At 41.5% G+C, this 144,179-nt stretch overlaps 2 protein-coding genes and 1 pseudogene across 5 annotated transcripts in view; 2 read left to right on the forward strand and 1 right to left on the reverse strand.

The window, feature by feature from the left end:
- Positions 1–919, forward strand: part of LOC128589875 (glyceraldehyde-3-phosphate dehydrogenase-like) — a 1,305-nt pseudogene extending 386 nt beyond the window's left edge. The window contains exon 1 of the transcript XR_008381148.1: positions 1–919. This exon is cut by the window's left edge and continues 386 nt beyond it. The product of XR_008381148.1 is annotated as a glyceraldehyde-3-phosphate dehydrogenase-like (transcript).
- Positions 920–49,137: 48,218 nt separating this feature from the next.
- On the forward strand, positions 49,138–87,209 carry CCNYL1 (cyclin Y like 1). Of its 2 annotated transcripts, XM_053597912.1 has the most exons (10): positions 49,138–49,632; positions 60,822–60,896; positions 63,029–63,063; positions 68,649–68,749; positions 71,361–71,396; positions 73,240–73,291; positions 74,466–74,585; positions 78,359–78,525; positions 81,824–81,986; positions 83,182–87,209. In XM_053597912.1, the coding sequence occupies exons 1-10, from the start codon at positions 49,407–49,409 to the stop codon at positions 83,296–83,298; spliced, it is 1,092 nt and encodes a 363-aa protein (XP_053453887.1). In that variant the 5' UTR covers positions 49,138–49,406; the 3' UTR covers positions 83,299–87,209. The 2 variants fall into 2 exon arrangements, with proteins under 2 accessions (XP_053453887.1, XP_053453888.1); XM_053597913.1 differs by lacking the exons at positions 68,649–68,749; positions 73,240–73,291 and having other exon boundaries at positions 49,159–49,632.
- Positions 87,210–91,439: 4,230 nt separating this feature from the next.
- Positions 91,440–98,869, reverse strand: FZD5 (frizzled class receptor 5). Of its 2 annotated transcripts, XM_053597937.1 has the most exons (3): positions 98,804–98,869; positions 98,230–98,560; positions 91,440–97,959 (listed from the first exon to the last, which is right to left on the reverse strand). In XM_053597937.1, the coding sequence occupies exon 3, from the start codon at positions 97,701–97,703 to the stop codon at positions 95,946–95,948; it is 1,758 nt and encodes a 585-aa protein (XP_053453912.1). In that variant the 5' UTR covers positions 97,704–97,959; positions 98,230–98,560; positions 98,804–98,869; the 3' UTR covers positions 91,440–95,945. The 2 variants fall into 2 exon arrangements, with proteins under 2 accessions (XP_053453912.1, XP_053453911.1); XM_053597936.1 differs by having other exon boundaries at positions 98,230–98,851.
- Between the last annotated feature and the right edge of the window lie 45,310 nt (positions 98,870–144,179).

A 144,179-nucleotide genomic window follows, 5' to 3' on the forward strand; every position in this document is an offset into this window, starting at 1 on the left:
CCATGGAGAAGGCTGGGGCTCACCTACAGGGGGGTGCCAAAAGGGTCGACATCTCTGCCCCTTCTGCTGATGCCCCCATGTTTGTGATGGGTGTGAACCATGAGAAGTACGAAAACAGCTTCTGCATTGTCAGCAATGCCTCCTGCACCACCAACTGCTTAGCCCCCTTGGCTAAGGTCATCCATGACAACTTCGGCATTGTGGAGGGACTCATGACCACAGTCCATGCCATCACTGCCACCCAGAAGACTGTGGATGGCCCCTCTGAGAAGTTGTGGCGTGATGGTCGGGGGGCTCTCCAGAACATCATCCCTGCCTCAACTGGCACAGCCAAGGCTGTGGGCAAGGTCATCCCTGAGCTGAATGGGAAGCTTACTGGCATGGCCTTCCGGGTACCCACTGCCAACGTGTCGGTCATGGATCTCACCTACCATCTAGAGAAGGCTGCCAAATACGAGGATATCAAGAAGGTGGTGAAGCAGGCATCAGAGGGCCCCCTCAAGGGCATCCTGGGTTACACCGAGCACCAGGTCGTCTCCTCTGACTTCAACGGTGACACTCATTCTTCCACCTTTGATGCTGCGGCTGACATTGCTCTCAATGACCACTTTGTCAAACTCATTGCCTGGTATGATAATGAATTTGGCTACAGCAACAGGGTGGTGGATCTTATGGCCCACATGGCCTCCAAGGAGTAAGAACCCCCAGACCACAAGCCCCAGCCAGAGCACGAGAGGAAGAGAAAGGCCCTTAGCTGCTGGGGTGCCCCTGCCTACTCAGTCCTCCACCTCACTGAGAATCTCCTCTCAATACAGTTTCCACATCAGACCCCCTCAAGAACAAGAGGGGCCTAAGGAGCCCCACCTTGTCATGTAACATCAATAAAGTTCCCTGAATTCAGAAAAAAAAAAAAAAAAAGCAATTTGGCAAAATGTATCAAGAGTTTAAAACACCTATTCCATTTGTCTCAATTATATACATACACAAAGAGAAAAAAATTGCCCCCTAAATCAAAGTGTTAATGATAACAGTCATTCCTTGGTGATCAGATGATAGGTAGTTTTTATTGTAGAATTATATTGTTAATATTTTTGTCCAAGGTGAGATAGTATTACTGGTTATGGTAAAAAATCATTTTCATCACTTAATATTTATAGACTTCTAATAAAACAAAATATTCATAATATGCAGTGAAAAGAATGTCAGATTTTATAAAGAGTATAATATCAACTAATTAGGTATGTGTAGGAGGATGTGTATGTATGTGTATAAATAGATAACTATTCACCAAATAAACACATTTGTGTGCTAAGGCCTAAAATAAGGAACAAGTGAGCCAACTCTAAAACCATGTTTATCAGTAAGTTCTTATTTTTTGTAACAGAGTCTCACTCTGTCACCCTGGATAAAGTGCAGTGGTGACATATTAGTTCACAGTAACCTCAAACTCTTGGACTCAAGAGATCCTCTGGCCTCAGCCTCCTAAGTAGCTAGGTCTACAAAAGGGGCCCACCACTATGCCCAGCTAGTTTTTTTCTATTTCTAGTAGAGAAGTGGTCTCACTTTGCTCAGGCTGGTCTCAAACTCCTGAGCTGAATTGATCCACCCTCCTGACTCTCCCCAGAGTACTAGGATTACAGGTGAGCCACTGTAGCAGGCCTAGTTCTTGAGTCTTTCAATATTGAGCTTATCTTGCTTTTGTATTTAGATAAAACAAGAGAAAGCACTATTAAATAAATCAAGTAGAGGCTAGGTGCCGTGGCTCACACCTATAATCCCAGTACTTGGGAGGCCGAGCTGGATGGATCACCTGAGCTCGTGGGTTTGAGACCAGCCTGAGCCAGAGCCACACCCGGTCTCTAAAAATAGCCGGGCATTGTGGCAGGTGCCTGTAGTCCCAGGTACTTGGGAAGCTGAGGCAAGAGAATCACTTGAACCCAAGAGTTTGAGGTTGCTGTGAGCTGTGATGACATGGCACTCTACCCAGGGCAACGAAGTAAGTCTCTGTCTCAAAAAAAAAAAAAAAAATAGAAAAAACATCTCCCCAGAGCATGATTATATCATACATTCTATTCACCAGATAGTTTACAAGTCCTGCCAAGTTGTGAGCATCCTCATTTATAAAATAAGAGTAGACTATTCTCTAAGACATCTCCCAGCTCTCAAAGCTTGCAAGTCTATGAATCATGCAGCAGACACGTAAATAAATAATAAAACAATGGGCCACATCTGTTGTAACTCTTAGAAGACCCCAACCTTGAGGATGCAGTAATAACCAGAGAATGGCCTGCACGTTACAGAAACGTAGCCAGCATTCTGGCTGGGTCTTGGTTTCCTCATTTGAAAAGTGGGGATAACATTATCATACCTCCCCTCAAAGGACAGAAAAGGGGCTGAAATGTGATAACAAACCTGAAGGCCCTGGTGTTGGCTGGCAGGGAGTCCATGCTTCACAAACCAGAGTTCGCTTGAACAATCCCAGGCTTGATTTGCCAGATGGCACCAAGCCGTCAGTTTGCCATTCCTGGATCTTGGCTCCCCGTGTGGGACCCACAGCTGGAGGCAGAAAAAAAAAATAGAAAAAACATCTCCCCAGAGCATGATTATATCATACATTCTATTCACCAGATAGTTTACAAGTCCTGCCAAGTTGTGAGCATCCTCATTTATAAAATAAGAGGAGTAGACTATTCTCTAAGACTATTCATTTGTGGGGACCTCATAATGAGAGGTCCCATTAGCTTTGGGACGTTGAGGCGGAGTGAAGACGAGACCCGAGCACAGCAGCGGAGGGAGGGGTGCCAGGAGGGCTGCCCCAGAGCCGGGAGGACCCAACTGGGACAGGCCGCAGGGCGCGGGGCAGCGGAGACGCCCTGTGTGAGCCTCCTCACTGCCCACTGCCGGCCAAACTTTCTTCCTCTGCTCCTCCTGTCCCTGGGAAGACACTTAACTGTACAGATCACGTGGCAGTCCCCTTATATTACTAGGCATGAGGGGCGGAGGTGTTGAAAATTAAGATACTGGCTCTGTCCTTCAGGAGCTTCTGGTCTGGTAGGCGAGGCGGGTGATAAATGAAAATCAGGTGGCTGGGTGGCTCACACCTGCAATCCTAGCGCTTTGGGAAGTCGAGGCAGGTGAATTGAGTGAGTTTGGGAGTTCTAGACCAGCCTGAGAAAGAGTGAGACCCTGTCTCTACTAAAAATAGAAAAAATAGCTGGTGGTTGTGATGGGCACTGTAGTCCCAGCTACCTGGGACGTGGTCAGCCCTGCACAAAAGGGAACCCGCGGTCCAGAGACAGGAGAGCTTTGTGGGGTGCGGCGAGGCAGGTGAGAAGGCGTTCGCAAAGGGACTTCCCTCTAGGTAATTTTGCTTTCCACAGAAGCAGATTTGTTTGACCCGGAGGAGGGAGCGCCCCATGGGACCTCCACGTAGAGCTATGAACAGCAGGCCTCCCGCAGAAGCGAACCTTGCCTCCCCCAGAGAGGAGAGTGGGAGGGAAGGTGAGGTGGGAAATGAGGCTGGAGACCGAATCTGAGGGCCGCGCGCCCCGCTTAGGAAAGAGAACGACGTCCTGAAGGCCACGGGCTGGAGCTTGGAGGGACTCGGCCACTTGGTTACTCAGGCGGCAACCTCTGGGGAGAAAGTGCGGTGGAATAGACTGGAGCCTGGGACAGCCAGAGTTGGATGGCGAGGGTCGGGCAGGCTTGGGGACAAGCAAGAAGGCGATGTGACAGTAGGCAGGACCGCAGGAGCGGCTGCGAACTGCCATGGTCACTCCCCAGGTGTGCACCCGCGGACTTGATACGAAGGCCGCAGGCCAGGAATGCGCGTTCACTGGCTGTACCTAATTGTTGCTCTGTCCGACTCTTACGTAAGGGTCTGCTGTCTCTTTATTTTTCTTCTTCTTCTTTTTTTAACAGTAGCATCGATTCCCTTGGATATTGTCATCATAGTCACAGTTGCAATTCTCCTAAACCAATCAGAGATAGTCCTGATTTGAGGACCACCTCCAGAAATTTACTAACTTTCCGTTTACCTTTTTCTTTTTTTTTTTTTTCTTTTGGAGACAGAGTCTCACTCTCTCTCCTTGGGTAGAGTGCAGTGGCGTCACAGTTCACAGCAACCTCAAACTCTTGGGTTCAAGCGATTCTCTTCCCTCAGCCTCCCGAGTAGCTGGGACTACAGGTGCCAGCCACAACGCCTGGCTATTTTTAGAGACGGGGGTCTTGCTCTTGCTCAGGTTGTTCTAGCCGGGCGTTGTGGCAGACACCTGTAGTCCCAGCTACTTGGGAGGCTGAGGCAAGAGAATAGCTTTAGTCCAAGCGTTTGAGGTTGCTGCGAGGTATGACGCAACAGCACTCTACCCAGGGTGACAAAGTGAGACTGTCTCAAAAAAAAAAAAAAGTGATGAGAAGGACAAGGCCCCAGTGCAATTCAGGTGCTGCGTGTCTGCTATGGTTTGAAAGTTTGTGTCCCCTACAAAATTAATATTTTGAAACATGACCATCAATGTAAAAGTATTAGGAGGTGGGACCTTCTGGACATAAGACATGAGGGTGGAACTCTGGTGAATGGTATTGGTGCCCTTACAAAAGGGCTTGGTGGACTGAGTTCATCCTTCCTGTCCTCCCTTCCTCTGCCATGTGAGCACACAGTGTTTCTCCCCTTTGGAGAATGCAACTTGCAAGAAAGCAGAGATGGGCCCTCAGCAGACAATGAACCTGCTGATGCCTTGATTTGGGACTTCCCAGCCTTCAGAACTATGAGAAATAAATTTCTGTGTTTTATAAATTACCCAGTCTGTATTTTACTATAGCAGTACAGTAGACTAAGACAGGGTCAGCAGACTACTTTCCAGTGAGATACCCTGTCAGGCACCCTGCGCTTTCTGCACAATTCTGACTTTGACTCAATAACAGAAACAAAATAGTCTGTGGTCATTGGTTTGGGCATTATTTGTGAAATGCAGGCATCACTGAATGCCAAATGCCAAAAATAATTTCTTCTAAATTGATTATGAATGAATTCTGGTAAAATAATTCTGCTTGTCAAAAATCACCTTTAATAATATAATTTAAAAATTATCAAGCCTCTTGTTTTCATCCTTTGATATCTCATTTACTGCTTCCAAGCTTAGATGAGTTATCATAACTGCCTGTCGCTGATATATTATGTTTATTTGTTAAATCTATTTGAAGATTTTTGGTATGGTATAAATTAAATTGTTTTTGATACTGCTAGCATAAAGAAATAAATTCATAAGGTGTTTTACTTCATGCAAAACAGAAAATTTGCATGTTTTATAAACTGCTTAGCATGGTATAAGTGTGAGATAATTTAGCCCATAGGAAAAGGATTTTTTTCACTTCACCTCTCCATCAGAAAATATTTGAAATATGGTAGTCACATTTCTAATCTCTCTTCGAAGGTGTTTTTGGATATAATCCAGGAAAATGATCATCTGTGAAACAGATGAATGTTTCGTGTAAAAATCTGGTCAGCTTAAAAAAAAGTTAACAACAGGGCGGCGCCTGTGGCTCAAAGGAGTAGGGCACTGGCCCTATATGCCGGAGGTGGCGTGTTCAAACCCAGCCCTGGCCAAAAAAAGTTAACAACCAAGGCTGTTTAAGTATCTATGTTAGTTACGGTGGTACAAATTATATTCAATAGAAGTGTCGTGCTGAGAAAACCCATGCAGTACCCAAGATGAATGCATTCACTGTGACAACTACTTGGAATGATTATGCATGAGAGTAATTGCTATGTAATGGAGAAAAACTGGGGAAAATAATTATGAGCGTGAAGATGTTTCCTAACCATCTGTCATTTAAAAATAAGAAACAAGAAAAGAAAATATAGTATGTTTTTCAGAAAGACTTGGAAGTGATGCCAAAGGCAATGCTGTGATGGTGTGCACGCAGAAGGGCTGTCAGGAGGAATCTGAGATTATTGCATATAAGGGTCTAAGGTGTATTTTACTATGACACTTCATATGTTTATTTGACATTTCTACACAGCCAACTGACATCAAACCCAACTGAGCCGTCAGTATTGGGAGCAGGAAATGCCAACAGGAAGCCATTTCTTACTAGCAGGAAAAAGAAAAAAACATGACTTTAGAAGAAAGCATCTTCTATTTATCACCTTGAATTTTCTGTTTTGCTTAATGCATTGAAGAAATATCAGTAAGCTAATAAAAGCCGTGGATTGTCATGTCACAGGCTTTATTCCGGTAACATTTATTGGTGTTCTGTTGAAGCAGGCATTCTTGGGATATCAGCCCCTGCAACATGCCTAGCAGAGTTCTCCTGCTTTGGAGGAGTTGACAATCTGGATACAGAGGGAGGTACAGCACAGAGGATCATTCAGTGGGACTGGTTTGCTGTTGTTCAATGCTATGGGAGTTAATAACCAGACGAGAGACAACAATACAATAGATGTGTCAAGGCAGTGTGTGATTAAGGGTGCAGCTGGAAGTAATCGCTCTCTCCTCTGTATTTCCAAAGCACTTATCTCTGCCCCTTAAGACATTTTGCCCTTTCTCTCCCATGTTAGTTACTTCTCTTTTTCTCCCTACCAGAAGTGAACAACTCGAAGGCAGACTCCATGTCTGATTTGTCTTTGATCCCCCATATGGACACTGGCCTAGGCCTGCCTCGCACTGCTGCCAGGAAATATTTGTTATTTGAATAAAATGAAGGACTCAGAGAATAAATTTTGGGTGTAAAGAAGATGAGGGGAGAGGTGTGGGTTAGTGTGAGGATTCTCACTTTGGATAAAAATAGATTTAAAACAAACAATAGGGGTCTGAGTGGACATAGATTTTTACCTGAGCAGCCCCTGGATGCCCTTTCTCTGGTGAGAATGCTTTGACTTTCTTTCGGAGAACTGCCACTCGCTACTGCAGGTCTGTGGTGAGACTGTTGTCAAGTTGTCCTGCCCTCTCATCTGCTAAATAATGGCACTCTTGTGGAGATGGAACTCGGGTACAACAAGAACAGAAATTGCCAGTGACTCATCCCAACAGTAGTCTGTCCACTAGGATAATGGAGATTATTCATTTCCTTGCCATCATTCGTCATAAAATGAATGGTTACTCATTATTTGTCACTCCTCCCATCAAAAGGCAAAGTCCAGCTGGGTGCAGTGGCTCATACTTGTAATCCCAGAACTTTGGGAGGCCGAGGTGGGAGAATTGCTTGAGCCCTAGGAGTTCAAGACCAGCTTGGGTAATGTCATAAAATCTCATCTATTAAAAAAAAATTTTATTTCAAAACATTAAAGGGGTATAAATTTTTTTTGGGGGGGGGGGGAGACAGAATCACCCTTGGTAGAATGCTGTGGTGTCATAGCTCACAGTAACCTCAAACTCTTGGGCTCAAGCAATTCTCTTGCATCAGCTTCCCAAGTAGCTGGGACTACAGGCACCCAGCACAACACCCAGCTATTTTTAGAGACAAGGTCTTGCTCTTGCTCATGCTGGTCTTAAACCTGTGAGCTCAGGCAATTCACCTGCCTCAGCCTCCCAGAGTGCTGCAATTACAGATATGAGCCACCTCCCTGGCTGGTACAAATGTTTTTGTTACATGGATACCTTATATAAGGCTTAGGCCAGGGCTTTTAGTGTGCCCATCACCATTAATAGTGTTAATGTACCTGATAGGTAAGTTTTTACCCCTCACCCCTTCTCTCCCTCCCCACGTCTTGATTTGCAATGTCCTTTACATTTCTTTGTGCTCATGTGTGTCCATTATTTAGCTACTAATTAGTAGAGAGTATGTGTGGTGTTTGCTTTTCTATTCCTGAAACACTGCACTGAGGATTATGGTCTTTAGTTTCATCCATATTGCTGTAGAAGACATCATTGCATTCCTTTTTATGGCTCAGTAGTATTCCACGGTGGTGTGTGTGTATGTGCATGTATGTGTGTGCGCATGCCACATTTTCTTTATCCACTCATGAACTGAAGGGCACTTAGTTCGATTCACATCTTTGCAATTGTGCATTGTGCTGTGATAAACATTGAAGTGCAGGTCTCTTTGGTAAAGTGACTTATTTTCCTTTGGGTAAACATGCAGCAGTGGGATTGCTGGACTGAATGCCAAGTCTACGCCTGTTTCTTTGAGGAATCTGCATACTATTTTTGCAGAGACCACAGTAATCCACAGTCCCACTGATGGTGAATCAGCGTGTTCCTGTCTCTCTGCACCCACTCCAGCATCTATTGTTTTTTTACTTTTTAGTAATGGCTACTCTAACAGAGGCAAGGTGGTTTCTAACTATGGTTTCAATTTACATTTCCCTGATGATTAGTGATATTGGGCATTTTTTCATATATTTTCTGGCCATTAAAAACTTTTTGAAAAAATAGCCAGATGTGGTGGTATGCCCCTGTAGTCTCAGCTACTCAAGAGATTGGGGCAGAAGCTTAAGCCCAGGAGTTTGAGGTATAGTGAACTGTGATTGTACTTCTGCATTCCAGCCTGGGCAACAGAGGGAGACCCTGTCTCTAAAGAAATAAAAAAGAAACAAAAAGGCAAAGTCTGTGTTCGTTCCCTTCAATCAAGGAAGCGTCTTCAACTGCCCTGATGAATAGAAAACAGTGGAAGTGATGACGACTGTTCCAGATTCAGTGTCCAGGCCTTAGAAGATGTGCAGCCACCACTTCTTGTACCTTAGACTGTTCTCAAGTGAATCCCTGAGCCACCATTTAAGTCCAACTACTCTGAGGCCACCATGCCCAAGCTAGCCTCATAGAGAGAAACAGACACCCACCCTGCACCCAGCTATTCTAGTTATCCTGGTCCAAGTGCCTAAGTTGTGAGTGAAAAGCCTTCATGTGACTTTAGCCTCAGCTGTCATCTGACTAAACTGTGAGTGACCCAATAAGAACTGCCCAAATGATCCCATCAACCCAAAAACCGGAGTGAGAATAAAGAAGCTGTTTCAGTCCACTAAGTTTTGGTGTGGTTTATCTAGCACGATAAGTGGAACACATCTAGATCCCTCCCCCCTGCCCCCGCCCACCCAGCTCTTCAGGATACTGTTACATAACTACTCCCTCAAATGTAAACAAATGTAAACAAAAAGAACCCTCTTCTCCCCCATTATAATTATGGTACTGCCTTCTGTCCTTCCTTACAGCACTGCATGGTGTCCCAAGCCTACTAATGTGTATCATATCATCTGTTCTTTTCTGTGCCTCGAGGTATTTCATTTATAAAATGGAACTATAAGGAGGGGGGTGGAAAGGCCCGGCCTTGGGGCTCATGCTGGTAATCCCTAGCACTCTGGGAGGCTGAGGCAGTGGATTGCTTGAGCTCAAGAGTTCAAAACCAGTCTGAGCAAGAGCAAGACTCCATCTATACTAAAAATAGGAAAAAATTAGCTGGGCATTGTGGCAATCCCTGTAGTCCTAACCACTCCCTAGGCTGAGGCAAGAGAATCACTTGAGCCCAGGAGTTTGAGGTTGCTCTGAGCTAGGATGCCATGACACTCTACCGAGGGACAAAGTAAGACTGTCTCCAAAAAAAAAAAAAAAAAATGGAAGAAAAAAATGTATTAATACTTATAAATCCCTTCAAACACTGTCTAGCACAAAGTAAGAACATACTCAAAGGAGTCCTTTTCTTACATAAAAGTTATTAACATATATACTAGCCCCATGACAGATGAAATAGTTAAGCTTAAACACTTTAAATCAAAGACTACAAACTGGCTACTCACTGTTGGCCTGCTGAGTTTAAACAAATATTTTAATCACAGCCATTTGAAACCTGAGAGATTTCATATGAGTATCTGGAATTCTGGCTTGTTTGGAAAATGAGATGACCTCTCAGCACTGGGTGTGCATTCCTGCCTGGCACTAGCCCAGCTGACTCTTCTGGACCTGAGGCTCCCTGTTTTAGAGGGAATTTGTGCTGTCTAGGTCACCTCGGCCCTAGCCCTCCCTACTCCCATCACCTGCCTGGAATTTGTAACTGAGGGAAAAAAAGAAAGAGAGAAGGAAGAAAAGAAGGGAGGGAGGAAGGATAGTTCAGCAAACAGACATGTTCTTTCTGACTATTTCGATGTTTGCAAATATTTTAATGATCAAAACCTGCTTTACTTGATAGGAGGATCAAATCTGCTTTTGCAGAACAAGAACCTATTTCAATCTTTAAGACAAAATAAATGTTTGATTTGGAGGCACATTCTCATTCAAAAACTTGCAAAATATTATTTCTTCTTGTCTGGGATATGCTGTCTCTCTCTGTCTCCAAAGAGAGACAGCATATTCCTGACAAGATAGGCAGAAATGCCTACAAATGTGTTTGTAAAATGAGAGTAGGCCACAATATTTTGAAATATTTTCTTTGTTTAAAAAAAAGATACATTTTGGCTGGGAGCAGGGGATCAGAACTGTAATCTCACACTGTGGAAAGCCAAGGTGGGAGGATCCCTTAACCTCAGGAATTCAAGACCAGCCTGAGCAAGAGTAAGACCCCCGCCTCTACCAAAAATAGAAAAAATTAGCCAGGTGTGGCGGCCCAAGCCTGTAGTCCCAGCTACTTGGGAAACTGAGGCAGGAAGATTGCTTGAATTTGATGTTGCAGTGAGCTGTAATAATACCACTGCACTCTACCTAGGTTGATAGGGTGAGACTCTGTCTCAAAAACAAATAAAAAAAAACCTGCCAATGACTCATCACCTTAGGAACATTAGAGCATCTTCTGTAAAGGTTGTTGTGAAAGTAATATTATATAAACACAAAGAAAAGTTGAAAAATTAGAATAATAGGAGAAAGATCACCTATGGTCTCATCATCCAAAACATATTCAACTTTAACAATCTGATGTAATTTTTGCTGATTTTTTTCTTACATATATTAATAATCACAGTGAATCATTTTAAATATTGGTCTTCTCACCTGACATGCTCTTCTAAGCTTCCTCACCCCCATTTTTACCAATTTTTTATAGACAAAATTATAATAGCTGCAAAATATTTCAAGAGAATATATCACAATCTGTATAAATTTCCCTAATCATTGCACAGTTAAGCTGGTTCTTTTTTTTTTGAGACAGAGTCTCAGTTTGTAGCCCTTGGTAGAGTATCATGGCATCACAGCTCACAACGAACTCAAACTCTTGCGCTTAAACTATTCTCTTGCCTCAGTCTCCCAAATAGCTGGGACTATAGGCACTTACCACAATGCCTGGCTATTTTTTTAGATATGAGGTCTTATTCTGGCTTTAGCTCAGGCTGGTCTTGAACTCATTAGCTCAGGCAGTCCACTGGCGTGGGCCTCCCAGAGTGCTAGGATTACAGGCATCAGCCACCACACCCAGGCCTTAGGCTGTTTTTAAAAATGTGGCCATGTGCCATTTGCATAATATTACATAAAGGGTTTTTTTTTCTTTTTACATATTTAGGATCATTTCCATATGCCATAACTCAATAAATGGAATTATTGAGTCAAAAGATACGAAATATGTGGTAGCTCTTGATGAATAATAAATTATTTTCCAAAAGCCTTTAAGTAATTTCAACCACCATGACAAAGAATATGTTGTCAACTCCTCACCAATACTGGGTGTAATCAGCTTTTAAAATCTTGGTTGAATTTGTTAGCATAGTATTTCATAGTTTTAATTTATAGGCTGGGTGAGGTGGCTTATATCTATAATCCCAGCACTCTGGGAGGCCAAGGAGAGATAATCACTTGAGTTCAGGAAGTTGAGAACAGCCTGAGTAAGATTGAGATCCTGTCTTTACCAAAACCAGAAAAAAATAGCTGGGCATGATGGCACATGCCAGTAGTCCCAGCTACTGAGGAGGATGAGGCAGGAGGATCACTTGAGGCCAAAAGTTTGAGGTTGCAGTGAGCTATGATGACACCGCTGCATTCTAGTCAAGGTGACAGAGCAAGATTCTGTTCAAAAAAATAAATAAAAGAAAAAATGTTCATTTATATTTCCTTGACTCTATTCAGAATGACACTTTTCTCATTTGTTTAAGTGCTAGTTTTTTCTTCATGTTGAATGCCATTCAATGTCTTTTGTGCACTTATATTTAGTGTTCTTCTTATCTTTTCGTAGGCTTTTTCACTTGCTGTTGTATCTGTGGGCAATGGTAGTTTTCTGGTAGTTTGCATTCCAAACATTCTAGGTCCTCAGTGATGAGCCTATTAAAAAGAATAAATTCTAGACATTCTACCCTAGAAAACATAAAGAAACATCTAGAGAATCATATAGCAAACACTCCTGAAGCTATGCCCAGCTTTATCAAATAATAGTCTGCCATGAGTTCAGAAATGTATAGGAGTAAAAACTGCAAATAACAAAAAATATAGTCTGTATAATATGGATTTTTTGAAATTTGTTGAGACTACTTTGTAACCTTTTATGTTGTCAATGGTTAGAATTTTGCTTCATGTGTTTGTGGAAAAAAAAAGAGAATATTCTTTTTTTGGCTAGTTGTAGGATTCTCTCTGTCTCTCCTAGATATAAGTTGTTAATTTTACTCTCTAAATAGCCTATCTCCTTTCTAAGAATTTTTGTCCACCAGATTTAAAGATTTTTAATATGGATATTAAAAATTTCCCATCGTGATTTTAGATTTGTATCTCCTTATCATTCTGTTTGTTGTGTTGTTAGGTACATACAAATTCACGATTGTACCTGACTTTTTGCTTCACATTCTATTTCATCTAATATAAAACTGTTCTACTGGCTTTTGTTTGCGTATTTCCTCTATATTTATTTATTTCTTCTTTCAAACTCTGTCTCTCATTCTTCTTTTATTTTTCATTTTTTTCTTTCAAATTCATACAGGTTTTTTTTTTTTTCTTTTTTGAGACATAGTCTCACTTTGTCATCCTGGGTAGAATGCTGTGGTATCATAGCTCACAGCAACCTCAAATTTTGGGGTTCAAGCAATCCTCCTGCCTCAGCCTTCTGAGTAGATGAGACTACTGGAGCCCACCACAGCCTACCAGCTAGTTTTTCTATTTTTAGTAGAGACGGGTCTCAAACTCTGGCTCAGGCTGGTCTGGAACTCCTGAGCTGAAGCAATCCACCTGCATGGGCCTCCCAGAGTGCTGGGATTACAGGCATGAGCCACTGCACGGGATCTAGGTGCGTTTCTTAAAGGCAGTGCACAATTCAATGGTTGTATATGAAAAATCACCTGGTATGCTTTAAAAAAACACATTTTCTTCCTTCCCCACTCTCTGCCTGCTCCCACGGTGATATTAATTGCTTGGTCCTGAGCTTGAGTATTTTTTTAATTGTTATTAAAAAATCGTAAAATGAATCATCTTATCATTTTTAAATGTATAGTTCAGTAGTGCTAAGTATATACATACCGGGTCACAATAGATTTCCAGAACTTTTCATCTTGCAAAACTGAAACTCTGTACCCATTAAACAACTCCCCATTTCTCCCTTTCCTCCGCCCCTGACAACCACCACTGCACTCTCTGTTTCTGTTAATTTGATTGATTTAGAGACCTCAGGTAAGTGGAATCATCCAGTATTTGTCTCTGGGTTTTTTAACTTAGCATAATGTCCCCAAGGTTTTTACACCAAACGTATGCTTTAAAAGTAAATGATTTATTAAATAAAAATAAAAATAAATTTTCAAAGGAAATAAGTAAATCCTCAAGGTTCACCGATGTGACAGCATATGTCAGGATTTCGTTCCCTTTTAAGGCTGAATACTATTTATTGTGTATGTACTATGCTTTCTTTATCCATCCATTCATCAGTGGGCCTTTAGGTTGTTTCTACATCTTAGCTGGTGTGAAAAAGCTTCTGTGAACACAGTGTGAACATACTGTATCATTTTGACATCCTGCTTTCAATTCTTTCCACTATGGAGCCAGAACTGGGGCTGCTGGATCATATGCCAATTCTAATTTTTTTTTTTTACAAGTGGACTTTATTTTTATTTTTACATATACATGTGTTAATTAGGTTTCCATTTTTTTTTTTTTTGGCCTTCACAAAATTAAAAAGACTTAAAATTTAATAACAATAACAATGTTTAAGATAAGGACTAGAAACAAAAACCTCATAAAGAACGAACGAACATAAATACATTCAGAAAAGGAATCAGGTAATTGCTACATTGAAATATTGAGCAATGATAATAATAATGCAAAGAAAGTAACATTCACATTATCAAATAAAAGGCAATTCTAATTTTTTGTTGTTGTTGTTGTTGTTGCAGTTTGGCCGGGGCTGGGTTTGAACCCGCCACCCTCGGCATATGGGGCCGGCGCCCTACTCACTGAGCCACAGGCGCCGCCTGAATTCTAATTTTTTTAATCTCCATTCTACCGCACCATTTTATATCCCAGTGCACAGGGATTCCAATGAGTGTGGATGTTTTCAAAAGCTCCCCCTGAGGAACTTTCAGCTTATTATTCTTTTGTTTTCATTTTTTCCCCTATTATTGCCTTAACACAACCTATCTACTGTACCTGGACTAAACAACTGGTTTGATACATTTTCCTATATTCACTCTCTTTTTCCTGTTAGTTGGGAGGCTCTATGCAGTATGTTATGATTCTTTTACAACAGACTTTAAAATTTTTCATATGTATATTGAAATTTTTTTTAACAAATTTGAAAGCTTTTCAGTGTTTTTATCTTCTAAGCACAAGATATTAAAGCAGGCTTGAACGATTCATTGTATAATAAAACGAGTGTTCTCTGGAGGTTTAATTTCACATTCTTTTTAAGCACACTCATCCCATAGTTTTTCTTAAATTAAAAAATATATTTTCTGACATAATTTATCAATTTCTATGCTAAAGTCTGTACAGATCTATCTGGGTCACTTTTCTTCTTGCTTTATTGCCTTTTATAGAGGACTTGTTGCAAGGTTGTTATTCAAGATGTATTAACAACCAGGATGCTGCAGTAGGAGTGGGTGACCCATTCTGACAGGGAGGTCCCAGGGGGTTGAATGAAGCAGGGTCCTGGGAGATCCCTGGATGGGCCAGCCATTAACGTTTTGGTTGCTAAATAGCAGTGAGATCTGGCGGGGATTCCCAAGGGAGAGATGAGATGGCTGAGGGATACTTGGGTTTGGGGCAACAGCACCTAGTAAGGAAGTGCTCAGGAACTTTATTAAAGATATTTACCCCCTATGATAGCCCTGGGCACTAATCAACCAGAGCAGGGCACCAAACAGTCAAAATGGATGCTAACCATAAACAGCCTCTCTGCTGACACCAGTGCCATGCTGAGTGTCAGCAGCATGCTGCAGATGGGCAAACTCTTGATCTGAAGCTTTGCTATCTCAAAAATGGTTTCATTGTGCACTCACACTGCAAAAGTCTGGCATTCATGTAGATATTTAATTTCCCTCAGTGCATTGAAGATACTGCTTCACTGGCTTCTGATATAGAAATTCAGCCTGATATAGTGATGGAATCTGAGATATCTGTAGTATCAATGTAAGAGAGTTTTATCAGCCCATGAAGCTGCTGCACCTCTCGACTGGAACTCAGTTGTTCACTTTTGCCTTACAGTTAAGAAGCAAAAGTTTGGTACTGATGTGGTCAAATATTCTTTCATCCCCCCCCCCTTTTTTTATTCCTCTTCATACTTCTAATCCCAAATAACTTTCTCCTCCAGATGTTTGATAAATATTCTTTTTTGAAGATTTTTATAGTTTTATCTTTGGTAAGATTATGAATGGAGGACATTTTATTGTAAAGCAAGAAACTTCTTTTTAAAAGGCTAAATTTTCTAAGCACCATTTTTTAAATTGTCTCTTTTCTTATCATTTACTAAAGTATTACACATAATGAGATTTATTTCTGAGTTATTTTCTCTGTTCTATTAATTTGCCTCTACAATCATCTTCTAATAACATTCTGCTTTAATTCTTGTAGCTTTTATATATTTTTTCATTAATTTTTTTTTTTTTTGAGACAGAGTCTCACTTATTAACCCTCAGTAGAGTGCTATGGTGTCACAGCTCACAGCAACTCCAAATCCTTGGGCTTAGGTGATTCTCTTGCCTCAGCCTCCAGAGTAGCTGGGACTACAGGCGCCCGCCACAATGCCCGGCTAGTTTTGTCTTGCAGTTTGGCCAGGGCTGGGTTCGAACCCACCACCCTCGGTATATGGGGCCGGCTCTTTATCCACTGAGCCACAGGCGCCACCCACTTTTATATGTTTTAATATCAGGTCGAACTAGTTCTGCTGCATTATTTATTCTTCCTTTTCTCAAAAAATGTTTTAATTCTTATCTAGTTTTTCTCAATAAACATAACTTCATTTTACTAATTTAAAAAATTACACTGGAACTTGTATTACTTTTTGCATTATATTAGTTGGAAGAAAATTTACAGAAATATAGCATGCCATCAATTTGTCATTTATAAAATCTCTCACTGGGCCAGGCACAGTTGCTTACACCTGTAATCCTAGCACTCTGGGAGGCCAAGGCAGGTGTATGGCCTGAGCTCAAGAATTTGAGATCAGCCTGAGTAAGAGTGACCCCATTTTTACACACAGTAGAAAAACTACCTAGGCATAGTGGTGCATGCTACCAGCTGAGGCTGAGGCAAGAAGATCACTTGAGCCTAAGAATTTGAAGTTGCTGTAAGCTATGATGCCATAGCACTATACCCAGGGCAACAGAACGAGACTCTGTCTCAACATAAATAAATAAATAAATAATAAATAATTTATTTATTTATTTATCAATCATTGTATATCAAATCTTCACATGTGTACCCTATAAATGTATACAGTCATGATTTAATAAAAATTAAGTAAAAAATTAAAAATAAATACAAATCTGATTAAAATGTTGTGATTCTTTTTCTTACAGTTAAAGTCACATTTTTTTCTATTACAATAATTCAAAGTTTTTAATGCTTTCCCCCCTTATATTATTTTTTAAAAATAATTATTGTGGTTCACAGGACAACTTTAAATCTTACTAGTGTTTCCTATGTTGGCTGGAATTTATATCCTTTTCGTATTAGCATAAGCATTTAAAAGTATGGACATAACAGTCTGTGAAGCTAGTGAATGATGCCCCATGATCATATCAATGTACACAGCTATGATTTAATAAAAAAAATAAATAAAAATAAAAAAAAGGGGCGGCGCCTGTGGCTCAAGGAGTAGGGCGCCAGTCCCATATGCTGGAGGTGGCGGGTTCAAACCCAGCCCAGGCCAAAACCCAAAAATAAATAAATAAATAAAAAAAAAAAAAAAAAGTATGGACATATCTCTTTGGTTCTGAAAGAATGTCTTGCCTTTTCAGAAAGTTTTGTTCATGCTTTATTTGATAAGTTAATAATTTTTAGTTTTTATTTCTGATTACAAAAGCAATAACTTAATTCTAGGAAATTATGAAAACTCAGGAAAGAAGGGGAAATTCTAACTTAGTGCCACATGGGATGCTGTATGCCTTTTCTTTTTAGATATGTCTTGAAAGATGGGGATTTCTATAGTAGGACGGGAGGAGGAGACAGAAGGAATTCTTTTTTTTTTTTTGCAATTTTTTTGGCCGAGGCTGGGTTTGAACCTGCCACCTCCAGCATATGGGGCTGGTGCCCTACTCCTTTGAGCCACAGGCACCACCGATAGAAGGGAATTCTAAAGGGGGCAAAGGAAAGAGCTATGGAAGTAAAAATATTTAATGATTCCCAGGACATTGCTGGGTACCTGGAGTTAAGTATAGATACAGATAAAGGTGGAAATCAGCTGGGATGAGATTTTGCAGATTTTGAATCCTAGCCTAAGGAGTCTGGCATTTATTTTGCAGGAAATGAAAATCCAAGTTCCACATTTGTCCTTAAAAATCTCAACTTCCGGAACACACGAAATTCCGGTAAAGCTCTTTTTGTACTACAGCACACGGAGCACAATGTTACATTTGAGAATCACTATTTATTCATTTCCTGTAAGACCAGTTTGAATGTAAAATGGGAGGAAAAGCCTTGTATTTTGGTTCCTTCCTGATTTTTTTTCCCAAAGAGAGGGGGAGAAAGTTACATATTTATTCTCCACAACTGAACACAAGCAAAAATCCACATCTGTACCCACCTGTAAAATACAGTCACTGAAACAACACTTTATAAATGTAGAAAAAGGGTTATATTGCTATAAGAGCAAGTTTATAATCATTAAAGAGTCTTTATAATGTTATTTAAAACCTGAGAAGTCTGTAGTTCTGGTCAGTTGCCCAGTAAGTTGAAAGGATTTTTATTTTATTTTTTTTTAGTCTTTGGGTTTAATTTTTCTTAGTCCGAGGCCCGATCTATCACCAGTGGTGAGTCAGAGAGGATGCCTGAAATAGTTCTTGTGAGATTATCTGAATTCATTACTGTCCATGGATGGACAACAAAGGCTGGCAGCCCCTGAAAGCTGAAAACGCGTAGGAAGTGGATTCTCCATTAGCGCCTCCAGAAGGAACAGAAACCCGTGTGTACTTTGATTTCAGCAAGACCTGGGTCAGACTTCCATCTTCAGCCCTGCGAGGTAACAAAGTTGCATTGTGTTAAGCCTCTAAATTTGTGGTGATTTGCTACAATGGCAATAAGAAACTAATATGGAAGAATAGTAGCACGAAGGGATCAGTGGAAAGCACCTCACCTGAATCCTTTTCAAAATGGTCACAACATACTCAAGAAGCTGGAACTACTCTTTCACCTGGTTTACCCAGGAGGAAACCGAACCTTCGAGAGGTTGTGAAATCACCCAGGATCTTGCATTTAGAAAGCTGCAAAGCAGAGGTCCTCCAGATCTCCCTGGCTGCCAGCTGCTGCCCTCCGAAGAGGAGCAGGGAGGGTGTGTGAGCAGGCTGGGCACCTGCTTCGCGGGAGTAGTCGCCTAGTGTGGCAGGAATCCCCATGGCTCCCAGACGGAGTCTGAGGACACAATGGCCGCTCAAAATAGAAACCAGTGGCCAGGGTGACACTCCAATCTATCAGTGGTTTCACTTTTCTCCTTCCACTGAGAAGAAGGTGGATTATTTTTATTTTTTCGGATTGATATGAGGGTACAAATGTTTAGGTTACATTGTTTTCATTTCTAACGTAAAGTTCAAGTTGTAGTTGAGCCCTTCACTGAGGGGGCCGGGCGTGCTGAACACCCTCACAGGGTGTATCTTAGTGTCATCCCGACAGTCACCCTCCCTCCTCCCCCCTTACCCTCCCCCGCCTCTCCCCTCCCCCTCGCTAGACTCTACTTGTAGTTGTTTATATATTGGTTTCATATTAGTGCTGAGTACCTGGGATACTCTTTTTTTCTATTCTTGTGACACTTTACTAAGAAGAATGTGTTTCAACTTCATCCAGGTAAACACAGAAGATGTAAAGTCTCCGTCTTTTCTTATGGCTGACTGGTTTTCTGTGGTACACATATAACATGGTCATTTAATCCATTCATGGGTTGATTCCCCATCTTGACAATTGTGAATCGAGCTGCAATAAACATTCTAGATGCAAATGGCCTTGTGGTACAATGATTTTATTTCCGTGAAGGTGGATTCTGATTAGAGAAGGGCCATGGCCCAAAGGGATGGCAAAAGAGAATTGAGGAGGAATGATGTCAGAGGGAAAAGGACAAAAAGGGGAAATGGGGGACCTTCCTGCCCTGGTTAATGAAGTGGTCCATCAGACCTTTCTTCCTAGTTTTGATCTAACCACTTGCCCCCCAAAATGTTAAAACCTGAATTTACTTTTTCTTTTAAACAAATCTATAGAATTATTGAAAACGAAAATTGTTTTTTCTCTGTGAATATCTTATGCCTTGTTAAAACCAGATAAAAGCAAAAGTATACTTTAAAAGAGTGAATTTTATGCTATGTGAATTATATCTCACTAAAAAAAATAGACTCTTTAGGAAAGGATTAAAGTAACTGTTAAAATGTATCTTAAAACCAAAGCAAGAGTCACTTTTAACCCAAAATTATATTCTACACGGTATGTCAAATGAAAATTGCATCTGATCTATGAAAATGGCCCTGGAAATGTCCCTTGAATTGTTTAGGGCAGTGGTTCTCAAGTAATGTTCTCAACTAAGCAACTAAAATTGTTTAGGGCAGTGGTTCTCAATTATAACTCAGCATGGTTTCTAATGCTGCGACCCTTTAATACAGTTAGTTCTTCATGCTGTGGTGACCCCCAACCATAAAATTATTTTCATTGCTACTTCATAACTATAATTTTGCTACTGTTATGAATCATAATGTAAATATCTGATATGCAGGATGGTCTCAGGCAACCCCTGTGAAAGGGTCGTTTGACCACCAAAAGGGTCGCAACCCACAGGTTGAGAACTGCTGGTCTAGGGTCTACAAGTAGTTAGGATTAATATATCTCCACCGTCTCTGAATAAACCCAGGGCAGACAGTTTTTCCTCCAGTGTCAGAGTCCATCACTGTTGCTGTTGATAGCACATAAAGTCCTTGGCTTGTATTTCAAGCCCACATTGTATGAAAAGTGCAATTTTGAGTGTGCATTGTTGACTGGTCAGAAATTAAAGACAGAGGTGATGCAATTTCACTGTATTCTTAAGTTCTATTTATTTCATCTAAACTCTTTCCTCACTTGTGTTTATCTTATGATTAAATTCTATTATCTAGTCCTAGTGAACCTTAACATTCTTTCTATATGTAATAGATCCTCTTAAAAAGATAGTCCTTGCATGTAGATATAATTTCAACATTTTCATATATTCCTTTCTAATTTTTTTTCTATATTTTTGAGGAGTGTTGAGATCATTCTGTACATACTATGTAATAGCATCTCGCCTTTTTCTTTTTTTGGTAAGGTTCTTTTTTATGTTATTAAACAATGTACCTTTTATCAGGTGAAGATCTATAACCATATATAAAAACAGAAATGTGTAACAATTGTGTTTTTCATTTTCTGTTATTATAAATAATGCTGCAATGGACATATTTGAGGATAAATTTTATCCTTTCTGGCTTCACTTGTTAAATTTTTAAAATTTTGAAATATCACAAAATTTTAATTTGGAAATGATTACATAAAAGCTGAAAGTATTGTTCAAAGAATTTTACTTTCCTTAATCATTTAAGAGTAGGTTGTTGGCTAATGCCACTGACACCCAAACATTTCTGTATGTGTTTTCCTGTATAAGGATGCTTTCCTACATAACCATAGTGTAACAAACAAAATCCAGAAATTAACACTGATACATTACTACTAACTAATAAGACTGAGTCCCCCACTGAAGTTTGGCCAATTGTCCCAATAACTATTTCATAGTAAAAGAATCTCCTTAGTTTCCTATATGTGGGAATAGTTGTTCAGCCTTTTCCTGACCTCATAGTTTTAACACTTTTCAAGACTACACTGTACCTTTATTTTATAGAATGACCTGAATTTGGGTTTCAATTGATGTTTCCTTGTGATCACATTAAAGTTTATGTTAAATCTTTGGCAAGGAAAACGCAGAACTTATGCTGAGTTCTCGTGGCATCCTACCAGATGGTCTGTGATTTAAATTTGTCCTATTACTGATGCTGTTAGCTTCCATTATTTGATTAAGGTGGTGTCTTCCAGCCTTCCCTGCTGTAAAATTACTCATAGCTCTTTATAATTAAATGTTTTGGGAGAGTTGCTTTGAAATGATGAAACTATCCCATTTCTTTTCTTTTTTTTTTAATTAAATCATAGCTGTGTACATTAATGCAATCATGGGCACCATACACTGGTTTTATAGATCATTTGACATATGGTTAACAAATTTTCATCACACTGGTTAACAAAGCCTTCCTGGCATTTTCTTAGTTATTGTATTAAGACTTTTTTTTATTGTTAAATCGTAGCTGTGTGCATGAGTGCAATCAAGGTGTACAATGTGCTGGTTTCATATACAATCTAAAATATTCTCATCAAACTGTTCAACGTAGCCTTCATGGCATTTTCTTAGTTATTGTATGTAGACATTTGTATTCTGCATTTAGTAAGTTTTACCTGTATCCATTCTAAGATGCATCATAGGTGTGGCCCCACCCATTACTCTCCCTCCACCCCAACCTCCCCTCTCCCTTCCCTTCCCTTGGCCCTTTCCCCATATTCTTGTGCTATAGTTGGGTTATAGCCTTCATATGAAAGCTATAAATTAGCTTCATAGTAGGGCTGAGTGCATTGGATACTTTTCCTTCCATTCCTGATATACTTTGCTAAGAAGAATATGTTCCAGCTCCATCCATGTAAACATGAAAGAGGTAAAGTCTCCATCTTTCTTTAAGGCTGCATAATATTCCATGGTGAACATGTACCACAATTTGCTAGTCCATTCATGGGTAGATGGGCACTTGGGCTTCTTCCATGACTTAGCAATTATGAATTGGGCTGCAATAAACATTCTGATACAGATGTCTTTATTATATTGTGATTTTTGGTCTTCTGGGTATATACCTAGTAAAGGAATTATAGGATTGAGTGGCAGGTCTATTTTTAGACCTCTAAGTATTCTCCAAACATCCTTCTAAAAGAAACGTATTGGTGTGCCTTCCCACCAGCAATGTAGAAGTGTGCCCTTTTCTCCACATCCACGCCAACATCTCTGGTTTGGGGATTTTGCTATGTGGGCTACTCTTACTGGGGTTAGGTGATATCTCAAAGTAGTTTTGATTTGCATTCCTCTGATGATTAAGGATGATGAGCTTTTTTTCATGTGTCTGTAGATCATGCATCTGTCTTCTTTAGAGAAGTTTCTCTTCAAGTCCCTTGCCCACCCTGAGATAAGATCACGTGTTCTTTGCTCGCTAATACATTTGAGTTCTCTGTGGATTCTGGTTATTAAACCTTTATCGGAGGTATAACCTGCAAATACTTTCTCCCATTCTGAGGACTGTCTGCTTGTTTTACTTACTATGTTCTTGGCTGTGCAGAAGCTTTTTAGTTTGATCAGGTCCAAGTAATGTATTTTTGATACTGCTTCAATTGCCTGGGGAGTCCTCCTCATAAAATATTCACCCAGGCCGATTCCTTCAAGAGTTTTCCCTGTACTTTCTTCAAGTATTTTTATAGTTTCATGTCTTAAATTTAAATCTTTTATCCAGTGAGAGTCTATCTTAGTTAATGGTGAAAGGTGTGGGTCCAGTTTCAATCTTTTACAGATCACCAGCCAGTTCACCTAGCACCATTTGTTAAATAGGGAATCTTTTCCCCACTGAATGTTTTTAATTGGCTTGTCAAAGATCAAATAACGGTAAGTAGATGGATTCATCTCTTGGTTCTCTATTCTGTTCCAGACATCTACTTCTCTGTTTTTGTGCCAGTACCATGCTGTTTTGATCACTATTGATTTATAGTACAGTCTCAGGTCTGGTAGCATGCTTCCTCCTGCTTTATTTTATTTCTGAGTAATGTTTTGGCTATTTGAGGTTTTTTTCTTATTCCATATAAAATGAATTATTATTTTTTCAAGATCTTTAAAATATGACAATGGAGCTTTAATAGGTTTTGCTTTAAAATTATATATTGTTTTGGGTAGTATAGACATTTTAACAATGTTGATTCTTCCCAGCCATGAGCATGGTATGTTTTTCCATTTGTTAACATCTTCAGCTATTTCTTTTCTTAAAGTTTCATTGTTCTCTTTGTAGAGATCTTTATGTCCTTTGTTAGGTATACTCCCAAATATTTCATCTTCTTTGGCACTACTGTGAAAGGAATAAAGTCCTTGACTATTTTTTTGGCTTGGCTATTGTTGGTATATATAAAGGCTACAGATTTATGGGTGTTGATTTTGTAGCGTGAGACATTGCTGTATTCCTTGATCACTTCTAAAAGTTTTGTAGTAGAATCCCTAGTGTTTTCCAGATATATGACCAAATCATCTGCTAAGAGTGAAAGTTTGATCTCTTCTGACCCTATGTGGATACCCTTGATCGCCTTTTGTTCCCTAATTGCGGTGGCTAAAACTTCCATTACAATATTAAAGAGCAATGGAGACAATGGGCAACCTTGCCTGGTTCCTGATCTAAGTGGAAATGATTTCAATTTAACTCCATTCAATATGGTATGAGTTTAAGAAATGTCCCTTCTATACCAATTTTCTTAAGTGTTCTGATCATGAAGGGATGCTGGATATTATCAAATGCTTTTTCTGCATCAATTGAGAGAATCATGTGATCTTTATTTTTTAGTTTGTTTATGTGCTGAATTACATTTATAGATTTACGTTTATTGAACCAGCCTTGGGACCCTGGGATAAATCCCACTTGGTCACGGTGTATAATTTTTTTGATGTGTTGTTGGATTCTGTTTGTTAGGATGTTACTGAGTATTTTTGCATCAATATTCATTAGTGATATTGGTCTATAATTTTCTTTTCTTGTTGGATCTTTCCCTGGTTTAGGGATCAAGGTGATGTTTGCTTCGTAAAATGTGTTGGGTAGTATTACATCTTTTTCTATATTTTGGAAGAGGTTTAGTAATATGGGTACTAGTTCTTCTTTAAAGGTTTGGTAGAATTCTGACGTAAAGCCATCTGGTCCTGGGCTTTTCTTTTTAGGGAGATTTTGTATAGTTGATGCTATTTCAGAACTTGATATAGTCCTGTTCAACATTTCCACTTTGTTCTAAGTTTTGGTAGGTGGCATACTTCCAAGTATTGGTCAATTTCCTTCAGATTTTCATATTTCTGAGAGTAAAGTTTCTTGTAATATTTGTTAAGGATTTTTTTAATTTCTGAGAGGTGTGTTATTTCATCTTTACCATTTCTGATTGATGAAATTAGAGATTTTACTCATTTTTTTCCTGATTAGGTTGGCCAAAGGTTTATCTATTTTATTGACCTTTTCATAAAACCAACTTTTGGATTTATTGATCTGTTGTATAATTCTATTATTTTCAATTTCATTTAATTCTGCTCTGATTTTGGTTATTTCTTTTCTTCTGCTGGGTTTGGGGTTGGAATGTTCTTCCTTCTCCAGTTGCTTGAGATGTCCCATTAAGTTATTAACTTCCTCTATTTCTGTTTTCTTGAGGATGGTACTTTGACTGGCAGACAGGGAGTGGGGGCACTGCTCAAGCACCTCCTCCCTCAGTCTCAGCAGAGGTTAGGCTTCTGTTTCATCGGGTAAGTGGGGAAGGACGTACTGGCAGTTCAGAATGGCAGGGAAGATCTTAGTTTGATATTTCTGCCTAGCAAGAGAGTGTTCAGAGTCACGGGGATGTCCCTCTGAGGAAGTAGTCCCCACTTCCCACAGCACTCATCCGTGGGGTGAGGGAAGAGGTCCACAGTTTACTGCTTGTCCGTAGAAAACATGCAGGAGTGAAAGAAGAGAGAAAAGAAAGGAGACAGAAAAACAAAGAAAAACCACAGCTTTCTTGGGGGAGAGGACAGACACTCCTCCTTCCAGATGGATTTTGTACTTGAAGCTTGGTTTCTTGGAGTCACAGCTTGCCTTAGCAGAGGTGACCTGCAGTTATCATCCCTCTCTCAGCTCCCAGTCTTCAGCTTAATTGGGCTGTTTCTGGATATTATCTTTCCTTTTGGACAGGAGCCTCCCTCAGAAGCTGCTCTCAGTCGGCCATCTTGCCCTTCCCCCCACGTTAAGACATTTATATTCTACATTTACTAAGTTTCACATGTACCCTTGTAAGATGCACCGCAGGTGTAATCCCACCAATCACCCTCCCTCCACCCATTCTACCCCATCCATCCCCTCCCTCTCCCTCTTCCCCATATTCTTAGGTTATAACTGGATTATAGCTTTCATATGAAAGCCATACATTTGTTTCATAGTAGGGCTGAGTACATTGGATACTTTTTCCTCCTTTCTTGAGATACTTTACTAAGAAGAATATGTTCCAGCTCCATCCATGTAAACATGGAAGAGATAAAGTCTCCATCTTTCTTTAAGGCTGCATAATATTCCATGGTGTACATATACCACAATTTATTAATCCATTTGTGGATGAAACTATCCCATTTCTCATTGAACTTTCAATTCAGTCATTCATTTAAATAGGGGGGAATCGTGAATCCTCATTTTCTTCATTCCATTATAATCCATTGTTATAATCATTTATGTTGATGCTGAGAATGTCCCTGAATTGGCAAAGGGGAGCCTATTTAAGCTGGCTTCTGCATCTCTTTAACATGTCATTTTTATTCTTTGAACACCTCTTTGTTTTATTGTATAGCAGAATGTTCTGGGCCTGTCTTGAACTTTCCTTGTATCAGACCTGCAATCAGCTATTTCTCCCAGGAAACCTGATTTCTTTTAGGGAAAAATGGTATTTAGAAGCCAAGATCTAGGTGCTAGTTGTGTTTATTGCTATTAGGATGTTGCTACCTAGTAGATAACACACACACACACACACAATTTCTATATTTCTCTATATATCTATGTTTAAAACCATGAGTTCCCAGTGATACACCTAATTTCAATCCAATGTCTTTCCATATTGACTTTCAATAGGAGAAATTAATCTTCTATTATCTTTAAAATATTTTGTTATTTGATCAATTCCCTATTGGTAATTGTAGTGATTTGAATGGTGGCCCCCCAAAAGATGTGTCCACATCCTTACCCCAGAACCTATGAATGCTTGCCCTTATCTAGAAAAGGGGCTTTGCTGACATAATAGAGTTAAAAATCTCAAGAGGAAATAATGTTGGACTATTTGGGTGAGCCCAAAATCCAATGACAAGTGTCTTTATAAGAAACACACAGAAAGAAGAGAAGGTCATGTGAGGACTGAGGACTACAACCAAAGTTACACAGCCACAAGCCTAGGAGTGTCCAGAGCCACCAGAAACTGGAAGATGCAAGGAAGTCTTCCTCCCCGCCTCCACCCAGGGCCTTTTGAGGGAGCATCGCCCTGCAGATAACTTGATTGCAGATCTCTGCCCCCCACCCCCCAGACTGTAAATGAATCCACTTCTGTTGCTCTGTGGTAATCTGTCAGGCCAGAAGGTGAAGGAATCTTATACCTCCTCCTCCACCCACTTCCCAAGCCAGAGCTCTCCACACTCTGCTCCAACTCCCCTCTCCACACTCTGCTCCAGCTCCCCTCTCCCCACTCTGCTCCAGCTCCCCTCTCCACACTCTGCTCCAGCTCCCCTCTCCACACTCTGCTCCAGCTCCCCTCTCCCCACTCTGCTCCAGCTCCCCTCTCCACACTCTGCTCTAGCTCCTCTCCCCACTTTGCTCCAGCTCTGCCTCGTCCTTGTCTGGCCACCTTCCCTCTTCTTCATGGGCCTCCTCACCTCACAAGAGCTCCAACAACCCCGCACCAGGTTGCCTTTTGTGGGGATTCTGTAAGACAATGTACAGTTAAACTGGAATTTCAGAGAGACTTCACATACAGTGTGTAAGATTTGGGATATATGTGTACTAAAAAAAATCATTATTTATCTGAAATGCAAATTTAATTGGGGCAGGCAACACATTTTTTCTCTAAATCTAGTAATCCCCTTCACCCTACTTGGGCCAGGATGCCCACCCTCACCACACCAACCCACCCTCCCTGAGGATGGCCTTTTTACTTCACTGGGGCTCTGACCACCGCACCAGGCTGCCCTTCAGAGAGGTCCCCTTCCACTCTGCTCAGACCATGTGCCCCACGGGGAATGCCAAGGCTCCCCACACTCCACGTGACCACTCCAGACACATGCCTTGCTTTGCCTGCTAAATGGCTACAGGAATGAATTGTTCAGGAAGAGAAGGGAAGAAGAGAGAATAGAAAGAAAATGAAGAGGTAGAAGTCTCTACTTTAAGTGTGCTTTCTATTTTCCCTGAAATAGAATGGTTTTTATGTAAAGAAATGGTGTGTACAGGCAATTGATAGCTCTTTGTCAGCCATTAAATGTAAATTAAATAATATTCTTTGAGGATTGCCCTGGGATAGTGAGATTTTAAAAGCTTCAAATGCCATAAGAAATGCCAGTCAGGGGTGTTCACAGTTTTATTTTATTATTATTATTTATTTTTATTTTTTTTTTTTGCAGTTTTTGGCCAGGGTTGGGTTTGAACCAACCACCTCTGGCATTTGGGGCCGGCGCCCTACTCCTTTGAGCCACAGGCGCCGCCCAGAGTTTTATCTTTTTATCTCCTCCTTGTTAGATTCTGTCTTTGTTGATGCCTCTCATCTCTCCACATTGTGTCTACTCAGGATTTTTTATGCGATTCTCAAATAAGAGCCAGTAAGTGCCAAACTCCAAATCTCCCACCTTTTCTCCTAACAGCCATTGTGCTGGATTCAACCTGTCCTTTTCATTTAAAACCAGATTGGACCTATCTGTTGGGTAGTACATGTAGGTTCAGAACTTTGAGGTGCTAAATCAATAATCCCACTCAGAGTCATTTTTCCTGCCAAGCTGGATTGCTCTCCCTGTTAGTCTATTCCAGACCACCCCTACCAGCGTTACACGCCAACTGTCCCCAGCCATGACCTGGAAGATCTGTTTTGCTTCTGTTCTCTTTGGATGCAGGCTGCACCTGGCCACTGTACCCAGGCATGGGGCAGACTGCTGTGCCAGGCCCCTCTCCCCGTGGCCGGCTTCCTGTTGCCAAAGTGGCTACTTCATCTTTGCACCTTAGACTTGTTGCCTGGTGCCTCCCAGTTCTCACACACCTTAGTGTGACCCTGGACAAATCCATCTGGTCAAGGCTAAAGCAACATGAAGAGACTCCATGGCCTTTTAGTGACCTAGTTAGCCTTTATCTGTCTCACTTTTGTATATTTACAGGGTGAAAAATAAAAACTTAAGTGGAGTTTTGGCCTAAATTAAATAATCACATTAGACGCTCTAATTTAGGGAAGTAGCTCAGTTTCCTAAGTGCTCTCTTTTAATTTACTGTCAAACCAGCTGTGACCATAAACTGAAGACCCACAGTCAGAGGGCACATTTCTGCTCAAATAAATCACCAACTTATGTCAGTCAGGCAAGGAATAACGTGGTCTTTTCAGTGTTTATAGCCTTAGGAAGTAATAAATGGCAAGGACTAACATGCGATAAAGCTGTTATCAGACTGTGAGAAAAAGCCCACGTATTAGTAGTTACATTATAGCTACACCAACCTAATAAATTCAGATGCCTTTTGCATGTCAGATTATTTTCCCATCACAAGCAAGCTATGAAGTAATGTTTGTCTTTCTGAAGATCTGTCACAGTCATTCCTCCTGTTGCTGCACGAATCACACTGGTTCATCTGTTATGACTTACAAGATTATGGCCCATGTCAACACAAGCCAGAGTGATAAATGCACAGTTGGCAAATGTGGAAGCTTACAGTTGCCCCATTTCTGGAACAATGAAAGATTTATGGTAGCAAGGCAGTGTGGTATGTGTGAGAATTTCAGTATGGGTGGAGCTGAGATACGGAGGAATCAGAAAAAAACATTAGATCCATCAAGTTTAGAGAGAACCACTGAATCAAGACCATGGTTGCAAAAGGAAAACTTGAGTCAAGGATATTTGGATCCATGCTAACCTAGATGCCCAAGTTCACCAAGTGGACAGGGTCCTATGGTGTGTGATAGCTTCCCGCCCTGGTTCCAGCACCAGTCAGCTTCTGCAGTAAAATGAGTGCACCTATAACTCTCTCCTTTCCTCAAAGGACTTTCTTAAGGTAAATGAGGTGGTGATAAAGTTTACAAAAATCTTGGTGATGTCCCACATGGCAATGAGCCAATTTTATGTTTAAAATATAATTTTTACCGTTACTGTCTTCGAAGCATCATGAAATTGAAGAAAATTCATTAGGCTGTAGTTAAAAATCGGAACCTACCAATTAATTGTTCCTAGGTTGTGTTTATTTGTATCCAATTCCCCTTAAAGTTTTTCACCACCACTAAGGACAAAGTGGGTACACATGCCAAGCTCTCAGTGGCAAGAGCAGCTACTGGCCTGAGAAGCAGCACAGTGTAGGGATGGCCCATTAAGGCAGGGTTCATTTTTCCTTTATTGGGCTGTTTTGTAGGCTCAGGACAGATCTTGTGATGAGGGAAGAAGTACAATTCCTTTTCCAATTATGGCAACTGGGCGATTGTAGCACACGCTTCACAAATTATGTTTCATTTGGGTGAAATAGCACTTTGGAATTAATCATAGGAAGACTCTTGTGAAAGAGGCAGAAGAACATAAATGTCACTTTCTGGTTGTGATTAGGAAGCACGGCATTCACTTTTTAAGAATTAATGTGCTAATGGTTTGGGGTTGAGGCTATCTTCAGATGGCACCTAAGAAGGTCATGAATACAGTGCAGAGTAACTTCTTTAACTCCTTAGCATTGTTGCCCAGCTCAAGATACATGAAAGATGATGTTCTTAAATAATCTCTACCTAATAAAGAATTCCAGGAAGTAAGGATTATCATACAGGCAGGGCAATCTGCAACCCACGGGCCACACGTACATTATTTGAGGCCTGTTTCGCTTATCTGTGTTGTTAGATACCATAAAAATTATGCACAAGACCCTTTTTCTTTGGCTCATCAGCTTTGTTAGTGTTTGTGGGGGGTTTTTTCTTTGTTTATTTTTGTTTTTTTTTGGAGACAGAGTCTTACTTTGTCACCATTGGTAGAGTGCTGTGGCATCACATCTCACAGCAACCTCCTTCTCTTGCCTTAGTCTCCTGACTAAGGTCTACAGGTGGGTCTACAGGTGCCCGCCACAACACCTGGCTATTTTTAGAGACAGGGGTCTCGCTCTTGCTCAGGCTGGTCTCGAACTCCTGAGCTCAGGCAATCCACCTGCCTCAGCCTTCCAGAGTGCTAGCATTACAAGCATGAGCCACTGCGCCTGGCAAAGTGTTTGTTTTTAATGTATGGTCTAAGAAATTTCTTCTTCCAATGTGTGGCAGAAAAAAAAAAAAAAAGCTGGACACCCTCCAACAGTTGGACTCTAATGGAGTATAACTGTTGTTAATGACTAATCTCTCGTGGCTATCCTCAACAAGGGGAGCACACACTGGGTCTGCAACTACAGGCTGTGATGCTCTTGACTAGGAAACTTCCTGAGGACTTTAAATACAGCTGAGGTGACTCTTCCTACTCCAAAGTTCCACAGAACTCTTTCTTCAAAAGGGAATACCTAGGCATCAGAGCCAAAGGTAGAAGTCAAAACGAGAGCAAAGACGTCCATGAGGCATCGTGCCCAGGCATAGGACCTAGTGGCTCAGACTGGCGTTTTGACACCATGCAAAGATGAAGACCATGACTGAAGACTCACTTCTGAGGCAGGTGGCTGGAACCAAGACTTCTGCCTGAAAGCAGAAGCCCAGCAGGGCTGACCCCTTTATGAAAAGGCACTTAGACATACTGCATTCCTGGCCTCAAGGAAGCTTGTGCCCTGGGCACTTTGCAAAATTATAAGATCTGAATTTTTATACTGCCCACATAGTATGAGAATCCTAAGTCCAGAAATTAGTATCCAAATGGGTCCTGAATAGAATGAAACCCATTGCAGACCATGTGAGGAAATGATCCACGCCCAGGGAGTCAGGAAACAAATGGGAAAATTGGTAACCTGAGATTATGAGATAACGACACATAAAATAAAATAAGAAAATACCAGGCGGAAAAGATTAAAGAAATATGCTCTTTAGTAAAAGAAAGAGATTTTAGAACATGACATAAGTGTACCTATTCTGACAAAGTCCTATAGTGGATTAAAATTAAAACTAGAGAAGTGAAGGCAAGCTTGAGAATTTTTCATTGGTTATACTTTACAATAAATTACCTACAGGGATTATGTGACTCTCATTGTATTACACTCAAAGCCACCTGAGCATATTCCACTTCAGTTCCTTTTTCTGTGTGATGTTTCCATACAGAGCTGAATTTACACTGAAATACAATTTAGTGTACCTTTTATTTTATAAATTTAACAGTATGTCATAGCTTTTTCTCATGTCTCTAAAATTTGTCATATAGTTTAAATTTTTGCATAATATTTCCCGTGGATATACCATTTATTTTATCATTCTCATCATTGCATATTTAGATTGTTTCAGTTTTTTCATTGCTATAACTCTATAATTAACATTTGTGCATTGATCTTTGTTTATGGACTTGATTATGTCCTTGAGCTGTATCTATTGCTTTTAAAATCAAGGGACAAGGCTTGATCTTTATAATGCATATATTCAAATATATTTATTTCAAATCAACAAAATTTACTGAACATCCACTATGTGCCAGGTAACTTTTCCCTGTGTGATTTTTGTTTTTTTTGAGACAGAGCCTCAAGCTGTCGCCCTGGGTAGAGTACCGTGGCATCACAGCTCACACAACCTCCAACTCCTGGGCTTAAGCGAGTTTCCTGCCTCCACCTCCCAAGTAGCTGGGACTACAGGCACCTGCCACAGTGCCCGGCTATTTTTTGGTTGCAGCCATCATTGTTTTTTGGCGGGCCCTGGGCTGGATTCGAACCAGCCAGCTCAGGTGTATGTGGCTGGCACCTTAGCTGCTTGAGCCACAGGCACTGAGCCTCCCTGTGTGATTATTATTGTGGATTTTTTTCCCTCTGCTTATCAAAAGCCATCACACAGAAAATGTGGCATGTATAAAAGAAGAGGTAGAAAAGAGAAGTTTCAGGGAATTTAGCTACCTTCTGCGTTCTGTTTATAGCATCTAAGTCAGCAAAGAGAAAACTATGAGTAGAACTTTGCTAGACACTTAATAAATTTGTAAACCAAAGTACTGGTTAGGTGCAAAGGCTTGGAGTGTTTCATCTGATCTTTAGAATCTGTCTGCACTAAATCAGTAAGGCAAGTCAAATGACCACCTTCCCAGACTTTCTTTCTATTATTGTTTTGGATCTGATAGCAACTTTTGTAGCTACATTAAAAAACTATGCTGGCTCACCCAAGTGTCTAAGCAACCAAGACAGACACTAATCCGAGTCCTATCTACAAAGTCCAGCTCTTCTTTATAATTTTCAACGAAGAGAAACAACACTAACCCTGTGACCAAATAAACAGAATTTTATCCCACAGCAAAAATGTTCTGGAAAACATAAATTTAAACTAATTAATTAAATTGAATCTATTTCAAATATGCTAACAATTGATTTCTGTCTTGTTCGCAGAAGTAGATAGCAGGGAAAATAAATTAAAGGTCATAGTGCTAAAACCTTCAAAAAAGGTAAAGGGTTGTAAATAGAGCATGGCAGGATAAATCAAAGGGCGATAGTTCCTGTAACTAGAATCTTTGCTACCGCGATCAATTCTGCCCAGAGCTGCAACTCCAGGGCTGCTGTGCAAGGTCGTGTGTTTGTGTACTGAGTAATCCTAAGTGGCACCATGGACAAGGAACCCTGGTTGAGGACTCCAGTATTGTGATTCAATAATGCTACAGACTGATGTGACTTCAGGAATTAAAAATGACAGTAGTTTATTGTATAAAAGGACTCATTTCTGAGGAAACATAGGAAAGTGACGATTATGTTCACAGCTCAGAAAAATGAATCACCTTTTTACAGGGGAAACACATCCGTCGTACGGTGTGCTCCAGGGTGGGCTGACGCTATCTCCAAATGTTTGAAAGGTCACTGTCAAAGGCTGAAGTTTTGAATGTATGTCAAAAAGTAATTAATTGAAATTGATGAAATTTAAGAAAATGGGAATTACTGCAACTTAGTACCTAAGTGATTCCTTAAACAAAGCTCAATGGTGAGGAAGAGGAAATTCAAAATGAATAACAGGAAAAACTACAAGCTGGTTTTCACTTTGCATGGATATTTTCTCTTGAGCTTGCACTGCCTGCCTGTCCCTGTGCTTTTGCAAAGCATTGCCCAAATACGTAACTAAAAAGTGAGGACATCCAGGAGGACATCCAGGAGGACATCTTCTCACTCCCTGTCTTCCAACTTGAGCAAGCCCAATAAAGAGTGGGATATGCTACAACCAAGACCAACGGATGCCTTCCAGGGCGGCTTTGCTGAAGATGGCAAAGATGGCGGCTTCCCCTGCCCTCTTTAATCTCCCTTCCCGGGGTCAGCATCCTGGAAGGTGTGAGACCAACAAAGGACACCATCTCGTTCTCCACTCCTGAGTCTGTGTCTAATAGGTGGCATGGTATGTTGGCAGGTGTTTCTTCCACTCCATGACCTCGTTAATTGGATTCTCAGTCTGAGTCGCTCTGCACCTTTAAAGCCACACCAACTTTTCCTGTGCAATAAGGAGGAGCATGAGCTTGGGATCCAGGCCACGCCAGGTTTCCAACCCCAGCTCTAAACCGTGAGCAAGTGGCTTCTACTTTACTTTCCTCATTTGAAAAATGAGAAAAACCATGAGCTCCTCTTGGAGACATAATTGAATTAACACCTGTAGGTCCTGTGAGACAATGCTTGGCACACCAAAGTCTCAAAGAAAGTGTAGCTAGAGTTGAGTAACCATTTTGCAAGGAAGAGATTGAGCTTGGAGCCAGACTGCCCAAGTTCGGGTGCTTTCACTCCATCCCTTGCAGCTCTGTGGCCTTGGGTAGGTCACTTCAACAGGGAATAACGAGAGCCCTGCCTTGTGGGAAGTTGTGAGGAATGGGTAAGTTAATACACATAGCACTCTAAGAATAGCTCCGGGCACCTAGTAAGTTCTCAATAAACATTTTGGCCATTATGATCAGTAGGGTATGAAATTAGCAAATTATTTTACCTATCTCCTAAGGTTGTTGAGAGGTTTATATAAGACAACACACAAAAGTACTTAGAAAAGCTCCCAGCTCATACTAAGTTCTCAAAGTTAGATATTACTTTGGAGATTATCATTACTGTTATTATTAGTATCTCACTATACTGGCTAGTTCTATGTTATAAGACATATTTCTAACAACAATGCTTTAACATTAGTAATTATTTAGGTGCTGTCATGAATTAGTGAAAACAGCATTTTCACATATGGCTGATAAAAAAATGAATAAAAAAGAGATACAATAACATAATCTAAGAAAACATGACATTTAGTAGCCTTTTGGAAATTTCTTACTTTGCTACTTTCTAACTCTTTGTAATACAGATTTTCTGATTTTCAATGTTTTGTCATAGGAGTTAATTAAAGACATATTTATTTCCCTCCGAGTAATTTGAGTCAGTCTCTTGGTATTCAGCTAAATTGAACTCCAGTATTTTGGAACAGTATCTGTTGACACAAATATATTTGGCATCCCTGGGGAATTTAAAACTACATACAGACAGTGTCATGATCTCTTAAATTCAAGATGACAGTATTATTACAGAGGAACAAGTGTTGCTGCAAAGTTTTATGCTCCCACTTCCATACTGAACATATGGGCATGTTAGTTACCAGTTACCAGTGGCAGTTACAAAGACTATAGTTTTGCAAACATTCTTAACAAGGCAGGCTAGGACTGCTCAATAAGCATGAGAATCTGGTAAGCTATGCAACAAGACATGTAAACCCTTCACTCACCTTCTATTTGATCTGGAGATGACTGTGTGGGGTAAAAATCACTTCCCCAGCTTGCTTCGGCCCCGGGACACATTTAGTCCTCACCCAACCTGGAGGATACAGGGTCACACTTGAGATTTTGTTTTAGTTCTGCCTAGATATTTCTAGTCTGTGAAATTCCCTGACTGCTAGATTAAAGTGAAAATTTAAGAATTAGGGAACTGACAGGTCTGGGAAGAATATTTGTGGCTCTGGGTCTTCTGCAGCAACATTTTATTTTTCTAAGCAGAGAAGTAACACGAGGAGGCCCTTAGGGCTGAATGACCAGACTTTGTCACCTTGCCTTGGTTTCAGGTTTTCATAGGGCCTTTCGGAGGTCAAGAAAGACACAGGCTACTTCCATACTAAACAAAAATGAAAAAGAAGAAGAAAAAGATATGCCAAAATAGAGTTGTAAGATTTGTGGTATGTTTTAAATGTCAATACTTAACAAGTAAACAATTCTGGCACAAACATGTACACAGACATTCAGTTCAATATAATTATGCCATTCCTCAGGTGATAAAGGGAGTTATTAGGGGCTTACCAAACATATTGGTTCATTGTTCTTGAGAGACGAGGTCTAATAATAAGACCTGGAGATAAAGTTAGAAGGTGCGTCTTCTTTAAGCCTGCCAGTGCTTTTCTGCAACTGTGGGTGTAACCTGGTGGCACTGAGGCTCTGACGGTGAGGCCTTTGCCAGGGGCCCCCTGATGGGCCCTTTTCAGTCCCAGGGCATTTGCACTCGGGAAGGGTGGGCTTACTTAGAATGGTCCCACTGCCTGTCTTTTTAATGCTAACTTTCTTCTGAGGTCAAGAGCCTGGGCTGGCACACTAAGGGCATTCTGTGTGTGTGTGTGTGTGTGTGTGTTCTTTTTCCCAATCCCTGAGTTTGATATCTTGTTTTCAAGGAGTAACAGTGAAAAGCAGCCTAGAGCAGGACAGGTGTATGTTGATAGCGTCAGCAGGCCTTGTGGTGGGTATAGGGGGAGGATGTGGGGAGACTTTGAGCAAAAGAAAGCAGAAATAAGCACATGCCCCCGGAAAGGACGTTGCTGATGAAGACTCTCTCCATTGGAGGGAAGCCTACACTATCAAAGGCCCCAAGAAGAGCACACTGGCCGTGGTGGGCCTAACTCTCGGCTCTTATTCCCCTCAAAGCCATTGCTTCTGACTTAATGGCAGTTTCCAAACCCAGGAGAGTGCTCAGGATTTCGCTCCCAAACTGACAGAGATCGCCTGCTTCCCTGAAATTGCATTCGTAGGTACCAGAGGGGGTCACATTTTCACATTCCCTAGAAGAAACCAGGAGTGGAGGTGGGGAGTGAGTGAGCAGTGGAATCTCAGCAGATGGCCGTGGGTGCCAGAGAGCTCAAAAGGCTTGAGGATGGGGCCCTCGGTGTGGACACACAGAGAGGAAGCAGACGAAGGGAGGGAAGGGGGACAGCAGCTGGCTGGCCCTGAAGTGGGGGAAGAGAGAGCCCACTGAGTGGTGGAGAGGACTCATGGGAACAGCTTAACCGGTTTAACAGAGTGGGGAGGAGGACAGCCTGGTGGGATGTTGACAGCATGAAAGAGGCCTAGAACTTGGGGTCAGTGCCTGGGAGGCATTTGCCTATCACCCCAACTTTAAGCAGCACTAATAAACACTTGATTGATTAATAAGAATTTACAAACTTTTTGATACACCTAGCCTAGACTTCACACAGGAGCCAAGGACCCCCTGGGAAATGTCAGGTCCGGTGGCTTTCCAGTGTTTCCAGTCCCCCCAGAATATACTCTCAAGTCCTTTCCAAGGCCTGTGGGCACTTTAGGACCTAGTGGTCCCCTGCTGCCTCCTCTGGTCCTACCTCCATCCCTTCTCCCCTCAGCACCCTCCCAGGCTCTGGGCTGGCCCTTGGCCTTCCTCTAAGGCAAACTCCCAATTCTGTTCTTAGTTTTGTTCTCTGGATACACACAGGGCTTGCACCCTTTTGCTTTGTTCAGACCCCTTCCTATGTTCCCTATTAATCTGCTTGCAGTGCCTCAACAGAGGACCACAGACTGTGTAACTTAACAGAAATTTATTTTCTCACAGTTCTGGAGACTAAAAATCCAAGATCAAGGTGCCCGCGGGCTTGGATTCCTCTGAGGGCCCTGGCGGGGAGGATGGGCTCCGGCCTCTGTCCTCAACTTGGAGATGGCCGTCTTCGTGTCTTCACGTGATCTTCCCTCTGTGTGTTTGTGTCCAAATTTCCTCTTCTTAGGTGGATATCTCTCATATCAAATCATCAAGCCTGCCCTAGTGATCTCATTTTAACTTTATTACCATTGTAAAGACCCTGTCTCTAAATACAGCTACAGCCTGAGGAAGTAGGAGTTAGGCCTTCAATATACAAATTTTGGGGGTGGGGGTGGGGGACACAACTCAGCCCATAATAGCCCCTTATTGGAGAAGACCCCTGACCATTCCTTATAAAATAGTGCCCCTATAAACTGAACACATTTGTTCATTTCATTTTTGTTTTTATTTATTTTTTTTTTTTGAAAGTCTCCTTTTACTGAAATGTCAACCCCAGAGGGCCACATTCGGGCCACATTCTTTTTTGTTAACTGAGGCATCTCCAGTGCCTCGCTCCCTGGCTGGAGATACATAAATATTCATGAATGGCTAGATACATATTACCAAGCCATTACAAATTATTCCACAAACTAGCAATGACAAAGTTGTTTGAGGTATCTTGTTAAAGAAACCAAATTACAAAAACCTCATGGGTAGCACAGTCTTGTTTTAATATCATATGCATGTAATTTACTTTTATTAAAATAAAGCATAGAGAAATATGCAGAAAATACTAATTGCAGGTAGCTCTTAAGCTCTTGGGACGGGATTTTGATTTCTTTTTCTCTTGTTTATGTGTATTTTCTCATTTCACTACAGTGAATATATATTATTCTGTAAGAGGAAAAAGGTGATAAAAATTACTAATAGTTAATAGATCATACTTTGTCATTGCTTTTAACTGGCTGTTAGGTTAAGAAAGAAAAAAGACATTGTTTTTCTTTTTCACTGGGGAGTCGTGGAAGTGAGTGAGTGGGCAATGTGGTGAAGCCCAGCAGTAGGGGACAGGGCCTGTGGAATCTGTCCATTTGGGGGCGCCTAACACAGCCACACTCAAACCCTTTCCCCCTCCTCCTCCTCCTCATAAGAAAAAGACACAAAAGATCTGGCTAGCTCACCCCTCTGAGAAGTTTGAGCCAAAAACCCTAACTTTGTGGGCGAGCTATGGAATTTGCTCACTCCCTTTGGCCCCATGTAAAAGATGCCAGCTTTGCACTGCCCAGGCAGGTCCCTGTCCCTTTCAGTGGAGACCTAAACTTCTCTGCTCCCCTGCAGCCTCATCTCTGGGTGCCACCGCTTAAAACTTTCAAGTTCAAGTCCTTCCTCGCCACATTCTGTATTTCCCTTCCAAGGCATGTCTGCCCCTCACACTGCATTCTGGTTTTCCATTCATAAAATGGGGTAATAAATACCCACAGGACACTGGGGGTCCTCCACTCTCTGGCCCAGGCTGGAATTTGATTTTTTTGACCTCAACAATTTGGAAAAGTCAAGATACCAAGAGTCAGAAGCTAGTCCCAGATTTGGTTCTCTCTTTGTTTCTACTCAAGGGCAGGCCAAGTGATATCCAGATAGCCTCACACTGCTTCTGGGCACAGGGCCTAGACCAGGGAGAGACAGTCAGGTGCCTGCCATGCCACCAAAAACACTCAGTCATCATGATAAATTATAGGTTGATACAATAGTTAAAAAATAAAAAGCATGTAAAAATCTATAATGAACAAGAGATCAATGATTTAAATAAATACAGGATAAGTATTACTTATTTTCCCTTTGCCTCAGGCTCCATTATGGCTCAGCAAAGCACTGCTTCCAGCCCCCAGCCTGAAGGTAGTTGACTATCAATTATCTAAAACATTATTCATTACTTCTTAATTATAATTAATTATCCAAATTATCCTGAGCCTCAGAGCCTCATTGCTCAGTCTGGGATTGTTTGGCCTTCAGTCTAGGCCCTGTTAGGATTTCAGCAGGGAATGTGTATACCCCGTTTATGCCTTTCCTCTGTACAGACACTTAATCACAACTGCTACCTAATCACTCCTCTCTCACCTCATTGAGGACCCTGAGGGAGGCTGTTACCTAGTCTTTTATAGAAACTTAAAATGCCAGCAAAGCATGCAGAGTTTGCAGATGTTGTGAACTCCTCCCCTGATGCTCTGGGGAAGGACACACAGACCTTGGCAAACCTTGCTTAAAAAACAGCAACAGCAAATAGCCTGTTCATTTCATCTACTTCCCGGGAGAAGGGAAAATCCTCACATGGTGGGGTCAGGCGAGTCTTTGGTCTCAGTGGAGGGCTTCTCCAGGGACTTTCAGCTCACCATATCCTGGGATTTTTATGGGTGTTGGTTTATGCTTGTAAAGCAATTTGAAGTCCACATTCACGTGGTAACTGCTAGTTGAAAGCTGCAGTGGTGATCACATTTAAAATCCTGCTTTATGTACTGGTTTCATTTTACATGTCTCCTCATTTGCTGAAACCACAGATTATAAGTTGCTCTATCAAAGTGATCACTAGAAAAATGTGATATTCTTTGTGTGTTGTTTTTAGGAAATTTCCCCTATTACTCCTCTTAATTAGATATAATGTGTGTGTAATATTTTTTAAAAACATAAATCAAATACACACACAGGATATCCACAAAGTTTGCACGCAGTTTACAATGTAAACCTATTTTAAATTGCGCACAAATTTTATGTACATCCTGTATATTTAAAATATAAGTTGACATCACAAAATAGACTTACCTCATGGCAAATTTGTTTCTAAAAGCACCTGCAGAAATCTTTGTTCTTTCTAGCTTCTAAAAAACTCAGAGGCCACGCAGAGAAAGGGTTCTTTGGATGTCAAATAGTGCATAAGACAGATTCAGTTACTGTAATTTTAGCATAATCCATTGTAAGTGATGATTTGGATGAAATATACAACAATGAAGAAACTGATTTTGAGGTTTTGGGTTTCTTTCCCTCGAATTGAAGGAATGTGCTTTGCCACACCTTCCCTTCCTCCCCTATGTTTTTAGATTGATGTGTTTACTGGAGAAGTAAAACACACTGGGACCATACACCTGTGTTCTTCAGGAAGTCTGACTGCTGAGATGACCTTCCTGACCAGGCCCAGATGCGCCAGCTTCTGCTGACCAGATGCCAGACATGCAAGTTATCAGGGACCCCCGGTCTCGCAGGATCTGATATGGAGAAGAGAAGAACCCAGCTGATAGCTAGAACTGACACTTCAGACATTTGTTCCCAAGGGAGCAGCCTCAGCCAGGGGCCCATCATCCCACTCTGGCCTGATTTCCTGACCCAAACTCATGAGTACCATAAAATAGTTTTTTCTTTTTTTAAAGAATGCTACAGAAGAATACAAACTAGAAGCAGAAGCATAAGAGAGAAGAGAAAATACTAAAATCTAAGTAACAATTGTAAACTGTTCTCAAATTGTGATTGTTTTAATTCATTCATTTGAGAAGAATGGATTGAGATTGCTATAAGCCAGACACTATACTTAGTGCTGGGAATACAAATATAAATAAATAAATAGCTCTTTCCTAAGGAAGTACCTAGTTTAATGAGGGGTGTCTGACAATTACTATATAATCTGATAAATATTGTTCTATACTAAGGATTTGCACAGGGAACTGATTAAATCAGAGAAGACTTGCAGAGGAGGCTCTGGTTGAGATAAGGCTCAAAGAATAAGCAGAGTTTTACCAGATGGTCAAGGCAGAGCAGCTACTGAGTTCCCAACTCTTTGGCTCTCTGAGCTAGCACTACAGCTGCAAAGAACAGGGCCGGCCTGGCTTGGACACACTACGGCTTTGGTTGCTCCTATGGTCTCAGAAAAGCACTGCCTCTCCTGAGAAGAGCATTGATTATATAACCAGATTTTTTTTTTCCATAGGAGTGTTCTATTTTATCTGTGTGGTACAACTGAAGAGAAACAGCTCATGGGGTTTGTGGCATCTCTTAACTGGGTTCATTACACAAGTACTCTATAGCAGCCAGACCCGCTCAGCAGAGGAGCCAAGGTACTAGCTCCAATAAAATGCACTTGAAAGTTGCTGGGGTTTTGTTTGTTTTAGTATGCTTTCTATACAAACCTCTTTCTTTCTCTCTCTCTCCCTCTCTCTCTCTCTTTCTTTCTGTCTCCCTATCTGCCCCCCACTTCTAATCTCCTAAATGTTCTCCAGGATCTCTTTCTCCCTCTTTTGTTTTTTTGTAAGAGATAGGGTTTCTCTCTCTGTGCCCAGGCTGGAGTGCTGTGGTGCCATCATAGCTCATAGCAGCCTCAAACTCCTGGGCTCAAGTGATCCTCCAGCCTCAGCCTCATGAGCAGCCATCATGCCCGGCTAATTAAAAAAAAAATTTATTTTTATTTTTTTTTTTAGAGACAGGATCTCACTATGTTGCCCAGGCTGGTCTTGAAATCCTGAGTTCAAGAAATCCTGCTGCCTCAGCCTGAGATTTGCAGGCATGAGCCACTGTGCCCAGCCAAATCTATCTCTTTTTTTCTTTTGAGACAGAGTTTCACTTTGTCACCCTCAGTAGAGTGCTGTGGCATCACAGTTCACAGAAACCTCAAACTCTTAGGCTCAAGTCACCCTCTTGCCTCAGCCTCCCAAGTAGCTGAAACTACAGGTTCCTACTACCTCGCCAGGCTATTTTTAGAGATGGGGGTCTCAGTGTAGCTCAGACTGGTCTCAAACTCCTGAGCTCAGGCAATCCACCTGCCTCAGCTTCCCAGAGTGTTAGGATTAGAGGTGTAAGCCACCCAGACCAGCTCAAACCAGCTCTTAAGACCAGTTTTCTGGGCCCTCCTCTCATCTAGATTGTTGTCTTAATCTCTTCGGATAGAAAACTTCTAGAGTTAATTCAGGGTGGACTCCTTGCCGTGAGGATAAAAATTTACTTGTTATAACAACAGGGCAATACAGCCATCATAAGAAAAAGATCATGTCCTAAAATCTATGAGCTTTGTTTTTAGGGTACAAACCTGGTTCAAAAGACTTCTTCAAACTTTTCTCTGCTGTCAAGTTTAATATAATTCCTCCTCCTCCTCCTCCACTGTTGCCTTTCTGATGTCTGCTTGATTTGAGAAAGGAACTGTCAAAAGGCTATTAGAAGAACCTGGAAAGAATGTGTTAAACTGTTGCAAGAAAAATGGTTCTAATGTCAATTAGGCAACTTGGCCAAGGCTTCTCTTTTAAGAGAGAAGTTGGCCCATCTTAAAAGCACCAAGATACCACACAAATGAACCAAGTGGAAACAGAGAAACAGGTCAATGTCCAGGGGAAAGGAGCATTGGTGTGTTGGGCGGCGGGAGGAACCACTCCAAAGCATTTAGTATATTTATTTATACCTATCTTGTACCGAGGTGGATTTTGCCCTGAGTTTATTTTTAGGGCAAGTGTGGGTAGCTCTCCTATAAAACCAGTTAAGTACAGACCACATGTTGCTATAGTTGTTGGAGCTGGGAGCAGAGCAGACATCTGCTTTAGAAAAACCTACACTTCCGAAGATCAAGGCTCTTCCACGCCCACTTAAAGGTGATCTGAGGAGGTACTAGCAGGGGTCTAAGAACCATTTTAGATTTCTATAGTACCTAGACAAACAGAACTGGAAGCAAATAAACCATTGTAAGGCAGGCAAAAGGAAGCTCCTAGTCTCTCTTAAAACCGCAGGTCCTTCCTAGAACTTGTCTCATAAAATGCCCTGGTGTTTGACACAATAATCCCAGCAGACATTTGGGGCCTGAACTGACCTGTCCAGTGAGTATTATCTGCCCTGGTGGTTCAACACCTTTCTGGTTATTTTCAGAGCATCACTTTTAATAAATTAGCATTCTCATCTCAACGGACTCAGTTGGCAGAAACAAATTCACATGCTGCCAAGAAGAGAGAAGGCAAGAGAATAGTTCAGAAGAGTGGAAAGAGACCGAAGACTGATTGGTTAGTTTACTAAAATATGAGTACGAGTACCTTCAAATGCCCAACTTACTGAAAAGTCCAGATTATACTTTTTTGTTTTTTGAGATAGGGTCTCCTCTGTTGCCTAGGCTAGAGTGCAGTGGTATAATCATAGCTCACTGCAACCTCAAACTCCTGGCCTCAAGTGATCCTCCTGTGTTGGCCTCCCAAAGTGCTAAGATTATAGGTGTGAGCCGCTGTGCCTGGCCAAGATTATATTTTTCGTAGTTGAGATTGAGACAAATCAAGTTGTTCCACATCAAATCAGGTATAATAGTAATTTTTCACATTTTGTTAATACATGTCTTTGAGACTATGACAACTATAGACTGTCTGCCTAGAAAAATAGGTACATATGACTTACACACAAATCCTATTTTATTAAAACAGCTAGTAAGATACCCAAGATGGAACATAATTAGTCACAATGCATACATCATAGACTGTAGAACCCTGATCTCTTAGTTGCCTTAAAATCTTCTTTGCATCTAACAAAGTTTCATTCCATAGTCAATGGTTCTTTCCACTTTTTCTGTCCTTTTAGCTTAAGATCATTACAAACTCCTTGTATGTCTTTCACATGTGTTTGCAAAGGAGTAAGAAATTTTATTGTGATTATTCTTGCTTTACACTGAAACTCCTCTAATCTTTCCTTACAGACTGTGGCACAGAGTGCTAGCTGCTGTACAATATCCAGGTGTTCCTTCTGTACTAGTCACCCTTAGCTGTCTGATTATGTTTTCTGAGCCTCCCTTGCAGCTAGGGATGGCCATTAAGCTTTAAGTCAATGATTTGAAAGCCCTGTGTTATGTGAATTTTCTGAAAAATCTCCCTTCTCCTTACCCTTATTCCACCCTGCTGTCTGGAATGGAGATACGATAACTGCAGCTCAACAGTCATCCTAGTCCTTGAAGGTGGTGGTGAAGGGCACTGTCCCTTACTAGAAGATACATTTCACAAGAACAGGAACCTTGTTTATTTTGGTCAAAACAACATCCCTAGCACTTAAAAAGTGTGTGGCACATGCCAAGGGCTCAGGTATTGAATGGTTATTGAGTAATGGATGAGTGAATATGTTTACTCTGGACCCATATAAATAAGGTCTCGGTTTCTCACACAGAATCAAACTGTTGCTTAATTCAAACCACATTACTCCTATTTGCTTCTCTTTACTCTCCCAGACTCACCACCATCATGAAACGATGAGATGTTTTGGTTTTTGTTTGTTTGTTTTTTTGAGACAGTCTCACTTTGTCACCCTGGGTAGCGTGTCAGACATCATGGCTCACAACCACCTCAAATTCTTGTGCTCAAGAGATCCTTTTACCTCAGTCTCCCAAGTAGTTGGGACCGCAGGCACCTGGCTATTTTTTCTATTTTTAGTAGAGACAGGGTCTTGCTGTTGCTCAGGCTGGTCCTGAGTTTAGGCAATCCACCCAGCTTAGCCTTCCAGAGTGCCAGGATCACAGGTGTGAGTCACTGCGCCTGGCCATGTGTTTTTTTTTTTTTTCTTAATGCTCTCCAGTTTTCCCTTCAAACAAATATTTTTAAGTCTGTTATTAATAATGGTTCCCAATATCTTTCTGCTTAGTTAACTTAAAAGTTTTTAATTTTCAAAGTCATGTGTATCTATTTTTGTGTGTGTCTGTTAAATGCAGGCACTATTTTGTAACTTAAAATAGGCACTGTCTCAAGCTTACAAGAATCATCTAAAATGGTATCTAATGACATTCCTAGGACTTCAGACAATATTATTAATATTATTCTCAGAGACTACAGTCACGAGATCCTGAGGATTTAACTAGATCTTGGTTGCTAAAACTGAACTTTGTTGAATCCTTCCCACTGTGCTCTCCCACATTTCAAGTTATCATTTATTTTTGTCCTCAAACTTAAGTCTTTTAAACAGAAATAAATTAAATATATGTGTGTGTGTGTGTGTGTATATATATATATATATATATATACACTTTTTTTTCTTTGAGATGGAGCCTTACTTTGTTGGTCTCAGTAGAGTGCCATGGTGTCATAGCTCACAGCAACCTCAAACCCTTGGGCTCAAGACATCCTCTTGCCTCAGTCTCCCAAGTAGTTGGGACTACAGGTACCAACTATGCCTGGCTATTTTTAGAGATGGGAGTTTAACTGTAGCTCAGTTACTCCTGAGCTGAGGCAATCTGGTCACCTTGGCCTCCCAGAGTGCTAGGATTACAAACGTGAGCCACCGTGCCCAGCCCAAATTAAATATATTTTAATCATCCCAGTGTACCTGCTTTTTGAATTCACCTTTTCTTCCTGTTGAATTAAAAGGATAAGACTTCCTCTGGGTCCTTTTTTGTGGTCTCTTATGTGGTTATAGAGTTTGCAAATGTTCACACTTTTTGCAATTGCATATAATTTTCTTCTTAATTTTTAAAAACTCTTCCCCCCAATTTTTTGCTGTTTTCTTTTAACTACTTGAGGGAAATATCATTAGCCCCATCTTCCACTTTTGTGATACACCTATTTATACTCGAACTCTATGATTTTTGCTCAAATTTCTTTTCAACTTTGAAGAAAGACATTACTTGGGCTTTGTTAGGTGCATTGAGTGTTTCTGAAGTGTAGACGTCTCTGTGTGTATGTGTGTGTATAATTCTCCCTTTCCCAGAATGGTTTCCCAAGCACAAGTCTATTAAAATGGGGAAAGACAGAGGTCATCAAGAGAGCTCTTCCTAGACCCCTCATCTACCAGACATGTCTTTGCAGTCACACAGGTCCTTTCTGTCTCCTTGTTTTTGTATCTGCCCAAAGCTCATCTATGCCTGCTCTGGATTGTATTCCCTTCTGCCTTCTTGGAGGACCTTATGTCATAAATTCTCTCTTGTCTAATTTCAAAAATTTCCTTTCTCCATTGGCTCTTACCCTTCACATGCAAGTATACTTGCCTTAACCATATGTTTCCCTTTAACTACTACCACATCTCTCTTCTTAGCCAAATATTGGAAAAAGCAGCCCCCAGTTTCTGTCTGCTCTTTCTCACCCTCAAGTCACTTTTTTCTTCATTGCCTGACATCCAGTTTGCTCACATACATCCCCAGGTGCTGAATGGCAGAGCCAATGGCATCTGTAGCTTTCCTGTCCCCCTGACAACATTTGACTCTGTTCCTTAGGGTATTATGTACTGAGTCCCTATTGGCCAGACATGTACTAGGTGCTGCTGTTATAGAAATGAGATGTCAAGCTATTCTTGATTTAATACTCAGATTTCTTTGCTCAATACCCATTGTTCATCTCTGCAGACCTCGCTTAATGCCACTTAAATCTGTTCTCCAACTCTCTTTTCTCCCAAACCTCCTTATTATAGACAACTTCTCAAGGCAACCAGTTCTATATCTATGGCTTAAATTACTTTCTTGTGCTCTGATGACAACACAATTTTAAATGCTGTTTTCATTTAACATCTTTATTGTCTATGACACTTCATTTCTTAAACCACAGATTCAAAGTTCTCTGTGAAAGTAATCATTTTAAAAATGTGATATTCTTAGCAGGTAAATTTAAGGAAAATTTCCCAATTACTCTTAATCATTTGATTTAGTACGTATGTTATTTTTTTATTTTTATTTTTTTGCAGTTTTTGGCTGGGGCTGGGCTTGAACCGACCACCTCTGGCATAGGAGTCCGGCGCCCCATTCCTTTGAGCTACAGGTGCCACCCCAGTATGTATGTTATTTTTAAAAACACAAGTTAGGATGTTACAAAATAGACTTTACAGAAGTTTATATCCAATGTTCAACCATAGCTACATTACAATGTGTCTCCTAGAGTCAAAAACTATCTTCTTCCCCAAACCTATTAATCTTCCTACATTCCCTAAGAGTAAGGCACTGCTATCTACCCAGACCCCCAAACCAAAGCCTTAGCAGCCCTTTTGTCCTCCTACTTCCACTCTTTTTCCACATCTAATTATCAAGCACTTCCTACTCTATCTTCCAAGTGACCACAGGTCCTTTCTGTCCCCTTTAGTCAGTGCCTTTGCCTTTAGTGTGAATACTCACTCTTTCCCTAGAGAAACATAATGTCTCTTAATTGGTCCTGTTGCTTCCTTCAGTCCTTCCTTATTGTCCAACCAACCTCACTGCAAATACATCCGACAGTGACCCTTCAATTTTGCATGGTTAATGGCTCTCATGTTTCCAGGATAAAATTCAAATTCAAATTTGATAAAATTCAAAGCATCTAATTTGGGGTCCAATGGACCTGAGTTTGTAACCCAAATTCAAGCACTATTCAGCAGGGAGGCTTCAGAGTCTCTAAGCCTTTGTTTTCTAATCTGCTTGAACTCACTGGGGTTGAGACTGTCTCATACATACAGTGCCTGGCACACAGAAGGGACATGATTGATGTCAAATGAAGGGAAGGCATTTTAAAATCCACATCAAAAAACTGTTTTTCTTTTAAAAAGTATACTAATCTCCATGTCACACCCCTTCTCCAAGCTTGACTTCTACCTTTATTTTCTGATAATTAGAATAAAGGTTTCTGGGAATCCAGACTGACTGGGATCAAATCCTAGTCCCCACTCCAAGGGGGGTACCTTCCCCAAGGTCACATAACTTCTCAGTGAGGTGAGCAGTCATGTGACCTTGGGGAAGGTACTTAACTTCTGCGTCTCAATTTCTCCTGTAAAATGTAAAATAGGACTGTTTTGGAGGGTTAAATGAGTATAACACCGCTAGAGCAGTAGCAGGCACATAGCGATTGCCAAATGTTAACTATTCACCTTCACCGAACCAGGACTGTGGTACCTCACTGTGTGGTTCTTAAGTTTGCATGAGAAAATCGCGCTTTATGTATTGCTGTCACTAAAAGAAGGAAGATGGGGAAAGTCTGCGGTGGAAGAAAGTAAGGTGAGAAAAGGGAGTTGGTAAGCCCAGCGTTTCAGAGCTGGAAGGACGAGTTGGGTCCCTAATTTTACAGACACGTAAGTGGAGGGAAGACATGTCCTCCAGTCTCACTCAAGACATAGAGCCACAATCTTTACTGGGAGTAGGACCAGGGGCCCGGGAAGGGGCGGGTTGCTAGAGTCAAGTTGCAGGTGAAAACTAAAACTCATTGGAAGAAAGGAGAAGAGCATTTAGTTACAATAACAGTCAACATTTTGGGTGTAACTAAGTTTGGTGAGCAAATGGAAACTGTCAAACCTGGAAAAATCGAGTTGCTAATGGAACCCGCTCCTTACTAACAGGGGTTTTCTATAGAGCTCAGGACGAGAATGGCTTCCAGCAAACGCCCGACAGCACTCACCTCAGGACCCGAAAGATCCCGGCAGTCGGCGATGAATGAAATCCGGGAGTCCAGTACTCACCGTGGGCGGGGCGGGGCAAGGGCGGGGCTGGGCTAGGCTGGGCGGGGCATTTGGGTCACGTGCCCAGGCTCTGAGGCGGGCGTCTGGAGAGAATTCTGGACGTGATTGGCTGCTCGTAACCAGGTGACCGCAGGATACATTCCGGTTGGCAAGTGCCGGTCAAGGCGAGCATCCTTCGGTTAGGAGGCGGCGGCGGAAGGAGGAGGAGCCGTGACCGCGCTCTCTGCCGGCAGTGGCTGTGACTCTTAGCGCTTGTTGGGTCTCCACCCCTTTTAAATAAGCCCGGCTGGTCGCCGCCCTCGCGCACAAGTCAACTCGGGGGAGGCGGCGGCGGCGCGGCAGCGGGGGTGCGGCCGAGGCCGGAGCCCTGCCCGGGGCAGGGCGGCGGGGCAGGCGGGCGAGCAGCGGGCGAGGCGGCGAGCGCGAGCGCGGAGCAGCCCCGGCACAGCCCGGCGTAGCCCGGGGCTGCCCGTGCCGGCCGCGCCATTGTTGGGGGAGGGGGCGGCTGCGGAGCGCGGCGGAGTCGGGGGCGAGCGAGGGCGCAGACCGCAGGCAGCAGCGCGGAAAGCGGGGGCGCCCCATGGGGACCACGCTGAGCTGCTGCGTGTCCCCCAATGCCAGCCCCAAGCTGGGCCGGCGCAGCGGGACGGCGCAGCCAGACTACGAGTCTGAGATCTACGAGGCTGTGGCCGAGGACGCGGTGGCGGTGGAGCCGGCGCCTGCTGCCGTGGAGCCCGCCGAGTTAGATTTCGGGGCCGGCGAGGGCCACCACCTGCAGCACATCAGCGACCGGGAGATGCCTGACGGTAAGGAGGCAGCGGGCGTCTTGGCCGTCCCCGGGATCCCCCGGCAGCATCCGCTGTCTCTGGTTCCTTCCTGCCCGGAGCCGGCTTTCCCGGGGTTGGGCACCGGGACTCACTCGGGCTGGCTCTGCCTCGAGTCCACACCCCTTATTCTTTCCCCGCCGCGTCCGGCCACTTTCTCTCCTCCCTACCCGAACGCCCAGTTCTTACCCTCTTCTTATTCCCCCAGCCCCGCCTGGGACGGTCCGGTCCACGGCCCTTCTTGTTTGTAGCTCTATTCATTGTCCCCTAAGACTTGATAAAGACTTTTTTTGATAATATTCTGTCTCTCTTCTCAATGAAAACTCAAATACCCCAACTTCTGAGTCCCCATCCCATTTTCTACCATCCTCCAGATGGTACCTTAGTGAAGGAGGCAGGTAGGGGCCTGATTGTTCTCTTTCCTCCAACTCATTAAGGTAGCTGACACTCGGATAATTCAGACGCAGATGTTTGAGGATTTCTTGTTTAAATTCAAAACAAAAGCTGCCTGCCATAGGAGGATCTATATGGTATTCTTCATAGGCCGTTTTACGTCACTTAGATCGAAGCTGCTTTATTCCTTCCAGCTATGATTGAACTTGAAGAAGATTGGGAGGAGATGCCTAAAATAACTGGAAGGTGTGAAATGTTACTGCCAGGGCTGCAGATTTTTTTTCTTAAACCCAAAGTAGTTTATCCATGGAGTTCTGATTAGTTTAAAATTCTCACTTTGACACAGATCTGTACTTTCAGCTCTACTCCAGGGACTTAACAGACTTAATTTACCTGCTTGAAAGGACACATAACAGTGGTCATGGTCAGTAGTTCAAAAGAGGTGACGCATACATTTAGACTTTAATTTGTAATGTAAAGTTTCCAGAGTTAAAATGCCAGACCCCGCCTGCCCAAGACTGTTCATTTCTGTGGCTTCTCCCACTTCCCAAATAGAATCCTGTTCAAAGATAAAGAGTGTTGAGGTGAAACTTCTTCTGACTCCAAACCACTGTGGGGGAGGGGGTGGATGGGACCTGGAGAAGAGAGGAAATTTGATTTTATAGAATTTTGGAAAGGGATGAATCTAGGTAAAAATAAATCAGGGTACCAAGGTGGTTATTGAATAGAAACTAATTCCTTTGAAGTAGAAAACATTGACTCATAAAGATGTTTAAATGCAGTTGTCTCATTTGATTTAAATGCCCGTGGTTTCATTACTGCAGAGGATATGTCTTACAGCTCTTCCATTTAAACTTTGGTTGGGCTCTAATTTATTCAAATGTTAGAATAGTTAAGCCTCATGATGGATGTGCCTTTCTAAAAAGGGAAATACTGTACTCTTCAGAATGTTCAAAAATTGTAAAAGAATGAGTAAATATGCATATTATGTGAATTAATCGATTGTACCTTTGTACACATACACAAAGCATGTATGTACTTGAGAAAACTTCTGCTCTGCTTGGTGGTGCAAGGTAAGCCTGAGTGATTTACAAACCAGTTAATGTTGGATGACACCCTCAAATAGGGTCTTTATATCATTCTTTAAGATTTGCAGCACATTCTCATGTACATCTCACTTGGTCCTTCCAAGTACAAATAAGGCTGTGGATATTCTCCCTATATTGCTGATGAAGAAACAAAGACTTAGAGATCAGAAATGACTATATAAGACAGATACTGAACAGAATTAAGATTCTAAATCCTCATACTGACATGGAGGTGGTAGATATCCTAATACAGTTCTTAAAAAATTTAAAAACTGAGGACTATATCTTATGTTTTACCCGTAAAGTAGATTAGTCTCTAAGAACTTAACTCTCACCTTGATTAGCTCCATTCAAAGCTTATTTTATACAACTCAGAGGCAACATTTGCCCCTCTATCCTTTATTTTTATTTTTTATTTTTTTGGCCGGGGCTGGATATGAACCCGCCACCTCCGGCATATGGGACCAGCGCCCTGCTCCTTGAGCCACAGGCGCCGCCCTATCCTTTATTTTTTTTAAAGTGGGGGGTGCGGGGAGGAGGGGAAGGAGGTGTGTCTCTGTTGCCCAGTTGGCCTTGAACTCCTGGCCTGGACTAAAGCTCCCACTTCAGCCACCAGAGTAGCTGGGACTACAAGCCCAGGCCACCTTGTCTGGCTGCCTCTTATGTCTATACAATCATTTCAATACATAAGGATAAAAGTAGAGGTAACACCATGGCCTAAATTTACCAAATAAATGGTAATGAGTAAATACCATTATTTTTAAATACTTTAAAATACATTTTAAAGAGTTTCTTCTGGTAACTGTGAATTGAAGCCAAGAATGCACTGGACAAAGGAATATTAGTAGAAGTTGATTAAGAGGGCAAGTAGGGTACCAGATGTTAAACATAGGGCAATAATAAATGTTAAATCAGAAACCTTGAAGAAATAGTTTTTGATCATGAAATTTACCATTTTATGTTTTGTTAGCATGAGGGTTAAATTTTCATTTCAATTCGTCTCTGAAAATTTAATATAATTTTGTGGCATTCAGTAAAATTTGAGGATTTGATAAGAGAAACTTCAATTTTAGCATTTGCCTGTTATCCTTAAGTTTCCATGGAAACACAGAGCACCAAATATAAAGTATAGACACATTGAAAGTTTGCTTTTAATATCTCTATTTCAGACAATTTTATATCAGTTTCCCTGGAAACTGAGAAATTCCTACTTAGATGTAAAACATTTTAGCTTTTTTACAATGAAGAATTGAATTATTTTGGTTACTTAGACAAAATCAAACAAATGATGCTCTGCTTTGTTCTTCTCTGAAACACTTCAGAAGGTTTTTTTCAAACCATTTCAAAGAGATGTTCCTAAGAACCTAATACAGATTACAGGTTGTATATTACATTGTTCAATGTATCTAATACATGTATTGACAATATATCTAATATAACTGATGGTAGTATCAGTAGCACAAAATGAGATACTAAGATCTTATTATTCAATTTTATTATTACTGGCCAACTGTCACACAGCCCTGTATGTTCCGACTTCAGGAGCTTTGCTAATTTGCTGGCTAAAGGTGCTCTCTCAAGTGACTCCTTCCTCCCTCCCACCCCCAGGGGTGAGGGCGGGAAGGAATTGGGCATATGATGTGGAAAAACCTCTGAGCAACAGAGTTTTCCTCTTTCCAATAGCTATTTTAAATCCCTTTTTTCCTTTGGCTTTTCTAAAATAATAGTATCAATGTGTTGATGTAAAAAGTTTGGAAAATACAGAAAAGCCATTCATTATACTCAGAATACCCAGAGCTTTTATTAATATTTTGGTATTGATTCTTCCTTGTGTATGCATATGAATATATTATTTTCTTTATTTTACAAAAATGGAGATTATATGTTCTGCTTTGTAACTTAAAGCAGTGATGTAAGTTCCTGGAACAGTGGTTAACACTCAGCACTGCAAGATGTCTTTCCACGCCAGGGTACCCTGCTCTCCCTCATGCCTTTTCAGAACTGTTAGCATACTACTGAGTAGTTGTCATTTATTTACATTAATGACATACTGAGTAGCTGGAGAGTCATTTATTTACTTACCTGTTATGACTGGACGTCTTTTATAGTAAAAATATACACTATCTCATTATGTTTGTTTCTGGGAACAGATAAAAACATTTTGATGTGTTATACCTCCCTGTAGAACTCAGATGGTATATTTTGTGGTTCTTTGTAACTTATCTAGTGTCTTCAGTTTTGAATAGCTGCCACTTTCAGAGGTCTGATGCTGGTCTTAGATGACAAATCAGGAAACAGCATTAGAAGAAACCTCAGAAGGTACTAGAAAACTGGGAGAAACTTAATTAGTTTTGGGCATATTGAAATAGATGTTTGTTGATCACCGTTGTTCTGGACGCAGGGCAAGTAGTGGTATAAAAGACAAGGACTCCAACCTAACTCTGATCCTAGAAGGAGCTAGGGGTAAATAACACATGTCAGTTAGGGAGGTGCTGGGAAGAAGGTAAAATAGGGTGATGGGTTGGGAAGGAGGGCAGTTTTAGGGGGGTGTGTATGTAAGATGACTACTCTCTTTATGTGACTTTGTGTGTGTGTGTGTGTGTGTGTGTGTGAGAGAAAGAGACAGTCTTACTCTGTCACCGTGGGTAGAGTGCTGTGGTGTCATATCTCATAGCAACCTCAAACTCCTAGGCTCAACTGATCTTCTTGCCTCAGCCCTCTAAGCAGCTGGGACTACACGTGCCCGCCACAAGGCCTGGATAGTTTTTCTATTTTATTAGAGACGAGGTCTCACGGTTGCTCAGGCTGGTTTCCAACTCCTGAACTCAAGTAATCCACTGGCTTTGGCCTCCCAGAGCACTAGGATTACAGGTGTGAGCCACCATGCCTGGCCACCTTATGTGACTTCTGAGCAGTCCTTAACGTGAGGGTCATGTAAGAATGGTGTGGGGTGGATGGTGGGGTGGGGTGGGTGTGCATGCACATAGAAGCTTCCATGCAGAGGGAAAGCTCCTTGGGAGTTCCTCGAAAGAAACAAGAGTGGCTGCAGCACAGTGAAAAGGCTGCCAGGAGGAACATGTCGGGCTGAGGCCTTGTATACATAGTGGGCTTTCGCAAAGAATGAAGACTCGATTTGTGATGAGAAACCCTTGGAGGACACATAGTTTGAAAATAATATTAATTCTTCAAGAAGAAGATCAGACTAGCTGCTGTGTAAGAACACACTGTAATGCAAGCAAGGGTGGGGGCAGGGAGACCAGCTAGGAGGCTGATAGAATATTCAGGTGAGAGCCAGCAGGGAACAAAGAAAGAATAAGGACCTAAAATAGGCTGACTTGAAGAAATTAAATGAATCTAAAAGTAGACAAAGTTATGAATAGACAAGTCACAGAAAAACAAATGCAGATGATCCTTAAACATATCTTCACACATAAGAGAAAGGCAAATTAAAACCATACTGCAGTTTCTCTCCTATTGGGAGAAAATCCAGAAACTTGACAATGCATTCTTTGGTGTGGATGTGAAGAAAGTTACATTCATATATTGTTGGTGGAAATGCAAAATAGTTCAACTCCATGAAGGGGAATGTGACAGAATCTCACAACATTGCAAATGGCGTTTAATCTAGAAATTCCACTTTGAGAGATTTATCCTGCAGGTATATCCCACAGATATCAAAAAAATATGCACAAAGCTTCTGTTGCTTTGCTTTTCTCTTTCTTGGCTCCCCTCTTTTCACAGGTTCTCACTTTGTCACCCAGGCTGTAGTGCAGTGGGTCAGTCACAGTTCACTATAAGTTCCAAAGCCTGGGCTCCACTGATCTTCCTGTCTTAGCCTCCCGAGTTGCTAGGACTACAGGCAATCACTCCTGGCTAATTTTAAAAATAGTTTTTTGTAGAGATGGGGTCACTCTATGTTGTCCAGGCTAGTCTCAAACTCTTGGCCTCAAGTGATCCTCCCACTTTAGCCTCCCAAAGAGCTAGGAGTCTGGCTTCTATTATTTTCTTTCTCTCTTTCTTTCTCTCTCTCTCTCTTTTTTTTTTTTTTAGATAGTTTTACTCTGCCACCCAGGGTAGAGTGCTGTGGTGTCATAGCTCACAGCAACCTCAATCTCTTGGACTCAAGTATCCTTTTAAGGATCAACCCCCAAGTAGCTGGGGCCCACAACACCCGGTTATGTTTAGAGATGGGTCTCTCTCTTGCTCAGGCTGGTCTTAAACTCCTGAGCTCAGGCAATCCACCCGCCTCAGCCTCCGAGTGTGCCAGGATTACAGGCATGAGCCACTGTGTCTAGCCATCTTGTATTATTTTCACTGGCAAAATATTGAAAATGTCAATAAGGGAACAGTAAAATAAACTGGTATGTCCACATAGAGGAGAAATATAGAGCTGTAAAAAAGAATGAGATCTCTACATGAAAAAAGCAAGGAGGAGAACATACAGTAATCTATGTGAAAGACAGCAGAGAGTATTTGCTTATTTAAAGAAAAAAAGAGCACGAGAAAGTATCTTTGATTTTGTGTTACTGTTTTCTCCTTAACTTTAGTGGGTAGTCAAAGTGCATGTTTGCCCAAGATACTATTTTGGTATGGGTTTTCCAATGAATGTTAAATGTTTGCTTTTTGCTTTTGAATTAGTGGAAGGTTTTTTGTTTTATAATTTATTGTGCATTATGTAGTATATAGATTGCTCTTGCATTTGTTTTGATCCTTACAATGCTTTGAGTTAGACAGTGTAGGAGTTATACCTATTTTATGTATGAGAAGACAGGCTCTGAGAAGGATAAATCGGGTTTCTGTAGTTTTAAAAAATAAGAGTTGGTAGATCAAGAATGTAAATTCCAGATATATGGCATATATGAACAGAATTTAGGGAATGACTTAGTATGGGCTGCTTTGGATACTATCTTTTTTTCTAAGCTTTTTTTTTTTTAGTGTATTAAAGTAATTAAGCTTTAGAGTTAAAATAGTAACATTGGATAATAAATGCAGTGGAGGTACTTGTAACCCAGAAGTGTTCTTAAAAGTCTAAAAAATGGACTTAAGCACATTAAGAAATACATAAAAGGAGAATGGTATGCTACAGTACATGAAATGTCAGTCAGTCACTAAACACAGGTCGAGGATTCAAACAGGTAAGGCGAGACTGAGAACTGACGGAGAGTCTGGGAGGAATGGTTTGGAAGCCAAGGTCAGGATTGTTGGAGGCTGGGAAAGCAGGAACAAAGCACGCTGAACACTGCTATGGCAGAGTGCCCTCCGGAGGGGCAGGCCAGCTCATGGCCACCAGGTAAGAGAGTGGACTTAGACAAAAATCACCAGATTTTACACCAGAATTGAGACTTAAAATGTTCGTGTTATGGAACGTAAAACTAATACAGTGCACAATATAGAGGATAGAGCAGGTCAGTAAATACAGGAAGCCTTTAAATAAACAGATGCCCAGCAGTTGGCCCAGAGACTGCCAGCCTCTTCTGTTTAATTGGAATATATTGAAATCAATATGTTGAAATCAGCCTCTTTCTCTGAAATGTGCTGCATCTGTTAGTTTCTGTCACTGCCGTCTTCCTTTAATATTTTAACAAGAAAAATCGTTTCTTGACAGTTTAAATTGCATAATTTTAACTTCTGGCTTTATTAATGCATTTTTACTTATTTTAAGTTGCATATATTTTTACATACTAACATCTGTATACTTGAGAGGGGTCTTATAACTAATAGAATCTTAGATTAGAAGAAAAAGCAGTATTTGATGTCAGTGGTATCTTACAGATTTCTTCCTCTGTAGAACGTTTACATTTAGAATTTAATTTGTTTTTAAGTCATACTTATCCCTAGACCATCCTGTCATGCTGTCAAATTAATTTGTAATTTAAATTAATAATACAAAACTAATGGGTCTTAAAATACAACTTTAGTCATGCTTCCTGATCATGAGATCAAAAATATTTCTAATTTCATACATTATTAGGGTTTAAAAAAATGTTTTTAAAGATGTTCACATATAAGATGAATGGTAGTTGATACCATTTTTATTTTCTAAACATCTCCCTAAATCTCTATCTGTGCGTGTTTGTGGGGCCACTGGCAGCTCCTGACTACCTGGCACACCAGAGTATAGCTCTGCTTCTCTGCTCTGGTTCTTAGGAAGTCTGCAGAGACCTGTGACTGGACAGTCCTGGTTCATGTGCCTACCCTGAAACCTCAGGGAAGAGGGACTGCCAGCTTGTCACTTGGGCTAATTTCACTTTTTTCTTGCATGTCGTCATTTTTTTTATCATAGCCTTTTTGATCTTTGTATTTTAATATATAGTTACATACATCATTTTTGAGATTGTATGTGTGTGTGTGTGTAAACCTACTCCTCTTTGATTCTGGAACTTAATTTTCCTGCACTTCCATTGAAAATTCTTTTTTTTTTAATTGTTAAATCATAGCTGTGTACATTAGTGCAGTCAAGGGGTACAATGTGCTGGTTTCATGTACAATCTGAAATATTCTCATCAAATTGTTCGACGTATCCTTCATGGCATTTTCTTAGTTATTGTATGTAGACATTTGTATTCTGCATTTACTAAGTTTCACCTGTACCCATTCTAAGATGCACCATAGATGTGGCCCCACCATTACCCTGCCTCCACCCTAACCTCCCCACTCTGCCCTTTCCCCATATTCTTATGCTGTAGTTGGGTTATAGCCTTCATGTGAAAGCTATAATTTAGCTTCATAGTAGGGCTGAGTACATTGGATACTTTTTCTTCCATTCCTGAGATACTCTGCTAAGAAGAATATGTTCCAGCTCCATCCATGTAAACATGAAAGAGGTAAAGTCTCCATCTTTCTTTAAGGCTGCGTAATATTCCATGGTGAACATGTACCACAATTTGCTAGTCCATTCACGGGTCGATGGGCACTTGGGCTTCTTCCATGACTCAGCAATTGTGAATTAGGCTGCAATCAACATTCTGGTACAGATGTCTTTGTTATATTGTGATTTTTGGTCTTGGGTGTAAACCTAGTAAAGGAATTATAGAATCGAATGGCAGGTCTATTTTTAGGTCTCTAAGTGTTCTCCAAACATCCTTCCAGACGGAACGTATTAGTGTGCATTCCCACCAACAGTGTAGAAGTGTGCCCTTTTCTCCACATCCACGCCAACATCTCCGGTTTGGGGATTTTGTTATGTGGGCTACTCTTACTGGGGTTAGGTGATATCTCAAAGTAGTTTTGATTTGCATTTCTCTGATGATTAAGGATGATGAGCTTTTTTTCATGTGTTTGTAGATCAGGCGTCTGTCTTCTTTAGAGAAGTTTCTCTTGAAGTCCCTTGCCCACTCTGAGATGGGATCACTTGTTCTTTTCTTGCTAATACGTTTGAGTTCTGTGTGGATTCTGGTTATTAAACCTTTATTGGAGGTATAACTTGCAAATATTTTCTCCCATTCTGAGGGCTGTCTGCTTGTTTTACTTACTATGTTCTTGGCTGTGCAGAAGCTTTTTAGTTTGATCAGGTCCCAGTTGTGTATTTTTGATACTGCTTCAATTGCCTGGGGAGTCCTCCTCATAAAATATTCACCCAGGCCGATTCCTTCAAGAGTTTTCCCTGTACTTTCTTCAAGTATTTTTATAGTTTCATGTCTTAAGCTTAAATCTTCTATCCAGTGAGAGTCTATCTTAGTTAATGGTGAAAGATGTGGGTCCAGTTTCAATGTTCTACAGGTTGCCAGCCAGTTCACCCAGCACCATTTGTTTTCCCCACTGAATGTTTTTAATTGGCTTGTCAAAGATCAAATAACGGTAAGTAGCTGGATTCATCTCTTGGTTCTCTATTCTGTTCCAGACATCTACTTCTCTGTTTTTGTGCCAGTACCATGCTGTTTTGATCACTATTGATTTATAGTACAGTCTCAGGTCTGGTAGCATGATTCCTCCTGCTTTGTTTTTATTGCTGAGTAATGTTTTGGCTATTCGAGGTTTTTTCTGCTTCCATATAAAAATTCTTAATTAAACTTTACTATTACATGGGTACCTAATATGGCTTCTTCTGTAAACATTTCTTCTCATTTTTTAGATTCAATAGTAGTATGTTTGCTTTCTTTTTGGTAGGAAATAGTCATAAATCCTTTTAGAAGCTTTAAGTTAGAGACAGTGATAAAAGTCTCTACTTGTCATTTTGTGCTCAAATGACTTTATTTCTCTAAATAAGGTAACATTGTCTCATCTTTTCAAAGATGTGGGGGGAAGAACCTTTAAAATAATTTTTGTGTCTTTTACATAAGAATAATTTTCTCCAAAGGCAGTTTAATACACTTCACGTCAGTAAAGGGATTTCTGTGGAGAACACAGCCATTGGTTTAGCTATATAAGTTTCTAGTGATCTGGAAGCACCATTAAAATGGATGGTTCAGATTCCTCTTAAACCAGGAAGTCCCAAATCGTGTGTGTTAATGCAAGTTTCAAACCGTATTACTTGGAGGGAACACAAGGTTTCTAGGTAGATAAATTTGTGAAATGCTGAGTTAGAACTACTCACTACTAGACTGGTAAGTTTTTAATATTGGTTCTTTAAAAGCCACATATATAGCATATTGCCATTTGACCACTAACCTTCCCCCCCCCCGCACCCTTTTAAATGTAGAACCATTATTAATATGAGCTGTGGGAAGTACTGCCTTAATAACCATTACTCTGGGTCTTGGCCTGGTTTCTGACAAGATTGGTTAATACAAGTAGGTTGAGATGGACGTTGCTGAGGAGCGTCATAGGTTTTTATTTTTTCTCCTCATGACAACTTTTATTATCCTGTATGATGGCAAAGTTTGTTTTATGAGAATTCAAGAATCTGTTGTATAGTCTGGCTGAAATAGGAGTTTATCCCACTTTGGGGTAAGGTAGACTGCAGGCAGACTTAGACCTTCCTTCCTTGACATAGGTAGGACCCACATTTTTTAGTAGCAGCCCTATGACCTGCTTTGGAAGATAATTGTGATGAAGCCCTAAATTAATCCTGCTATTGGAAGATGTGAGAGTTTAGCTTTGGAAATTGAGGGCAAAAGTTAAAAATCACTTCCATCATGGAAGTGTTCTTATAGGTTAGAACATTGAACTTTTTAGGTAGTCCTCTTAAGTTTACCATGATGAATAACCCCCAGATAAACCACAGCTAACTAAATGAGTTCACTTGTTGAATGGAGTTAGAATTAGCCATTTGATTATCTGAAGAATGCTTGCCAAAAACAGCCTTCTTTGTTTTAATGTATTTGATTTATTGAGCTGGTGTCTGACAGTAATTGGCCACAGCATCAGTTGCTGCTTGAGACTATTCCTAAAGTGTGCTAGTCTTGTCAGCATAGAAGAGGGGGATGGTATCTCTACTTGATGTGATTCATCTCAAAGTTACATCAGATTATTTAGGTACAAGTTACAAAAAGAAGTCGTGGACATAACTTGGTTTTAGTCTACATGTATGGAGAGATTTGATGATTTTACATTCCCCAATGGAATTTTTATATTGTTGCTGTTATATTTCCTTCATATTTATTATTAAGAACTTTCCTGTATTAGCCTCCCAAAGGTTAATATCAACCTGGGATTACAGGTGTGAGCCAATGTGCTTATCAAGATGTAGCTAATTTAAAAACTTTCTTTTCTACTCACTTAAATTATCACATCTTTTTTTCTCTTCTATAGATTTAGCTTTGGAATCGAATCCCTCTGACCATCCACGGGCAAGCACAATTTTCCTGAGCAAATCTCAAACAGATGGTAAGACAATATCTTTTTTTCCTCCAAGGCAAAGACTGAAAACGATTTCTGTCTTATGGGATGTATTATAGAAGAATTAATTGTTTCAATTTTTTATATATTCACTTGTTTTAATATGCAATATGCTTTCTTTTAGTGTCATTCTTTTAGTAAGAGCATGTAGACTTTTGGTTCCCATATTTTGCCTCTTTATCAGCACTCTTCATTGGCCATGTGGTTTGGAAATGGTCCGGGATTTATCCTTATTTCTCCATACTTCTTTGCCCTCTTTCCTCTGCTCCAAAGGACGCATTTTAAAGATGAATGATAGAAATTAGACTTCAGTTAAGGTTTTCATTTGAATAAATCAGACAGCTCAGTTGTTTGCATGTGGGGATTGAAACTGCGATCTTGGCCACCTTTAACACAGTGATCTAACCAAAGGAGCCTGCCACATCCAGATTTATGCTGCTCAGAGCATTTAAGCTGTACAGAACCTTTTCATCCTAATGTGATGTAAATGTAAACATCCCTCTGGTGTTTCTGAGAAGGTTAGCCTCAGCAAATGAAACTAGTGGAAAGTTTCTATGCCTTGCTTGTTTCAGGATGAGAATCAGAACTGCAGGATTTTTCTGCACTCCTTATTTTCCTTAATTTTATGCTAAATCCTACTCTGTTTGCTGAAAAGCTGCATACATCTAGGTTTTTCTGTTGATCTCAACAGCAAGAATACAAGAAGTGAGGGTTTTTACAATGTTTTAGGTAATGCAGCATAATAAAAAATGAGAGTACTTTTTTTTTTTTTAACCATCCTGCAGAAATGAAGGAATGCGGGTACCTAACCTATATTTTCATAGTTTGTATTTTGCCCGTTTTGAGACAGTCATTTCTGGTTAAGATTGCTGTATTTCACAGATTCTCCCAGAGCCGTGGGCTTCACACACATAGATGTGTGGAAAATAAAAGCTATGCTATGTGTCTTTCTTCAGTGGGAAGGAATGTGTGCCTACAGCATCAAAGGAGGAGGCAGCGTGGGGAACAAAGTGCAGGCCAAGTCGCTCTTGGATCCTCTACTCTAATGGCCGCTGTTGGAAGAAAGTTATTTTGTGTGCTGTGATACTGTGCACAATTAACTTGGCACGCTCGCTTTAAAATTTAAATTTAAAATAGGTTATTTTCCAGTTAAGTGAAGACTCATTTATTTTTTTCAGTGACGTATTAGTAGATTCCAAGTCACCAGTTCAGGATGCTTCCAGGGATTCAGGTGCGTCCAGGGATGGGTTCTTAGAGCTCTCAGTCATTAGATCTAGGTACTTAACGTAAGCTGTGTGTAAAAGTAGACTTAGGAAATGCTACTTGGTAGTGGCCCAAATATGCAGCTGGTAAACTCCTTCATTAGCTAAATTTCTCATGGGCCTGATTTGTCTTGTGCTTTTCTCTGGTACATGGGGAGTCTTTCACTTATGTGTAATGGAATATCTGTTAGGCCAAAAAGTAAAGCTAAGTTTTAAGATTTTACTTTATGAGAGTCATCTTGTCAAATAATTTATAGTATCAATCAGTGGTTCTCAACCTTCCTAATGCATGACCCTTTTTTTTTTTAATTTTTTTAATTTTATTTTTTTTTTAGAGAGGCAGAGTCTTACTTTGTCGCCCTTGGTAGAGTGCCATGGCCTCACACAGCTCGGACTACAGGTGTGACTGGGACTACAGGTGTCCACCACAACGCCTGGCTATTTTTTTGTTGCATTTTGGCCGGGGCTGGGTTTGAACCCGCCACCCTCAGTATATGGGGCCGGCGCCCTATCCACTGAGTCACAGGCGCTGCCCAGCGGTGACCCTTTAATATAGTTCTTCATGTTGTGGTGACCCCCAACCATAAAATTATTTTTGTTGCTACTTCATAACTATAACTTTGCTACTGTTGTGAATTATAATGTAAATATCTGATATGCAGGATGTGTTTTCATTGGTACAAAGGGGTTGTGACCCACAGGTTGAGAACCACTGGTATAAGTTTTGTTGGAAATCATTTTAAAAAATAGAATGGAATTTAAGCTCATTTGTAGGTTAGTAATTCATCAGATAATTAAGCTACTTTTATTCTATGATATTTGTATCAGAATTGATTAGTTAATTTTTTTTATTCTTAGTGCGAGAAAAGAGGAAGAGCAACCATTTAAACCATGTAAGTAAATAGTTGTAAAGTTAAGACGTTAATCGTTTGAATTGAAAGTATGTCTGTTATGATTCCTTAAGGGTATAATGGTGTCAGTCAGGATGGGCATTTCTTTGTGGAGTTTCTCTTATTTTTTTAAATATCAAATTTATGTGTGTACACTAAGTCTTTGGCTTAGTAGTGCCCATTTTTTAAGGGTTTCTGACATGTAAGTAAAATTTTGATAACTGGATTGTGTTATAAAGATCTGTCTTAAATAATTTTGCCTTAATTTTCTTATCTTATTTTTAAAAATTTTCTACTGTGAAATTATAATCTTATTTTTTCATCAAAGTAACAGTGGTAACAGCTAAATGAATTTTTAACACTATTAGGTGACTTCCTGCCATAGCAGGTAAAAACTGAGCTTCCTCATTCCACTGTGACCCTCATTTCCTCCCTTCATTTCATTGACTTTTATTAATCAGTAATCAATATTTACGTTACTGAACTATGCAAATATTGTTCACTGCTAAGTCATAGAGTTTTCTTAGTGTGCCTCTTCCTGTACACCCTTCACCTTTCTCTTAAGTATTTCTAAAATCTGAGCACTTTTGCACTTCTCCCAGATAATCCCCTTTTCCTAGCCAACAATAGCTCACACAGCCAAATGCAGTAAGTAGCTGCTGGCTGGTCTCCCTGCTTTCACATCCTTCGTTTTTTTATGTGTGTGGAATTAATTTCCTGACTGTATTCATTTGCCTGTTTTCTCACAGCTATTTTCTCCCCAAATGTTGTAACATTTGTCACATGCCTGTCAAAAATATTTTCCACCTACTAAAACACATCTGTTCCATTTTTCTCTTGAAGACAACTTCTCTCAGCCTTTTGTCATCCTACTCCAGTGTACACTGGTTTTCCCTGGGCCTGCTCTGTGCCTGTTTTCCTAGGATATCTCTTTGCAGTCATCTGAGATCTCGCATAACTGCTCCCTTGTGTTGGATCCCCGAGGTCCTAGCTTCTGTGTTTCCTTCTGTTTTATTGAACTACCTAGTTTTACTGGGGCACATCTTCCTGGGAAAGGGCACATAGAAGTTTTGAACCTGTTTGAACCTCCCCCTGCCCATTTGATAGAATATAACATTTTAGGTTGAAACTAAATTTCATGGCTCTGAAGACATTTCTCTGTTGTGTTCTCATTATAGTGTTCTTGAATCTGTTGCCATTGTGTGGTACGTTACATGGAACCAATTTTAATCACACACACACACCCTTCTTTCTCTGGAAGCTTTCTAGTTAATACCTTCTCTCCCTGGAATTCTGGAATTTCATACTGTGGTTAGTTGTGGACCTTTTTGTTATTGGGGCCACTGAAGTCTCCTCACAGACCATCTCCTTTTCTTGCTTCTGTTTTCTCTGTTCCTTCTTTCTTGGATACTTTTATTCAGATGTTGGGCCTTAAGAGTATTTCTGCATTGATCTTTAATTTTTTCTCCCTCCTGTTTTCTAGTTTGTCTTTTTGTTCAACTTCTGGAGAGTCTTTGATTTTATGCTCTAACCCTTCTACTAACATTTTTATTTTTGAGAGTGTTTTAAGAACTTTTGTTTTTTCATTTGCTCCTGAGTTTTCACCTGTCCTTTGAAGTTTTTTCTCCTGTTAATCTCCCTTATCAGAGACATACCTCCAATGTGTGGTGGTTCCTGGCTTTCTCTCCTTGGAAGCGCCCTGCGTGAGCAGGACTTTCTTAATGACCGCTGGCTTTCATGGTGAGGGTTTGGAGACCAAGCCAGCTTTTCATTTGGGGTACCTCAGTGTGTTAACTGAGGGTCTTTTCTCTGGGATAGTTCAGTTACTTCAGAGAAGGACCTATCCTCACCCCTACCCCATTTTTCTGCTTGGGGAATAGAAGTGTAGCTACTTGCTTTCCAGAAGCACAGCTGGGATGGGGAAAAGGCTTTCCACTTTTCAGTGTGCAGTTTTTTCCCATTTCCATTTCAGCCCTGGTGTCTCTGAGCCCAGAAATGCACAGGTTTAATGGCTCCAGGGAATATACATCTAAATTCCTTATAAGATGGGAGGACAGGTGGACGGGGGTGGGGGGCTCCAGCCACAGATTTTCAGCTGATTTTGTTGGCTTTTGTTTGGCCCTGTCCTCTGAGGTGCCCTGCCTGTGAGTTCTCGGCTGGCCTTGGCTTGCCTCTCCCTGTTCCAGGCTCTCAGGGCACCAGACTCGTGCTCCCTTGCTGGTCACCACTCCTTTGTCTATTTTTCATCTTATACACTTATTAAAAAACCATCTGCTGTTAATCCTGTCTCCTGGTCTTATGTCATAACCTTTATTTTATTCCTTTAATTTTAATGAGATTTCAGGCAGGAGAGGAAATAAATTTGTGATCAGTCCACCATGTTTAACCTATATTGAGAACCTATATATTTAAAGTGTAAATCTAAGTTTAAATTCAATATAATGAATAATATTAATCGAGACAATTTTTTTACACCTATAAAAAGCATATTATGCTTTGCCATTAAACTCTTCTTTAGAAACTATTCTAATTCTATACTCTGTTATATTGTAGGTATTGTTAACTAAAAGTCATTAATTCTTAAAAAAAAACTCTAAAACTTGTGAAAAAAAAGACTTCTTGCTGAACTTCAGCTTTTTTTTGTTTTTTTTTTTTTAACATGGGTTGAAATAAGAGGCAGTAGACACAATGGGAAGTCTGTGGGGGACAGGACTTCTGTGGGTACTTGACCTTTGCTGGTAAGCTTTGGTTTGTGCCTTACCATGTATAATTACTTCCTGATCTTTGCTATTCGACTTTGAGTATACTAAGTACCCCCTTCCCTGTCCTATTAAAGACTTTAAAATTCTGTATTCTGTCATTCAGAATGATGATGACATGAGAAAAATGATGTTCTTCCTCTTTGTTTTGTGACTACTTGAAATAAGATCTATGAACACTAAACTGTCAGTGTTTTCCTACTTGCTTTTTTTTAATATTTGTATTTTATGTCCTTATGTTTGTCAGTATAGTTTGTTGAGGTTGTGAGATGGCAATGGTAAGGCTTTATCCATAAAAGATAATTGTTAAGCTTTAAAGCAAGATGAGGAGAAAGTTACCTGTTGGCGGCTATACTTGCTTTGCTCAGGGGCTTCATTCTGCCACCCTCTAGTCTTAAGAGATAGGGGGATGCTCTTGATATTGAGAAGTTTGAAGAGCTGGAAGTGAGTGGTGTGTCTCCTGCTGTCTAGCTGGTTAGCAGAGAATCTTTGCATTTACTCTTTTCTGGTTATCTTGACATTTGGAAGTGGTCTGGTTTGGGGTTGTGGAGAGAAAGCAAGAAAGCAGAAATGACCATTTTTCTGGATGAATAATTCCTCTTTCTTTAAGCAGGAGTTTAGAGTGAGCTGGGATTGATGGGGAAGTCTTCAGTGTTTCTTTGGCTGGATGTAGCCAGTGACCATAAGTTGCTGATTTCACTAAATGAGCTCTCCCGTAGGGTATAAGACCACATCTAATTCACATTTTCTAATATTTCCAAAGACAAACCAATATACATTCATGACAAAATTTTATATAGAGGAAAATTAGAGAAAGGAACACTTAAAGCTCTCCCAGCTAGTCTGCATTTTGGTGCATTATTCTCCATTCTTTAGGTTTGGGGTTTGTTTGTTTGTTGTTATGGTAGTATATGCCATATTACTCCTTAGTAGTAGTGACCTTAAAAGATACCTTTTTCTACTTTGAATGAAAGTATTTGAAGGATACAATTTTCACTTTTCATGCTGTGTTTGTTTTTTGAGGTTATAAAAATGTACACATTAACATAGAGTTAATGTAGAGTATCCACATTAATACTGAATAGTTTAAGAAACACCTAAGAGTTTATATATAGTTTAAGCATTTCTTGAAGGAGAATTTGGTCCTCCGAATAGTAAAACTTCTCAAAAACATAACATCTAGTACTGTTTGTTAATAAGGAATAAGAGACTTTGCAGTGGAAACATCTGAAAGAAACAAAATGCTGTTAGATGGTAGGTTTTTCTGACCATTGGCTACTGGCAAGTTTTAAATGCTGTGTCCTTTTCAAAGCAACTAGATTTTCTCCTTCCCCTGTCTTTCATATATTTGGGGGATACTGATGTGAGAATGTGACATGTTGAAAACTTAACATTAATAGGAAGAAGGAAGGCTCATCTGAATTAGCTTTTCAAAAAGCATTAAAATTGCTGGTTTTGTGTTAAAGAATCCTGCTGTTAATTTCAACTTTTCGGTGACTGGGATTTGGTTATTGGCCTTATTTTTAAAGAAGAGAACTATCTTAATGGAGTTTAGGCGGTTTTTAGTATTTGACTTATTCTCTTTGCAAATAAATGGATACTTCTAAAGTGTTTTAAAGACAGTTTATTTTAGAGGGCTCAAAAAGTTCATTGTCACCTCTCAGATACCGCTACAGATAGATTCTCACTAATTTGTGTGTGTAGTAAGATTTACCTTCCAAATTATTACTGGTTTTAAATAATAGTTGGTCACAGACTTATTGAACACCTTAACTTGTCCCACATTCTATGCTGAGCAGCTGGAGGTAGGAATAAGAGTCCCACCTTCCCTGGAGAAACTTGCTTTTTTATGAGGGGACCCCGTGAGCTAATTATTATCATGTAACAAATGGTGAATTAGATGCTGAGATGGAGCAGTATGCAAGAAGGGAAGAGTGTCATGGTGTGGCTACTGGCAAAAGTATCCCCCAAGGCAGATGGGCTCGCGCTTGCTGAGACAGGAGGGAAAAGGCCTTCCAGGCAGGGAGGAGCAAGAACGAGGCAGGAAAGTGCCATGATGGGTGTCAGATAATTTACAGAATAAAATCAATAAAATTTTGAAATGAATAGAAAGTATCCTCTGAGGTTCTCCTTTGAGTCCTGTAATGGCAGTCTTATTTAGACAGGAAATGAAAGTTAAATTCCCAAAGTTGTTTTTGTCATCTGTTCTTTGCTGTGAGAAAGTCCTAAAGCGATGCTCGATGTCTCCATGTAGGGAAACAGGCCCAGAGAGACCTGCAGCCCCTAACTTGTTGGTGATTGAGCAGCCCTGGCACACAGAGCCTCTGTCTCTAAAACATTTGTTTCATCCCATTGTCGCCTGAACGAATACATTTAGTATTAGTAAATTAGTAAATTTAATACTAGGTTTTCATGTACTGTACTAAAATGCTCTCATGCCAATATTATTTAAGGCGTCACATTTTATTCTAGTAAATGAATAATAGAAAATCTCAGGTATATTTTATTAAGGAAAAAATCCCACTGAAACTCTTATTTTAAACCTTTAACATTATTTGTAAAGGGAATTCATAATAGATAGCTGCCAGCTTTGAGTACAAGGACCATCAAGGGCAGCATTTTATAACCCATTCCTCAGACATTATCTGTGGAAGTTAAGAGCCTTCAGTGTGTTCCTCATGGAGCCACACATGATACCACACTCAGGCAGTTCATGGAATGTGAGAAGTATCTTAATGCTTTATCGTTTGACAATTTAACCAAGGAAAAACCACACCTTTATAGGTTTAACTTACTGTGACGTTTTCTTCTATTTCCCTTCCCCTTCAGGTATCTCCAGGGCATCTTACTAAAAAGTATAGCTCATGCTCAACAATATTTCTAGATGACAGCACAGTCAGCCAGCCTAATCTTAGAACCACAGTAAAATGGTGAGTACAACTAGGCTGCCAAGAGCTGAGTGACAGACCCCCTCATGCTAAAGGCATCCCAGCCATCCTTAGTCATTTCAGCCATTTGGTTGTCCTTTTCAGTGATCAGTTTAAGAAATTGGTGTCAACTATATATTGATTTCAAGGACCTAAGTATGAATTTTTACTTTCTATTTTAATCTTAGACTGCATGGTGGAAGGGAAAGCCAGTTAGCAAATAAGCAATCCCAGAAAAAGTGTAGCTCTTTATTTGATGCATTTATGTTAAGGCAATGTTGAACATAATGAAAAGGAAGAGGTGCTTTTTTATTAGCTGTTTCTGGAAAACAGTAGTTCCTTATTAGTTACAGGCCTAAAGTAGTGTGTACCACTTTGGAAACTACTCTGGGAAGATGGATCAGCTGGTCCTCGGCTGGCACTAGAGTGCATCTGCATTTGCACGAGCACCCCTAGTCCACAATAGGAGATGCACTTTTGAGACACTCTGAGATGAACCTTTCAAGTTTATCTTAAAAAAAAAGAAAAAAAAAAACCTAACCCCATTGGGTTGTCCAGGGAACATTATTAACATCTCTTTGGATTATGAGTGTTGATTTTCAGAACATAGTTTGGGAAATGCTACTTTAGCATATTAACATCCTCATCCCTAATATTTTCAGTCTAAAAACATAACTAGCTTATATAAACTTTAGTACTATTTCTAATATACTAGCTTTTTTAGCTAATTAAATTGTCAGTAACTTCTTTTAATTAAAAATGGCAAGTTTATACTCATAATAATGTCACTTTCCTATCTCACTTGTAACAGTAGTTGGGATCAAATTGTGCTTCACCAAAAACTGGACCCCAGTACTGTTCAAAGTCATAGTCTTTGGCACCTGTTAAGTAATCACTAAATGTCTATATTCAGCCTAAGCCCTAAATCCATGAATACAAAAACAACTCTGTTTTGGCTAAAGTCCCAAGCTTTTTTTGATTTGGAAAGATTTTAATGTTTAAGCAAAGATTAACTTTGCTCGAAAAAGTAGACTTCATGCTCCTCCCCCACTTAGTCTAAGTTTTACAAGTCTACTTTTGGAAGTACAGTAAGTTTTAATTTGCTCTCATTAAGTTTTAGAAATGATCATATGGTGTATTCACTGTTGGTGAAATAAAGGTTGATTGAGTAAATCAGTAAGGTAAATTGGCTTTTAGGAAAGATTTTTAAAAATGTGTAACATGGGGTAGTAGTGCATGTTCTCAGTGGGATGAGAGCCATATTGGAATCACTTATACAACTTTTTATAAAATATATGTTTGCAAACACATGCATTTTCCAACCTCCACCTTCCGTCCATCTCTAGGCTCTCCCTAGCCTTTTAGGGAAATGGGGGAAGGATATGAGGCATAATTACATAGACAAGAGCATCCCAAGTGATTCTGATCATAACTCTAACTCGGTCATTTCAAACTTTGCCATATTGGAATCACCTGGGAACTTAAACACACACCTGATACCCAAGTTATACCCAATGCCAGCTAAACCAGAATGTCTCAAGTTGGAAGTCGGGGGATTCCAGTGTGCAGCAAAGTTTGAGAACCACTGCTTAATTTGACAACAAATTGCTTCTATTGGTGGGACTGTGTGAAGGTCAGTTTTAAGCCTTGTTTCCCTAATACGTAAGATGGGTTGTTGGGGTAAATATCATGTAAGTTTTGGTGGTCCTTTCCAGCTTATAACTTCAACTTTGATAGTTTTAAAATCCATCTGGAGACAAAACTATTTAAAGCACTATAGAAGTATCCATCTTTGATGCTAATAATATTATAGGCTTTTTAAAAAGTGCTAATATTTAACAGATAGACCTACTTTTAAAATTCAGATTTGCCTTCCCTCAGTTATTTTGAGCCTCATTGTAGGCACTGAGGGCAAAAGGAAGCTTCTGACTTAGATAAGTTTGCTAAGACACGTCATCCGTGGGTATCTTAGTACTGCACTAAGTGTGTCTCAGCTGTGTATGTTCAGTAATCTTTCATTTGCACTAATTGGGAAGTGGCTGCTATTAATATTACACTGTCCAGTGTCATGCTGCAGTGCTGGCGCTGGGTATGTCAGGATAGCTGCACCTATCGTGGTAGTGTGTGCACGTGCCTTTACTAACACATTTCTAATCATACAAAAGTGATTTTAAGTGATTTTATTTGGTATAAAGCACTTTCATTATTTACTTTAAGGGAAATAATGAAAACCAGGAGCGTAGGTGATAGTCAACTAAACAACTGAAAGGCAGAGCCTAACAGGGAACAGAGCTGCTGTATGACTTAAATTTAAGCCTGTGCATAAACAGAACTCGCCTAAGATGAAAGGTGTTCTATGGGTGGAAAAGCAAATAATATAATAATCAACAGAAATCTGTCTTCTTCTACAACATATTGCATAGCCTTTTGGTTCTTTTGTTTTTGCTAAAAGCCGAAGAATTAAAACAAGGGGGAAAAGTGCACACACAGTACTGTTCCGAACTGGAGGATTTCAGGGCCCCCAGGAGGGCTCCCCACTACCCCCTTCTAAAATGTCTTCAGACCTAACATAATAAAATCAGCTGTTGAAAACATTTTTTTTTTCCCTCCACAGTGTGACCTTAGCAATATATTACCACATAAAGAACAGGTGAGCTCTTTTTTAAAATGTCTTGTTATTCCAGCCAATTGCTTTGTATGATACCAAGTTTAATATTAGGTTATAATTGTAGACATGGAATGCTTATTACAGTACTGAAGCAAATCATTTTTGGGTTTTGGGGGTCCTTAAGAGTCCTCTAACTCTTATATCATTGAGGATCCCAAAGAGTATTTATTCATGTCAATTATATACTGTATTAGAAATTAAAATTCAGCATTAAAAAAATAAATTTTTTTGTTCAGGTTTCTCGCCTTGGCCCTCTTGATATTTTGAGCAAGATAATTCTTTGTTTGGGGGCTGTCCATTGTGGGATGGCTTCTACCCAGAAGATGCCAGTAGCAGTACTCCCAGGTGGTGACAAGAGGACAAATGCACCCCAATTGAGAACCATATTGCTAGCGTAATATTTTTCACAAGAAGTTAACTTTTTTCTGCAACAAAAATGATGAGTAAAAAGTGTCGTTTATTTACATTTTTGCACATCTCTAATGTCTGGCTTAATAGGAGACAGCAGGATTCTCATCTCTGTCTTTGCCATTTGTTTTGAAGAAGCAGAAAGATGACAACCTAGCCGTATACAAATATATAGTTAGGCAAAGGTGTATTTTTAAAGCTTCCAGGTAATTGTAGATACTCTTTAATACTACACCAAAACTCCACACATACCAATCTTATGAAAAAGTCTTTTCAGTATTGAGAAGCGGTCAGGCTCACAGTAGGAGGAATAAGTTTTCCAAAGTTTTGATTTTTAGCTTAAAAACTTGAATTTTATCACTTGGCAGCAAATACTTATTATAATATTTTCTTTGCAGCAACAGGCTCACTTTGTTCATTTTTGAGATGATAGTCATACTTTCAAATAAAAATTGTGTTCCTTGAAAAGAAGTAGCTTGTTGGTTCACTATTAAATCACAAGTGTTTTTCCTTAATATATCCACATTTTAGTATGCAGAAATGATTTATGTGAACTTCCCACTCAGAATATTAAAAGTAAAAGTCAAGATTTAATAATCCCATTAATTAGTACCATTAATTTTTATTGTTATATTAAGGATATTTTCAAGTAAAGCAAGCTTTTTTTTTTTTTTTTAACTGCAAGGGGTAGTGAGGAAACGGCCTTTATTCATGCTGAAAAACTTAAGTTTTAACCCATGTTCACTTTTATACAATCATTGCAAATGTTTTTGAAAAAGCAAGCAAAATCTTAGTATTCTTACAAGAATAGTTTTAACCTCATGGGTCTCCTGGTCTAAGGGAGGTTGGTAGACCACACTTGGAGAACCACTGGTTTAAACGAATAGGATATAGTCATTTCATAAATTCTAAAAGTTTATCAAAAACTGGTATTTTTTTTAAATAAAGAGGAACTAAGTTTTTAACTCAAACTGATTAAAAGAAATAAATACATAAGAATATAATATAGAGAACTAAAGTGAGGAAAAACCTGGGAAGTTCAAATCTCATATTAACATTAATTATAGTTCTTACGACTTTATTGCCTTATATATACTACCATGTTGTAAAGGGTTCTTGGTATTCCAATGTGAGGTTAAAAAGTGAAAATAGATCTGGTTTGTTACCATTCCCGCTCAGGGTCATTGTAGCTGGTCGTTGTAGAAGACTGAAGAGTACAAGATTTGATATGCTGAGTGAAAAGAGGTTAGGAACCCTTAGAATGCCAGATCCAGGAGGAGAATTTGTAGAACTATTTGCTTTGTTGAAAGTTAGGCATCTCCCTCCACTCCATACTCCCCTAACTCCCAGCAAATATTTTACTAAGTAATTAAGAATTCCTGAATTAATTTTTTAAACGCATATTCTTATTTTATAGAGATGCAAATAGATCACTGGATATTTTTGATGAGAGGTCACATCCACTCACAGTAAGTTCCTTTTTTTTGAGGCTGTATTTTTCTCTCAGAGTTGTGTTTATATCATCCTGAAGTCAAAATCATCTTCCTTTAAGTCTTCTTCTCCACCTCATGTTGTATATGATCATCTTACAAAAGAGGTATAATAAGGATATGCTAAGAACGCACTTGCAGCTTTATTTAGTGAGCTAACATGAGTAAATGTACTGTTCAAATAATAGCAAATATATTTTTTAAAATATAATTTTCAGTGGCATTGAATAATATAAATATTTATCAATAGTTCTAACATATGCATGATCTCCTTCAAGAGAATTGGAAAATAATTTATCAATTAAAATGGCAAAAAAAGTATAACTTCACTTTCTCAGGGGTATAGTAGCTGTTTGGAGTGTGTACTGGCCACATGTGGCCAGTGACTGCTATACTGGACAGTGCAGGCTTAGAGCAGCGGTCCCAGCCTTCTTGGCTCCAGGGACCATTTACCTGGAGGACAGTTTTTCCATGGACTGGAGGCAGGGAGAATGGCTTCAGGATGGTTCGAGTATATTACATCTCCACCTCTGATCATCAGGCATTAGATTCTCATAAGGAGTTCACAACCTAGATCTCAACTTAGATGCACAGTTCATAGTAGGGTTCATTCTCTTGTGAGAATCTAATGCTGCCACTTGCCTGGCAGGAGACAGTGTTCAAGTGGTGATGCCAGCTATGGGGAGCGGCTGTAAATACCCATGAAGCCTCACCTGTCTGCTTCTCACACTCCCAGATCAGGGATTAGAGACTGCAGACTTAGAGCCTTGGGTTATAGGAAACTAAACGTGTGTTTTCAAAGTGTACTGCAGAGAAGCCTGACATGATCACTAAGACTTGTGAGCCTAAAAGTAGTTTATGTTTTGGTAGATTGCATTAGGGGAAGTACAAAGGAACATAAAAGTTCTCTGAGCCTACCCAGTGGCAATTTCTTGGCATACCCAATGCCAGTGTCTAATGAATGGTGATGAATATTGAATTATTATAGTTCTTTAAGAGCCCAGTGTTTATATTTAAAAGATTAAAAGACATGTCGCGCAAAAAATACTATTTTAAGGGACATATGGGCACAAATGTGAAAACTACTGTCTTGTGAGTACTAAAAAGTTTTTTCCTTCAATGAATACTTGTATTGCATCTTTTCTGCTTTCAGCGAGAGAAGGTTCCGGAAGAGTACTTTAAGCACGATCCTGAACACAAATTTATTTACAGATTTGTTCGTACTCTATTCAGTGCCGCACAGCTAACAGCTGAATGTGCAATAGTAACTTTGGTAAGATATTTCTTATTTATAAAGCATCTTTAGACATAAAAGTAGGTTCCTGAAATTATCATCAGAAGGTTAAGAGAAATGTTATCAAAGGAAAAGTAAATATATACATTTGAATTTAATAATCATCATGGTTTATGTTACCATTGCTTTTCTTATCACAAAACAATTGCTGTAGAAGGCAGCAGGAGACATTTCTGGATTCTGCCCCCACACCTCATTGCCCACATGTAGTGCTCCCTCTCTCTTCATGTTGGGGGGTGAGATGGGGAGCAGGAACAAAGCCATCTGACGGCAGGCAAAGATGAGTACAGTGTAGGTCTAAGCCAGTTCCCAGCTGTATCCCCCAAGCTATTCTCATGCATGTTGTGATTGAGAACTACTGCCCTAAATTCCACGTTCCTTGGATGTTGGTGTTAAGCCATCCCTGCTGCCTCTTGGGCCTGCTTAGTTAGTTTCCAATGAATATGGTACCGGTGGAACTTGGACACAGGATTTGCTAGCTGTGCCCTGACCTTTGTGTCATCCATACAGAATTTCTGTGGTAAGACTTCGTCATTTGTAATAATAAATCCTATTCAAGTTGTTTGGATTGTTTTCCTCCTCCCTATAGCAAATCTACAAAAAAAAAAATGCATTGTGCTGGAGAGATTAGTTAGGTTAGTAGGTTAGTACCCACTCCTTTAGCCTCTGTTAGAGTTTAGAAGAGGCAGCTTCCTTCTGTTGTGCACTTTAGTAGAGACCTTCAGTGGGCACTGAGTCAGACGCAGGCCTTTCCATGGAGCTGCAAGCCATGAGGAACGCTCAGCAGGTGCTGGAGAAGCAGGAGTGGTGCTTCCACATTTGGAGAGAGAGGTGATGCAGGAAGGAAGCTAGACAGAGGGGGAGTCACTGTAGACAGATGAAGCTTCATGTGCCAGACAGCAGAGTGGCATTGTCCAGCAGTCATTCGGATCTGTGGGACTAGAGCGTGAATCTGAGCTGGAAGTAAGGAATGAAGAGTGAGAACACTGTTGACATGCAGAGAAAGTTGTGGGATGGAAGCGGACGGAAGGTAGATCTGTAAGGACTGGTAGCATTTAAGGGATAAGTCCCCAGAGAAGTGGCGAAGGTGGGAGGAGGAATACCAGGAGAGGGGAATCAAAAGAGGCCAGAGCAGAGAGGCTGTGGTCATGGTGCTAATGCTGCCAAGAAGTTACAAGTGGTGGGGCCGAGGAAAGGACAGGTTGAGCAAACTCCTTACCTTTATGAGCTTGTGTTCTAATGGGGAAGACATTAAGTTTTTGTTTTTTTTTTAATTTCAGGTATACAAATATTTCAGGTGGGAAATACCAGGAGGATAAAACAGGGTAAAGCAATCCAGAGTGATTGGAGGGGTTTACTGTTTTAGGTAGAATGATCAGGAAGAGCCTCTCTAGAGAGGCAACATCTGAACAACAGCCTGACTGAAGGAAGGACAGTAAAGAGCTCCGGCATTCTAGGCACTGGGACAAGTGCCAACACCCAGAGACAGACAAATCACAAGGCAGCCAGTGTGGTCAGGGTGAGGAATGAGGCAAAGGAGGAGAGGAGGTCATATGGGCAATGCCATAGCCCACAGGGCCTTGTGACTTGCAGGCCATGGGCAGAGGCTAAGTTTTATTCTAGTTGTGATGGGAACTTTTGGCAGCTCTTGAGCAAGGAAGTAAAGCGCTTTTTTTTTTGAGACAGCTGTTAGGTTAGAGTGCAATGATGTCATCATGGCTCACAGCAACCTCACACTCCTGGGCTCTAGTGATCCTCCTGCATCAGCCTCACAAGTAGCTGGGACTACAGGTGCATGCCATAATGTCTGGCTTATTTTTTCTGGTTTTGGTAGAGATAGGGTCTCCCTCTTGCTCAGGCTGGTCTGCTCCTGACTTGAAGCAGTCCTCCAGCTTCCACCTCCCAGAGTGCCAGGATTATAGGCGTGAGCTGCTGCACCTAGCCCATGCAGAGTTCTTAATTTAAGAGGTTATGCTGACTGCTCTGGGGAGGACAGACCATACTCGGGAGTTAGAGTGGAGGCAGAGAAGAGGGTTAGGAAGCAGCTACAGTGATAAAATTGAGCAGTGACAAATGGCGGCTCGGAATCAAAAGCAGGCAGACTCCCAGTGAAGGAATTGTTCCTGGTTGGAGCAGGGTAACTCATGTAGGTACTGGGCCCCAGCACTCAGGCAAATGGCAATGCCTTTTCCATTATTAGGACAGACTTGCGGAGTATGCTGGGATGAAGAGCTCTGATTTGCCCAAGTGAAGGAAGGCACTGAGGGCCTTGACCAGAGGAGTCTCGGGAAAGTGACAGGAGTGGCAGGCCGGTGGGGTGGTTAAGGAGAGATGGGAGACGAGTAGCCGGTACCAGGACATGATGCTGTGAGCAAACAAGAAGAAAGCATCTTGGAAGTTGTGGGGAGAGGGTGGGAACAGAAGGAACACGTTCATCTTGGGGAACATTACTGCCGAGTGGGGAAGTACTCCGAAAGAGGTAATTGTGGGAACATTGTTCTTCTGCAGAAGTGGGGTGGGATTGACTGCACTGATAGGAGAGTTCGCTTTAGTGGGAAAAAGCACTGACACAGGAGAGCAGGTGGTACCAATGAGTGTCAGCATGGGACAAGTTTAATAGCAAAGGTGGCAGGAAGCTGAAGGAGTGCCAGTGTGGTTTCAGTGCTGTAGAGAGTGGAGCCCTGTGAGTGGAGAGCAGGAGCAGAATCTCACTAAGGACATACTATGTTCCGTAGCCACTCGTTTTTGAAAATAGAGTTGAGTTTCAGGAACAGTCCCAGATCTGAGCTGTCAAACCAGTGCCGTTAAGACAAACTCTTGAAAAAGGAAATGTTTTCCATTTGTCTTGATACAAAGAGTTTAAATGGCACATATACATACTGTTCTGCAGAGCACTTTTGGGGTAACAACACATCACAGCTTACCTCTAGAATCTTTGTAGAATAAATGTTTGATATATGTAAAATAGTTTATGAGATTGTTTCACTAAGTATTTAACAGATTTAGAGGGGTCCCGGGGATATAGGACTGGTAGCTGTTACCACTTAAAAACAGTCAACATCATTGACTGAGTTGCAGGTTCTGTAAGAGTAGAAAATGAATTTTCATGGAGTGATAATGGAGATGTGAAAAACAGGGGCTGTGAGAAGGGCCATCCTTTGTACCAGAGTGCACCTTACACAGGCGTGGACTACTGGGAGTGTTATACAGTCTGAGGCCTGCGCCTGGCCTGCTGCTCTGCGCAGTAGCCACTGGGGGGCTCTCTTGACCAGTGGTTTCTGCATCTCATGCCACAGAAGATTAGTTACTGCGAAAAGAAGGTAAAGCGCTCGGTGTTACTTGGATTTTACACATTCAAGAAGGACCTCTCTGTAAAATTATCTATCTAGGTGCATTGCATTTGATGGGCACGCAGGTATTTATTGAACAACTATAATCTACACTGGTCCTTAGCATGATGCCTGTTAGAAGTGTGAAGGTGGTAACAGAGCCTCTCTTCATGGGTGCCTTTACTGACATGTCCAGAGTCCACAGCTGGGCTGGAAATTTGCATGGGCAGGGCAGGCAGCAGAGGTGTCTGACCCACAACTGTGATCTCACCTTTTACTTTAGTTGACTGGGCATCATCTCTGTAGAACATAAGAACAAAAGGCACTTACTTTCTGGTCAAAAACAGAAGAAACCTGTCATTTATAACAGTTCTTATCACAGCACTTAAACTGAACTAAAAGACAAGTGCTCTACTTTTGCAGGTTTACTTAGAAAGGCTTTTAACTTATGCTGAGATCGACATTTGTCCCACTAACTGGAAAAGAATTGTTTTGGGAGCGATTCTTCTTGCCTCCAAGGTTTGGGACGATCAGGCTGTATGGAATGTGGACTACTGCCAGATCCTCAAGGACATTACAGTTGAGGACATGTGAGTTTGTAAGGTTTTGGTGAACTTCCTAACCATTTTCCATTTGCTCCCATAAAGTTAACACTTTAAGAAGGATTTATAAATGTTAAAATGTGTAGATAATGGAAACAGACATAAAAGTACATACTTCTTTCTACCCAGCATAAGTATAGCAGTTAATATTTCCCATCATTAATTGGTAGGTTTTAATGTGTTATTATTATGATAGTCTACTGGATAAACTGAGAAGTATTTTTCTGATGGTCTTTGGCTAATATTTTGCAAGCTTGCTCAAGAACAAAATAATACAGCAAATATCTCCAGGGCTTTTTAAAAGCTATCTGCCAGTTTCAGTCCCTTTTTAAGGGATATCGCTCTGGCCTTTGAAACAATTGTTTGGCCTCTGTTAAGGTTTAGGGCCTCTGCCCTAGTGAGAAGCTTCCACCTGAGTCACACATTGTATGTTTGTTTTTGCTGGTCTTTCCCTGCCTCTATTTGAAGGTCTGTTTGTACAGAAATCATGGGGTAAAAAATTAAATATCCACACATCCCTGTGTTCCTGCCCCCTCCCCATCAGGAACTTGTCTGTGTTTAGAAGTAGCCAGGTGAGTAGGGAACCTCCAGGATCCCCCCAGGCCATCTGAACTGCATGGCCAGGGGCAGAAGCCAGTGGTCACCACCCTCTGCCCGGCTCCCAGGCACTTGGACAAGCACAGCAGCACTTGAGGGCCTTGAGTTACTTCGAGGGTACCTGCTGAGTCACAGGTCTCCACACAGATGGCACTACATAACAGTGAAGCACCAACTTCACATGGACTTCCTTCCCGTCTGGCCTCCCTGACGGCTGTGAAGGGAAGTCCCCTGAACCGGGTGGGGAGGATGAACCAGGGGAAGGCTCAAAGTGCCTGCTTGACAATGCCTCTGTGGGTGGCATTTAGAAAACTAGGAAGGAACACCTCTTGTTCCTTATGTTGAGCAGCCTGGGAAGATCAGGATCGTGACAGGCAGTGGCAAGAATTCGTTTTTGTTGCCCATTGCTCCAGATGAGACTGTCACTCAGAATGACCCAGCTGTGTTATTTACAACTGAAGTGAGGATGCCTGTGACTAACAAGGGACCAGTGGTTTTTGGTAGCTGTTGAAGCAGTGAGAATGACCATTTCTGCTAATAGTGTCAACTGAGTGGCCATGGTGCTGTTGCTGGTACCTATTGTAGCAAAGGGTATAACAACAAATGAACTGGAAATGAATGGAGGCACTTTAGGAAGTTGCAGACACTGAAGTGACTTTGGTTGCTACTGTCAACAGTCAGCAAACTGGTCCTTGAAGGAAGCAAAATTTGTCATCATGAACACTTAGCCCTGTCATTATGACAGCTGAAACTTTCTCAAACCTGCCACTAAGCAGAGGGCTCTGGTTCTAGTCACAAGATCAGAGAACATGCAGGTTTCCACAGACGTGAGCTCCAGAAGCAGTGGTGGCAGCGCCAGCTCCAAGACCAGCTCTAAACCATGCTGTTCGTGTGTGAACAGAGAGGCACAGGCTGCTTTTGTTCATGATCTTTGGAAATTAGATCCAAATTAGCTCCCCGCAGGCTGCTTTTGTTCATGATCTTTGGAAATTAGAAAACATTACAACAAAGTGTTTGATAACATTTGTCTCATCTCCCTGCTGTTGATTATTTGTAATAGTCTCATTTTGAGTTTAAATTTAAAAATTTAAAAATTGATGTCTATCAGATTTTTTGTAAAATTTTCCAATATCTACTTCTCGTTAGAATATATTTCTCTCAAAAGAATAAGTTGAACAGAGCAGCTGCTATTCAGAAAATGTGCTGTCCCTGTAAAGGGTACGCTATTCAGCCGTCTAAACAACAGAACTCCCAGAAGATGCAAATTTTGTAGGCATCATGCTTTTCTTCAGTGATTAAACCTCTGTTAATAAACATGTTAATCCTATGAAGTACTGTATTTCTAAACAGTTAAAATGTATTAGTGGAAAAAATACAAAAAGGGATCATGAAGTGCATTTATTCCTGTAGCAAATTAAGTCCTGATTAGCTGATTATCAAAACATTATCTGATTTACATTTCTATAGACTTATGACCATATGAACAGGAAATTAATTTTGGAAGTAGGTTCAGTTGGATGTTCAGTTCAACAAATGAGAGAAGCACATCTCTTCTCATTTTCTAACTGTTCTCCATACAAGAGAATATCAAGTATTTGTTGACTTAGGCAGTGGATACAATGTTAAAACTTTAAAATTAAGAAACCAAATATGTTATTCAGGCATTTATTATTTTTATACAGTTAATGCTTTACAGGGATTGTGACAAGAGTGGTAAGACTCAACTCGAATTTTATTTTAACTTGTATTTATGTAGGTAAACATTTGGTGGGGGCATGTGTGTTCCTGTAGCAGGGGGCCACTCCCCACTCTCTCCCCCCACGTTTTGTTCTGGCCAGAGGCCCTGGGCTCTGAGCATCTTAGGGCTTCATTCCCAGCTCCAAAGAAACACCAAGTTGATAAGTCCAGTGCCCGACCAGAGGTCATTTCATAAAGTGGGCTTAGCCTAGCTAAGGCATCTATCTCTGATCTTTCTGCCTTCCGAAGTTTAAAGTGTATCTCTGCCCTGTCGTGATGACCATTTCTCACCTTGGCAATCAATATGAAGGTGAGCAGAAACTTGCATTATGCCCTTTGACACAGCCTCATGGACTGGGGTGGGGGAGGGGATTCCCTTCCCTCATGAATGCAGCTTATTTATTTATTTTTTTGAGATGAATCCTTGTTGCCTCAAGAGTCTTTCCCCCTCAGAGATAATAGCAGTGGCTCTCCACGGATCCATTTGTTGCCGTGGTGATGTGCCCACTCCTTTTGTTGGCGCTTCTCTACTTCAATAAGCCCCTTCCTGTTATCAGCCTGGTGAAAATGTCTGCAAGTTCTTCAGAGCTAATAAACAGCATACATCATTCCTTTCATCTGATCACTATAGAGGGGCCCTGTGAGCGAGCGTGGAGTATGAATCGCACAGCTGCACTAATGGAACTCTGAAGAGTGAACCCCGAGTCAGCAGCACGAGTGCATAAGAGGGCCATAACCTCTCCCCCTCATCCCAAACTCAAAGTGCTGGGATGCAGAAGGGACCACGAATAGCTGTACCTTGTTTGAACATTAGTGTATTAATACAACTGGGTAGCCTTTGTTTCAAAACTGAATTTAGAGCCGTCCTAGTAGCTCCGAATGATATTTTTGAAAATAGCCCAGTTGACTAAAATTGTCCTGCGTTGGTTTTGTTTTGTTCCTCCTCCCCCAGGAATGAGATGGAGAGGCATTTTTTGGAGCTACTTCAGTTTAATATTAATGTTCCTGCCAGTGTTTATGCCAAATACTACTTTGACCTCCGCTCCTTAGCAGATGACAACAACGTGAATTTTTTGTATGCTCCTCTTAGCAAAGAAAGAGCACAGAACCTAGAGGTAAGGCTGTGAGATCACTTAGTGAGGTTTTCTGTCAGCCACCAAAGCCAACTTCTGTGACTAAATCATATTGAGTAGTGATTAGGAAAAATAGGAAAATGGAAAACTTTAAAATTAACTAATACACTGAAGAACTTATGAACCCTTTGGCATCATATTATCATATTTCCTGTGTCTTTTATGGTCTATACAAAGATGCACATTATTTTAAAATTTACGGATATTATCTCTTCTGTGACAATAATTCAGAATATTTTTAATCAAATTTAACCTATTCCTAATGGTCTTCCTTTTTGAACCTCTACCCTTTCACATAACCATACATGAACAATTTCTTACAATTATATTCTTATTATGGCTACATACACAATTCACTGACCACTCTTGACTATCTCTTATTTACTCACTTTGCAAAGTTCATGTTGTGTCTACTCTGTGTCACGGTGAGGTCTCATGAATTTATTAGAGCATTAGTGGCTAGGTCAAGAGACCAGACCTATATTTAGATTAATAAGATATGGTAATAAGATATTGCAGGTACTGCATGTAGGAAGAACACGAGTTTTTAATGGGAATGATGATTTTACAGGGCAAAGTAATATTTTTGGCTGTTGAGTATACAGCAATTTATTCACAACTAAAATGGACACATATTTAAAGTTGGCACTTTCTGTGGTGCTTTAGAAGAATACATTTCTCTACCATAATTAACGTGCAAGTGAAGTAGCAGCTTTTGGGGCTTCAGTCATTAGACCTCTCCTATTCTCTAACACAGTCCAGCACACATTAGTCTCATTAAAATTTGCTTTGAATGGAGTAGAATTTGAATAGCTGAATAAACACTGATTTTGTTGCACAAGCTATGAGGGACAAGTGCACAGGTAACAGATGATGTTGCTGTTTAGCACCCTGTCACAACACCTTTGATGTCTTTGGGAGACCCAAATAAATAAGTGAAAATAAAGTTTCACTTTTCCTTTGCTCCAGTAACCTAAGTGTAGCCCCTAAAGGATATGACCTTAATGAACTGGCAGGAAGTAGCACACCCAGAACCTGGCAGTGCAAATCTCAGCCACAGACACTGTAACTGTAAACTAAAGGAGTCTGCGTGCCCGGCTTGTCATCAGCGGTGCTTTTGTAAAGTTCGGAACCCTTTCTAAAAATTGTTACCTCTTCTCTATTTGATCTTTCCCAGGCCATTTCTCGATTATGCGACGATAAATACAAAGACTTGTGTCGGGCTGCCATGAGGAGGTCTTTCAGCGCAGATCACTTCACGGGCATTCGGCGCTCTAATGCCATCCTCTCTTAAGGGAGAAGCGAGGGGTTAGAACATCATGGACCCCTCACCTGCAGAGACTGGAGAAATACCACCTCTCCTCAGAAACCAGCAAGATTAGTATTTTCACCAAAAAGACAGATCTCAAATTCAAGAGACTTGTGGACACCGAGGATTACACTCCACAGGAAAGAATGGGACCTCGTCAATGACAAGAACAAACTCTCTGTCCGTTTTGATGTAAAGTGACAAAACCACTCCAAAGCAAAAGCTCCCAAACCACACAGATATTTGCTTCTGTGTAGGCTGATAGCTGTGAATTATGTGAAGTTTTTTAAACAATAGTTTAAATTTTTAGACTTTAAAGACACTAACCATATACTTTTTATGTTTTACCTATTTCATATAACTTTTATGTTTTTCCTATTTTTCTTGCCCCACCCCCACCCCAAATAATTGCTGCATATACCTTTAAAATCAATGCAGTATTACCACTAAACATGGGACTCTTAACAGCTCACAAAATCACTTAGGAGCAGACTGTAGCATGTTAGGTATTGAAGGAGTCTTCCTTCTTACTGTTACCACTGAAGCTGCTAGTCCTCGGCAATCGTTTTAAACCAGAAAGCTGCTGGATAACATTTGTTCATATTCTTTGCAAACACTACTTTTTAGCTTTTTAGCATCTCTGGGGTCATAAAGAGAGAAAGTATCAAATATCATGGAGGTTTATTGTTTCATTTTTTTAGAAGGACTCATGACACACAATAGGATCAGTTACTGATCATCTGCTTCTATTGGGTCCCCATTGCCATTTCTTTTAAACTATAATGGTGCTTCTCATTTTCATATAATTTTCCTCTTATTTGTTAAATAAATGTATTAAAAGGTATTTTCATAATGCCAGCAAACATGGTGGTCCAATGATAATGAAAAAATAGTGAAATACAAGGTGTTCTGAAGGCTTCAGGGCAGTGTTATGCTTTAAGTACAGTATGCTCGGGCCTTCCCAAGCACTGCAACAGAAGGTGTAAGTGCTATAGATAAACCTTTAGAAAACATCTTGATTATATCTCTTTTACGTTTCTTTTCTTTTTACATTTTTGCCTTTTTTCTTATACTTTTCTCTTTCTTTTAAGAGATGGGGTCTTGTCATGTTACCTAGCTGGACTGCAGTGGCTGTTCACAGGCACAGTCACAGCTCACTGCTTGTAGCTGGCACTCAGGTGTGTGCCTGTAGGTGCCTGGCTCCTGAATATCAATCTTTAAATTTTTTGTTTCAGTTCCTCCCCTCTTGAAGATGGCAGACGCTGCAACAAAAAAATTATAAGCTTAATATTCAAAATTTGCAAAATTAAGCCAGGGAGGTGGTGTGTTCCTATAGCCCCACTACTTAACATTTTTTTTCTGTTTTGTTTTCAAAACTAACCTTAAAAGAAATAAAAATAAAATAAATTTATATTCCTGTAAGTATCAAAACATAAAATTTACACTGAGACTTTTGGATTCCCTTATAACAGAGATGCACCCTCCTCTTTTTATAGGTAGTTCCTTGTAGGGCTTTGCACTATCTGCTTTGATCACCTAAGTTTCTTTTTCGAGATTTGGTAAAGGAAGAGTATGAAGAGAAGTGTTATTCATATTTAATACATTAAAAGGAATGGGACCCTAACAGTAGTAGGTGGTATGAAACAGCTTTCTAATCCTACATGTTGACCTGGCTTCAGGTATCCCATTTGAAGTCTTGCTATTTAAGAAAGAACATAGACAATAAGCCTTAGAAGACAATAAGCCTTAGAACCTTTACTTCAGGCTATACAGGCCAAGGATTAAATACTTTTAGAAGACTGGTAACAATTTCACCTAAATTTGGAATACTAAAAAAAAAAAAGATTAGTGTTCCCAACTAGGTGAAATCCATTTCTCCTACTTTCTCAAGTGTAATCCTAGGAATCTTGCCTATAAACAAAACATTTCCGGCCAGGAATACTTCCTCTCAATACAGCAATGCTTCACATTACAGTGAGTGCCGCAGGTTCCATCATTTCTAAAGGATAGGGACATAAATGAAAAATAATGGTATGTAAAATATTACAATCTACCACCTCAAAAAAACATTGGAGCTTGGAGTTTCAAGTGTTGATTGCAGTTTTATTTTGAAAAGAATGCTACAATTTATGTGGTTTTTATTTCTCATGTTTATATTAAAAGAAAAGCTAATAAACTCTATTTTAATTAAAATACGGGTAGTGCATTTGTAACATTTCTATTCACATAGTATTACATCTCTGCCTAACTGAAATGTTCTAAGTCAGTCTTGGTATGTCTTAACCATTTTCAAACTGACCATTCACAACCCAGAGATAATTTATTCCACTTAAAAATCCCTGGTCACAGTTCTTAGTGGTATAATACATTAGATGGCATCTTGGAATACTTGGTTATTGTGCCTAAGAGGGAAGAATTAGGTAAAAAATACCAAGAGTAGGGAATTACAGGAAAAGTGCAGAATTAGAATGAGGTATTTGAGGCTTTTAAACAGGAAAGAAAATAGAAGGATAAGAACTAGAATTAGGATTTCTGTACAGAGGGTGACTTAAAACAAGTCACATAATTTGACTTTTACCGTTTGTTCTTTTTTTTTAAGAGCTAAGGTCTCGCTCTGTTGCTCAGCTTAGAGTGCAGTTGCATGATCATAATTATAACTCCCTGTAACTTCCCAACTCTGGGGCTCAAGTGATGCTCCTGCCTCAGCCTCTTAAGTAGCTAAGATTACAGGTGTGCATCACCACATGTGGCTGATTTTAATTTTTTTTTTTTTTTTTTAAGAGACTGAGTCTTGGTATGTTGCTCAGGCTGGTCTCAGACTACTGAACTCAAGCAATCCTTTTACCTTGGCCTCCCAAAGTGCTGGGAATACAGGCATGAGGAATTGTGCCCAGCCAACATGCTGTTAAAAATATTATGCCTGTGGTTCGGTGAGTAGGGCGCTGGCCCCATATACCAAGGGTGACAGGTTCAAACCCAGCCCCAGCTGAACGGCAACAAAAAAATAGCCGGGTTTTGGGGCAGGTGCCTATAGTCCCAGCTACTGGGGAGGCTGAGGCAAGAGAATCACCTAAGCTCAAGGGCTGGAGGTTGCTGTGAGCTGTGACGCCAGAGCACTCTACCAAGGGTGATAAAGTGAAACTCTGCCTCCACCAAAAAAAAAAAAAATTACAAATCGGCTTGGCGCCTATAGCTCAGTGATTAGGGCACAGAGCCACATACACTGGGGCTGGAGGGTTTGAACCCAGCCTGGCCCTGTTAAACAACAGTGACAACTACAACAACAGCAACAAAAATAGCTCGGTGTTGTGGCGGGCCCCTGTAGACCCAGTTACTTGGGAGGCTGAGGCAAGAGAATCACTTAAGCCCAAGAGTTTGAGGTTGCTTTGAGCTGTGATGCCACGGCACACTACTGGGGCAACAGTGAGACTCTGTTTCAATAAAAAAAAAAAAAATTCCAAATCACTGTTAGGTTCCTTTAGAACTAAGAGTATAGCCACTTAGCTTCTTGGTAAATCCTGATAGTATTATTGGGTTTTTATCCACTTTAATTCTTTCGTGCTTAAAGGTCAGATCTTTAAATAACTGATCACTTTGTTCTTAATAAATTGCTGATTAGGATAAGTGATCTGATTTAATTTAAAAGGAACTTGTTAATCACTTTATAAGATGGTTTGCACCCTATAATATGCTGGTCACTAAGCAGAAATGCTAACAGGAATGAGTGGTCAGGTTTAAGAGTGGGGCAGGGGTCAGTAGACATGAATCTGTGACTTCAGGAACAAGTTGGGAGAAGATCACTAACATTGGTCTTCCTTTTTTGGCTTTAATTCAAGAAGGCAAAGGAGCCATTTTGATAAGTGGAAAATTGGGTCAACTTAGGATAAGAGTATAAACATCAATGAAAGTAGGTAGGTTTTCTGATGAATGTTATGAGGCATGGAAACTTGAGTTGCTTGATGATAACTATGGCAGTTTTCTCCGAGTTTTGTACCTAGGAAAGATTTGTTCCCTAACATAGGATTATAAAAAGGAATATCTGACTACCTGGATTCAAATCTATCTTTTCAGTTTTTTAAACTATTGTAATATAGACTTCAATAAAACTTTCACTCTGGTATATTGTAAACCTTTATATCTTCATTATAAGGAAAAGACAAAAATCTGAAACAGAGTGGTGCCTGTAACTCAGTGGGTAGGGCACCGGCCACATGCACCGAGGCTGGCAGGTTCGAACCCAGCCCAGGCCAGCTAAAGCAACAATGACAGCTGCAACAACAACAACAAATCTGAAACACATATCCGAACCAAGTGAAACTGCTATTTTTTGTAGGTCACAAATGGTTTCCTATCAGCAATTTCATACTGTTCTTCCTAACCACAACCAATGTTTCTGGTTAAAGAGATTTTATCCTGGCCCTTTCACAAGTCCTCTTTATCTACCCATATGCCTATACGTTATTGAAATCCCATGGCTCTAATTCCTGCTTTGAGTAACAGCTCCAGCTTCACTTCTTGGTCTAGCTTACCTATATTTCTAAATGCATTATTCTGTGACTTTAAAAAAGTGCCAAAAGCCATTTTACCTGTTGAGCAATGTGGTCTTCATTCCATATTCATGTTCTGCAGTGTTTCTAGAAACTAGCTACAGTATGTAGGTGAGCTAAAGTCTTTTCGTTACCCACCCCTTCTCCCTAACCATATTTGAGATGACTATGACTTGACTGTTCCTCACTCAGAAGCCTCATTGCTGAGAATAGAACTGCTTGGAAAAGCACATGACAGCCTGCAGAGCACCTCCCAGGTAAGTGCTGGTTTCCATCCAGGATGTGTAGATTATACCCAGCATGTGGTAAGTGAAGGATAGATTACCTACAGTCTAACTGCCAGCCGCTCACGGACCTGGTTAGGCCTGACGTTGTGGCAGCAGGCAGGACACAGAATCTAGGAGCCCTTCAGGGAAAATCCGGTCCCCTAGTACACAGGAACCATCTGTTTGGTTTCTTTCCACTGAACTATTGTAAATGGGTTTGGCAAGTGAGAGAACATGTGCTTAATCTGAAATAAATTTTAAGAGCACCAAGAGTTTGTGGTTTAGGGTTTCTAGGGTGCAGGAAGAACAACTAACTGGGAAAGTGAAATTAAGAGGAATCTTGAGTCCATTGAAGAAAGGTTAACATTCTTTCCAAAGGAACAGGTGAGGGGATATTGTAACTGCTAGAAGGGGGCTAAGTAATTTGAATGTGATTAGAACAGTGATAGTCCCAGAACCTAAAGTCTTCAATGAGAAATCAGTAGTACTTCAAAATACCTCAAAAGATTCCCAAATTAGTCTGCTAGCTTTTAAAGCAACAAAAACTATCTTCTTAACATTCTCAATTCTACAAACCTTTACCTACCAGTGCCAGGATGGTGGTTCCTGGATCTCCTCATTGTGAGAATGGACCTTTCCAAAGGCAGGGCTTCAAGTGTTTTGTCCACCCTGTTTCAGCCAAGTGCCTGAGTACCTCCCTCAACAAAATCATCCTAGCTTCAACCTGACATTTTCTGCCAATGTTCGATGGGGCAGTGCTTAATTTCCAAAGCATTAGCTCCAGGTTTCAGAAAATGCAGGTTTTATATGGCTCACAGGCTAACTGGCCTCCTGTAGTCTTTCTTAACACTTATTGGAGCCCTCCTGCTTTCCCTGAAGCAGCTGTTCCCAGGGTGCTGCACTTACCAATTCTGCTGACCTGCTCACAGTTCTCAGTCTCAGCTGAGGGCTCAGTGGCATTCTCATTTCCAAACCCTATTTTATCTGGCATTGGATATCTTGTTTTTAAGGTAACTCTCTCTCATCCTGTAGAGGGAATTTAATCTCTCTTATCTGAAAACAACCTATATCCACCCCATCCACCTTCTGTTTCAAAATTGTATTCATTGCCCCAACTTGGGGCGGCCTGACTTTAGTCCTTTAAATGCCCCAGTGTTTCATAAGATGTGGTCCCCAGCCTACCTGCCTCTCATCTGCTGAAAGAGCCTGTGAAAAATGAAGCTTCTCTAAATGCAATGTGGTATCCTGGGTTGGATTCTGGAACATATAAAGAACATTAGTGGAAAAACTGATGAAGTCTGGGCTTAATAGTAATGTGCCAATACTGATCATGGGGCAGCGCCTGTGGCTCAAAGGAGTAGGGCACTGGCCCCATATGCCGGAGGTGGTGGGTTCAAACACTGCCCAGGCCAAAACTGCAAAAAAAAAAAAAAATAAAGATTACCATGATAATATACAATGTTAACATTAGGGAGAAATGGATAAAGGGCATACAGAAACCCAGAATTATCTTGACAATTTTTTTTTTTAATCTAAATTGTTACAAAATTGAAAGTTTACTTAAAAAAAAAAATAGCTTCTTGGGCTGCAGAGCTACTGACTCTCAACTCTTGGAACTGAGGCCTGGGAATCTACATTTTTGACGGGAACCCCAAATGATTCTTATGGAGATCAAATTTGGAAACCTAGTGTTTCAATTCCTTTTCCATTCCATGTCAGAACAGCTGCTGCTTCCTTGCTTTAATTACTGTAACTTTGCCTTGGCCTGATTTAATCCTTTCACTCTTCTGAATTCTAAGTACTGTTATTATTCCCCTTTCACAGATGAAAAAAACGAGACACCAAGAGGTTATGTGTCTAGGATCAAACAGTCCAAAAATGGGGGATCTGGGATTTGAATCCCCGATCATCCTGTCTCCTAATCTGCTCACAGCCCTTTGCACTCCACTTTTTCCATCTGTGACAAACTATAGAGCTCTCTAAGTAAACCACTAAAAGAAGCATTATGGCCAATATGACCCTGGGCACACCTATTTCTCCAACTTTCTAAGTCCTACAGCTGAAGTTTCTGCTTCAGCCGGTGACTTTGCCTCCCCTCCTCTCTCCCCTTGGGGCAAAATAAGCGCTGAGAAAGCTTGGGGAGGATGGGCAGTCCCCCACAAGGAAGTGGGGGAGACAAGTCCCCCTCTTCTAGTCTAGTCTAGTCTGCCTCTCCCAACTGCCCTGACTTATGTACCAATCCAGTAAAGTTCACAGCACTCACGCCGACAGTGAAATGCATATGCCCACATTGCTAACTCACCTCTTTCTGGATTGTTGTCTCCCCTAAACAGTTTAAGTTCCTCATTATGTTCTTCCCCATTCTTACATCTTGGCATTGCTGGAGAACTTTGACATACCAGGCATGTTTGCTGGATTAATGGCTAATCTGCATTTTGCCCAAGCAGCATCAGTAGAAGATAGGCCAACAGTAGTATCTCAGGTTTACTAAGTATCTGTCCAGATTTATCAGGAAGAAGCCTACCCCAAATCAGTCTTTACCTTCTCGTCTTGGCTTCTCGACTTGTATTTTGAGCTCAATATCAAGTTGTGGGTCCAACTGCAGAATGATACAAAGTTCTGGGAGTTCGTGCCCTCCAAACCGACACACAGAATAGTGCAGTCTCTTGGTGGCACCTGTGCCTCAGTGAGTAGGGCGCTGGCCCCATATACTGAGGGTAGCGGGTTCGAACCTGGCCCTGGCCAAAGTGCAACAAAAAGATAGCCAGGTGTTGTGGGGGGATGCCTGTAGTCCCAGTTACTCGGGAGGGTGAGGCAAGAGAATCGCCTAAGCCCAGGAGCTGGAGGTTGCTGTGAGCTGTAAAGCCATGGCATTCTACCGAGGGTGATAAAGTGAGACTCTGTCTCTAAAAAAAAAAAAAGAATAGTGCAGTCTCTGTTCAGGTAGGTTCAGTATAAACACAGAGGGTTCAGAAAATAGAAGGCGATCTCAGGCAATGTCCCTGTCATGTATCTCCCTTCATTTCTTCAGGGAACCATGAAACAGACGCAGGATTGGCAGGAAAACCTAGAAAGTATATTCAAGTCAAACATGTTTTAATTAGTTCTGTTTCTGATGACTGGTATTTGCTTGACTTTACTTATCAGTAAAATTTTTGCTGCTCATATTTTAAGTACTTATCTCCTCAGATACTCTTAGAAAGCAGTGTGTCATCAGTGTAACCTGGCTTATTGTACCCTCAATGAATCCCCAACAATTAAAAAAAAAAAAAGAAAGCAGTGTGTCTCTGTAAAAACAGGAGAAAAAGACTTGTACGGCATCTTTTTATTTTCTTTACCATTGCTTTAATGCATTTTAAAATTTATCTACATTAATTGGGAACAAAGAAACAAAAATAGACATTTCTTTGTTTTTCATAAATAACCAATCTCCATATTTGATAAAAATCTCAAACCATTATTATTTTACCTTCCCACAAATATAATACATACAAATTTTTTCTGAAATAATGTCAACAAATTAAGTATCTTGAGACTAACATAACCACATATAACTGCTGTTCTACTGACTCCCAGGAACAAAACAAAAACAAAAACTTCTTATCAAGATGCTCTGGGTTTGTATTTTTTTTTTTTTTTTTGTAGAGACAGAGTCTCACTTTATGGCCCTCGGTAGAGTGCCGTGGCCTCACACAGCTCACAGCAACCTCCAACTCCTGGGATTAAGCCATTCTCTTGCCTAAGCCTCCCGAGTAGCTGATGCTCTGGGTTTGCTTTTGTTAGTGTTATGGGTTCAGATTTATAATCAATCTGCCAGTAATAATTTATAGATTCAAGTTGATTGTCTACAAATAAAATGTCGCTGGTTCTGATTTCTAAGTTCTGGATTTAATGTGATAGTGACTATACTGCATGGGACAGGCACTACACATATACAGAAATCATACAAAGTACTGAATGCCCTGGACTTGAACTATTGACTCGTTATGTGCCTCATTTGGCTCAGTAATAAATTCACCTGCACCAGACCCGTATCAAAAGTCACTAAATTTCTCATATATATAATATATATTATGTATACACACCTCCACAAAACATACATACTATACAGTTTGTAACAACATGAAGTAATATTGTCTTAAAATGATGTGGCACAAACAAGACATTATCCTGGCGGAAATAAATCCTGCAATTGACATCAAGCTGCTAGAAGCTTTAAAGAATTTTGAGTCAGGTTACTTAGATCCTGCCTACCTTTCTTCCTTCTTTAATGTCTTGGTAATGTTTTCCTCCAGAACCATCCTCCCTAACCCAGGCAGATTTCTTTCCCAGGATCACTTGATTGGACTTTGGAGACAAGAAAGGGCATGCAGAGGGAGCAGGCGATTCTGAGCCACTGTCCCGCACATCTGCCTACATTTGTGATGTTCTCTGTCTGTTTGCCACATTCAGTGTTAGAAAGCAGTTATTCAAAGCTTTGTCCCTCCCGCCCCCCTTTGGTCTTTCTGTAGAGCACAAAAGGGAAAGAAGCTGCTTTAGCAGGGGTAGCAGTTCATTAAAATATACAACTCTGTTTCCTAGCTCTGGGGTTCCATTCTGTGCTGGAGAGTACGGGTCAGGGATGCTGCTGTTAAGGTTTGGTGTGTGATCCATGAGGTTGTCTCCTGGCAGCCAGTGTCAGGATTAGTGCAGCCCTGGCCCAGGAGGGAACAGCCTAATGAATACCAATTTTGAAACAGTGCTGTCGGCACGTTATTTAAGCTTGTACTTGCACACAATTACACACGACACATACGCACAGGCCCTGATCACTGGTAATGGTCATGTGAAAATCTGACAAAGGTTTGCAAGGATAAACCAATAAGGCACCAAGAAAAATTATTTCCAGCCAATTTAGACAAGTTCGAAATGTGAGGAGGGAAAGAATATAAATTTAAACGACTTTCCAAAATCTGGACTCACTGAGCGGTCTCAGTAGTTTTTGAGATACCTATCTGTATACTAACCCCCAAATATATGCAGACATTGCTTGACACTGAACTGTGCACGGGACATCCTGAAGCTGTACCTAAAAGACTAGACTGGGCCTGAAGTCCTCCCCAATTTAAGGCTAGCTGTGAAAAAGCTGCTGAACTACCCAATAACCTTTCATTTTACAATTGTTTCCCTAAGTATGGTTTGTTCTCATAATAAAATGCAAATCAGGGGAAAGTAAGTATATGGATGAAAATAGGGGATGGCCATAAATAGGTGCAGTTTTTCTCCCCTGGGGTGGCTGACTTGAGTAAGACTTTAGGGAAACAGGTAGGCTTTGTCTCTTTTTTTTTAGGGGATGAGGGAAGAGAGAAGGAGGTGAAGGTTGAGAATAGAGATGAAACAAAGTGTGCCTCTGCAAGCTGGCCTGGAACTAGACCCCAAAGAGCATCCCTTACATTGCCTCCCCTTGGCCTTAGCATCTTTTGTTCCAACTCTTATTTCTTAAGCAAGTTAGCTGTTGTTTTTAGGTTTAGCATGTTGCTAAAATGAAAAACCAATTTTTTAAAACATGAAATAAATCACTTTCATCCACTTCATCGCTCAACTTTTGGGTACCCTGCCCATCACTTCTAGATTTCTCCAAAAGAAAAGGAAGGAAGTGGGGGGCAACCCAAATTAGGCAGGATGACTGAAGGCATTCTGGGAAGACAAATGAAAGACAAGTTCAAGGTCATCAGAAAAGGTCATTTGAAAAACAGAAGAGGAACTGGTACTCAAACAGGGGATCTTTTTCAAGATTCTAGGAAGAGGCTTCTTCCTAGAATAAACAGAAAAGAAAGATAGGCACAAAGTTCTGTAGCTATGTGTACTAGGCTTTGTCAAATCCACTGACATTTTAGTTTTGATTCAGAGGATAAGTTGTGTAAGAGTAGTGCATTTTTATAAATGTGAACAGCTTTTGAGAGTCCTTAAAACTATAATAGAAGGTTTCACCCACCGGCAAGTGTTTAAATTCCCTATGGGAATCTGCGCCTTTGTCTACTTAATATCCAAAAACTTGAACTAGGCTTAAATTTTATTTTCCCAATTTTGGTATAAATGAAGTGCAAATGTCTAGGGAGGTTTTCTCAAATTTTAATTGCTTTGGCCATTTTAGTTTTGTAAATTTAGTCCCCAGTCGAACTTGGTATTTTGCTGGCTGTCACTGCTCCTCCTTCCCCCAGGAATGGCCTCAGACTCTTCATGAAAGAATGGTTAAACAGATTAGAAAAGCAAACAGAATTTTCTAATAGCAAAGAAACCTCTGTGTGTATGTGTGTATTATTCATCAATATATAGGCTTTCATACATGAATGAAGGAAAGGTTAAACAGATTAGAAAAGCAAACTCAATTCTCTAATAGCAAAGAAGTGTTTGTGTGTGTGTGTGATCAACATACAGAGGCCTTCACAGAAGAGAAGGAAAAGAAAAATATGGAGATGGAGTGGGAAAGGGGGCTTCTGTCTCTGTGATGGCATTACTACACTGATCCATATTTTAAAATCTTACACAAGCAGGTTAGGGGTCTCATTTGTTTTGAGAGCAATGTCCTGCTGCTTTTAAGAGTATTGGGCTATAAACTAGTTCAAAGTCCAGGGACACTTATTTTCCCTCAGTGCAGCCAATGTTTATTCACAGGTAGCCAGCCTCCCTCCCCCAGTGCAAGTACTTCATTCAAGGGTGGATGTGGTTTCTAATCACCGCACTCCAGGAGAAGAGGAATAAGAAAAGCAAAAACGACTGTTTAACATGATAAAGGAGGTGGAGCTGGGGGGTGGGGGTGGAGCAGATAAGTGTAGGAAATTTACTTTAATTACTGGAAGTATATCCATTTTAGTCCTTACATCTAAAAAGGAACTCCTAACTATCTCTAAGTACTTCCAGAAGAAGAGAGTGGGCATATACTTCAATTAAAATTATAACACAAATTCCTTTTTTAAAAAGAAAAAGTAGGGATCACTGAAGCCTATTAAGAACCACCCACTCCCTCCCGGGCACACAGCTGCCATCTCACCAGTCTAGAATTCAAGCTCAATCAATCACCATCCCTTAGGTTCTCACACTGCAAATATTTATACCAGACACTTGATAATGCTACCTTTAACTTATTCAAGACACAATGGCTTGTGCTGCTAAGAATGAGAATAATTAATTACAAGAACTACAAGGAAAAAGCCAAAGCTCCCTAAACAGAGCTAAGGATGAAAACAAAACTAAGCACTCCCCTAACCTTGTCACTTTGGGGAGGCCCTAACCACATTATGATCCCCCTCCTTGGTATGACTTGGGGCCATAAACAGCAGCTCGCTATGCATGTGGGCAATGGAAGGAGAGGCTAGTACCAGTCACAGCAACCCAAACTTTCACTGTTCACATTTTTGAAAAAGACACAGGTATAGGAAATAACATTTTCCCAATTTAGACCATACAGCTCAAAGTAACCTGAACTAAGTGGAACTTCCTTACAATGCCAGCTTTAGGATTGTAAAGCCCCCAAAGCAAAAGTAAATTTTGTTGCCAAAATGCAACAAAGTTGCAAATTAAGAAAAAATACATATAAATTAAAAAGAGGGTTCCCTTAAGTAAGGTAGTAAGAAACGCAAAATAGAATACACGTGAGCTGAGCCCCTCTGAGAACTGGGACAGGTTTCCCTCGAAACCGCCCGGTTTCCCTCTCTCCACGTTGCCCCGGGAGGGGGCATCAGCACCTTGAAGTAAACGTACGTGACCTTGGCAAAACTATCAACAAAACATCCCCTCCCGTCAGCGTCCTAGCCCAGGTCCCTCGGCCGGCCGCGGCCTCCTACACATGCGACAGGGACACCTGCTTGTGGTAGGCGGCGGCGGGGCCCGGAGGCCCGGTCCTGCCCGTGAGCGCCGCGCTCGCCTCGGAGTAGTCCCCCGCAGTCATCGCGCCGCCGCTCTTGTGTCCCCGCCGCGGGCGGCAGCAGCAGCGGCTGGTGAAGCGCCGCCAGGACTCCACTGTCTTGCCGGACCAGATCCAGACGCCGGACGTGATGCCCACCACGAGGCACATGAAGTACTTGAGCATGAGCACCCAGTACTCGGGCTTGGCGCGCGGCTGGCCGGCGTCGGGGCCCGGGCACGCGCAGATGAGCGCCGCCTCCCAGCTCTCGCGGTAGTGCTGCTCGTACAGGTAGCAGGCCACCACGATGCTGGCCGGCACCGTGTAGAGCAGCGTGAAGATGCCGATGCGGATCATGAGTTTCTCCAGCTTGTCGGTCTTGGTGCCGCCCTGCTTGATGACACTACGGATGCGGAAGAGCGACACGAAGCCCGCCAGGAGGAAGAGTGTGCCCACCAGCAGGTAGAGCACCAGTGGGCCCAACACGAAGCCGCGCAGTGAGTTCAGGTTCTGGTTGCCCACGTAGCAGATGCCGGCCACAGGGTCCCCATCCACGGAGCTCAGAGCCAGCGCCGTTATGGACTTGACGCTGGGGATGAGCCATGCAGCCAGGTGGAAGTACTGCGCATAGCCAGCGATGGCCTCGTTGCCCCACTTCATTCCAGCAGCCAAGAACCAGGTGAGCGACAAGATGACCCACCAGATGGAGCTAGCCATGCCGAAGAAGTAGACCAGCAGGAAGACGACGGTGCACAGCGCGGGGCCTGTCGTCTCGTAGTGTATGTGGCTGTGCTCGCGGCTGCAGGCGACGCTGGCATGGCCCACGACCAGGCGCACCAGGAAGCCGAGCGACACGCACAGGTAGCAGGCTGACAGGAAGATGATGGGGCGCTCAGGGTAGCGGAAACGTTCCATGTCGATAAGGAAGGTGGCCACAGTGGTGGACGTGGAGATGAAGCACAACACCGACCACAGGCCGATCCAGAAGGTGGCGAACGTGCGCTCGTCCGGGCTGAAGGACGGCTGGTAGCAGGGGACAGCGCAGTTAGGCACCTGGCCCGTCCGCACCTTGTTGTAGAGCGGGTGTGATTCCTTCAGGATGGGCACGAAAGGCTCGCGGCACTTGCACACCGACGGGCCCCCGGCGGCGCACTCGGCCCCTGAGGCGGGCGCCCCGGGCGGGCCTGGGAGGGTGGGCTTGGCTGGGAAGGGCTTGGGGGGTGCCGTGGTGGCCTCGCTGCGGTTATAATCCATGCACAGGACCTCAGCGTCGCGGCCCAGCACCGGAAGGCGATCGCAGCTCATGCGCTCGGGCCAGGCGAAGCCGTACTGGCGCATGAGCGGCGAGCAGCCGGCCTTGGCGCGCTCGCACACGGAGCGGCAGGGCGGCAGCGGCTTGTGGTAGTCAGGCAGGCAGATGGGCGTGTACATGGAGCACAGGAAGAAGCGCAAGTCGGGCGAGCAGTGGATCTCCACCAGCGGCCAGAACTGGTGCACCTCCAGGCCCGCCTCGTCCTGCGTGTCGTGGTTGAACTGGTTGGGCATGTGCGTCAGGTTGTAGCCGATGCCACGGCACATGGGCACCGTGATTTCCTGGCACACTGGGGCTTTGGAGGCGGCTGCCGCCCGGCCCGCCAGCTGCGCCAGGAGCAGCACCAGCAGCGAGGGCGGTGCGGACGGGTCAGGCCGAGCCATCGCCCCCTCCTCCCCTCGCCTCCAGCAGCCAGAGAGGGGCAGACGCAGGCAGAGGAATCCCAGTCGGGCTTCCCCCTCCGGCGTCCGGTGTGTGGCGCCGGAGCTGGCAACCTGTTGGTTTCTTTTTCCTTATTTAAAGAAATCCGTCCAAAGATAAACTGCTTCGGGAATGCGCTGCCTCCGCTGGCAGCGCTCAGGTCCTCGGTGCATAGGGCTGGGGAGGGACGGCTAGAGCTTCAATTCCAGGGAAAGGACTCTTTAAAAAAGGAGAATAATAATTGCAACCACTCCCTCATTAAAAGAGCGTCAACGGCTCGGTCCCCGCGAGTGGTTCCCGAATCTTTAAGTTAACTCCACTCCTTTCCTTCCCTCCACCTCCTGGAACCAAACTACTGATTTTCCCACCCTCTCTTTCCTAGCTGGGTCCTCCAATCTGTGCCCCGAGCCCAGAGCACTCAACCCTCCGGAGAAGGGCAGATGAACCCGGAGAAGAACAAGGAGAGGGGGAAGGCGCGCAGGCTCTCACCTCCACGGGATCCCGCCGAGAGGAGCAGATAGTCCGCAGCCAGCCTGGGTCCTCCGACCCCGGGACACTCCACTCGGAAATGTGACTCAGAGCCTGGCTGGCGCCGGGAAAGTTTAGCGACAGGCTGGGTATCCGTGGTGGCGGCACATGGCAGCAGGTGGGGGCGTCTCAGAGAGGGAGGCGCCCCCAGAACATGGGCGGCGCAGGCCGGTCACTCGTCCTCTCCTCCTCGGGGGCCCCCCGCATGATCCAGACAGAGCAGGGCAGGGGCAGGCCGTGCGTTCCTCCCGGGTCCGGGAGCCAGACAGAAAGCGAGCACGCCTGGCAGCACCTGAGCAGGAGAAAGGCTGGATGAGGCGGCCGGAGGATTCCGCCCGCCTCACAGCACCGCGAGCAGCCGGCGCTGGCCCGGCGGCGACTGCATGGTAAGCGCCCGCGGCTGCGTCCAGCTCGCCGCTCGCCTCCTCCCCTGCAGGGGGCTCCGCGCTCCAGCGGAGTCCTGGGGGAAGTGGCGGCGCTCACGGGACGCTCACCGCTCGACTCCTCCCCCGCGCTCTCGCACCCGTTCGCCCACCTCTCGTAGAAACAGAAACGCGCACGGCGGTGGCGGAATCACAGCCGCGGGCTGACTGCCCTCTCCCTCCCAGCCTGGGTCACCTGCTTCTAATGCCCTCCAGGAGGCCCCGCCTCGGCCCCGCCCCCTCAGGCCCCAGCTCGGTTGGTGGGCCGCCCGGCCACGTTCTCCGCGCGTCCCCTCCCACTGCCCCGCGGGCTCGGCCTCTCCCCTCCAGCCCTCCGGCCCCGCCCGGAGCGGGCCGCCGCGGCATGCTGACCAATCGCGGGCCGGAAAGCGGTGGGGGCGGAGCGAATGCTAATCACGGAGCCTTGAGAACTCGGGCGGGAAACCTTTGCCAAGTCCCTCCAGAGTTCTCCGCTGGAGTCCAGGGGTGCGGGACTTGCTTCCCGTAACGTGCTACCTTAGGAACCTTGGCTTCCAGGGCCCCTACGAGGTGCAGCTAAGCACCCTTAGAGAGTCTATCTCTACCTGTTTAGAACAGCTCAAAGCATCATCCTTATCTGGGGCACCTGTCTCCCTTCTGGTCTGTCCTGGTACTGGGCAAAAGAAGCGCGAAAATTTATTGAACCTTTACTGTGTGCTCAAACTGATGTTAACCGTTTACCTCTCAATACAAGATCTCAGCCCTGACAACAGTTCTATGAGGCAGGTACTCCGTACAGGTGATGAAACTGGAGTTAGAAAGTTGACCAAGGCAGCCAAACTAATTAATAGTTCCCCCAAGAAAGCGGCGACCTCGACAATGTTGTTCACTGCAGTATTCCGAATGCCTGGCACACAGCAGGTGCTCAAATAGCAAACCTGGGATTCGAACCCCGGGAGCTGGGGATTCGCAATCCTAACCACTCCTTCGCCAATATGCTATCCATATCTTCCTAGGCTTCGACCTTTACTTTTGCATCTCATAACAAATTCTTATTGTGTGACAAGGAAGTGAATTTCTTTCTACCTTTGGAAGACTCTAGAGAGATATTAATCCTTTATCAATCGAGGTTTATAATCGCAGGCGGTTCCGAAGTCGCCCGCAGAAAGCAGCAACACCCACTTAGGGCTCTGTACTGAGCGCCTCCAGGGCTGCGCGCCACAAGGGCTGCTAAGCAGCGCATTCGGGAGCCTGGGGCGTCTAGTGGGGGGTGCAAGGACGGCAAAGTCATACAGGAGCACTCTCCAGATGGATTATGTGGCTGCAAAGTTTAAAATGTCCTAAAAATGCCTCTTTTCTAATTAGGTTGGAAGACCGAGGTGTTCGGCATACTTGAAATTCATTCACACACTTACAAATAGGGTTTAAATTGTTCCCGCTCCCCCACCCCTTCCTTCCACTGGGAAAAAGGGAAAAATAGGCAGAAGGGCCTGGGGACACTCGACGGACTAAAGACTGGACTAAATGGCTAAGATTGACTGCAGGTTGTGGATCTCCTGTCTGTCTGTACAGACTGACGACTAAAGCGCAGGTGCGCCGCCTCCCTCCTGCAAAGTGTTGTGGGCAACATAAAGAGTATGTATATGAATCCCAGCCTCAGAGTTAAAAAGCATTAAGTATCAATTGCTTCACCGACATCAAAACTATTAAATGTTTTAAATGTACATCTTCAATGCCCTGGAATTCTACAGGTGTTCATACTCTCTTTTGATTTTTGGAAATATTTAGTACTCTGGGTCTGTAAACATCCCAGGGTTGAAAGTAGGGAGAGTTAAAAAGCTGTGGGAATAGCAGTCAAAAAGAAAGGGGAACCCCCAGTGGAAAGTATGTGCAGACTGAGCATGCCAAGGGAGGCCTGTCTCATTCTGGGCTCTTTAAGCAACGTGTGTATTATTGGGGATGGACAAGTGTTGGCTAATAATAAAAATTATTTGAAGTTGGAGAATGTTAATCACTCACGTTGGAATTTAGCCAGAATACTTCTGTTCTTTTACTTGGTTCTGACTCAAATGATGTTATTTACTGGTTTGTTAATCTCTCTTCTAGACAACAAAATCTTATTTTTGCTTGGAAATCCTTAATAATGGTAGTAAGAGCAGAAAGATTGATCAAAAGGGACTTATTTTGTATTGTACAGCTTTTTATACCATTTTAAGTTTTCCTTTTTTCTATATAGTGCTACAATACAAAGACAGTTTAAGATACACTGTTTATCATGCGTTAGGCAGGGTACTAAATAATTCATGTGAACTCATTTGGTCCTCACAACAATGACTTGCTTGAAGTTATTTGTTTAGTCTATAGAAAGGGTAGAAATCAAAATTTTCATGCACAAGGAGACCACAGTTAAGAATATATTGTGATTGAAATTTCTAAGAGAGTAAATTGTAAGTGTTCTCACCACAAAGAAATGGCAATGTGTGGTAATGCATATGTTAATTAGCTCAATCTAGCCATTCCACAATGTATACATATACATAATAGCACATACACTTATTAATATATACAATTTTTACTCATCAATTAAAAAAGTTTTAAAAACACAGAATTTTCTCCCGAGTTATAATTTACCATTCAACAAACTAGAAAACACTAAGTTTTTTTAAAGATGAAATTTTTAAGCATGTAGAACATTGCCAAGTATCCATCTAGTTGCTTGCCTATTAATCCACTTATGATTCTTTCATCTAGTCAACCACCCACTATCCATTCACCAAATGTCAAATTTCTGAATTGAAGACACTACATACTACAAAGCCAAACTCATGAAATTTAACTTATTGTTCAAGGTGTAAATCTCTCTTCTAGACAACAAAATCTTATTTTTGCTTGGAAATTTTATTAATTGATGAAAATATAGCGGATAATGCTAAATTTTCCATCTAATAAGTGTATGAACATTCCATAAGTTTTGAAGTATTGGTTTTGGATTTTGTCATCAGGGAATAGTTACAGTACTTCTAATTTTTTTACTTTATTTTATTTTATTTTGGAACAGGGTCTTGATATATTTCATTGTCCAGGCTGGTTTCAAACTCTTGGGCTCAAGTAATCCTCCTGGTTCAGTCTCCTCAATAGCTAGGACTACAAATGCACACCACCATGCCCAGCTAGTTATAGCATTTTTTAATTTTCTAAATTTGTGTCACTTATAAGTGCTTTATTTTATTGAGATTGTTGAGAATTCAATGTTGTAGAAATGAATGAATAGGTAGCCTTTTATACTAGTCAATATCTTGATAATGGAGCCTGGAATGCTATGTTATATGAGGACACCTTCAGCAGATATTTGTCAGATGAGTGACAAGTGAGATTAACTTTTGCTACTTTAGCAATTGATATTGAATCCTTGAATATAGCTCACTTTATGAATTATCTCTCTGAGGTTGGCCATACCTTGTTAAATGCAGCATGACCATTTCAACAACAACAACAAAAAATAGAAAAAATTAACCAGGTATTGTGGAGCTTCCAGCTACTCCAGAGGCTGAAGCAGGAGGATCACTTTGAGGCCAGGAGTTTGAGGTTGCTGTGACCTATGATGATGGCACTGTACTCTACCTGGGGTAACAGAGCAAGACCCTGTCTCAGAAAAAGAAATGCAACTTGGGTCTAAATTTTTGCTCTTCCCTTAGTAGCTGGGAACAAGTCAGCTGACAGCTCCAGGCCCCACTTCATCTGTGAAATGGAGTTGGAATTCTACCTCGGAAAGCTGTAGTGAGGAGCAAATGAATTTATATGGTAAAGGATTTAGAACCATGCGCAGCACCTAAATCTATATTAGTTTCTTCTAAAGTGCATTCTATTTTTCTGTTTTCCTAATTTTCCATATATTTTTGTACATTGCTTTTAACAACTGAAAAGAAACCAAAGAGCTATCTTTTTCAGATATACTTTATTTCTGAGCACACTCCCAGCTATCATCAGCTATCTCTGGCAGTTAGATACTGGCAAATTTAATGCCAAAGCAGGAATCACTTCATTTGCCCAGGATCAAACGCACACGCCTCATATCAGTAACCATGTGTGTGTGTGCATGTGCTGAAACAGGATAGAGACCCACCAACCAACCTGACTCCCTCCCAGGTATTTCCAAATTAGCTTCTAACCTATTCTAGAGCATCTCTGGTCACTCCTCTTCTCATCATATCAGATACCTCAAGGAATGAACCAGAAGATTAATACAATAAGCCATTTTCCTAGATTTATAATGAGAATGTCTTTTGCACATTTATAAGTGGAGTAATCCAACTGTGATTCTGAGTCCTCTTTCCCCTCTACATTGTGGTGGAGATTATAGAAAAGTAAGAGCAGCTTTCTTTTTCTCCCAGATATAATGGAAGGACTAATCTTTCCCACATTGATAAGTGGCTCTCAGCAGTACATTATAATCACCTGGGAAGCTTTAAGAACCACAGAAGCTTGGGCCCTATTAAATCAGAATCTCTGATCAGGGGATGCAAACATTGGCTTTTTGTTTTGGGGTTTGTTTGTTTTTTTTTTGTTGTTGTTATTGTTTGTTTCTTTGGTTTGTTTTTGTTGTTGTTGTTTTATTTTTAACTCTCAACTCTGCTTTCAACTAGGGTCAACAACCACTGACATAGATGGTTTTGGTGTTTCCCCAGAATAGCCTCAAACTTGGGCCTAAGTGGGTCTTTCGCACAAGGGATTGATTACATCAGTGTACAAAATGGAACACCTTCAGTGAAGGTGTGGAGAAGTGCACTCTAGACTAATTCCATCTAAGTCTATTTAGATTGAAGGAAACCTTATGTAAAGCAACAGAATTGTTGTAAACTGTATTAACGATAATGAGGGCCATGACAACAGCAACTGATGAATACTGAGCACTTCCTGTGTGCACGTCCTGTGCTGAGCATTTTATGTATATAATCTTTTTTAAGCCCTGTTACGTTGTTTTTATTGTTCTCATTTTACAGATGGAAAAAGCTAAGGTTCAGACAAGCTGATTAACTTCCTGAAGGCTGTACACCCTTTAACTTGGGTTTTCCTGGCTCCAAGCCAATGCTCTCATAATTGCTGGCCTCATCATGGGCCTCTCTCTTCATTAAACACAGGTCCTAAGAACTATCAGATGGTAAGTCTTGAGATAAGCAATCTCCCTTGTTCCTTAGCACCTTTATCCTGGGGACCAGGTTGAATCTTCAATTCTGGTGTGGCCTCTTGAGTGCAGGGTTATAGTGTGGAAAAGCTGGGGGCTCCATAGATTTATCTAGAATCCAGTATAAAGTCAGAGCCAACTTGTTCTCTGGGCTTTGCTGACCAGACATGAGGAAGACGGCGGCTGAAACTAGATTTCAGAATCTCCTGGTATCTTGACAGAGAAAGCTTCAGTTCTTTAAACGTTGACTCTGCACCTGCTGTGAGCCAGGCACTAGTGTCAGGGGCTCAAAGATAGGAAAGCATGGGCTTACATAGGAGGGCATTGTGGGAGCTCAGTGTAACCTGGTGGTTCAGGGAAGACTCAGGCTGGCCTGGAAGGGTGACTATAAGTTAGGTGGTCTACCAACTGGGGTTTAGTGCAGGAAGTAGAAGCCACTCTAGGTATTTCAAGCAGAGAAAGATTTCATACTGAGAATTAAGCAGAGATTACACAAACATTGGAAGGGCTGGAGGGGTAGATGTCAGGAGGAGGATTGAGTTCAAGGAGACCTCATAGTAGCTGTGCTCCAGAAACCGGGATGGTGGCGCTGCTGCTGCAATTGCCTGTCTTTTTTTTTTTTTTTTTTTTTTGTAGAGACAGAGTGTCATAGTACCACCCTCGGGTAGAGTACCATGAGGTCACACGGCTCACAGCAACCTCCAACTTCTGGGCTTATGCGATTCTCTTGCCTCAGCCTCCGGAGCAGCTGGGACTACAAGCACCCGCCACAACACTGGGCTATTTTTTGGTTGCAGTTTGGCTGGGGCTGGGTTTGAACCTGCCACCCTTGACATATGGGGCCGGTGCCCTACTCACTGAGCCACAGGTGCTACCCGCAATTGCCTGTCAATGCCCACAAAGCTGATAACTAGATGCCCAAAGGGGACACCAAGTCCAGCAGCATTAGACGCCTTTTTACAATGACCTTGTTCACCTTGCAGCAGCAACACCAGCACAGTGTTGGCCTCTGTTTCACATTTGCCTGGCAAGTCTCAGATACGAAAGGGCACCTGGTTGACAGAACTTATTTGAAGTCCACATCCTACCTACAAGGGAGTATGGGAAATGTCGTTTTGAGGTTTTCAATCTCTCTCCAACTAGATTACTAGAAGAAGGATAGAATGGAGGGCAGGAGAGTCTGCAGTGTCTACTACAGGTGTAAAGAGGACTTCCCAGGCAGAAGAATGCCCAAGCCACGGGGATAGAGCCAGGAAAAAGGGCGGTACAAGCTAGGGTTATCAAACAGTAACAGAAACAATTGGATCCAGGTTTGTGCCTGAAAGTGCATTCATGTTTAACTAAAGTATTTTTAATTGGTTAGATTCATAATATACACTCTACCCATTAACACTCCTTCATTCATATTGTACTTGATTTATTCAACTGATTACTGATACAGAAGGACAGAGGAGATGAATAAAACAAAAACAATAAACAAAGCCCAGAACTGTCAGGTGATATTCATCCACAAAGGAAATAGAGTCTTAACCTCACCAAGCTTAATGTTGCCAACACTTTTGATTACTACCCAGGTCATCTCTTCTTTCTCCTTTCCAATGGAACCCAAGTTATTCTTTTATTTTTTGATTTCTAGGCATCTACCCTCCTCTGCACTGCCATGTGTTTCAGGGAAGGTAGAAGCGTCAGTCCAAGCCCTGAGATGTAACCCATGGCTGATCCAGCTTATCAGTAATGAGTTTACTATGTACCTGGGTCATGATTTTGGCCAACGGGGGAGCAAGCCAGAAGATAAGTTCATCAGGGGACTTATGGAAAAGGTTTTACTCAGGCCTGACACAGTGGCTCATGCCTGTAATCCTAGCATTCTGGGAGGCCAAAGCAGGTAGACTGCTTGAGGTCAGGAGTTTGAGACTAGCCTGAGCAAGAGTGAGACCCTATCTTTACTAAAAATAGAAAAAGTAGCCAGGCTGGTGGCACATGCCTGTAGTCCCAGCTACTTGGGAGGCTTAGGCAAGAGGATCTCTTGAACCCAGGAGTCTGAGGTTGCTGTGAATTATGATGACACCATGACACTCTACCCAGAGTCACAGAGTGAAAAAGAAAGAAAGAAGAAAGAAAGAGAGAGAGAGAGACAGAAAGAAAGAAAGAAAGAGAGAGAGACACAGAAAGAAAGAAAGAAAGAAAGAAAGAAAGAAAGAAAGAAAGAAAGAAAGAAAGAAAGAAAGAAAGAAAGAAAGAAAGAAAGAAAGAAAGAAAGAAAGAAAAGGTTTTACTCAAAAGAAGAAACATCCTTCTTTCCTCCTAAATATTGCTTTGTCCGTATGAGATTCTATCCACGTGGGCACCATCTTGCAATGGCACTGAGGAGCCTGCCTATCTCTGGACTCTTGTTATGTGACACAATCACTGCTTATTTATTAAACCAGTGGAGTCTGTGTTTCCCATCATTTGCAAACAAAAGCATCCTATAACTACTCCATGCAGCCTGAACACTTGGAATAAGAATATGCCCTCTTACATTTGGCTAGCGGAAGTCTCTGGAGGAGATTTAAGGACAATAATTTATTTCCCCTTTTTTATCTAAAACTTTCAAGACCCACTCAAATTTCACTTTCATCAGCCAGAGTTATTCGTTACTGCCTATACTCCTGTGATTCTGCTGCCTCTCCTCTAGTAAGTGTTTTCCTCAACCAATCTTTCTGAAAATATATGCTGCACACTTATTAGGTACTTGGTGCTCTTTTAGGCACAGGATATACAGCAGGGGCTTGGTCAGATGCATGGAGATTCCAGTCTTGTGGGAGGACAGAAAATGAATGAAGAATGTAAATATGACAACTCTTATAAAGGGGAAAAAGGAATTCTGTGGCAGTATTTAAAAGAGGAGGGGTGCATAACTAGCTGTGATTTTCTTGTACTGTGATCATCTGTTCATGTATTAGGTCGTGTGTTCTTTCAATCTCACATTTCTCCCCACCTCTTTCCCCAGCAGATTGTATTTTCCAAAAAGGGCTGCAAAACCTTTTCCCATCTACTTGTTCTTCATGGGGTGGCCCCGCCATTCTCTTACAGGGAGGAAGGGCCCTATGGTCTTCCCCCGGTTCTCTTGAAACAGTGTTCTCTGGGAACACTCCCTCTTGGAGCCCACATGTAGGTGCTCCAGTTCACAGTCCCAGTGGAGTGAGCCGTTCAGTCATCCCAGGGTTCTGACATATGAGTAAAGAAGCTCTCAATGATTCCAGCCCCAACCTCAAGTCTCCAGACCCCAGCCGTTCAAGTTTTACCAATGACTCCTCAGATATTATGAGGCAGAGACAAGCCATCCTTGCTCTGCCCTCTCCAAATTCCTGATCCATGAGCATAATTAAATGGCTGTGGTTTTACATCACTGGATTAGAGTGATTTGTTACAAGTAGTGGTAACTGGAATAGCCAAATACCCCCAAATCTACCTTCCTGTGAAATCTTAGATAATCAGGTAGACAACTTTTTTCTTTTTACCTGACCCAGTTGGTGATCAACGTATGCACTGAAGCGTGAGAACTTTCATCTGTCTCACTTTTATCCTGTTGAGTCTTGCTGTTGATGATATGCATGTGAAATGTCTAATCTTTTAAAACACAAATCTTCACCATTGATCTTAATATCCTGCTGCAGTGAGTTCCCCAGGTCAATTGTGTGTAGTGGGGAAAAAAAGTACCTCCTTTTATCCATTTAAACATGCTTCCTTTTCATCTCATCTTATCCTCTTGTTCTTCCCCAAGTAAAGTGATTTCCATTTTGTGGGTTCCTAGACACAGAGAACTGAGTTGAGACAATAATCTTTCTTTGAGCTGGTCACCCAGAAGCCTCAGGCGCACTGGGACATGGAGCAGTGGATTTTAGTTGGTGACTTAAAGGCGGTGGAACACTCCATTTTAATTAGTCACAGGTTTAGTTCTAAACTTTTAAAAAATAGTCTCTAAATTCTGCAAGAGGCAATGGGTGTCTTCTTGGAAGACTGGTAAGTGGATCTCAAGGCAGTGGGAATAGCACTGGACCAGGACGTGGACAATCTGGATTAAAGTCTCAGCTGTGAACCAGCTGTGTGCCCTTGGGCACATGCCCGAACTGCTCTGGGCCTTATTGACCTCACTCATAAAATGAGGAGATTCGATCACAGGGTCCTGTGGAACTCTTGCCCTGAACATTCTATTTCTATTTTATTTAGTAGTCACTTAGAAACACTTACTATGTGACTTCATGGGAAAAAAACTGTTTGTGGTCTAAAAAGTGTACCTTTTTAGCTCTAAAGTGGAGCTGCAGAGACATCTGCCCCCTAAAGAAAAAGCAATCTTTTTCCAAAAACAGAATCCTAACTAGGCTTCAATTACCAAAAATATATTCCTGCTATGACTGTAAAGTGACAGTCTGGCAGCCTGAGTCTTTGGGGTGCCCCCCTGAACTCCCTTTGGTCTTGCTTCTGGGAGTTTATCAGTTCCAGTGTAGACCTCACAGTTGCATTGCCAGATGTTTGTGCTGGGATAACTTCACACCAAGGGACAAGGGTGAATGGATCGAGTGACAGTCTTTCCATGGTCAGCTCATGGAGGAAAAAGGAATATTGTCACAGTGAGCAATGCAGGAGGAATTATTCAGGTGAATCTCAGAATTTTGAATGAATTTTCTCCTCCATCCTTTTTCTCCACATGGATGGGAAAGGCAGTCACCACGTGGGGCTTAGGGAACTTACTTACAAGAGTGAGAGAATCCCTGATGTCCTTCTAATTCACGGAGGGCAAAGAATCTTAGAGAAAATTCAGATAACAGTAGGAAAGTAACAGCAATGAAAGCAGTAAAATAATATATCTAGTACCAAGGAAAGCTTTTTGAAAATATGTTCTCTACAGCAAAAGCCTTCCCCACTTTCCTTTATAATGTACTCCTGTGTCCTATGTGAGCACACACACTCACTTCCTTACTATCCTCATAACATGTGGTCATGGTTGGTGCTTTTGTTCAGTTTATCAAGGAAGGCTTCAAAACATCACAGCATTTGTGACAAATAATATTTTCAATTGTATTAGTGAGAAAACAGAAGACCATGTAGGATAAATCATTTGGTTATTCAGGTTGTTTGGGTGAAGCAAGTGGAGCTTGTTTCTGAGTGTGGTGCCACCTCCACTGGCTGACTTCATGTACTTAGGACTCCTTGGTTGTAGCTAAAAAGGGGAAACTAGCGCACCAAATGCCACATTCTATTCCTTCTTCCACATCCCTGCTCGCACTCTAGTTAATAGATGAACTTGTTGTCTTCAAAACATTTCACTCCTGCATGGATGACACTACGCTGCATCGTCACTGGTCAGGCACTCTGCAGAGATAGCTTACCATGTAAGTGGTGTATACAGAACTAGTCAAGCAATGGGTGCACTTTTACAGACATAGAGTTTATTGTTTGATGGTACTTTTAGATTTACAGAAAACAAGCAGCTAGTAGAGTTCCCACATACCTCTTCCCTCCCAGACTCAGTTTCCCTTATTATTAACACCTTGCCTCAGTGTGGTACATTTGGTATAGTTAATGAACCCAAATTAATGCATTGTGATGAACTAGAGATCATAGTTACATTAAGGTTCTCTCTTTATGTTGTACAGTTCCAAGGGTTTTGATAAATACCCATAGATAATATTTCATTGTCCTAAAACTCTCCTATGCTCTACCTCTTCCTCCTATCCTCCCTCCCCTAAGCCCCTGGTAATTACTAATCTTTTTACAGTCTTTATAGTTTTGCCTTTTTTAGAATGTGATATAATCAGAATTGTGCAGTATGCTGTCTTTTCAGATTGATGTCTTTCATTTAGTGATGCGCATTTAAAATTTCTCCATGTCTTTTTGTGGTTTGATATCTCATTTATCTTATTGCTGAATAATATTCCAGTGTCTGGATGTACCACAGTTTTTCCATTCAACTATTGAAGGACGACTTGATTGCTTCCAAGCTTGCCAATTATGAATAAAGCTGCTATAAACATCCATGTGCATGTTTTTGAGGTGGACATAAACTTTCAACTCAGTTGGGTAAATGTGAAAGAGCATGATTGCTGGATTGAATGCTAAGACTATGAAGAGACTACGGAACTGTCTTCCAGCGTGGTTGTACCATTGTGAATTTCCACCAGCAATAAATAAAAGTTCCAGTTGCTCCATATCATCACCAGCATTTGGTATTGTCAGTGAATTTTAGCCATTCAATAGATGTGTAGTGATTTCTCATTCTTATTTTAATTGGAAATTCCCTATTGACATGTGATTTTGAATGTTTTTTTCATGTTAGTTGCCAACTGTAGACTGTTCAGATCTTTTGCTCATTTTTTTCTTTTGCCGTTTTTGTTTTTGTTTTTTTTTTTTTTTTGGCCGGGGCTGGGTTTGAACCCGCCACCTCCGGCATATGGGACCGGCGCCCTACTCCTTGAGCCACAGGTACCGCCTTGTTTTTGTTTTAAGACAGAGTCTCACTCTAATTCCCCATATCAGATTGCCATGGTGTCAGCCCAGCTAGCAGCAACCTCAAACTCCTGGGTTCAAGCGATCCTCCTACCTCAGCCTTCCAAGTCGCTGGGACAGCAGGTGCCTGTCCATCACAACGCCAGATAATTTTTCTAATTTTAGCGGAGACAGGTCTTGCTCTTTTTTTTTTTTTTGAGACAGAGTCTCACTGTGTCACCCTCAGTAGAGTGCTATGGCATCACAGCTCACAGCAACCTCTAATTCTTGAGTTTAAGCAATTCTCTGGCCTCATCCTCCCAAGTAGCTGGGAGTACAGGTGCCCACCACAATGCCTGGCTATTTTTTGTTGTGGTTGTCATTGTTGTTTACCTGGCCCAGGCTGAGTTCGAACCCGTCAGCCTCAGTGTATGTGGCTGGCGAAGTAACCACTGTGCTGTGGGCACTGAGCCAACAGGTCTTGCTCTTGATCAGGTTGGTCTCAAACTCCTGAGCTCAAGCCATCCTCCTGCATTCTGTCCCAGAATGCTAGGATTGTAGGTGTGAGCCACTGCATCTGGCCTTTTTGCCCATTTTTAATTGGGTTGTTCATTTTCTTGTTGTTGCATTTTAAGAGTTCTTTGTGTTTTGGACATAAGTCTTTTATCACCCCAGGCTACAGACTAGTACTGGTCTATGGCCTATTAGGAACTGGGCCACACAGCAGGAGGTAAGTGGCAGGTGAGTAAGCAAAGCTTCATCTGTCACTGTCTCCCTCAATCCCCAGATGGGACCAACTAGTTCCATGGAAACAAGCTCAGGAATCCCACCAATTCTGTATTATGATGAGCTGTATAATTATTTCATTGTATGTATATTATAATGTAATAATAATAGGAGTAAAACACCCAATAAAATGTAATGTGCTTGAATCATCCTGAATCCATCCCTCTAATACCTAGTCCTTGGAAAAATTATTTTATGTGAAACTGGTCCCTGGTGCCAAAAAAGGGTGGGGATCACTGTTCTATCAGATGTTTTGCAAATACAGTAGAACCTCCCTAGTTGACCACCTCCCTACACTAATCATCTCCTTAAGTTGACCTAATTTTCATAGACCAGACATGTTGGTATCAGTACAGTAGACCCAGTTCCCTATGTTGACCACCTCTATATGTTAACTAGCTTGTCACAGACCCATGGGCGGTCAACTTACAGAGGTTCTACTGTACTTTCTCACAGTCATTGCTTGTCTATTCAGTTTTCAAACAGTGTCTTTTGCAAACCAGAAGAGTCTTTATCAATTTTTTATATAAATTTTTTCTTTCATGGATTTTAATTTTGTGTTATATCTAAAAGTTTTTTTAATTTCTGGGAAAAGTCCTACAGAAAGCTCTGTATAGATCTTTGTGCCCTAGGAAGCAGCTTGAAAAATCTTGGGAGATGTGGTGAGCAGTCCTTCTGGAGGTGACTGGTGACTACTTGTCAGCCTAAATCTCAAGCTCTGAACATCTCCAGACCTTTTCTGAAAGCCTCTCATCTGTCCCAGGCAGTGCTGACCATCCCAGGCCTTCCTCCTTCTTGCAGAGCAATCAGACTTCTCCAGTTTGAACTTCGTGGAGAGGAAAGATTTACATTTAGTTTTTGAATGTATCATTGCTCCTCAACCCTCAATAACTTATTAATAAGCGATTTTTTTGAGGCTAGTGGTGTGTTCAGGCTTTTCTGACAAAATCAGTCAACCAATTATAATAAAGCACTCCCATCTTTGTAACAAAGAAACAGAGACAAACAACCCTGGTTTATTTTTAAAAGATGGCAAATTATTTTTTAAAGAAAAGTTCTTTGACTCTAACATACAGAAAACCCCAAATTGGAAATGACATTTGCAAGAAAGAATCTACCTAGTTTTTTGGCTCCTTTAAGTCAGGAATCAATAATATTCACCATCGAGCCCAGAATCTTCCACATAGCAAGTCCCAATAAGTGCTCATTGAGTGAATTTGTTAAATCTTTACCTAATAATGCTTATTGGGTGATTAAGAGAACTACAATTTTCAGGAACTCCATTCATAAAAAGAATGCAGGGAAATGAAGAGAGTCCAGGAAAACCATTCAAATTTCCTCAAATGCTGAAATATAGAACCAAGGAAGAAAAAAGACAGGACACATTAACGATGTTCAATTATATAATACAGTTAGGTTAGGAAGGATAGTTCATCATTTGACCAAATATAAAGGGAAGATGAAAACTGAAGTACAACTGTAGAAACAGAATGAAGATTTGTGGAAGTGTGTAGGGAAGAATTTTTTGACTCTAGGAATCTTGGATCTTGGTGGAGTAAGTGGAAAGTGCAGACAAATTTATGGTCCTTCTCTTAAGAAATGCAAATCTGGACTGGCTTAGATAAGCTCTGCCAGAAAGACAGCCAGATACAGAAGACAAGGGCAGTCTCTTAGTGACAAGTTCCCCATCACCTACCCCTGGGTCTGGGAGTTTAGAAAAAAATGTGCAAAGAGAAAGTCAATGATGGGAGCGGAAATTCAAATCCGTGGTGCCTCTTCCTTTCTGATGGGTCTCGTATAAGAGAGCGAGTGACAGTGGCAACAGCTTTAAAAATGTAAAAACCCAGCCTTGCAGCTCTGCCTGAAAGCAGAACCCAGGACACATGCCTTCTTTTGTGTTCTTTTCACATTGGCAACATCGTATAATTATAGCTTATTGATGGAGCCCTTGATAGACAGAGGCGATGTCGTCTATTCCAGCGTAAGTAGGGGGCCTCGGGTGAGTGCCCACAATGCTGTGAGGTTACCTGCACGGCAACCCCAAATCTCTCAGACAGTGAGTGGCAGAGCTGGATACTGAACCCAGATTTCTAAATATGTCCTGGGCTCCTGCCCCCACCATGCTGTTCAGTGACCTTTGGATCTAGGACCTGTCTAAACACATTGCAGGTCAATCCCACCAACATCTTGCTGCTCGGAGGACTTTCCACTATCAACTCAAATGCCAATCTGAGATCTGTACCCACTGTGGCTGGGAAGAACCTTCGTGGTAGCTCTCAACTTCAACTGCACATTTTAAATACCTGGGAAGCTTTATAGAAATGCTGATGCTAGGGTCTCACCCCCAAAGGTTTTTATTTCATTGGTCTTCAGTGCAACTTCAGCATAGAAATTTGTGTTTAAACTTTTATTATGATACTGTAGAAGTGTGCACACGCTCTAAGTGTGCCTCTCCACGAATCCTTACAAACTGAAGATACCTGTGTAACCACCAGCCACCCAGCTCAAGAAGCAGAACTTTACTAGAACTTTATGCCCCAGGAGCATAAAGCATGTTAGCTTCCTGCCAACCTTGCCCCCCAACACACAACCACACTAGCAATGATTTCTAATACCCTGTTTCCCCGAAAATAAGACATCCTCCGAAAATAAGACCTACTTACAGGAAAGATAAGACGTCCCCTGAAAATAAGACCTAGCGCATCTTTGGGAGCACACATTAAAATAAGACACTGTCTTATTTTCGGGGAAACCGGGTAGCATAGGCATTTTAAAATAGGGATTTTTTTTAAAGCTTCCCAAATGATCCTAATGTGCAGCTAAGCTTGGGAGCCACTGTCTTACTGGCTGAAGGTAGAGAAGTAGGATGAACTAAGCCAAATGCAAAAGATATGAAGCAAAACAAAGTAAGAGGAAACCCGGACTGCGCTTCCGTCTCAACACGGCCTGCTTCCTCCTGGGCTCTATGTGTCAATCTTGTTTCACATTTAGCACATTGAGGATGGAAAAGGGTTAGGATTTCTTTCTTTCTTTCTTTCTTTACAACATCCTTTATTTAAAAATAACTTTTCTCCAGCACTGACCTCTTTGTGAGAGAAAATCTGCCATCCTGAAGTTTTCCCAAATCACATTTACTGATAATAATAAAAGATTTATGGAGCGCTTTCAGTATGCCAAGCCCCTTACTCAGTGCTTCAAGGATGATCCTCTTTCATTCTCACAACACTCGGTAGTAATGGGTTTCCTTATTTCCCCCATTTGACAGATGAGGAAACCTCGGCATAAAGTAACCCATCCAAGGGCACACAGAGTTTAAACGGCAATGCTTAACCTGCAGGGATTCCTCCTGCTGTAACTCCATGGTGGTTTTCATTTTAAATATCTGTGCCAACTTCTGCTCTCAAATACCTGAACAAAGATTAATGCCACTCTGATTTCATTCTTTCAACATACAGCATAATGAGCTGGGATGATAGTGGAGAAAAATCAGAGTCACTTCTATGTGCCGGAATGGACCTTGGTGATCCTGTGGTTTTACCTCCTTATTTTACAGATGAAAAACCAGGCCAACAAAGATTTTGGATAACCTTAAGCTGAGTGAGAGAAAATTAGAAAGTCCAAACACTCACAGGGAAAGCCTGGGTAAGGCCTTATCGAGCAAGTAGGGGCTTTGACCTACTTTTTCTTGGCCTCAGATGCACCAGTCTGTGGCCTTTTTAAGTACAACTTCATGGCTAGAAATGCTACTGTTATTATCTGATTTAACATTCAAAGCATGTTCACATGTGAATATTATCATTTCTATAATTGTAAAGGTCTCCATATAATCTAAGCCAGGCAGAAGGCTAATGATCAGAGTTATTCAAGTTGGAAACTGGATTATCTCGGGTTTCCCCGAGTTTGTTCAGCTTGTTTGGATTTCATGTCATATGCAATCAGCTTCTTTGCGTATTTATTCTGGCAGTGACGGGCAGGGTGTGTGAAAGAAGTCTTTTGGAGAAGTTTCCATTGAAAACTTGGTGTTACATGTGTCTGTCTTCTTTCTTGAGCACTTCCAGGAAGCAAAACAAATCTCTGAAAATGTGAACCTCTCTGCTTTTGAGTGTTTCTCTTCTAAGACTGTTTTAGAGTTTCTTGGTATTGTTAAAAAAAATGTGTTCTTCTGCTTAGATCTCCTCCCATCTCTCCCCTCAGCAGCTGCACCCCTACCCTTCCAGCTACCTTGGTCCTGCTTTGTTCAGCCTTCCCTAGTCTTTTTGGTATTAAACTCTCTTCAAGCCAAAGTATCTAGTTTGCTGCTCACTAATTTTTTTTGCAGAGATTTTTAAAAATATAAATGATACCCTCAATTACTTTTCTCTTCCTAGTCAATTATAGTCTAAGAAGCCCTTGGAGGTTGGGGGACAGCTGGAGACAGAGCCAGGACAGGTGCGTCAGCCTCATTCTCTATTTACCCTGCTGCAGCTGGCCAAAATACAGCCTTCGTGCCCAAGTCACCAGCAAAGGAAGGGCTGTCAGTGACCATTCCTGTTCCATCCATGTGCTCAGGGCACCTATGTGAGGAAGGACTGTGCTTTAGAGAATGGGCTTGCTCTTAAAAGCAAGAAAAATATCCAGAACAGCTTGATATCTGAAGGCTGTGGTCATTGGCATTAGTACCTCCATTCTTCATCCCTTCTGCTAAGCGCCCTCTGCCATTTGATTTTGTAATACTTCCTATCAAGAGATGCACATTCCCTAAACATTGATTCTGACCAGGATACCTACTTTGGCCAGTAGGATGTTAGCAGGTGTGATACAAGCAGAGGCTTGAGAACGTTCTTGTGTGTTTGGATTGCTTCCTTGCATCTCTGCCATTTCCAAGATAAGAGCATCTCTAGGATAGTCTGATGGTCCTAGGAGGGGGACGAGAGATATATGGTGCAGAGTTGCCCCAGCCCAGCCCAGCCGAGAACAGAGCTGTCCAGCTGGTCCAGAGATGCATGAGCAAACCTAGCCAGGGTCAACAGGACTGCATAGTCAGACTTCAAAAGAACTGCAGATTTGGGAGCTGGAGCAGACAGTGATCATTGTTTTAAGCCTCTGAATTTTGAAGTGGTCTGCTACCTATTAATGGCAACGTGACCATGCCTCCTGAGACTATTATGACAATTATATGAACAATGAGAAACAAGAACACTTTGCAAATGTATAGCTATGGGGAATGAACAGGCTCTGGACTTGGAAGCTGAAGACCTGTGTTCAAATCCTCCCCACGCTTAACTCATTCTATAAACTTGGGCAATAATTTCACTATTCTGGGTCTTACCATAAAATTACAGAGCTGGCTTGCCAACTCAAAACATGAGAGCTTAAAATGTTAGAAAATTAATTTGGCAGACCCCTGCTTCATTGGCAGAGTTAAGAAAAGGATGAGGAAGTAGGAGAGAACTCAGAGGGTATTGTGTTTGAGTATAAAATATTAAACCCAACTAAAAGGGCAGATCAATGGAGTTGTAAATTGGTTGATTTTGAAGAATATGTTTGAATAAGGCTGAGAGGTTGGGGCCCAGATAGAAAATAATGTCTCAGTTCCTTAGAAATGAAAGATGTTATTGTGAAAGTGTGGGATTTATGAATGAGTACAAGAATGACTCTGACGACAGCTTGTGGAAGGCACCTTCCTGATAGCAGTTCACTTGGAATAAAGCAAAGCTGGGAACAATTATAAAACTTTTGGTCAGGTGGACGGATAATAGCCCAGGCTGGAAGTCAATGCTTGTCCAAGTTCCCTTTTTAGTTACATTTAACTTTTCTTGATCATTTGTTACCTGAGCTTGGACAAGTTATTTATCTTACAGACAAAAGAATGAAATATTATCATTTATTCAGTTTTGATTACATGCTATTAATACATTCTAGGAACTGCAATGGACACTGGAAGTGAAATGGTGAAAAAAACCTGCTTCTTGGGTGGTGCCTGTGGCTCAGTGGGTAGGGCCTCGGCCCCATATACTGAGGGTGGTGAGTTCGAACCCTTCCCCGGCCAAACTGCAACAACAACAACAACAACAAAAAAAAATAGCCGAGTGTTGTGGTGGGTGCCTATAATCCCAGCTACTCGGGGGACTGAGGCAAGAGAATCCAGGAGTTGGAGGTTGCTGTGAGCTGTGACAACACAGCACCCTACTGAGGGTGATAAAGTGAGACTCGGTCTCTAAAAAAAGAAAAGAAAAGACATCGTTCTTGAGCTGGATGCCAGTTCAGGCTAGACGGACTTTTCATATGCATTGTCCTTGATGTCAACATATATAATACTAGATCTTTTCTTTTGGGGGGGGTCTCGCTTTGTCACTTTGGCTAAAGTGCAGTGATGTGATCATAGCTCACTGCAACCTCAGACTCCTTGCCTCAAATGACCCTCTTGCCTCAGTCTCCTAAATAGATATGTACCATGATTCCTGGCTAATTCATTTGTTCTAGAGACAAGGTCTCGCTATGTTGCCCAGGCTTGTCTTGAATGCCTGAACTCAAGCTATCCTCCCTCCTGAGCCTCCCAAGTGCTAGGTTTATGGGCATGGACCACTATGTTCAGCCAATACATCTAGACCCTTTTTCAAAGTGAAAAATTATAGCTCAGAGGGTGGCTCAGAGTAAGTGACTTATTCAAAGACACACAGTTTATAAGAGAAAGATGAAAAATTAAGGCTTTTGACCCTAAGATCCATGTTGTTTCTCTTGAACTATGTCAAATCCTCTTGTTAGTTATTTGATTTTATTTACAAAAATGTTATTTTTACACAACCCATTAGAAGCACATCCTCATATATGAAATAGAGTTAAGTTCTTGTTCATGTCCCATAGAGAGGCTAAGGGATTTCTAAGTCTAAGGATCAAGTTCTCGGTTTCTAGGATTATAAGTTTTTCTATTGAATAGGGACAAAGCCTAAACAACTATAAGGGAATGGTTTAGTGGAGAATGATTTTTCTACTAAGCAGAATATTCTGAAAGCAAAGGGAGAGTCTGGAATGAGCCAGGCTGGTTGGGGGCAAAGAGGACCACTCTGGCTGGTAACCATAGGTAGTCTGACTTATGGAGTCACTCAGGACAGGACAAGAACCACAGATGAGGTAACACTGAGAAGGAAGTTGGATGCAAGATAAAGATCTGGAATTTTGTTCAGGTGTTTGAGCCAGAGGCAACATGCATAAAACTTTGGGGGAGTATTATCTGGCTATCCTATGCCAAGTAGATGTGGCAAAGAAGGTCTGTTGTTTATGAGACCCCTGGAGATCGTGCCAGGCATCCAGGCATGAGGCGAAGAGGGCTGAGCAACTGCAAAAGTGGGAAAAGGAAAGCAGACACTAAGCCATCATTCCTCAGCCTGCTCTGCCTGGACACGACTTTGACATTCCACAGCACGTGTTTACCTCCCCTAGCAAGTCGTAATTACTGTGACAGTTATTATCTTGGCCGTTGCAGGTGTATAATACTGTTGATTGTGCAAGAACATGAGGGTCAAAGACAGCCATGTTCCCCTGGCCTCTCCAGCTCTTTGTCCCCAGTCTGTCACAGACTGAAGACTGATAGAGACCATGTCTTCTGACACTGACTCAGCCTGCTGCTGTGTCCTCCATGAAGTCACAAACATAAATCCACTTCCTGAGAATAAAGATGGTAGTTCTTAAAAGTTATCTTCCTAGTATTCAAAATTCTAGAATTTTGATTAGTGCTTTTATTAAAAAAGATTATTAAAATAATATGCTGATGTTTAACAAATGAAGATTATGAATGCTACTGTGTACAAAGTTCCATATTCTATTGTTAAAAGAAAGTCTCCTTGCTTTTACCATAGCTTGAGACTTCAAGCAGTCTCACTGTGCACTGCCTGTTACAGCACATTACAGTTGATGTCTGGGAACCTGTCTTCCAAGTCTGGGACAGGAAGGTGGGGAAGACGGGGCAGGGTGGGAAAGCTGCTTTTTGCTTCCAAATTATTTTAGCAGTTTCCAGGAGGGTTATGTTCATAATAAAAAGATCTTTGAAAACATTTAACACATCCCAGAACAGGATAGCCCCCACATTGCTTTCCTCAGGTTCCAGGTTACTGTAGGAAAATAGAAGGAAATGTTGGCTAGGGAAATACAAGCAGGATGAATGACTGTAAATGTTTTCCTTGATTCTGTGGGCTCTACTTCTCCAGGCTAATGCCCCAGTATAGTCTAGTGTGGTTACAAGCTTGCACTTGTCTAGTTGAGCACATTACTCAATGTCTCTAGACTCCAATTTCCTCAACTGTATAATGGGAATGTTGTGATAAAATGAGGTAAGATTTAATTCATTAAATTCAAACAAATTAAATTAAACATTAAGTTTGACATATCTGAACAAGGATATACCCTGTAACCATACAGTGATATTCGTTATCATGGAAAGATGCCCCTAGTACAGTAGAACTCTGTAAGTTGACCACTCAAGGGACTGTAACAAACTGGTTAACATACAGAGGGGGTCAACGTAAGGAACGAAGCCTACTGTACTGATATGTATACGTGGTTCATGTCTGGTCTATGAAAATTAACTCAGCTTAAGGAGGTGGTCAATGTAGGGAGGTGACCACCTATGGAGGTTGGACTGTATATTGTTGGTGAAAATAGCAGGTCAACTACAAACTGTATTTGTAGACTAATCTCATTAAAATTATAGGCAGAGTTCATACTTTTCTACAATCACTGAATTTTTACAATGAACATGTGGTACATTTACAATCATAAACATCTATAAAACTATTTCCATATTGAAAAAAATTAATTAATTAAAAAGTATTACTTTGCGCACAGTGGCCAACCCCAAGTAAGATGTCATTAATTATCAGCTATTGCCATTATTATTATCCACCTGATAGTCCTAATGTCTAACAGTGACCTTGTACTTTCCCTTAACTCTCTCCTTCCTTACTTGCTTGCCCCCTTCCTAGAATGTGTACCCCATGAGGCCAGGTTTTTAAAGTTCTTTTTTTTAAATGTGATTTTTTCAAAGTATTACGGGGGTACAAATATATTTGGTGACATGGGTCACTTTTATAACACTTGAGTCAAGATTATAAGGGTGCCCATCACCCAGATAGTGTCCATGGTACCCATTAGGTAGGTTTTCATCCATCTGTTCTTTCCCTTCCCTTTTTAAATGTTCTTTTAATTGTTTTTTACCCTTGCTGACAAAAATGATACATTCTTTTTTTTTTTTTTATTGTTGGGGATTCATTGAGGGTACAATAAGCCAGTTACACTGATTGCAATTGTTAGGTAAAGTCCCTCTTGCAATCATGTCTTGCCCCCATAAAGTGTGACACACACCAAGGCCCCACCCCCCTCCCTCCTTCCCTCTTTCTGCTCCCCCCCCATAACCTTAATTGTCATTAATTGTCCTCATATCAAGATTGAGTACATAGGATTCATGCTTCTCCATTTTTGTGATGCTTTACTAAGAATAATGTCTTCCACGTCCATCCAGGTAAATGATACATTCTTATTGAGAAAAAAATCTGGGAATATGCCTTAATCTCAATTCCTAATGATAATCATTGTAGATAGTGAGTTTTATAGATTCCTCTAGAATAGTGGTTAGGGCAACACTGAGACCCTTTTCCTGTAAGGGATAGATGATAAATATTTTTGGTTTTGTGGCCAAAATATGTATAATCTCTGTTGCAACCATGTATAATCTCTGCTGCAATCTGTTGGTTTTGTGGCCAAAATATGTATAATCTCTGTTGCCTTTGTAATAAGAAAGTGGCGTTAAGGAAAAACTTATTAGCTGGACCCAGTGGCTCATGCCTGTAATGCTAGCACTCTGGAAGGCTAAGGCGGGAGGATTACTTGAGTTCAGAAGTTTGAGACCAGCCTGAGCAAGAGTAAGACCCCATCTCTACTAAAAATAGAAAAATTAGCCGTGCATTGTGGCAAGTGCCTGTGATCCCACATACTTAGGAGGCTGAGGCAGGAGGATAGCTTAAACTAGGAGTCTAAGGTTGCTGTGAGCTGGACTGACACCACAGCACTCTAGCCTGGACAACAGAGGGAGACTGTCTCAAAACAAACAAACAAACAAACAAATATATATATATGCACACACACATACGCACACACACAACTGTTGCTAAACATGGGAGGGAGAGTTCATTCAAGAAGGAACTGCCCTAGGAACAGGTACTGCTAAAATGGGGGTTTACAAGGAGGAGAGAAACTGGCCCAACTCTCACTCCCACAAGGACAAATGTGGATTTACAGCCAAGGAGCAGTGGGTGGAAAATTACTAGGAGGAAGCCCCAGGAGTAAGGGGGATACTTGCTAGGCCAACTCAGTAGAATTCTTGCAGGAGGCCGACAGGGGTGATAAGATATTGAGGGTGGGGGATGTTCAGGAAACTTACTTACTTGAATCCTTGTTCAAACTGGATTCTACAAGGACAGAGAGGGACGCTCAAGGTCAGCTCAGTCAAGCAGAGGAATCAAAGAGCCTGACTCAAGTTTGTTCAAAGGGGAGAGTCCTTGTCAGCAGCCACGGACAATACCTAAATGAATGGGTATGGATGTGTTCCAATATCTCTTTATTGATAAAAACTGTATTTGTCTCAATTTGGCCCCGTAACCATAGTTTTCTGACCCTTGTCCAGGAACAAGCCTGTCTAATAGAAATAGAATATGAGCTACATAAATAACTTTACATTTTATTGTAATCACACTAAAAAAAAAAGTTTAAATAAAGGTGAGATCAATTTCAATAACATATTTTATTTAACCCACTATATGCAAAATATTATCATTTCAGTGTGTAATCAAAATAAATTATTAAAATATTTTATATTCTTGTATTTTACGGAATCTTTAAAATTGGCTGTATATTTTATACATACTACACTTTTTTTTCTTTTTTGGAGACAGAGTCTCCCTCTGACACCCTGGCAAGAGTGCCGTGGTATCATCGTAGCTCACAGTAACCTCAAAACTCCTGTGATTAAGTGATCCTCCTGCCTCAGCCTCCTAAGCTAGGAGTGCTTGCCAGAACACTTGGCTAATTTTTCTATTTTTTGTAGACATGGGGTCTCGCTTTTGCTCAGACTGGTCTTGAATTTCTGGCTTCAAATGATCCTCCCACCTTGGCCTCCCAAAGTGTTTAGGATTGCAGGCATGGGCTGCCATGCCCTGCTCACAGCACATTTTAATTCAGCCACATTTCGAGTGTTCAATAGCCACCTGGCCACCTATCGGACAGCTGGGCTGCAGATTCTAGATTGCCTTCATATGCATATTACATATATTTTAAAAAATAAAAGCAGTATAACATACATTTTTAAAAACTAACATTTCCTGGAAATCTTTCCCTATCATTTCATAAAGGGCAACACTTTCTTGAAACGTTACAGTATTCTATTGTTTAGATTTATCATAATCTATTTTATCAGTTCTCCGGGTGGACATCTATATTGTCCCTAATTTTGTACTATTATTCAAAATAATTCAGGGATTGTTCTTTTACATATAACTTTTGCACACACCTGTGGGAGTATACCTTTAGAATAAATTTTTGTTAGTTTAATTGCTGGTAAAGGCTGTAATGACATTTAAGTTTTCTGTAACTATTTCCAAGCTGGAGAGCTGTTTGTCTATCTTGTTTTTCTTCGTATCTCCAGCCTGTTGGCACTCAATGAGTATTTGTTAAGTGAATGGATGGATAAAAATCTCCCAGCATGGGGGTGGGGTTTGGGAGGCAGAAATAAGTAAATGAAATGGAATAAATGGGAACAGTTAATGCCATGCTCCAGAGACCTAGATTGAAACCCTGGGGCTGGTGTAATGAAAGGTGCTTATTTACCATCCAGTTAAGCTCCTGGGCGCTCACCCGGATTCCTACCCCTTCCAGAAAGCCTCCAGGCCATGGGTCTCAGGCTGTGGCCCTTTGTGCTTTTCTGGGAAGCTGTTCTCTATGTTTAAAGGCCAATGTGAGGCTGAGGCTCCCTGTTGTGAGCAGGGCAGAGTTTCTGGTCAAGCAGGGAAAGGGATGGTTATAGGTCCTATCCCCGCCCAGCAACATCAGGAAAGCCCCTGTGTGGCAGGAGGCAGGCAAACTCCCAGAAGGTCAGGAGTCCTGAATGTGGAAGGCCCTGACTGACACTGGCCGCTGCCCCTCTGGAATGAGGGGAGGCACCCTCCCCCAGGCGGAACACCACGTCACCACCACGGCAAGGGAGGTTCTGCTCTCCAATGGCCAAGCACACAGATGGGAAATTTGACTACAAAAATGTGAACTTATCGTGAGATCTCCTCCCTTCCTCCACCTGTTGAGAATCCTCCCCTGGGACTGTCTCTCAAAAAGCAGTGCCTCTGGCCACACTCCCAGCCCTGCCCAGTCCTGTCCAGCCACAGTCAGAACCCCTGGCTGGCCTCCCACACCCGGCTTCCCTGTTTCCAGTTTATTCACCCCCTCAGATCTTCACTTCCAACCTAATCCTAAAACCTGGCTCTTCTGTAGCCTCCAGAAGGCAGGGTTTGGCTTTGTCTTCCCCAGAGGCTGTTCAAAAGCTGAGCACATAACAAATGTTAGTTAAATAAAAGGACAAAACTATCACTAGACTTCTTTCTCTCTCTTTTTTTTGAGACAAGAGTCTTGCTCCTTTGCCCTGAGGTTGAGTGCTATGGCATCCTTTTGGCTCACTGTAGCCTCAAACATCAGGGCTCAATCCATCCTTCTGCTCAGCCTCCTGAGTAGCTGGGACTACAGGCACCCACCACCATACCTGACTAATTTTTCTATTTTTAGTAGAGACAGGGTCTTGTTCTTACTCAGGCTGGTCTCGAACTCCTGAGTCACCAGTTATTTTAATTTGCTATCTAAGGCAAATTAACTTGACACTTCCATATGGAGTAATTCATTGGACAAGCGTTTATCAAGTGCCAATGATACATGAGGCATTGTGTCGGGTAAACAAAATAGATGGGGTCCCTAAGTTCATTTAGCTCATGCTTTCTGATCCTTTTCAGACACATCTAGCACCACTTCCCTAAACAAATTCTTTTCACAGCTCCCTCAGACACCCAAGGGTCATGCTATATTTTTATTCAATTCAAAAATTTATTTGAGCACCTATGATATTTTTTGAATTGAATAAAAATACTTAATACTGGCTCCATTTTAAAGGCAAGGAAAATTTCTGGTTTATTTTTTTCCTGGCTGCATGCAGACAGTTGCAATGGACATTGTGTTTTCCTCATGTGTACCCAGTCATGGGATGTTTTACCAACTCCAAGTCAGGGCAGAGGTCTTGCTGTGGCCCACCTTCCTTCCCGCTGCAGCTGGCTAAACATCTGCCTCCCACCTTCCATCTCTTTAGCATGATCACTCCTTTTCGCAGACAAGGAAACTGGGATACTGAGTGAGTGACTCACCCAAAGACAAGAGTCGGACCAAGGACAGGCCAGGGCTAGGGTGTGGTCTTCCAATCATAGTTCCTGGCACATTCTATTCTAAGATGCTGTACCTCCTCATTCCAGCTTTTATTTTCCCTAAACTCTCTCTGTCTCCGTTTCATCCTGGCACTGGGTCATGAGGCCCCTAATGATAGTAACATTACATTTTAATTCAGTCACTCCACTCCTAGATATTTAACCAAGAGAGAAAACAACTTTAAAAAGACTTAGACTTCTTTTGCATCTTTATTTGGAATAATGGAAAACTAAACACAATGCAGGTGTCCATAGACAGATGGACACGCAGACCGTGGCAGGTCCACGCCATGGACTACTGCTCAGCAATAAAAAGGGACTGACTACTGATCCAGGTGACAACACAATGATGTCAAGACAGCACGCTAAGTGAAAGAAGCCATAGACAAGAGCACACATGGTGTGATTCTGCCCATGTGAAGTTCCAGAACAAGCAAAACCAGAAACCAGATTGGTGTTTGCTCACAGAAGCTGGAAGGATGGGGAGGCTCATAGGCTGCAGGAGGAGGTGGGGGATTAGGTGGGAAGGGGCAGAAGGAAACTCTTTGAAAATGTTCCCTATCCTGAGAAGGATGTCGGCTTAGTGGGCATATGCATTTGTTAGAACTGACCAGATCACACACTTAACATCTATGCATTTCAGCATTGTCAGTTATTTCCACACTTGGAAGATGGGGGGGGAGGTAGAACATGACTGTTGCAAGACCTACCGAGTGAGTAAAAATTAACCCAATTTTCTGACATCCAAATTTCACACCTCTGAGTTAACTACTGTTCATTGTTTCACACAATAACCTTTCTGGGCATTTTGGAGGTAATTTCATTTAGATGGGCTCACCCTGTGCACTGCTCTGTAACTGGCTCCATGGCAATACACAGAGCTGTAAGCCAAGATATTGAAAGCAACCATTTCTGAATCTCAGCCGCTTCCTGTACTTTTGTTAAATATTAAATGTTTTTCCACATTAGAGTACTCAGAAAGATTTTGTGACTGCCACTAATGGGTAAAAGAATGTTTTGATGACATCATATTTTTCTAAATGGTTTTTCTTTGGGGGAAGGCACAGCTTCCCTACCCAACTTATCCCTTTCTCTCTTCTTGACATCTGAGGTCACACTGTCTAATCCTCACTGCATTTTTTCTATTTCACCTGTGCAAAACTCTGCTGCTTTTCACGAGCCTGAGCCTTCCTCACATGTATGCAGATGGTCTTGATCCGTCTAAACATCCCAAAGATATTCCTTGTGGTACTTTTGATCTCTATCAAGTGAATACATGGAAAGGAAAAGCTACTATTAATTAAATGTAATGCCTTTAAATGGATCTATATTTTATTTATAAGAGAATCTACAGACATTAAAACATTATTAAAATAATAATAACAGTGGCTATTTATTGTGTACTTATTATGTGCCACGGATTTTGCTAAGTGCTTTCCATACATGTTCTATAATTTGCCCCACAATCTTACGGGGTGGATACCATTGCTATCCTCATTGTATACACCAGGAAATTGAGGCACAGAGAAGTTAAGTAACTTACCCAAGCTCACACTAATGGGCAATGGTGGCCCAGAATTCAAAGTCTGATGGACACAAAGGATTCAGTGCCACTTGGTCCTGCCTCTTCTGTTTACTTCCTCTGTGGACGGTGTTTGCTGCACACCCATGAGTTCTTCAGCCCCTGGCTTAAACTTGAGGGCCTCCCAGGAATCTGAGATCACCAGGAGAGAGTCATAGGCTTTTTGGGGAAGGTAGGTGCTGAGCACTCAGCCTCCAGTTGAGCTTTATTTAACCTGTAGGGTGTCACAGGACCCCACTAACTCTGACCCCTTTATTTGAACATCTCTCCATCCCCTGAGATCTGGGTCTTGAGCTGGCTTCTGCTCAGGCCTGTTTATCCCAGTGTCCCCAGAGACTGGAGGGGTTAACAGTAGAGAACTGTTTGCAGACCATTAGAAACAATAATCACCTTACCCAGTAACCTGATATACCGCCAAAGAAGGGTCTTGATTTGAGCAAACAGTGTTAAGTGGCCTGTGTGTAAAGTGGAGGGTGGAGCAGGCTTCCAACTGCCTCATTGGTGTTTCTGCTGGGGCATTGGAATTTATGCAGTGATCAAGCCCAGCCCAAGGGTCATTTTCCGGGCCTAGAAGGGAGAGCTCACACCCTTCTGGCTGCTCTCTCTCTCTGGAATTCTGGAAATGGCAGTTCTATACAGTGATTTGTACAAGGCCCACATAGCTGCTTTCCTGGCTTAGCAAGGGGAAGTGAACAACTTCCTGTTGGTCTACTTGACCAAGTGCATTCCCTGACTCTTTACTGTGTGCTCTAGGGTAACTCTTCTTCAATCTTCACCACTAAGCATTATTGGCTTTTGCAATTTCCATTTCACAGGTGAGAAAGATGAGCCTCAGAGGTTGCAGTGAGCAGGAGCCAGAGCAGATGGTTAAAATTCCAGGAATTTGGGAAGTTAGTGGTTAGACATGGCCATTATTGAAAATTAAAATTATGTAAACTTATAATTGAATAAATTATATTTGAAACAAAGCCAATACATATTCAAAATTCATGGCTTCGTAATGACTTTTCTACATTTCCTGAGTGTCCGTGTTTTGGAGGTCGCGTGTGTCTGTTGCATCTGTATGGTGGAAACAGCGTCAGGTGGTATGCTTGCTCTTCCACTTCTCTTCTCAACTCCACTTGGTGGTGTCATGTTGACTTCTTGAAGTTGGCTGTGGTGGTGGTATGTACGCCATGAAAATTGGCAGATGTACAAATCAAGGCTTGCATTCCTCCTCCCACCCCCAGAGAGCTGGTTCTTAAAGATTTACCAGTCTCCCAGTGCTTAGAGGGGTCAATTAACTTGAGAAGGTCTCACGGCCTGTGGTGACCCAAGCAGATAATTGGAATCCAGAGAGATTTGCTATTCTATTACCTCTATTATCTCTTAAAAAATAATAAAGCTTCTTCAACAAGTTAATTGCTAGGAAATAGTAGGCATAAAGGAGGGTTAATGGTTAGAGATTAAAAGACTTAAACATGTACCATACAATTAGAGTATTTTCACCTTATTCAGATTCTGATTAAAATAAATAAAATGTAAAAAAAGATACTTATGAAGTATTTGGAAATGGAAGCACTCACCAGCTATTTAATGACATGAATTGAATTATCATACTTCTCCAGTAGTGGGCTGGGCCCAGTGGCTCAGCCTGTAATCCCAGCACTCTGGGAGGCCAAGGCGAGTAGATTGCTTGAGCTCACAGGTTCAAGACCAGCCTAAGCCAGAACGACGAGCCAGAAGCTCGTCTCTAAAAATAGCCAGTGTAGTGGTGGGTGCCTGTTCCCAGCTACTAAAGAGGCTGAGACAAGAGAATCACTTGAAGCCAAGAGTTTGAAGTTGCAGTGAGCTATGATGCTACAGTACTGTACCGAGGATAATGAAGTCAGGCTCTGCCTCAAAAAACAAATGAACAAACAAAAAAAGAATTATTAATTTTCAGGTGTGAAATATCTTTGTTTTTTAAAGCACTGGATATTCCAGAAGAAATGATATGATGTCTGGAATTGGCTTTAAGAATAATACCAGTGGTAGACTCAGTGCCTGTAGTTCGAGTGGCTAAGGCACCAGCTACATACACCAGAGGTGGTGGATTCAAATCCAGCCTGGACCTGCCAAACAATAATGTCAACTACAACCAAAAAAAAAAGTAGCCAGGCATTATGGCGGATGCCTGTAATCCCAGCTACTTGGAAGGCTGAGGCAAGAGAATTGCTTAAGCCCAGGAGTTGGAGGTTGCTGTGACCTATGATACCACGGCAGTCTACCCAGGGTGACAGCTTGAGGCTCTGTCTCAAAAAAAAAAGAAAAAGAAAAAGAATAATACCAGTGGCTCAGCACCTGCAGCTCAAGTGGCTAGGGCGCCAGCCCAGACACCAGAGCTGGTGGGTTCAAATCCATCCTGGGCCTGCCAAACAATGACAACTACAACCAAAAAATAGCGGGGTGTTGTGGCAGGTGCCTGTAGTCCCAGCTACTTGGGAGGCTGAGGCAAGAGAATCACTTAAGCCCAAGAGTGTGAGGTTGCTGTGAGCTGTGACTGCACAGCTTTCTATCCAGGGTGACAGCTTGAGGCTCTGCCTCAAAAAAAAAAAAAAAAGAAGAAGAAGAAGAAGAAGAAGAATACCAGAAGCAGCCAGGCATGATGTGTGTGCCTGTAACCTCAACTAACCTCAACTACACAGGAGACTGAGGTGGGAGGATTGCTTGAGCTCAGAAGTTAAAGACAAGCATAGGCAATATAGTGAAACTTTTCCCCTAAAATAGTAAGTAAGTACCTAAATAGAAATATAATTTTATTGAGAATTTTTGCATCTATCTTCATAAAGGATATTGGTCTGTAGTTTTCTTGTTTGTTGTGTCCTTTCCCGGCTTTGGTATCAAGGTAATACTGGCTTAACAGAACAAGTAGAAGTTATTCTTCTACTAATAGATGTTATGAAATAATTTCTGAGGTATAGACACCAGTTGTTCTTTGTGTGTCTGATAAAATTTAGCTATGAAACCCATCTGGCCTGGGACTTTTTTCAATGGAAGAGTTTTTTATTACTGCTTCATTTGGTTACTTAATATTGGCCTGTTTAGGAGTTTTATGTAGTATTTCTTCCTATGAGCCTAGGGAGGTTGTGTGTTTTAAGAATTTGTCCATTTCCTCAACATTTTCCAGCTTATGTGCATGGAGATTTTTGATATTTTGTATTTCTGTGGTATCAGTTATAATATCTCTTTTTTCATTTCTAATTAAGCTTATTAGGAATATTTTCTGCTTTTTGGTTAATCTAGCAAGAGGTCTGTCTATTTTGTTTATCTTTTCAAAGAACCCATTTTTTGTTTTATTAATCTTCTATATAATTATTTTGTTATCAATTTCATTTAGTTGTGCTCTGACATTAGTTTTTTCTTTTCTTCTGCTGGATTTGGAATCAGTTTGCTCTTTCTTTTCTAATTTGAGATCATTCGTTAGATTGTTGATTTGTGATCTTTCTGTTTTTTTGATATAGGCATTTAAGGCAATGAATTTTCCTCGTAGGACTGCTTTTGCCGAATCCCACAGATTTTGATAACTTGTGTTCCCTTTGTCATTTAGTTCAAAGATTCTTACAATTTCCATCTTAATTTCCTCCTGGATCCACTAATTGTTCAGCAGTAGGTTGTTTAATTTCCATGACTGTGTAGAATTGAGTGTTTCTGTTGGAGTTGATTTTTAATTTTATTCCACTGTGGTCTGAGAAGGTACATGGTATAATCTATTTTTTTTTTTAATTTGTTGAGACTTGTTTTGTGGCCTAAGATGTGATTAATCTTGGAGAATGTTCTGTGTGCTGATAAGAAGAATGTATATTTGTTAGTTTTGGGGAAGGATGTTCTATAAGTGTCTGTTAGGTCCATTTGCTCTGGAGTCCTATTTAAGTCCCATGTTTATTTATTTATTCTCTGCTTGGAAGTTCTGTTCAGTTCTGTCAGTGGGAGAAGTGTTGAAGACCCCAGTGATTATGATGCTGCTGCTTATCACTTTGTTTAGATCTAGTAGGGTTTGCTTTATAAATCTGGGTGTACCTGTGTTAGGTGCATACATATTTAGGATTATTATGTCTTCTTGTTGAATTGTTCACATTACCATTATATAAGGACTATCTTTGACTTTCTTTACTTTTTTTTGCTTTAAACCCTATGTTACCTGATATGAGAATGGCTACATCAGCTTTCTTTAACCCTAACCCTATAAGAATTCTAGAAGAAAATGTTGGAGAAACTCATATAGACATTGACCTAAGCAAAGTATTTATGAAAAAGACCCCCAAAGCAATCACAGCAAGCACAAAAATTCACAAATAGGGCTTGAGTAAATTAAAAAAGCTTTTGCACATAAATTGTCCCTAATCATCAGAGAAATGCAAATCAAAACCATCCTGAGATATCACCTAACTCCACCAAGAATAGCCCATATCACAAAATCCCAAAGCTGCGGATGCTAACATGAATGTAGAGAGACAGGAATACTTTCACGCTGCTGGTGGAATTGCAAACTAATGCAGCCTCTATGGAAAGACATATGGAGAATCCTCAAAGAGCTAAAAGTACACCTTCTATTTGATCCTACAATCCCATTACTAGGTATGTACCCAGAAAAAAAATCTTTTTACCATAAGGACTTATGCACTAGAATGTTTATCACAGCTCAATTCACAATTGCCAAGATGTGGAATCAACCCAGGTGTCCATCAATTCATGAATGGATTAATAAACTGTGGAATATGTATACCAGGAAATACTATTCAGCCTTAAAAAAGATGGAGACTTTACTTCTTTAGTGTTTACCTGAATGGGGTTGAAGTACACTCTTCTTAGTAAAGTATCACAAGAATGGAAAAGCAAGTACTCAATGTATGTAATACTAATATGAAACCAATAGACAAAAAGTACACTCTCACATGAGAAAAACACAAAATAAAAATCAAGTGGGGGTAGAGGGGATAAAAGAGGGGTGTTTGGTAAGCTCTCAGCTAACAGGTACAGTGTAGGGGTATGCAGTGCACCCCCTGGATGAGGGCTCCAGTATAACTTGAACTTTACCTAAAGAACACAATGTGCCTACTCATTTGTACCCTCATATCAATCTGAAATTAAAAAAACAATCTTCTCCACAGCCAAGGAAACTATCAATAGAGTAAATAGACAAACTACAGAATGGGAGAAAATATTTCTATACTATACATCTGATACACTTATGTTAAAGGTCTGATAACCAGAATCTATAAAGAACTCAGGCAAATCAACAAGAAAAAATTCACACAACCCCATAAAAAAGTGGGCAAAGACATGAACAGAAGCTTTTTAAAAGAAGATAGACTAATAGTCAATAAACCTGTGGGGAGAAAATGCTTGATGTCTCTACTCATCAGGGAAATGTAAATTACAACCATAACAAGTTATCACTGAACTGTAGTGAGAATGGCTTTTATCAAAAAGTCCAAAAACAACAAATGCTGCTGTGGATACAGAGAGAAAGGAACACTTAACTGTTGGTGGAACTGCAAACTGGTACACCCTCTAAGAAAGTCATATGGAGATACCTCAAAGAACTAAAAGTGGGCCTACCATTTGATCTAGCAATCCCATTATTGGATATTCACCCCAAGGAAAAAAAGTCATTTTATAAAAAATAACGTGCATTCAAATGTTTATTGCAGCAAAATCCACAATTGTAAAGTAGAATGAACCCAAAGCCCATCAGTACAAGAGTGGATTAATGAAATGTGGTATATGTATGCCATGGAATGCTACTCAGTCTACTCAGCCATAAAAAAAAGAGGCAAATACCTTTTCTAACAACCTGGATGGCTCTGGAGACCATCTTCTTTTTTTTTTCTTTTGAGACAGTCTCAAGCTGTTGCCTTCAGTAGAGTGCCATATGGTCACAGCTCCCAGCAACCTCACACTCTTGGGCTTAAGCGATTCTTTTGCCTCAGCCTCCCAAGTAGCTGGAACTACAGCTGCCCCACCACAACGCCTGGCTATTTTGTTGTTGTTGTAGTTGTCATTGTTGATTTTAGCTGGCCCAGGCCGGGTTCAAACCCACCAGCCTCAGTGTATGTGGCTGGTGCCCTACCTACTGAGGTACCAGCATCAAGCCTAGAGATCTTCTTCTAAGTGAAGTATCACAAGAATGGAAAAATGAACATCACACGTGCTCACTATTAAATTGGAACTAATCAATCAATGCTTGTGTGCATAATTGGTATTAAAAATTAACAGAAAGCAAGCTGGTGGGGTTAGGGGGTGAGGAGGAGGGAAGCATAAATTCACACCTAACAGGTGCAATGCACACCATCTTGGTGATGGACACACTTACAACTTTGACTCAAACTATACAAAAGCAATTCATATGAAACATTTGTACCCTGTAGTGTTCTGAAAAAAATAAAACGAAAATGGAAAAAAATCATAATCTTTCAATCAATCAATAGAAATTGAAAAAATAAAGAAAATCAATAAGTGTATAGATCAGTGGTTCTCAAAGTGTGGTTGCCCACCAGCCCATCAGCATCACCTGGGAACTTACTAAAAATCCAATTCACACCTACTGAATCAGAAACTGAAGAGGGGCCCACCTGCCTCTGCTTTAATAAGCCTCCCAGGTGATTCTGATGTAAGTTCAAGTTCAAGAAACACTAGTTTAGCTGAAGCTAAGTTGATAGTTGAGGCTCCTGACAGGTACATAGTGTGGAGAGTTCATTTGTGTCTTTGAAATTTTCTATTATAAAAATATTTTTTAAGTGATTAAGCATATTGGAAGGGAGAGGTCCCTGTTAGATGACCTTTGGATTTATAGTAAGACAAAAACAGATTCTTGTGTGTACAACTTTATTGCCTTTTGATTTAAACATCTCAGACAAAGGCTATATTAGCTTTTGACTTTAACAGGCAGTTTTGTCCCTTACTTACCTTTACCTCAACTAATTCCAACTTTTCATGTTTCTCCTCTTTTGGAGGTTAGATCCTGGAACCTCAAATCTCTTAGACAATTACCTATTTCAATTTTCATCTTCCACCCAAGACTGTATCACTGTAAAATATGCCACCCACCAGACCTGCTTTATCAGCCACAGATGTGAGGCAACTAATTAATTTTATGCAGCCTCTCACCACACAACTGCTGAACTTCTACCCCATTGTATTGCCAGTTTACTTAGCAGATAGGGCCTAAGAGTCTCTCATTATTTACCTTCCTCTGGAGGAGCTGTCCTGGGCAGGTGAATTCATTAGTTGGTGTTTGCAAAGCAGTAGGAAACAAACAAAAAAAAGTATTATGCAAGTTTTTATTTTTATTTGTTTATTTGGCTCCAGCTCAGATTCTGGTGTTGTCCTGTCCTGTGGGTGTCAGTTTTCCTCTGTCTATCCTTCACCACCCCTTTACTCTCCAGCCCATTTTTTTCTCATTTTTGCTATTTCCACCAACTGGAAAACTCTGCATTTCATCTGGAAAGATCTGTCTGCCCATCAGTTGAAATATTTCCAATTTTTAGATTTTTTTTTTTTTTTTTAGTTTAAATGCCAAACCTTCCTTGTCTTCCACTTCTGGGTGTCCTTCTACCGCATATCCAAGCGGCCATCCTTTTCTCCTCCACTTTTCTTTTGCCTCCCTTCTATTTTAAAAGCAGCTCTATTAAGACTTTGTCAAGAAATAGCAACTTTCAGGAACTGTGGGGACAAGGAAAGGAATGGTTGTCTTCTCGTAAAGAAAGGAAGGAGAACGGACTATGGAGAAGAACTCTGCAGGAAACATCTGTGAACTCTGCCTCTTCTTTTTCAACTATTACTACTAGAACAGGATTTCTTATAAAGTCTGACAAATTCTCAAACTCATCCTAGAAAAATTGCTGCATACCTCATTGCTGAATATCACTGTGGTCACCTTCAAAGCACTCCCCTTGGATAGCTGTATGGACTCCAGCATCTAGTTCATCTCTCTAAGCAATTTTGAAACTCTTTTTCTTGGATGGCCATCAGAGTTGTTGTCTTATGAGGTCTGACAATTAAGTTTGCGAACTTGTCCTAGAAAAAGTGCTTTGAAGGATGGGCTAAGTGTTGGTGTCAGCGCATGGGTTCCCAAGGAGAGTACTTCCAAAGTGTCCATAGTGATATTCAGCAATGAGGTATGTAGCACTTTTTCCAGGATGAGTTTGCAAACTTAATTGCCTGAACTTGTAGGTGTGATCTATAGGGTGCTGGAGGTAAAATGCAGATTTCCAGGTCATGCTCCAACCCAACTGAACCACAGTTTCTGAGGATGGACTTTGGGAATCTGTATTCTTAATAGTTCTAGATCGTGAGGCTGCCTACTGAGCTTTGAGGGTGTAATTAAATGCCCCCTAAATGCCAGAGACTGTGCCAGGGAAAGAAACAGCTTTGGCTAAGGTCTGTGAAAGGCTGAACTCCAGGCGCCCTTTTCAAGAAATGAGGCTTCATTATTTTATATTCATGGCATTATATTGTGTGTTTGGTATATGCCAGATGCTTTACCATCCTCACACTCACTCCTATAAAAAAAAATGTGTATTCTAATTATCCTCATTTTACCAATGAGGAAATGGATGCTAGGAGTGATTAATTTGCTTACATCACACCAAAAAAACACGGTGTCATGATATTTAGGCTCCCATACTTCTGGCTTGAGCATGACCTCTTACCTCCTGGCTTCTCAGAATAGAACTATGATCCTATATTTTCCATACTCATGACTGAAACTCATGATCTCACAGATATGATTTTATTTGTACAGACAACAGTTCATAATATTCGCAGTCTGAATGGTCTCCCTATGCCCTGGGCATGTGTTAGCCTGTTTCTCACTTTGTCAGACCTTACTGATGTCTGATGTAGCAGTCCTGGGCCTAGTTTGCCAAAACAACTGGGAAGGAGACTCTAGCCTTCCTCCCCTGGTGTTATGGATTTTATGGATCTATTTTTTAATTACTAAACAATAAAAAAGCATCAGATGTTCCCACTTACTCCTTATTCTCCTCTTCAAAAGCAATTTTTGTTACCAGTTTGGGGTGTTGTCTTGGAGACATTTTTCTATACTTTTGTGTACTTTCTCTACATAGTGAGTGTTTATTTTCCTTAACATAACTAGGAAAATATTACATATGTGTTCCTACGCAAGCAACCTTTTCACATAATGATTTGTTTTTGATCTCTTTGTCTACCCCATTCCTTTCTTCTCCTTTGTGTATTTTTAAAACATTTTTACTTTCATTTTTTGGAGACAAGGTCTTGCTCTGTCAGCCCTGGGCTAGAGTGCAGTGATGTCATCATAGGTCACTGTAGGCTCAAACTGCTGGGCTTAAGCAATCCTCCTGCTTCAATCTCTCAAATAGCTGTGACTACAGGCACATGCCACTGTGTCTGGCTAATTTTTTTTTTTTAATTTTTTATAGAGACAGGGCCTCGCTATGTTGCTGAATTCAAACTCCTGGGCTCAAATAATCCTCCCACCTCGATCTTCTAGGGTGCTGGGATTATAGATGGGAGCCACCATGTCCAACCTCTTGCATTTTTAATAGTAAGGGTATGCCAAAGAAGTTTAGTGATAGAAAGGGAAGGAAGACTATTTCTCAAGTGTAATTAAAGGTTAAAAAAAGAATAGTACTCCTTTCAGAATACAATTTTGGAAATACTATTTTTTAACGTGATAAAACAAAACATAAAACATAATAACACAAAATAGACTATTTTGACAGTTTCATGACATTAAGTACATTTGCTTTGTTGTGCAACCATCACCACCAGCTTCCAACTCCAGAACTTCTTCATCATCCCAAATTGAACTCTGTACCTGTTAGACACTAACTCCACATCCCTCCTCCCAAGTCCCCGGCAACCACCATTTACTTTCTGTCTCTTATGTATCTGACAACCCTAGGTACTTCATTAAATAGAATCATACAGTATTTATCTTTTTGTGTCTACCTTAGCGTAATGTCTTCAAAGTTCATCCATATTGTACCATGTTTGAATTTCATTCCTTTTTAAGGCTGAATAATATTCCATTATATATATTTATATATATACCACATTTCATTTATCCATTCATCTGTTGATGGATATTTGGGTTATCTTTGTTTGAATTCCTGATTTCAATTCTTCAGGGTATATACCCAGAAGTGGAATTGCTGGATCATGTAATTCTATGTCAACTGTCCTTTTTAACTACGCACTACATAATATTCCATCGTATCTTTCATACATCTCCTGGCAATTCAAACTTGCTTTTTCTGTAAATAGCCCATTGCCTAGTATGATTTTTTAATGAAATTTTAAATAATCTTTATAGACTCTGAATATTCTTTTCTTAAAAATTTTTTATTTTTAATTATTATAACAGTTATGGATATCAGATATTCTTTTTATCTGAATATGTGTGGCAAGTTATACACACTTAAAAATAAGTTTTCACCTCAGTCCAGATCCAAGTGCTTTTCATGTTCCCTTTGAGGGGATATTTCCTTAAGAAATACTTATTAATGAGAACTTCTATTACTGCACAAACTGGCAGCCGTCTGGAGCACAGGGCCTGGTTCATGGAGGGTGTTGCACTCACGCTTGTTGAATAATCACATTCATTGTGGACAGCACATTGTTTCATGAGTGTTTCTCCTTGAGGTCTGTGATCTGTCGAATCTGGAAACCAAGTTCCTCAAGATACTTCACTGCATAGTTTTCCCTAAGTTTAACCTGTTCTACTAGTCTCATTCAGCCAAGTGGCTTATAAAAATAGTAGATAATTCAAGTTTCTGCGATCTGAAAAGCACTGCCAGGAAACCATACTACAAATATTTTGTTAAAATGGGAATAGTTAATACTCAAGCAACCCATAGATCAGGGAGAAAAAAATCACAGCGGCAAAGCGACGAGTTCTTAACTTGTCTCCCTACCTCTTCTTTAAGAAGGGTAATCCCAACTGTAATAGCTACTGAGGATTACAGGCTTAATATGCTAATACCAAGTAATCTGCTGAACGCCGTACTGCTATTATTTATATCTCACTTAGTCTTCATAATAATCCCACAAGGGAAGTATTATCATCCATGCCTTGAGGTGTAGAGGGTGTAGGGAAAGGTGTAGGAAAGCCGAGTCCCATGCTGAAGTCATACGTACCGTTGTCGTAAAGGTGGAGCTGGGAGTTACTCCCTGTCCCTGTGCTGGCAGGCTCTGAAATTTTTTTCACCATCATCCTATTCTGTGTTCATGGAGTCCCCAGCATTGCATGCGGGTTCTAATAGGAACCACAGCCAAGAGTGCACGAGTTTGCAGGCAGGAGTGTGCGTGAAAGTGAGCAGGACGGGGTCCTGTGGCTGCACCTGGTCCCCATGGTGGGGTGTGGGGCCCAGGTGGGACTGGCTGTGCGTCTATAAGCCTCAGAGGCCCACAGCCTCACTGGCCAAACCCGTCCTCCTCCTGGAACTGCCCTCCTGAGACCCTGCCTTTCCCAGGGCTTCAGGAGCCTCTAAGGCTGGTGTGATGGCTCCAATTGTCACCCCCTGGGAAACAGCTCTGCTTTTCTCCTCCATGACGCCCCTGTCTTTTCCAGCTCTAATCACACAGAGAGTTTGTACTTCATAGCTTGACACAGGCTTGTATTCTTCCTCTTATCACTCTCTAAACCTTGTTCCTTGTCACCACCAGATGAATAGTGATGCCTCTGAGGCCAGAGGCTTGGGTTACGTTTTCTGTACACAACTCTTCTTAAATAGAGCACTGGACTCAAATATTGACTGACAAAGTACATTTTTAGTGGACAGCCATCTCAGAGCCTCTGAGTCAGCTCAGAAGAGTTAGTATGGACAGCTATTCTCATAGAGGAGGACAAAAATGAAGAAGAGCCTCTCAAACTGAAATTTATGATTCTGGAAAGCATGTTCTGTATCTATTTTTAAATGCAAATAGCAGAACTTTAAGAGGACCGCCCTTCCCCCTGTCCCTCCCCAAACACACAAAGTTTCAGCTATCTTTTCTCTCATTCTCATCCTAATTTCTTGGGTGCAGCTCATTTTCACCTCCTGTGAAGGCAGGGAGTGCCATTAGGGCGCCCAGCAGGATGACAGTAGGGGGTGGGAGGTGAGGTCCCGGAAGGTGAGGGGAAGAACTAACGTTTTCCTTGGGCACCTGAAAATGAACTTACCCTTTTGATGATAATAATTTTAAGTAGCACATAGAATTATCATTCAAATCCTGTCGATGTTTTCTCTCTTTTGCAACTTTGCGGGTTATTTTAAACACAAAGAGTTGGGGGTACTCTTTTATAATTTGCAGTGGGGGTCCTGATTCTTGGTGTCCAAGGTTCATTGTGATTTCTAACCCTGCTGCTCTCCGAAATTGTCCCCAGGTGATCTACTTTTAACTGTATTGGACACAGAAATCCCCAGTGAAAGAAGCAATTCACCTTGAACATGGAATCCTTTCTCTTTCTACCTACTTTGTTCCGTCTTTAACCACCCAGCATCAGATCAACCTCCACTGGTGTCACAGGACCTGTGGACAGCAGTAATTAATTCCAACAGGAATTCTTTGAGAACTCTGGAGGAAAGGAATGTAGACTGGTCTTACCACCTGTGGGAGCCAGAATAGAAATATTTGACCCCAACAGGTATTTCCCTCCCAGGTATGGAGACTTTCACCCATAATTTCACAGGTAAGGATAAGTGGTCCACTAGCGAGAAGCCCAAGCTGTAGTCAGCAGCAGAATGTGTGCGGAGAGAGGTTGCTATCAAACAGGGGAAACAGAAAATACTGTTTTCCTTTTCATCGAAAATCTTTCTGCTTAGGAAGTATTTCAAGGCTTGTGACCTCCAAAGTTTTTCTGAAACGAAGTTTCTGAGTGACTTGTTCCCTGGCCCATGGCAAGGACTTAGAGTAATGTCAAGGAAGGCTGTGCTGTCCATCAAGCCACTAGCCACATGGGGCTACTGAAATTTAAATTAATTAAAACAATATCAAATTAAACATTCAGTTCTTCAATTGTATTAGTTACATTTTAAATGCTCAATAGCCCATGTGACTAGTGGCTACTGTGCGGGACAGAGCAGCTATGGACATTGTCATCCTCCCAGAGTGTTCTATTAGACAGAGCTATTATAAGACAAACCACTTAGCAGAGGCTGCCTGGCTGGGCTCAGACAGTGGTGAACTGCAGCCATGTCCCCGAGGGCCCCTGGTGAGGCGACAGTGTGAATACAGAGTCACAATAAAGCTTCATGGATAGCACAGGTACAGTCATTGGAGTGAACTCTTAGCGACACTTTCAATAAGTATATTTCTTAAGTGTAGCCCTTGGTTCAATGTCACTCCAACAAGCATTAGAAACCCTGGTTCTGTGCAAGTCATAACCTCTCCGAAATAAATAACAAGAAGGAAATAAATAACAAGAAGCTGTGATAAGCTGAAAGTGGACATTTGCCAAGGGACAATAAATTATTTGGAGAGGAGGATCAGGGAAGATTCTCAAAAAAGGGGATAGATAAGCAAAGTTTCGAAGGGTAGCTAGAAGTTTGCAAATAGATGAGGGGGTAGGAGAACATTCAAGAAAGAAGACGCTGTAAAATGGTCTGGAGATCTGTGGACGTTTGGCATTAGAGGAATGAGAGGTCAGAGTGCAGAGCCCGTTGCCACATCTGTAGGGCACAGCAAAATGAAACCGCAGGGATCCTTGCTCAAAACTGATTCAGAATTTTAAGAAGGTGACAGGTGAGCATTAAGTCCAGGGAATGCACGGGGCCCACGCCTGTGAACAAGCTATCCTTGCAGCAGGAGACGAAGGTGAAGAGTAAGGAAGGACCATCTCATCAGGGCTTTTGGGATTGCATGTCAGAGCTTGGACTGTGTCCCGAAGGTGACAGAGAGCATAAGAGATTCCAGAACTGGGTGAGGTGAGATCAGCTTGGATTTTACAAAGACTACTTTGGGGCAGCACTGAAGGGAAGGAAGGCCAGTGAAGAAGCGATGGAGGCTGGGCCTGGGCTCCTACATATAATCCTAGCACTTTGGGAGGTCGAGGCAGGAGGATTGCTTGAGGCCAGGAGTTCAAAGCCCTGTCTGTACAGAAAATAGAAAAGTTAGCGGGGCAATTAGTCCCAGCTACCTGGAAGGCTGAGGAGGGAAGATCGCAGGAGTTTGAGGTTGCAGTGAGCTCTGATACGATCACATCACTCTCCACAAAAAAAAAAAAAAAAAAAAAAAAGATTGAAATGGGAAATGATCTGGAGAGAGGGATGAGGACAAGAGTGGTGAGTGACCATGGGACAGAAAGAAGCTAGGGCTCTGAGAGCTATTAGGCCAGAGCCCAGGCAACAGCACCCTGAGGAGACAGTGTGTTGCAGCCACTGCCTTCCAGGGAGATCTCTCGCGCCTCCTCCTTGGCAAGTTCTGGAGTCGCTGGGTTCCCTTCACGTGGTAAAAGCTGAGGGAGGAGGGGCACTAGAGGGCTGATGCTGGATCTGCCACAGGTGCTGAGCCAAGAACCACTTCAGGAATCCCCCTGCTCTGCGCTCCAGAGGTGGGTGTTCTCCCCAACCCCGAGCTGGGAGGAGCCAGATAACTGCCCCTCTGTGCTCCAGTCCTAGAAACCCAGTGTTTACTAAATCACTTGTTATTATTTTAGAGGGTGCTAAATCTTCATGGATTCAATAACCCCTCCCTCAGCTTTGCATTCCTGACTTGGGTGTGCATCTGTGGCCTTCCCTTGGCTTGTCAGAGGGTTTCACTTTTCATCTCTGCATCAGGACCTTGTGAGGGTGGTGGTGGCGAGGGAGCCACAGTGCGACAAGGCATCAGCACAGGACAATTCCACAACACAGAGGAGAGGGAATGCAAAGGAAGCCAACACCCGAAGGCCCCCGCTTGGACCCTCCCTCGACCAGCCAGACATAAAGCAAACCCGTGTGTACCCAGCACCAGGCCTCCTCCTTCCGATGGAATATCTAGCTCCACTGCAGTGCCCTGCGCTGAGTGTAATGATCCTTTTACACACGGCATGCCTGAGGCTCTGGCCATCCACAGCTATTGCCCGCTGCCGTGGGTTGGTGGGATGTGGATAAGAACCCTGGCCTTCACACTCTGGGGTGGCTCCCCTCACCTCCCCACTCCAGAAAGCGCCTGCGAGCCCCGCATCTTCCTCTTTCTACTTTACACACGGGAAAACAAAAACCAGGAGGTGACACTGAGACAGTCCTAGGTCAATACCATCTGCCTTGATTCTAAGACAGGGAGATTGTATTCAAATCTTTCATGAAGCAGATGTCTCCATTAGCTTATTTGTAAAAATATAAAAATAAAAATAAGTTGACATTAGGAATCTGGTCTGACTGAGAGAGAGGGAAAGGGGGGCATATTTAATGCATTTGAAGAGAAATTAAAAAAAAAAAAACACGAGTAACAGAATGAAGCAGATGTAGGTTATGAATTGGCTACATTAGGCTAGGTTGTTCCAAGAAATTTTTTAGAACCAATACATGAATATTCTAGTTTGGTAAGTTTGACTTGGAGAGGTGACTCTGCACTTTCTAGAAATATGGTGGGGATGGGTGGGAGAGGGAGGAGAATGAACTTGGGTCATCTTTGAGACCAGACTAATTTCAGGGTAGCTCCTTTGCCCTGCAGCACATTCCTTGTACCATGAGCTCTAACAAGCAGGGAGCACATCCTGTTGTTTTAGGGATGAGTGAGGAAGAAGAGAGGAGGCACACTAGGAGGAAAGTGGTGTCAGCAGCACAGAACGATCTGGACCAGGGCTCTAAGGAACCGGCTGCTCAGAGAGAAGGGCCGCCTTCTCAGGTTGATTGTTCATTCACATTGGGATATTAATTTTACAAACAAAATTAAAAATAAAAGTTCCCCGAGATATAAAAATCTTGCTTACACGCTGGATGTGTGGCTCACACCTGTAATCCTCACACTCTGGGAGGCCGAGGCAAGTGGATCATGTGAGCTCAGGAGTTCAAGACCAGCCTGAGCAAGAGGAAGGCCCCATCATTACTAAAATAGAAAAATTAGCTGGGTGTTGTGGCTGGCGCCTATAGCCCAGCTTTCTGGGAGGCTGAGGCAAGAGGATTGCTTGAGGCCAAGAGTTTGAGGTTGCTGTGAGCTATGATAACACCATGGCACTCAAACCTGTGTGACAAAGTGAGACTCTGTCTCAAAAAAAAAGGTATATATATATATATATATATATATATGTTTTGCTGACAGAAAAATTCCACAACCCACAGACTCCAGAAAAAAGGTTCGGGTCTCTGGGGGCATCTTCTTGGCCGCAAAAAGGGCTAGGCTGCTGGAAAGGTACTTGAAACAAATAAAAGTGACTCTAAAACATACACATATGTCACATTCTTATAGAAAAATAAGAATTAGTTACAAGCTTTAGAGAATAAAATCCAATTTACCTGTCAAAAGGAAAGGCTGGATTGTCCCCCCCCCACTGCTGGGGGGCAATGTGGCCTGGGGACTCTCAGTCCTGCCTTCCTCCTGCCCCCTTTATTGGTAAAGACTAAAAAAAAAAAAAAAAGTTGGAAAAATCCTCTAAAGACACACAGTGTTGTCCAAGCAGAATCAGACCACTAATTACTGTTAAGCTCTAGCCTCTTTTTGTGTTCTGAGGGGGGTTTCAGTGGGCAGCAACCACTTGGGTCTTTTCATGAGTTCCAGCTAACTCCTGAATAGCAGATCTTTCTTTTCTTCCTCTTTTCAAATGTTTGTTTGCCATCGCCTTTCTTTTCCTTCATCTTCATCTTCACCTTCTCCTTTTTTCTTTTTTGTTTTTGTGTTTTTTTCCCCTTACTCCCCCCCACCACTTTTCCCCCCGCTTTTGGCTTTTCTGATAGCGTTTTTCTTCTGGTGTTGTGTTTTAAGTCTCTAAATGAAACTTGACTGTCCCCACGGCCGGTTGGAGAAGCACAAAGGCCTCCCATTCCACTGGCTACAGTAACGCCATTGTGTGTCCTAACAATGCACTAATTGGCGGTGACAATTGTGGAGTTGGGGAGGAAGAAGGGGGCCGCCTTTTCCAATCAGGGAGCCACAGAAATGAAAGGAGAGGAGGAGAGGGAGGAGGAGCACGTGAGGCCCAGGTTCCTGATGGAGAGGAGGGGGGAACAGATCCACAGAGGGGGCGCAGCACTCTAGTGTGTACTGGGCTTTCTAAATTAATCACTAAGGAGAAAATCATTATTTTAGGAAAAATACAGACTTTGCCACAGTCCACTTAGAGCCCTGGTGGTGGTGGGAGGGCAGGGGGCAAAAGTGAGGTGTAGGTGGGCACCCCTGCAGGACACCCTGACTGCAGGAAGGGCACCCTGAGGGGAGCCAACCCCTACTGCCAGCATGCCTGGCTCCTGCCATCCCATGGACATTGAAAGTTGGGGTGCCCAGATCGGTGCATGGTGAAGCCCCTGTTTCAGCCACATTTCTGAATGATAGGGGAATCTGGGGAGTTGTGGGGGTGGGGGAGAAGGCTAAGAGATGTGGAAGTTGGTTTTGACCTTTAAAAGTATCCTAAAGAGAAATTGGGTTGGCTGGAAGACAAGAACAAAATAGTAGCCATACCACGTGCCTGAGGGACCCTGCCAGGTCACCAGATACCTCAGGAGTCTTTGAGTCACCTGGCTCCAGCCAGTGCCCCTCCTGTACACACAATGATTCACTCTTCCAGACAATCTCAAAGGCGCCTTCTCCTGGAAGCTCTTCCTGGCCAGGTGGGCTGTCCCAAATCCTCTCCCAACCTTCCCTTTCTGTGGCCTGGGAAACAACAGACCCTGACCTTGATCCCTCCATCCTTGCAGGCCAGGCCTGGTGCTAAGTGCCTGGTACACATTATTTCACTTAAATCTTACGATAGCTCCATGACTTCATTACTGCTATCATCCCCCCAAAAGGCAAATAGGGAAACCTGAGGCCATGTAACACTCTGAGATGTTAAGTAACTTGCCCAAGGTCACCTGCCATGAAAGTGGAAGAGCCCAGGATCTAACAGTTGG

The sequence above is a fragment of the Nycticebus coucang genome, chromosome 7, assembly GCF_027406575.1.
Source record: "Nycticebus coucang isolate mNycCou1 chromosome 7, mNycCou1.pri, whole genome shotgun sequence".
Classification (NCBI taxonomy): domain Eukaryota; kingdom Metazoa; phylum Chordata; class Mammalia; order Primates; family Lorisidae; genus Nycticebus; species Nycticebus coucang.

What these genes read in the sequence shown, in the direction of transcription:
- CCNYL1 (XM_053597912.1), top strand. Translation starts at nt 49,407, where the DNA reads ATGGGGACCACGCTGAGCTGCTGCGTGTCCCCCAATGCCAGCCCCAAG. An exon ending in TATTACCACATAAAGAACAG is followed by an intron (nt 71,397 to 73,239) that starts GTGAGCTCTTTT and finishes CTTATTTTATAG; the next exon opens with AGATGCAAATAGATCACTGG. An exon ending in AAAGAGCACAGAACCTAGAG is followed by an intron (nt 81,987 to 83,181) that starts GTAAGGCTGTGA and finishes GATCTTTCCCAG; the next exon opens with GCCATTTCTCGATTATGCGA.
- FZD5 (XM_053597937.1), bottom strand. Translation starts at nt 97,703, where the DNA reads ATGGCTCGGCCTGACCCGTCCGCACCGCCCTCGCTGCTGGTGCTGCTC.